This window comes from Tachypleus tridentatus, chromosome 10 (assembly GCF_004210375.1).
Source record: "Tachypleus tridentatus isolate NWPU-2018 chromosome 10, ASM421037v1, whole genome shotgun sequence".
In the NCBI taxonomy this organism is placed as follows: Eukaryota; Metazoa; Arthropoda; class Merostomata; order Xiphosura; family Limulidae; genus Tachypleus; species Tachypleus tridentatus.
In genome coordinates, this window is record NC_134834.1 from 184,595,113 (window position 1) to 184,708,338 (window position 113,226).

At 33.2% G+C, this 113,226-nt stretch overlaps 3 protein-coding genes across 5 annotated transcripts; 1 reads left to right on the top strand and 2 right to left on the bottom strand.

Moving 5' to 3' along the window:
* Nucleotides 1-5,494: 5,494 nt before the first annotated feature.
* Nucleotides 5,495-18,052, bottom strand: LOC143231104 (kinetochore-associated protein 1-like). Its single transcript, XM_076465675.1, has 10 exons — nt 17,926-18,052; nt 17,141-17,217; nt 16,744-16,813; nt 15,498-15,746; nt 12,212-12,307; nt 11,311-11,416; nt 10,900-10,954; nt 8,776-8,896; nt 7,440-7,523; nt 5,495-6,045 (listed from the first exon to the last, which is right to left on the bottom strand). Exons 1-10 carry the CDS (start codon nt 17,932-17,934, stop codon nt 6,004-6,006), a joined length of 909 nt encoding a protein of 302 aa, XP_076321790.1. The 5' UTR covers nt 17,935-18,052; the 3' UTR covers nt 5,495-6,003.
* A 1,140-nt stretch (nt 18,053-19,192) lies between these two features.
* rod (kinetochore component rough deal) lies at nt 19,193-87,793 on the bottom strand. Of its 3 annotated transcripts, XM_076465672.1 has the most exons (45): nt 87,739-87,793; nt 85,773-85,937; nt 85,310-85,430; nt 84,478-84,593; nt 83,471-83,546; nt 82,576-82,653; nt 79,706-79,740; nt 78,311-78,418; nt 76,918-76,999; nt 74,914-74,978; nt 74,239-74,342; nt 73,534-73,687; nt 72,678-72,715; nt 71,457-71,522; nt 71,004-71,079; nt 69,862-69,987; nt 67,556-67,645; nt 66,504-66,551; nt 56,479-56,546; nt 55,268-55,373; nt 53,073-53,216; nt 52,687-52,743; nt 51,896-52,021; nt 50,608-50,730; nt 50,307-50,450; nt 45,401-45,606; nt 45,055-45,157; nt 42,640-42,777; nt 41,474-41,593; nt 39,883-40,005; nt 39,550-39,663; nt 36,185-36,246; nt 33,308-33,409; nt 33,026-33,195; nt 32,085-32,303; nt 30,481-30,629; nt 30,005-30,172; nt 28,886-29,056; nt 27,111-27,422; nt 26,188-26,286; nt 25,622-25,714; nt 23,934-24,012; nt 21,452-21,510; nt 20,832-21,035; nt 19,193-19,352 (listed from the first exon to the last, which is right to left on the bottom strand). In XM_076465672.1, exons 2-45 carry the CDS (start codon nt 85,896-85,898, stop codon nt 19,338-19,340), a joined length of 4,983 nt encoding a protein of 1,660 aa, XP_076321787.1. In that variant the 5' UTR covers nt 85,899-85,937; nt 87,739-87,793; the 3' UTR covers nt 19,193-19,337. The 3 variants fall into 3 exon arrangements, 2 of the variants coding, with proteins under 2 accessions (XP_076321787.1, XP_076321789.1); XR_013016789.1 differs by lacking the exon at nt 19,193-19,352 and having other exon boundaries at nt 20,959-21,035; nt 23,934-24,008; XM_076465674.1 differs by lacking the exons at nt 19,193-19,352; nt 20,832-21,035; nt 21,452-21,510; ... (1 more) ...; nt 25,622-25,714; nt 26,188-26,286 and adding an exon at nt 26,295-26,663.
* An 862-nt stretch (nt 87,794-88,655) lies between these two features.
* LOC143231105 (acylphosphatase-2-like) lies at nt 88,656-93,612 on the top strand. The gene is made up of 4 exons (XM_076465676.1): nt 88,656-88,794; nt 90,521-90,537; nt 92,452-92,561; nt 93,425-93,612. The coding sequence occupies exons 1-4, from the start codon at nt 88,737-88,739 to the stop codon at nt 93,537-93,539; spliced, it is 300 nt and encodes a 99-aa protein (XP_076321791.1). The 5' UTR covers nt 88,656-88,736; the 3' UTR covers nt 93,540-93,612.
* The last annotated feature ends 19,614 nt before the right edge of the window (nt 93,613-113,226 follow it).

Sequence of the window (113,226 nt, forward strand, 5' to 3'; positions counted from 1 at the left end):
CGGGATTCGAACCCGCGACCCTCAGATTACGAGTCGAACGCCTTAACCCACCTGTATGGGGAAGGACTGGTGTAATGATTTCAGAATGAAATAAAAAACACCAGAAACGATACTGAAGCCAAAGTGAAAAATAAAACACCTTTACTGGGGGCTACAAAAAAGTGATGGAATTTTCCTGGAACTTTTAGAATTTAATGAACTGAAAAATATACTTCAATAAATGAACTTTATATTAAATAACTTAAAATGGACGACGTATCTTTGTTTGAAAAGAAACTGTAGCGCATGTGATCAGTAAGCTGAGAAACAAACGAAAAGAAATATTCACAAGATGATCTCCCTCACAACAGAAACTAAATTACATGGAAACTGTAATTTACAATCACAATTTTCTCTAAATTTAATAATAAGAAAACCGTATTACAAGAGTATTGTGTCCACTGACAAGATGAATTTAATAAATAAAACAGTATACAAGTTCCATGATTGAGCACTGCTTCAAAAACTTTGACCAGATTTATTTACATTATAACGCCCCCACGGCTGAAAGGGCGAGCGTGTTTGGTGCGAAGGGAATTCGAACCCGCGACACTCGGATTACAAGTCGAGTGTCTTAATCACCTGACCATTTGCTATTGATGAATAGTGTTTCTTTTTAATCAAAAACGTTAGAGTAAATCAGTTCACAAAGAACATCAAGCGAGTTGGTTGGTGGAAAACATCTTAAAGCAAGAAATGCTATTAATCGATTCACGAGACCAGCAAAAGGTATACATTCAGTATTTGACGCAACTATTTGCAATGTTTTGCGACTGAACAAACAAAACTGTCTTAATTTTATTTTTAACAGTTTTTAGTATTTTTATTTCTTAAAAGTTAATTGATTTAAAAATTCAGCATCGCATTGTAATTTATCCCATTAATTCAGTATTATAAAATGGACATACCTAATATTCTTTGAGGAAATCATTTTAACCTGAAATACTATACATTAAGAAAGAAAACTTTGGGTGATATTTCCACAGGAGTTTATTACAAAGATTTCTGTTTTTTACCAACGTGCACATTAATCTTACATTTTTGAATTGTACAAGTTCAAAGGAATACTTTTAACTGAAAGAATGCTACTTTTTATAAGTAAAATAACTGAAAGAAATATTTTCTGTTGAAGGGATAAAATCAAGCTTAGGATAAGTCCTCTTCCGTACATAGGACTTTCACTAGTGTAGAGAAGGCTTCTGTCATTGATCTCTCTGCAACCGTAGACCCAGGAAGATCATCTGACTTCTAGTATATCTAAAATGATATATTGAGCAAGAGTATAAGACAGGACATGCACTGACAGCCAACTTCCATCAAGTAGAACTGTTTTGTTTTGTTTGTTTCTTTTTTACAGGTGAGACAGGGATATCAATGGAAAAATACCAAAGTGGAAGTCATGGGCCCTCTGAGTTGGAAAGTATCCTACTAAAGTTACCAAGGAAACTTGGAGTCGTGCAGAGACTCAGGATAAGCTGCCAACAGCAACTCAGTGTACTACCATCTTAGAGTATGGAATGGCTGCTCATCCAAGTATTAAAGTCCTGACAATGCCTTCTACCACACACCCATGACACCAGTGGCATCTGAACCAGGCATTAACTCAAACCCCAACTGAGAGCGAGGAGTTTGAGAAATACCACTGGTGAAGCCAATTGGGTTTTACCCTCAGTATTCAAAGTTATAGTAAAGTGTTTCAGATACGTAATTGCTTGGAATGACTGTACTCAGGAACATGTAATCCATCAGGACAATTTTGAGGCTCATAAAGCATGAACAGGGAGTCAGCTTGCTTACTTTAAGAATCTCTACTGTCAGCACAACAAAAACTAATTTGCAGTTTCTTCATCAAATCATGAAAGCATGCAAGTTTATAACCTCTTCAAGTGACTTTCTGGCAAGATGATGAAGCATCCATTAAGTGGGCAGAAGGGATGTATTTATCCAAACATAAGTAGTTTCTTATGCAGTCAGGTCAGAGTGTTAGATTCAAGGTGGCCACTGGAGAGAAAGAAGCCTCCTACAAAAGTTATTGGGGTTACAACTTGGTCAGAGTGTCTTGCTCATTTACTATTATATATTGTACCACACCAAGGTTCAACCAGCCATGTGCACATCCTGGCAACGTTATGCAACTACATTCGTTTCCAGTGAATGGGAAGGATTATTTCAGTTCTCCCATGCTTTACATGAAACAGCCTATGCCAACACATATATATTGTCCATTATGGGTACAAAAAACATCTGCTTTGCTTTTGTTATATTGGGTTACTGATGAGTTAACCACTCACATTTGCCAAGCAGTAAAGTAGGCAAGGTTATCAGTTTTTGTCAATGACACGGCAGGTCCACAATAGCCAACAACAAGCCAAAAATGTTCTCAGTGAAACCCCAGAAAACAATGGTGCCAAAGACAAACCTGGCTACTTACTCAGGTGAACAGTGAAGGGTTTAGTCATCCCAAGCTCTCTCAGTTGGAATTTGATTTTTATCCACTAGGATAGGAAAGTGAGAGACTGAGTTTCTGGTTAACACAAGAGCAGCCAGAACACTGATAGTTCTTGATATATAAAGCCCTCTTTAGATTAACACCCTGACCAGTGGATATTGAATTTCTCCTGGTAAATGGTGACAGACTAGATGTTATTGTACAGAAATATCTCAAGTCTAGCTGTGCCTAGAAAATGTCACAATCTGAATAAAGATAGCAATATCTGACCTCCAATCTGACATTGACATCCTCAGGATGGATATACTGCAGAAATGATTAGTCAATTTTGCTTGCACAACTGATAATGTTGCACTAGAGAGTTGTTTAATTTTGGCTACATGAAAACCAGGAACCATGAATTTCATGAGGGACTAATAGTACTTCTGTATGTACAAGTAGAGTACTGTGGTTTATTTCAGGCTAAGTTCAGCAAGTCAGTACCAAGTGACATTGTTATGGAAGTCACACATGAAATGAGTTGTTTCATGCTCATAAAGAAGGCAGAATTAGCTCAGGCAGTTATCTGTCCAAGGAGAAATGAAGGCCAGTATTGTTTTATAATTATGAACAGTTGGCTCCCCAACATTAGATGGAATAGTCACAAGAGTGGTACATGAAGTAGAATTAACCAATGATAGCAGTAATACTGGGGTTGTGTATAAAATCTAGACTCAAAACACCAAAAACATAATGATTTGTTGGTTGAGTATGTCAATGTATTTGTGGGACTAAAGGACCAACTGGGTTGAACAACACTGACTTACTACATTAAAGATACAATCAACACACATTAAATAGAAGTGCTATCATTCTTAGTCACCTTCAATAGTTATTATCAGAAAAATAGATCAAAATCCTGCATTGATTTTGGACTGTTGATTGTAGTTACTCACATTAACATCTTTTCCCTTACAATGAATAAAAAAACGTTTGGATGCATTAATCAGTTTCCATTGGTTCAACATTTTAGATCTGGCACCAAACTGCTTTCAACACAAAATATGATTATCTTTTCTGAGTTCCAAAATCATGCTTTTCAGCCTGTGTAAAAATGTTCCCACCACTTTTGAGATGTTAATGGAACTTGCACTGAAGGGGTTACAGTGAAAGGTACCTTCTTTATGTTGAAGACTTTTTAGCGTTGATTGCATGTTTGTGTCTGTGGTTGGTAATGGTGTTCAAGTGAACAAATAAAGCAGGTTTGAAACTGAATCCAGGAAGATCTGTGCTCATGCACACAAAAATTTAATTTTTGGTCACCCAGTAGGTAAAGATGGAGCTTACATACCCTGCTATTATAGCAACAGTAACAGATTAGCCTCTGTCTGTGACCAGCCTACAGCTTTCCATTGTATAATTTCATGAACATTTAGATGGAGCAAGGAATGTGACCAAGCATTCCAATCCTTTTCTTTCATGGATGCTCTGGGATAGATGATGTCTTAAGGATACAGCTCCCCCTATGTTGAACGAGAATGTTCAGTCATGTGAGTATTGTTAACTCTCTAAGGTAAATCCGACTCCTCCTGTTAAGTAAAAAACATTAGGCCTAACCATGATTCCAAATGAGTTGGGTGATGGGAAGAAATTTTATTCATTAATTCATGAGATGAGGAAAAGATAACCATCCTACGGCAAGTTTAAATACTATGTCTTATTCAGTTCAATCTCTTTACTTCTTAGCTTAAAATTCAATGGTTTAAAAAATTCAGCATCACTTCACACTTTGTCTGCAGATCTCCATCTAATAAAGTAGGCCTACCAAATGCACTCTGCTTGAGTGATATTTAGCATACTTGTATACTATGTATTCCAGTTTTACTTTTTTTTTTTTTTAAATAACAGAAGCATCCACTGAGAAAAAATAACATTAAAATATCCTGATTATAAGGTTAAACTTCAGTACAAATAAGCCCATTGTTTAGCATAAGACTTTACAAAATTTAATATTTATGAGATAAAATTTTTTTTCTGAAATCATTTTGAGGTCACACATAAAGTTCAGCCGCAGTTGTTACTTTCTATAACAGGTTTGGTCAAGGAAATTATCAACTGTTTCACTGAACAGTTGTATTGCATCCTACTTTCCCCGATTTATAAAGAATTATTTTACAATCTTCACATGATATTGAGATACTCCTGGGTTCTTGTGATCCATGAGTTCTGAATGGTGACTAGAATATTTATAGTGAATACACTTTTCAGGCAGATGCCTTTGTATTTTCTAAAATTTTCAGCCATTATGATACAAGGAATATAATTTGATAACAACACTTAACTGATTGAATAAACAGTGGGAGCTTATGATTAGTCTTAAGTTGAATACACAGTGCCAAACAGCGTTGTGACAGCAGGACGAGAGCCACAGATCCCTGAATTCACAGTCCAGAAATACTGAAAACTGTGCTGCACCCTTCCATTTGTTATAATTCTGTTGTTATTTTCAGTTACTTTACAAATATGTCAAGAAGTTTTGTGATGTATAAAACAGGTATTTTATCCCCATTAGGCCCAGACAGACCTTTTTGATGAGTACGCAACTCAGCTGAGTGAAGTGGTTACATCACCATTTTTTGAGATGATGGTCTCAGTTTACAGTAGCACTTCTGAATGTATCTTTTGAAAACTAAGTGTTGGAGTACCTTCTTAATTCGTGGAAAGATTAAACTACAAGTTCTCTAATAAACAGAACAAATGTCGACTGTTGCTTTTATGAAACTTTGAGACAACTATCTGTGGGATAATAAATTTATTTTTGTACAACGTTTCAGGTGTGAGTACATCAATTACATTTCACTATTAAAGACAAAATGTATTCAAAAGTAAATCTATTATCCCACAAATAACAGTCTCAAGGCTTCAAATTTTTGATAAATTAAGTGGGTACTTCTTATATATATAAAATAAAATAAAAAAAAAGGAGCACATTTTTGCTTTGTTTAAATCTTAATTTTATAACAGCTATTAACGCAGTTTGTCAATAAGCGAGTCTAGTAATTTTCACTTCAAAAGCATTTCTTTATTATAAATATTTGTTCACATTTAATATTTTTATGAATATGAGATTTATCATTCTATTACACAACAATTCCTAGTTCATCTATTTCAAAACAATTTAGCAACTGAAAAAGTTATCTTAATTAATATAACAATCAAAATAGAAAATTTATTTTGTATTTGCTGTAGATATAAAAATTATAAATAACTTTTCTGTTTTATTAAGTTTAAAGAAACAAAAGTATAGGTCATGTTTTCAGATATTCTAAAATACTCAATTTCAGCTGGCACTTATTATACTAAGTTGCTTGTATACTTTCTATTTTCATCATTGACATTTTAATAAAGAAAATGTAAAGAAAACACAAGGCCAGAGGAGATAATAAAATAATATATTTTATAAAATAAATTTAATGTTTTCTTGTGTAGTTTCATATCAGAATAAAAAAAGAAATATACCAAAACTTGTAAAAATTTCAGTTTGTGTGTTTTTTAGTTTCCTCATACCAATTCTTGACCTGAAAATAAAAAAAGCACACAAGATTCAATACAACTACTAAAATATTTGAAAGTGTTGGTTCTGGAAATAAGTATTTGTAGAATGTTTTGTATCTTGATAGGAGATGTGATCTATTTAAAGATATATTTCTTCTATCTATTCATCATTCCACTCTTATTGCAAAATGTTTATTTGGTAAAATAACTTTATTTATTTTTTTCAAAACTGATATTTAGATGTTATTGCTGAAATAAAAACCATTAAAGAAAAATCCTCTGTTTTGCCAAAACTGAACTATTCAGTAATTTGTAAAGATAATTTATATTTTCCATCAAACTCTAATGACATGGAAAAGTACTGAGATAATTTCTAAGGTATTCACTCTGTATATAACAAAACTAATGTTTTGAAAATTCCTAATTCCTTTCTTCTTATAGTAACTGAATTTATGGATAACAATTATTCCTGTTTGTTTTAACATAGAACTGCAACTGATTACTTAATTAGTGAAATTAAATAATTACATCTAAATGAGGCCAAATAAGTACACAAAATTATGAGGAAGGACTGCATTAAAAACAGCAAATCCCAACCTCTGATTAATTATATTATAACCATAAATGTTTAAGCCATAAACAAAACATAATGCACATTTTTAAAAATATCCTAAGGTAAAAGTTACAATATGAGATTATAAAATGTATCCTAGGTTTTGGAGGTGACTAGGGAAGTAGGACCCATGTTGTGGTGGGAATACACCATCTATTATTCTTAACCTCCAATTTGCTAGTCTCAGAGAGAAGATTAGAAATTTAAAAGTTAGGAGAGCGAGATGTGCATATTCAAGCCCATAACATCTCACATCTATATCACCCTTCACTGACTGCAGACAGTCATGGGAAGGTGACTGCTCTTCCAAGTTAAAACAAGAATAAGAAAAATATAAATAAATAAAAGAAAAAAAACAAGTAAAATAAGGTCCTACCATTTGGGAGCAAGTAAGATGAAACTTACCTCATTCCTGCCCCAGTATGGTAGAGGCACTAATTAACACAACATTGAACCATATCAGTAAAGTGATAGTTTATTGTGACTGTTGTGCTTTTTATATGCAGCTCATGGTGTACATCCTCATAAAGTAGTGCCAAGTTATAAAATAATCTTATTTTTAACTAAACATTTCATTAAATTACTAATAATTATTTTTAGTTAAAAATAAGATTACTTTATGCAGATATGCAGCATATTTTTGTAAATTTTAATGTGTTTTGTTTATGGTTATAATATATAATGCACATCACTTCTTTAGTCCTGTAGCTTATACAGAATTAAAACTGAAGTAATAAATATTAATTGTGTTAAAAGGGATAATTTCAATCTGTTAATATACGAAGTGAAGATTTAAAACCTTACCCAGTTAACTAAAGTTGTACCTCTTGTACTTAGCTGCTCAAAATCTTTCTCTATTCTCTCAAGATTCACACTTTCCAGGAACACCTGCATTTAAGAGAAAAGTAGTACTTACTGTTCACTCTTAAAATTTTGTTGTCCACAAGTTAATGGTGTATGTTACACATACCCTTTTGTCTGCCAGTGTTAGAAAGACTTGTAATTTGGTTATACAGACCAGAAAAGTTGTGAAACTATCTGTTCATTTACTGCTGTTTCTCTAATCAAACAGAAGAATTTCACTATCATTCTTATAAAACATAACAAAAGTACAGAAAGTTATTTTGTAATAATGGAATACCAACAATGGACCTTGGATTCACAGACTGACCACTGAGTGCTGCCTGGTAAAATAACTAAAAAGAATAGTAGACTGCATAGCAACAGTAGCAGACATCTACCACAAAAAACTATAGCTCCTAACACAGAGGTCACAGGACAAACAAAAAAAGTGTTTCTTTGTGAAAATAAATACGTTATAACAGCAAAACATTACAGACATACACTGCCATTTTCACCTAGGTCTTTCTGAAAACACAGAGAATATGTAAACACCATACAACAATCAGAACATTATATTCTGAACTCAATACGATCAAGTTAGTACAAAGTAAACCACAAGAAACCTTGATGGTGAGCAAAAACATTTTAGAAGTGAAATGACCAACAAAAGACTTCAGATTTTATAACAGATACACAAGCCTCTGTACAACTAAAATATTTCAAGTAGCTTATGGGGTCAGATAAGATGACTGTACAATATATGCATACAGGAATAATACTAACATAATAGAACATGAACCATATTAGAAAAATAAATGAAACTTTCTACATTCACCTAACTCAAGCCACATTCAGTCAACCCCACACCAAAGTCAGCAAAACCTGGATATCCCTCTTTAAAACATTCAAATAACTTAGTTGATTCAATTCCTAATAGGGGGCCTAAAAGTAGATAATGAGTCTTTCTTTCAAAAACACCTCAGATTCAATCACGGCCATTATTATCAAAGAAACAGTCCTTCATTTTAGGCCTTTACTGAAGATGGCAGCAAATTATCAGCCAAAACACAAGATAAAAATTAATTAGTATCTACTTATAACAAAGGAGGAAATAATTATTTAGCAACTAAACATTGGAGATGGATTTTATTTTATATAATTTATGCCAGATTCAATACAGCTTTATTTTCTAATAAAATTTTTATTAAATAAATATACGTATATTATTACATCTTTTAAATGAGTTTCAATTTCTTTATCTAAATTCAGAACAGATAAAGACTTTATATTATAATACCTGTAATACATTGTTTGATGAGCAAGTGAGAAACAAAATAACCAGTGCTAGAACTGGTTTTTTTGATATTTTTAGTTCCTCAATCAGAAAGTGGGCATCCAACTTCAACAGACATGGACACCTGCAGACCAAATCAGTTAAGATGTTGATCATTCAAATATAGATACATACATGGTCAGAGTATGTCTAAGTCATAAAGTAAACATAAATAAACATAATATTTCTGTTTATAGTAAAGTTACTAGATTAAAATAAACACATAGACAAAGAGAAATAATAATAACCAATTCAACACAGTTACTGCCCTCTTATGATCAATGCAATTATTTTTTTACTATAATTTTGAATTCAGCTTTAAGCCTAATTACTGTCAAGTTAACTTATTTTAATGGCTATGTTGGGCTGTGTGTTGTTTACGATGATTAATAATATTATTAATGTTATATCCTTTATGTATCAAAAAGAAATCAATCACCATATTGACCTGATTATAAGGCAGTTTTTTTCATATTAAGAAATAGGATGTAAAATTCATAGCTGTCTTATAATTTTAATCAAGCTAATCATGGGCCCCTTTCCCCTACTCTAACATGTCTCATTCTTGAATGTCCAGATAGCATCCATCCGTCAACATGTGAATGTCAGATATTCACTTAAGTTCATCACCAAGTAATGCAACTAATTGAGTTGTAGACTATTCAATTATAGTACTGACTTCGCAGAGCTAAAAATTATGTATGACACCCAATTATTTTCTTTCCTATGGCATTCTTGAAAATGAGTGGGGGAAGTCACCTTATATTCAAGATCACCCTGTAGTCAGGCCAACACAGGAGTTAATAATGAATATTCAGTGCCTTTTCATGACTGGTATTTTAATTTGTAAAGGTGTTCTACTACAGATAAAGCTGAAATACTCACCACATAAAAGCAAGAATAAATGCAGACCTAAACGTTATTAATTAATGTAAAAAGCATTATATTCCAGACAACATAAACTAAACAAAGAATTAACTCTTGATGACAAGAAACCCACTTGAAATAAAAATGTATCTCAGAATGGCTGGTATTGGTATTAACACTTTTATTGATAAGAAGAGAACAATAAAAATGTTAATACCCATACCAGCTGTTCTGAGATACATAAAGAACTAGCTGGGAGAGAGTGAATTCACTCCCAAAAACAAGAACAGAGAAACTGGTTACTGAAAACAAGAGTAAGTACTAGATGTAAGATGAATGAAAGGAGATGAAGGAAACTTTACAAAAACATCATAATATAAATAAAACATTATTAAGTTAGGAAATTAGTTTATAGTGAGAATAACAGAACATAATGTTTGTTATTCAGCACAAAGCTACAAAATTGGTTGTCAATATGTTAATACTTACAGTGAAAAGAGAAAGATTTTAGTTATAATCCATCAGACTTTGCAATGAGCCAGTAGGGTGTGAGAGAGGTCATGATAACACAATACTCACTAAAAAAAAGGACACATTGCAGAGGCATCGCTAGGTTCTGGCACACAGGTACCCTGCCCCGAATCTCCAGGTTGGGTCTTGATAAATCAGACTAGAAAACTATAAACAATATCATATTGAAATGCTGAAAACTCCTGTGCCTATGTGCCTGAACCCCAAATATTCTAAAAACCTAGCGACACCTCTATTACATTGAGCATTTCGTTTGCTGTCAGTCCTATATAATAGGTATATCTGCATCAACATAGTGTATGAAGTACACGTCCAACAAGAAACATCCAACATTAAACACAACTCACATACCTATAACACATCAAACACATGTAACATTGTAAACACACCACTTTATTAGTTTCATACACATCCACGTACTTGTAATGTAGTACATTATTTGTATGTTTGTATAGACCGATTTTCCTCAGTAATCTATCACTGTTTGGGTTGGTAATGTTCGTTTAAAATAATGACTGAAGGAATTACTCTTCAAAATACTCAAATGTAGATTTATTTTTAACAGAATTAAACTTACAGTAAAGCTTCTGGTGAACAGTATCAACATATTTCAGATAACAAAAACAAGAAATATTGTTATTCTTAGTAAACATAACAATGTAAACAACTTACAACCAAATCATACTATACCTGATCAACTGAACATAATTTTCTACAACTGAGTATTCTTTTTGTCCTTGATGTCCTGCAAATTAATTATATGTATGTCAAATGTAAGTTTTCCTGAAACAGACTTTTAGTCCAGTTTAAAACAAATAGTTGTTTCTTACTATTTCCTTCTTAATACAGGTTTGGCTATCTTAAATTAAATTTTGTCTTTCAAAATTTTTTTCCCTTTGTCTGTTAATGATTTTTGGAAAAAAAGTTAATTCATCAGGCTTGGAAAGAAAAAAAAAAAAAATCCGTTACTGATTTTGAAAATATGTAGTAAATAACCATCACATATGAAAGGAATTTGTAGACTGTCTGTGAAGTGATATAATTTTCAAGATGTAAACGCATCTATTTATTGGGTAAACGAGTTATGTTTTTGGTGCTTACGAATACTTGGATTCAATAGGTCTTCCCATACTTTTACGTAAATAGGTAAATGCCATAATTCTGGAACAGCACTCAGGTAGTTTTGCAAATGAAAGAGGTTTTCCATCTGAAAGAAACAAAAAGTATATTACAAATGTTAATACCATGTAATAGTTACAAATATGGTGCATTATCATTATGTGATAGTAGAGTCACCACTGATTGTAAAATTAACACTTACCTGAGTATATGCTGTTTCTGTGATGGGAAAAAGAAAGCAGTTCATTGTACAACAAAGAACAGACCAGTATGTTAGAGATTAATATTTCACATTAAGAAATGTTTGTTCCACATTTGTATCTCTCTCAAAATGACTAATGTGTATGTTAACATAATAGTTATGCATATTAGAATTCAGCTACAAGTAATAAAACCTAATGTCTGCTCAGAAAGCTATTCCAGATACAAAGAAACCAACATGACTATCTCTCAATGTCCCTCAGAGTATCTTTAGCTTACAGATCACCTAACAACAAACATAACAATAAATGTCATCACAGAGCTACCCAAAAAACAATAAAAAAGTTATCACCTAGCTACCCAAAAAGCAATAAAAATGTTATCACCTAGCTAACCATAAAACAATAAAAATGTTATCACCTAGCTACCCATAGAACATAACAAGAATAATGTCATTACCATAATTTAAAAATAAACAAAACAATATAATAAAAAATAATGATATTATAAGTTGCCATATAATATCAAAGTTTATAATTATTACAAATGCCTCGTAACCTATAAAATAATAATACCATCTAGAAAATCTACAGTGTTTAACAATTTCCTATTTAACAACACTGCTTATAAATGAAGACAAACTGTAAATTTTATGATGAATAGAATTTGAAATTAATTTTACCATGTACAAATCTTTCATATTTCGGAGTATAGCTGTCCATATCTTAGGATCCCACATTTTCTTGTCAATACACAGGCACACAACAAACTTGAGAACCTTAGAGAGATATAAAGTCAATTAGATATGTACTATAAGCAAAAAGGTTCAGTGTAAACAAATGCATAATTTTATAGAACCAAATGTAATATATAAACATTGAAAAGAAACTGCTTAATAATATTATAAAAATACTCTCCTTTCATTATTTAATACACAGAATATAAAAACCTGAGTTAGAGTTTATTGTATGAAAAAATAAACAAACTGTGTTTCAATCTGGATTAATCTTAGATTAAAATAAATATCCAATTTAATCCAGAAAATTGGCCCTAAATCCCAGACGGATTAAATATTTCAACTCTTTTCTCTTACAAAACGTTTGTGCAAAAAGTAAAATCAAGCAACATTTGTTTTGATTAATTTATGTTTTTGATGTTGCACAAAATTTTTAACTTATGATTAGAACACAAACTCGTTGTTCAACAAGTTTATAATAGGTTCATTTTTTTCAAGTTTGAGAGTGAACATTAACATCTCATTTTGATCACTCTCCAATGAGCTGCAATTATTATGACAGGAGACATACCAACAAATATTGTAAAACAGAAAAGAACAATGAAGCTACTGATTTATTTTGTAGTCAAAATACAATGCCACAGAAGAAAAAGTAAAAAAACAGAGCATAAAACTAAACAATTCTAGTAGGTTTGGTTTGTTTTGAACATCCCGCAAAGCTACTCGAGGGCTATCTGTGCTAGCCGTCCTTAATTTAGCAGTGTAAGACTAGAGGGAAAGCTGCTAGTCTGCCAACTCTTGGACTACTCTTTCACCAACGAAAAGTGGGTTGGATCATCACACTATAATGCCCCTACTGCTGGAAGAATGAGCATGTTTGGTGTGATTGGCATTCGAACCCAGACCCTTGGATTATGAGTCACGCACCTCAACCACCCAGCCATGCGTGGCCTGATTCTAGTAAGAACTTCTAAATTGTTGTATATATATTGCAGCTGGTTGTTTAATTTATTTAAGTGACTACCTAGTGTTTCAGAATATTCCACCGATCCAATTAATTGAAGACTGTTCAGCTTTATCCCACAGGCATAGGTGGGTAAAAACATCAATGTTTTGGAAGAATGATACTCAAACTTTTATTGTAACTGCTTGGCATTAAAAAACAGTTACCAATTCAACTTTCATATCATTCAAGTCTTAATTTAAAAAGGAAATATTTTAATAAAATCTCTATCTTGACTTGTCTTTGTCACAATGTACTACAAACTGGCCATTTTGGTTTTTTTTTTTCTACACTTATGTGATTTTCCAAGTATCTAGTTAAATTACAGACATGTATCACACTGAAACTCACTAATCTGGACAAATCTATGATGAGCTAACTTGTCTGGAATATTCACACAGGGAGTCAAATAAGTCACTTTGAATACAACTGAGTCATTATAATGACACAACATTATAATGTTGTGTACATCCTCATAAAGTACACAACATGTACTACATACTGACCAGGTTGTAACTGGGTCAGTCAGTTAATGGCTGACTTCTAGTTGGATTTACTGGAGAAACTGACTATTCTCTGTTCAAAAGAGAATGTAATACTGTAATTTACTTGATAGTTGAAAACCTTGAATTTGTATTGGCTGTAGTTAATATAGAATTAACTAAAAGACAGAACTATTGAGAAATCCTGAAAGAAAGGATGTGACAGGAGGGTGTGGCAAGAGGGTCAAGTTAACAGGAGGGTGTGGCAAGAGGGTCAAGTTACTATTTGATGCCTCTGTAACCTAACAAAACTAAAAGGGTCGAGTTACTATTTGATGCCTCTGTAACCTAACAAAACTAAAAGGGTCAAGTTACTATTTGATGCCTCTGTAACCAAACAAAACTAAAAGGGTCAAGTTACTATTTGATGCCTCTGTAACCTAACAAAACTAAAAGGGTCAAGTTACTATTTGATGCCTCTGTAACCAAACAAAACTAAAAGGGTCGAGTTACTATTTGATGCCTCTGTAACCAAACAAAACTAAAAGGGTCAAGTTACTATTTGATGCCTCTGTAACCTAACAAAACTAAAAGGGTCAAGTTACTATTTGATGCCTCTGTAACCTAACAAAACTAAAAGGGTCAAGTTACTATTTGATGCCTCTGTAACCTAACAAAACTAAAAGGGTCAAGTTACTATTTGATGCCTCTGTAACCAAACAAAACTAAAAGGGTCGAGTTACTATTTGATGCCTCTGTAACCAAACAAAACTAAAAGGGTCAAGTTACTATTTGATGCCTCTGTAACCTAACAAAACTAAAAGGGTCGAGTTACTATTTGATGCCTCTGTAACCTAACAAAACTAAAAGGGTCAAGTTACTATTTGATGCCTCTGTAACCAAACAAAACTAAAAGGGTCAAGTTACTATTTGATGCCTCTGTAACCTAACAAAACTAAAAGGGTCAAGTTACTATTTGATGCCTCTGTAACCAAACAAAACTAAAAGGGTCGAGTTACTATTTGATGCCTCTGTAACCAAACAAAACTAAAAGGGTCAAGTTACTATTTGATGCCTCTGTAACCAAACAAAACTAAAAGAAATAAAAATTGTGTTTATTCTGAGCGATGGCAATTTTATTTTGTATAATTTACATTAAATTTCATACTTATTGGATAAGTGGTGAATAAAATAAAGATGATGGAATACCTAGCGAAAATTTGTTGTGTGTGGCAAGCTGAGGGAAATTTAGAATTTTTGTAAAATATTGTATTAAGAACTTAAAGCTTATATATTATTAAAATATGGACTATGATTTTATTCTGTGCTAATTGATCTAATGTAAACAAATACTGTAAAACTTTGAATGTTATTCAGTAAAACCTTGTGACATGCACAGTAGTGATGCCCAGGCAGAGAGTTAACTGACTGGTGTTTTTTTAATTGTTCTAACCATTCAAACTTCATGTGCAAGTAATCAATTAACAAGCCTGATGATTAATCAGTTACCAAATTATAGTATCTGTCCAGTTCTAACATATACATAAACATACATGATTATTCAAGTAAGTGTATAAAATTAAATTAAATAACAATATACACATATACTGGTTAAAACATGTAAAGAGCACCTTTATATCATGTTTTCAATGTGGAAAACTCTGAACATGAACATTAGTTTTTGAATAATAAGTTTGCATTGTATCATAATAAAATAAGTTCTCAATTCTAACTTGCTGATACAAACATCAGGATTGTGTCCCTGCATCGTCAACAAACTCTCCAATAGTTCGTCTTTAGCACACAGTTTAAAATCAGTAGGAGTGTAAGGTAGACCAAAGGTTTCTAACTGACTGGAATACATCAGGCACTCGAGCAGGTCAATGATGCTATCAATATCTTGTCCACTCAGTCTCTGGATAGTAGTCTGGTCACAAAGAGATATTAGACAGCGCAGAGCACGAGCCCGATACTTCATTGCAATAGATGGGTCATCCTACAGTCACGGAATATACTGTTTCAGACTGAACTTATATTTAACATTTCATCTGTTTTACATGCAGAATATTGTGCATAACTGGTTAGCAATCTTCCACTAATAAGCAGATATTTTAAATTCACATAGTCTGTCAATAATGTATTTCCAAAGGTTTATTAGAATCTGTCATTAAGTATTATTATATCATTGGAAGATGGTTATTCAGTAAATTTGTTTACTACTAATGTTTATTAGAAACTGTCACTAAGTATTACTAGCATCATTGGAAGATGGTTATTTCTGTGACATTTTTACTTGAATAAATACATCAAACAAATTAAAGGGTAAAGAAATAGAAAATAAAAACCTTGTATGAAAAGTATAAATGACTACAAAGAAATCAGGTGTTAAAAAAGGAAACAAATGAATCAGGAATTTTCACAAATTATATTCATGTAAGTAAAAGATATATTCTAGGGATAACTCATAAATCACTCATTTTTATATTTTAAAAAAGGAAGAGTTAGGAAAGCAAAAAAGAGAAACATAAAACATAAACCAAATCAGGGTAGGAGGAAGAAACAAAACAAAAGAGAATTAGAAAAGTGTGAAATTAATGTAAGGTGTAACATACAAGTTTTACTCATAGTTGTGTGTGAAGCACATGTACTTAAACTTGTATGACTAAGTCATGCACACTCAGAGTACATACGTTAAAGTCCTTAAAAAAACTTAGTTTAGAAAACATCAAAAAATGTTTCCTAGTTGTATATTATGTACAGAACAAATTATGTTGAGAGAGAAGAGTTTATTAGCATGGCCACTAAAATTAAAAAATAAATTAAAGATATCTTCCAATCCCAAAGTAATGACAAATAAACTTTTCTGAAAGAGATATGTATATTACACACAAACTAAAAAGAAAAACCTAAACACAGTTAAATGCTCTGTTTTTTGTGTTGAAATATTATCATGTTTTTTCTGTGCTCCATTATTACATATGTAGCTAGTTTACCTTCAGTGCTATGTTCAAAAGATGAAGTGCTTTGTCTTCAATAGAATTGTGATGTAGCAGATGAATGACCCTACAAAAGTAATGGATATTTACAATGTATACTATTACAGACAGTAACTTAGCAGCTGATATAATATGCTACATGAAAACATAAAAAAGGTAAATTACAAAATTTTTATGAGATGTAAGTAACATTAATTTATCATTTTGGTTTTAAGTAATTGTATACCTTTTTTTTTCCCTATAAATCTGAGAACAGAAACATTTATATTTGTACTTTTCTGTGAAACGAAATAATTTCTCATCAAAATTAGGCCTTCATAATAGGAAAAGTAATAAAGAAATTCTCATTAGATATTTACAACAGTGAAAGCATTTCAGGTAACATTCTTCTTACCTTTGTAAGTTTTCATGATCAGTTTTTGTTGAAGAATCAAGCATATTTAAGTCAAGTTGAAAATGCATGGTAATAGTCTGGGGAAATAGAAAACCTTTAAACTGTATACTTATATAAAACAAATATTCACAATCACTCTTGGTGTAAGATCTTAAAAACGTTACTTCAAGTTATTCTCATGTGGCTAATTGAAATGGACAAATAATTGACATATGATTTTTCTTAAAAGCTATTACGTACATAAATAATAAAAGTTTAAGGAATTATTTAAAAGCCACCTGCTTTTTTTTATTCATTTTATAGAAACTTTTTTTCATGAGTACAGTATGAGTGGTCAATAAATAAATAAATGGTGAAACTTTGTAATATACTTAACAAAATCGTATTGTATTACACACGCACTAGAACAGTTAGTAAACTTAACAATAGCCTGTCCTAGTCTTACAAATGTAGTTTAACAATATATTAAATTAATTTTTTATAGACCATCATGTAGGTTAATGGCTGACTTCTAGTTGGATTTACTGTTGTAAAATCTTTGTTTTTCTACTTTTAAAGAAATTCAACTTTAAGAACAGCAGTGAGTGTAGTAGTTTTTCAACTTGCTTGAAATCATAGTCTTCAAGATCATGAAATGGATTTTGTTGTCTAAAACACGATTTAATTTATTTATAACAAAAGCTCTCATTATTATTATTCAACACCAATTCACACCTTCTCAAACTCTGCTATCTTTTTTCTACACATACATACATATTTCAAGCTAAGAAAATTAGGACAATAACCTGCCTCATCTCCACTGTGTTTAGAATCTACTACAGGTGGAAGCCATTGGTCCATCAAGGTGGTGTAAACTTCCTCAACGTTACACTCGTTTATGATTGCAATCTTTTGGACGGCATCATGAACAACTGTAAAGAAAGGTCAGGTTAAATATTAATGTCTATGGGATTTTATTTCTGACTTCTAAATATATTTTGGCTCACACTTTTTATGTTACTTCTCACCTGCATGCAATTCAAGAGAGGATACACTATTAACATGTATATTTATTTGTGTTCAATGAGGAAGACTAACATGCGTAATTGTTTTGTTTACTGGAAGAAGAAAACAAACAAAAGTCTCTTAACAAAGTTTCCAACAAAATTTTAAGACTAAAAGTGTATGTCTTATGGGATAAAAAAATACTTGTATAACTTATTACCAAATTTATTAATATTTACAAGTAAAATGTGCACTTTTTTATTACAGGATTTGATTTTACATTTTTTTTATAGTCAAGATAAATTTCAGTCAGTGATGCCAAACAAATGTTATTTTTTCACTAGGTTGATATATTTAAGAAAGTACATTTACTACTTGCACTAAAGCACGAGATAATAGAAATTACACTTATTGCACTAGGTATATCACTGTGTGTAAAATACAACTAAGAAGTTATTTACTTTGTTTTCATTATTTAAACATATTGGAGGTGGCTCAGTTGTTAGTTTCAAAGACTATAGAGCTGAAATTCTACCATTGCAGCCCCCCTCAAAAATTGCACCCTGAGATATGAAGCTGTAAGTGCATTATAAGAGTAATGATAAAATCTAATTATTGGAAGAGGTGGCAGTGGGTGTTTTTCACAAGTCACATTCTTCCCTGGAGTCCATCACTTCAAAATTAAAGAAAGTTTATACAGATATCCTTCAAGTAGCTTTTCCAGAAAATTTAAACAAATAAAATAATAAAACAACCTTTTGTAAATAATTCAAAATTTTGGACTAGATTAGTTTTTCAGCATTAGAAAATATACATTTAATACTTAACAATGATTTATTGTTAAATAACTATGTTACACTTCTTTTATTAATAAAGTTTATTGCAAGACTGATATGAAAAAAGCAAAATTATACTTTTGTGAAACAACTTAAAAAGAAAAACAACAAAAATGTTGGTGTTTTCATACCAGCAGATGATGTCTGAAGGAGTCGGTTGGAGCCAAAGTTTGATAACAGATGGACAATGAGGACAGAAGGCTGTTGAGTTAAAGAGAGGGTTTCTGTCTTGTCTAGTCTAAAATTGTGAAGAACTTGTTCCGTGGCTAGCCTTCGATATAGTCCTTTCAGCTTGTGGAAAGCTTCAGCAGCTTTATGGTCATTATCAGAAGTTAACACCCATTTCTGTGCCAACTGGACACTGGCTTGGGCTGCCATTACCTTAGTCGACCCTACGATTAACATATTATCAAAAAGCAAGTGGTGAAATACAGATAGAGTGACTGAAACATTATTAGTAAAGGAAATGTTGGTGTGTTTCAGTGAACACAACATGGAACTAGCATTAACTGCTTTGGTTAAACAAATGTAAAACTAATGTGATAAATTTTTATTAAGTTCTTGCACACAAGTATATACATCAAAAGCATTTATTTCATTGACCACTAACATTCAAAACTAGTTCTGCATAAAACAATAACAAATACGTGTTTAGTTAGCTGTGAAAACAAACATTCATTGTTATCCTATACTTCCTGCACAGTTTTAAGTAATATAATTCCTCATCCAACTTACCCTGTCTTTAACATAAGACAGGAAAAGTGAGACTAGGAAACTGGGAGATTGGATATACAACAGAATACTTCAGAAGGCTTAAGTTCTTTCCTGCAGTTTCCAGCCAATATTCCACTCATTATCTTTATAATACATTGTAAAAAAAAAGTGGTCATAAAAATATTGGCTAGAACTGGTGATACTGGGTTGTCCATGCTTAGGCCATTTGTTTGTATATAGTTGCAGTTGTTGAACATGAAGTTTGTCTTCATCGTGGTGAATTCTATGAGGGTTGCTAATTGGTTACTGGGAATGTCTATTGATGGGTTAGTGTCTCGGATATAGAGTTCAAAGGTTATCTTGCAGGCTTCAGCAGTTGGGACTTCTGTAAAGAGGGATGTAACATCGAAACTGGCTATTAAAGTTTTATGATTAAGTTGATTAAGGTTAGACTTGAAATTAAAAGAATCTTTGATGAATGAGCTGGCTGATGTTACATATTTGGAGAACGCCCATGTTATGTATTTACCAAGACTTCCACTGCCACAACTTCTATATTAGAGAAACAAGTAGAAAAATGGAAACCAGATTCAAAGAACACAAAAAGTCATCTTCACACGTTTTTGAAAATTGCAAATCAAATAAACACAATATAACCATAGAAAACACCCAAATACTAAATAAATAAATATACATAAACAACTCAAGCCCAAAATAAACCAATACAAAGGAACACCTTTATACCTATATTAATAAACATAATTCAACATCTAAGCACTCTCTACATTCCTATAATCAATTACACAACCCCCTTCCAACATGCGGTCAGCTGTCAGTCAGATATCTCTTTCTTTCTTTGTGAACCTGATGATGACCGAAGAAGGTCGAAACATTGTTTGCTCCTCTACATAACAATTTTCCCAACCTAAACCAGCCATTTTTACATATATATTTCTCTACAAGTTGGTTTTCTTGTCATCACTGATTATACAGTGCATTATTATTTAGCATAACTTTAAAATAGAAAGGTTAGAATTAAGAAAATTATAAAATAGGTTTTTTACAAAAATACTAATTATAAACAATTTGTATATCAATATATAAGTTTTAAATATAAGCCCTAAACATAATTGCAGCAGAGAAATAGTACATCTTACCAGGAGGTAATCGTTTAACAACCCAACTTCCGCATGCAGTCGCCATTTCAGGGTTGGAAATTTCAGAAAAACTTTCTTGAGAAACACTAATAGATTGTTTTGTGAATATTCCTGATGCCAAAAAGCATATTTCCGAGTTGTACTTGAAAGCAACTGAATGACCACATTTTGTACTGCAACAACACGAAGTTGATCTGAAGACAACTGTAGTAGACAGAGAGATAAATATGTGAGTAGAACCTAATAAAGCTTATAGACCTTTCTCTAGAACATATGTATAGCTTTCTTACAAATGTAAACCAGAAATATTTCATTTAAAGCATGATGTTATTCTTATATGAAGACAAAAATTCTATGAAATTTTTTACAAATTTTCTATGTGAATAACACTTAATGAATAAAAGATAACTGATATATTAAAGTTTTAAGCACATTTTTAAATACAGTAAAAGAACATTAGTGACAGAAGGATACAAGACAAACTAAATGATTCAACAATGCAACATTAGTGTAATTTTTACCTTTCTAATTATTTCACCACTACACAACACCCAAACTTATTTACTTCCACAAATATCTACTGTCATTATAGTATTTACACAGCATATGGCATTACTTACATTCAAGAGTGTGGCAACAGACAACCAAATGTACACAGTCTTTTCAGAAAGCTCTGCACCTAAAAATAAAATGAATTATTGCACAACGCTACAATCACCAAGGACTCACAAAAAACCATGCAAAACTTTCCGTATAAAAAGAGCTGTGTCATTTGGTACTTTTAACACATTAACTGTTCCAATGCTTGTTATAATCTATGGCACGTGCTCATTAGTTTCAGTGCAGTGTCATTATGTTTTCAACTTAAAGTAGTAGTTATAATAACAAATCTTAAACACACACATGGGCATCCACAATAGTAGATATGTTACACCTTGATATAAACAGACTCCAACAACTAATTATGTGCGATAAATCCTCCCAGTAGCTGCAGATTTCAACCTGTAACAAGGCAATATCAGTGGCAAATGATGAAGTTACAGAATGTAGTCAATAGCTGAGTCAACTATTCAGAACAACCTGAACTACATCTCAACTATTACATCATCAGCACTTGTGATAGAGTACATGAAGCTATAATATACACATAAATCAGTCAAGTTATGAAATATTGTTTACTTTTCACACATTATTATTCTGTATTCTTTGGTGCATTATATAATTAAATACAAAATGAGTTAATGCAGTTCTATCATTAGTAAAAAATACACAGAGGATTAAGTGTCGTGAACAGAAACAAAAGAGGCCCACATACTTTATTTGTTGCTTTTCTTGTGAATTCTTTACTTATTATTATTAGTGTTATAAAAGTAGCTAAAATGTATGATTAGAAAATATTTTAAACTAGATTAAGTGAAATATATAATAATAATAAACATTTTTACAAGGCATGCTTGCAAGCAACTTGTGCATAATGTAATTCAATAGAGTAATGTGTTACACATTCTTCATATGACTTGCAACATATTACGGCACAAACGGTAGTTAGACATGGTTCAACTTAATTACAAATAGATGTATAATGTTACGAGTTTAAAGATATTTACGAGAAACAAATGTAGTTTCATGTTACAATTTTAATTTGTTCAATAAAAAAGTAATTTTGGTTTATTTTGATTTACTTTCCTGGTGGTTATAGAGCAAGTCAAACTGACCAACCTTGTGTAGAGTTGGGGCAGAAAAACTAACTGATAAAACAAAATGTTTGAAATATATTTACGAGATTTTAGCAATTATGCAAATAAAACTTATTGTTTTTTGAGACAAAATTATTTTTAATCTAAATATGGAAATCACTTTACATTTCAAATAGTAAAGGCTATATATATTTTCGTGGAAAAATCTCTAGTAAAACATACTTCATTCCAAAATCTACTTTTTTGTATCCAACAGACTCATAATGTCCTAAACATATGAAAACTTTTATGAAGATAAGTGTACTATATTAAAAGTTACAGTAGGGAAATTATAATGAGTTCAAAGACAATAGAGAGAGAGAGTTAAAAGTGCCAAGTAGAAAGTTGGCTACCCCCTCTGGTGTGGATCTGAATTAGGAATAAAATAATAAATGTGCTGCAAGAGGACTCCACAAGTGGAAGGAAGAGCACCTGTGGTTCAGATACTTCTAGTGTGTAAATAAGTAATAATTAGATGAAACTGTATTTAAAGAATGACATCTGAGTTGATCATTCTACTTGAAAAAATCCACTCTTATTTATTAATTGAAAATTCTAAACACTAAGCCTCATTTAGTGTAAACTACATGGTAAACAAATGTCATTTCTTGGTTAGTTTATAAATAAGTGTAATCTTTGACAGCATTTTCTACATATTCTATAATTCTCCAAGTTCTATATGTTATGAGCAACAATCAATATACCTTTACATCAGTTCAACACATCATGAACAGTCATCAGTGGACCTACATCATTTCAACATGCTTTGAACAATTGTCAACATACATAATACACTATTTCAACACAACATAAACACCTACCAACATATATATGTAAAAACAGCTCATTTGGGTTGAGAAAATTTTTTACGTAGAAGAATGAACAACGTTTCGACCTTCTTCGGTCATCGTCAGGTTCACAAAGAAAGAGAGAGGTAGCTGACCGGAAGCTGACCACATGTTTGAAAGGGGTTGTGTAATGAGCGTCGAAATGTAGAGGGCAGGCTTAGATGTGGTCAGCTTCCGGTCAGTTACCTCTCTCTTTCTTTGTGAAACTGACAATGACCGAAGAAGGCTGAAACATTGTTCACTCCTCTACGTAAAAAATTTTCTCAACCCAAACGAGCCATTTTTACATATATATTTCTCTACAAGTGGGTTTTCTCGACATCACTTACCAACATACTTACATCAGTTCAAAATAGCATGAACAGTTGTCAAAATACCTACACTGGTTCACCAAAAATGTGAAAACTTGTATCTTGTTTTAACAAGTATATTATGTATCTATAGTTTTGAAGTACTTACATTTTGATTTTGCTTATGAATTAAACTGAGAAAAATAAACAGAAAATATTTTTCAATACCAATTATCTTCCAGGTATCTCCAGTAAACAGTGGCTGGAAAGGAAGTCGGTATTTGGCTATTTCTGGAAGGTCATCTTGCTAGGTAAAATAAAATACAATCACTTGAAAAAAATGGAATAATACCACATAGGTTCAACATGAAAGAAATAACAAAATTTTTTAAGACTAAAGTTGCTGTAATAGAAAACATTTAGTCCTGATCAAATGGTATTTGATTAGAAATGAAAACAATGAAATTTTAATATTGTTGTTCGAGCTGATTGCAGGTAGAAACAATTGCACGGAGATATGACTTCTGCAATTATTGACACCACCTGCTTTCTTTCTCATGAATAGTAATGCTTGCAGATGTAACAGGCTAATTATGATAAAGAATTTAAAGGAAAATATCTCACAGAAATATTTTAGTTAGGTTTATGGGTGACCCAATCAATGGCCGATTGTTACCCTGTCACTGGCTTGGAAAAGCACATAATGCTTTACTATCAAATAGGATGACATACAGTAATAAAACAATTCTCAGAAGTTGTAAATATACATTTCTCCTATCTGATGCATACCAGAGAGGAGTGGCTTTCAGATAATTACATCAATATCATGAAGAATGGAGGTGATTATTATTAACCTTTCTGTCTTATGCAGTGTCAATAACTGAAATACACCACTGATATTTAGATCTTATGCAGTGTCAATAACTGAAATACACCACTGATATTTAGATCTTATGCAGTGTCAATAACTGAAATACACCACTGATATTTAGATCTTATGCAGTGTCAATAACTGAAATACACCACTGATATTTAGATCTTATGCAGTGTCAATAACTGAAATACACCACTGATATTTAGATCTTATGCAGTGTCAATAACTGAAATACACCACTGATATTTAGATCTTATGCAGTGTCAATAACTGAAATACACCACTGATATTTAGAACACCACATGTGTTCAGAACACACTATTTTATCCTAAATTCTGAAGCCACTGATAGCGTTGAATGACTTAAATAGTGCTCAGCATCTTAACACATTATGTATCATGTTACAATGTTATTGTGCTGTGTACAACAATGAAAAAAAAACATTTCTATCCCTTTGATCACAGTGTTTGGTAAATGTGGAACCAAGCGTTACCTTATTAACGTTTCAATCGTATTTCCTACATTTTCTACTAGAAAACTGATTATTTAAGACCTTGTTATTGTTCTTAAGATTTTGATGTATTTTATCATAACAAAATTAAGAACAGAAGACAATAATGCTATGTTACAAGAAGCTTTTGAAGGACACACCTGTTTCACCAGGAGACCTAGCTACTTATTAGTTTTTGTTTAAGAAAATCATGATATTACTATGGTAGCAACAAATTTCATGACAACAGTGTGCAAACACGTGAAGTAAAAAACCTGTAAAAACTTGCATCCTTTAAAGATGTGAGTGCCAGATGAAAGCATCATCTCCTGCACACAACTTTTATCTCTTCATTTGTAATGAAGCAACACTGAAAGTTCAGTTTAAACATTTATTGAAATGATTACCGCAATTCCATTCTCTGTTTTCTGGTCAAAGACTGGGAAGTGTTTGCTCCAACATGAGGATGCAACTGTTTAAAAGAGATAAGTAGAACAAACCCCCTCAATGAAAAATATAATAACCTGATTCAAACTAAAGTTAAAAATGTACCTCAGGATGACTGCTTAACCAGTGGTCAATTTCATACTCTGATGGTGGACTTCTTCGCTTATAGATTTCAAGAAACTTCAAAAGCTCTAGGCCCTGATGCAAAATATTGTAACATAAATAAACTGAACAGTGGCTTGATAACAAAACTAAAACAAACTGTAGAGTTTTATAAAAATCAGTTTTCATTGATTTATTAGAACTACAGTGATTGGTCAGTACTGAACAGTAAGAACCTTAAAACAGATAACAAAGAACTATTTTCAACTACATGTTCATAACTGTTCAATAACATCAAAAGGTGGTTAATACTGAATGAGACAGGAAAACTTATTTTTCATGTAATAAGTTTACAGTTAACAATAAATTATTAATTATTACACTGAGTGAAAAAGGTAGACCTTAAAAACCTTTTTCTATTTATTAATTTACCTTGAGAAAAAGTTAAAAACATGAAATAAATTTAAATCAATAAATTTAATGTAATTGGATTGAGATTTATCATTATCTAAAAGCTAAAGAATATGGTAAAATAAGATTACTTATTGAAAATATAATAACAATCTGACCTTTTCAGTCCAATTACCACAAGAACTGGGAACCTTTGCTTCTATATGAAGAATGTATTTATGTACAAAACACAGCACCTCATAGCAATAAGGATCAACCTGTCAAAGAAAAATTGTAATGTCAGCAAAAAACATCAACACAATAATACAGGGTCTACCAAAAAAAAGTGTAGGTACATTATTTAGTTAGACTGTCCAAAGTATCGATGAAAAACATGGTCCTCAACAAAGGTTAAAAGTTCAGATTTTAGTGATGAACAAATGGATAATCCAAGAGTTTTTCTCATCATTGAGCTTTTATTTCCACCATTGAGAACTTGATGTTAACGTTAACATGTATCAATGGAAATTATGGTTTCAAAATGATGGAGCCATCTGTTGCACAGAATGAACAACAATGGCAGTGTTACATGAACTGTTTCCAAACAGGGTAATTTCTCATAATGGAGACAAACTGGCTTCCATGATCCTGGAATCTGATAGAGGAAAAAAGAGTATATTAACAAGCTATGGACACTACAGGACTAAAAGACAACATAACGACATAAATGAATAGCTTTATACATGATACTTTGACCTTAGCAATGGACAGTATCATTTTTAGAGCACAGCTGTGTGTAACATTTTATAGTGGACATTTACCAAACATTATGTTTGAAACATAACGATTACAATAAATTTTGTTGAGCTACAGTTTCATATATAATTAAAACAAATTATACAAACATATTTTGTTGTGATTAACTGATGTTTAAATCCATTCACTTCTTTTGGTGGACTCTATATTATCTTTTAATTATTGTTAGAAACTTGTAATATTAAATAAGCTTGAAATTACCAACTCTCCAATAATTGTGAGGTCAGACTAAGAAAGAAAAACACTCACCCCTGAATTCCTACCTTTGACATCAAAAAGTACTCACCTTCTCACAAATGATCTTGAGTGTATCAAGCAACAACTCAGGATTATTGATAGCAGCAATAACATTCTCAGCTTTAGAAAGAGCAGTATTCACTTTTTCCAACTCCTTCAAACTCCAACCAGGGTTGTAAAGCCACTGCTGAATCTCAGTACCTAGGAGCAATGATTTCAAGTATGTCAGGAGAGCTTCATCAACTTCAAGACGAAACGCTTCGCAATACTCCTGAATCAATGTAATATCTACCTGGTGGTTCTCTACCAAGTCCACTAACAATCGATAACATTCCTGTTGACTGGAGGTCGAAAATGCATCCTAGAACCGTAACAAAAAAAACAACTATTTCAGCAGATTAATTAAAAAGTTAGCCACTTAAGAGTATATTTTTGTACAAGGTATACATTTTAAAGAACTTTGACATGAGTAACTTACTCATTATAACATTAATTAAAACCTGTATTGCTAATTGTTAAGCAGCTCCACATTAATATACGTGTCTTAAACATAAACTGATGTTAAGAGTTATACTTAATAAAGAGTAGATGTATACTGCATAACAGTTATCTATTTCAGTTAAGTATGGAAACAGTTGAAACACATCTTCTGGGTCTTTAAACTTGGCATCAAGGGCTACCACTAACCAATGTCTAGTTTGATTCACAACGACCAGTTTCACTTGTTCTTTGAACACAGCTATAAAAATGTTAATCAGATACGTATTAACCAAGATAAGTGCAAATCAAAATGAAGAAACTCCTGGCAGATTCATAACAATCAACAAATGTGATGATGAAAAGAAAATAATACAAAATGTTTAATTATAAGTCACATATAAGTGCAGTAATTTCAGAATTTGTAGCTAGCACAGTGTTATAATCTTTGAAACAATTTAGTGTGCAGAAGTTTATAGAGACAAGACCTTGGTGTGAAGTTGAAATAAACACTTTGTTCAGGAAAACATAGGAACGGACAAGTGAAAAACAGTGTTACGTTGTGATAGATTTGAGTGACAAGTAAAATAAACTGCATTTAAAGGGTAAGAAGTTAACTCAACAAAAGTAAGAGGTAAAAAAGCAAAAAAACAAAATTTCAGCAGTACATCATCTTGAATTTACTACATCTCTGAATACAGATATGAATCTGCTCCATTTCTGAACCAGTGTCAAGGCAATATGTGTTACCAGTTATTTTAGCAGAAGGGAGTATTTTTAGATCAATGACCCTAATGGCTCAATATGCTGCTAGGCAATACTACCAACTGGTTATTTGGGCTTTAGGTCTATTGATTGTCAGGGACATTAAAGATGATAATATGTTGAGACTAGTTGGAATAATGAAGTGCAGGGCACTTGATTGGTTGTTGTGGAGCCAAGCAGCTTGGGAGAAACACTGTTCACTCCTTCTGCAGCTGACCAAACCTGAGTCAAAAAACTTTGGAAGTATCTTTACTCCATGTAACAGTCATAAAGCTACCTCTGCACAAAAGATAAAATATCATACAACCACCTCAGGAAGTAGTGGGTTTAACTTCTGTGAATGAATACTGATACAGAAATTAACATACGAGTTTGTTCCAAGTCAGAACATCAAAATACAAAGATACTGCAGTTAAATGTACAAACTCTACATACACATAAACTTTAACATTACCTGGTGTAAAGTTATTTGTTTTCTTTCCACACATACACAGTGCAACTTAACTGTTTGTAATGGTAATTAATGAAGGTGAGAGATACAAACTGGACAACACTTGATTGAAAAAGTTAAACAAAACTTACTTTAAAAGATATTCCAAGTTTAGCTAGTCGTGTGCCCCAAGTGGATCTTGTGTTTAAGTTACTGAATTCCAGAACAGCTTCTGGTAATGAAGAGAGTTTACTGTACTCCCAACCTACCAACGACACAGCAGAGAGTCTCCGGAAATCTGTTCCACAAAGACGTACAAGGTCCTAGAGATAAGTAAAATGTTAAAACATACAAACACAAAAGTAATTCAAAAACTGAATCAGGTCTTATTATGTTAAAAAATATTGAAGTAAAAAAAGTTATTGTATTAAAAAGGTTTCATTTATTTAATTTATATTATTATTGAATATTTATAATAAAACTCATTAACAAAATGTTGCAATTTCCACACACCTGATTCTTATCACTTCTGTACCATTATAGCAGTTGATGGAAGAAAGATCAGAGGTTACACATAAAGAACACAGTAATTTTTTCCTCTAAGTATAATTGGCATTAAGTACATACTGTGAAAGAAATCTCTTTCTGAACTGTCTTTAGAATGACTGAACACCTCATAATAAGGAGAAGAAAAGAGGAGAAACACTCTGTGGTTTGTTGAAAAAGTAGAACAAATTGAAACAAAAACTGTTAGCGGGAACATTATTCATTCAACAATAACTCATGTCAGTGTCAAAGACCTTAAACTGAGATCTTAGCAGGTCAGTGTAGATTAGTCTCAAAAATGAATAAAAGTAGCCTCTCAGGAATCAGAGTATCAGATAACCAATCAGCAAAATGTTTGTTTGGGGAATCCAAAATAGTGTGAAGGCACTATTGGTGGGGAAACTTTAACACATTTCTCACCGAGTTGTTATTTCACCTTAAGTGTTCCGTATAATTAGGAGAAAAAACAAAACAAAAAACATTTTACATGAAATTTATTCCTTATGATACCTCTCAAAAATAACAAACTAGGCTTGCATCCCTGAAAAAAGCTGATATGCAGATCTTGATATAAAAACAAAGAAACTAATGCAGACAACTTAAGATAAAGATGCAACTGTACAAGTCCCATTTTCACTTTCAGTTTCCATTTCACTAACTTAAAATCACAGTCACACAAATGTTCATATGATAGTTTTAAGATTGTGGATTCTACTGAAATGTACCTTCAAAACTCCAATAGCCTCTTTCTTGTTTAGTGAAGAAATGAGACCTAAGCTTAAGAAACTATCCACTCTCTTCTGGCTACAAATCCTTGATATTAAACTGAGGATGATGTCACGTATGATAGGTTTCATTTGTTGAATTGCAGAGGTGTAGACCTTGTTGTCTCCCTGTAGTAAACACCCATTAACTCAGCCCTATAAGTAACCATGCTAATGATACAAACTTTACACAAAATAATGTTACAAGGCTCTGAAAATCACATTTTTTAAAAATCAACTACTAATAAAACAGGTTATATTATATTGCACCATCAGACAGTCAATATTTTTGTTACAGTTGTTTTATCCATAGCCAAAACACTCAATATTAAAATCATTGTATTTTTATTGTTGAGATTAATGTTTAATTCACAACAAGTTACTCAAGTCAGCCTCCAACTGAAAGATGAATATTCTGAAACAAAGTTGAAACTTACATCTGCTTTGTTCATCACTAACAAGTCATTTTGGCAGGCTGTAACAATAAACCTAAGAGTTCCTTGTTCTTGACCCTTTTCTCGCAAATATTTTACAAGACGATTCCAAGAGCACATGTTTTTCTCTGGCAACTTGGAATTCTGGTTATCTATGGACATTAAAACAACAAAACGTGTTTCTTTGACAGCTCTTCTAGAAAAACCCTTTATCAATTTGTTTTTGAGCAAAATAACTTGTATTAGAAATATATTTACTGTGTTTATATTCTATGATCTCAAATTATCTCTCATTCAGTAAGTAAAAATTTCAATACAGAAAATCTAAGTTTCAACCTAGAATTTAATAAAACATTATCAAATTTACAACATTTTTACTAAAAGAAATAAGATTCTGTTAACCCCAGTGTCAATAATGAGCAGTAAAATAATTTGTGATTAATAAGAATTAGGTCAAAAAATGAAAACACCCAAATTAAACTACTAGTCACGGACATTATCTTTAGACAATTATTTTTTCACTGATCTGGTATATATGTATCATCATCTATTGCACTTAGTATACAGATAGTATTGAACAGGCCCTAATGAAGATATAGCACTGAATAGGCCCTAATGAAGATATAGCACTGAATAGGCCCTAATGAAGATAGAGTATTAAAAAGATGCCATTGTTATTATTTTCCTAGTTCATATTTTTATATGTTATTGATTTTCTTTCTTTTTACTTCATGTCAAGAATTTACTAAAGCTAAAGTGATTTCATACGTATGTGCATGTGTGCACACGTGTGTATAATGTAGAATATATTACTCACTTATACCCAAGAATAATGTAATGATTTTATCTCAATTTACAAACTGTAGCATGTTACCAAGTCTCAATATCTTTTTTATAAAATATAAAGTGTTGTTTGTTACAATGACATAAAAACTGTTTCTTGATAAAACACTATTAGAGAATTATTCAATTCCTTCTTTTTAATGGTAAAAACATGCAATCATGTTAAACCTCAGCTGCAGTTTTCTGTGCTGAACCAAGCAGGTAACAAATAACTGTAGAAATTTCAAGAAAGGGATACTTGGATCATCCTGAGGTGGGAATTCCTTATGTAAAAATAGTATCACAAGATATTATAGCTTTGAATCTGTTATTCACACGAAGTGTACTAAAGATTTTAAACAAGTGGATCATTGTCTTTTTTTTTTCCCCAGCTCAATGACAAAGACTTACCTGATACATTTCAATTTTGGTTATAATATAAGACACACTTACAAATATTAAACTCTGTGCAAATCAACTAATTATAGTTTCTTTAAATGACAGTTTGTTGAAACTTTCATATTTTGTACTTTTGGTTCACATGGATTCTGAAATAAATTAAAAATCGCCTGCTAGTTATTCACTGAAGATGTCCTTATTTAATGTTCATAGATTTAAAACACAGTAATTATTTTGCAAGTATCAAGAAGATAAGTATTGTTTGTTTTAATAAGGTCTATTTTTGGAAAAGTCCTAACTTGCATCATTTTAACCAAACCTATATTACATCTTAAGAAGTCATGACTGTAATAACATTTTAAGCAAAGATAGAAACTGATACTCACTCAGACATATATTAATGTAATCTGTCATAACAGGGACCACATATTCCATCTGTATCTTTAAACCTTGGTCCCTGTAAAGTGGTGAAAACCTCCATATAGTGTAGTGATCAAGTCTCATTGTGTTATTCATTGAGTGCATCAGGTTCGATGTTGCCAAGTCTGCTAATCCAGCAAGAAGGGATGTCCACTGACTCAGAGCAATACATCTTTGGAGCAAAGCTGTAACAGCATGTAAATATTTAAGTAACAGAAAACTGCAAATGAAAGGAACATTAAAGTTGGTTAACCTAATGTCACATACAGTTTTCAGATCTTAAAGTTCTTACAAACATATCCTAGGCATTGAATTTTGTATAAAAAGTAATTGAATGATTGCTAAAACTACAGTTTTAGAATCATGTGCAGAAAAAATCTGATATATAAAATACACTTAATTCTAATTTGAGTGGATCATATAAATTATACATTATTTACAACCACATACTTCTAACATTAGCGAAACAGGAATAAATTACAAAACATATTCAGACTTCATAGCCAGGTCTTAAAGAATTAGTCCAAAATGTAGTCAAAATTCCAAATTTTTTTTCCAGCAAAAATAAACAGTGGAGTAAAATCAACATTAACACATCAATCCACGCATATTTCTGTTTCACAAATTCTAATGTCAGAACAAATGTTTGGTTTAACATGGTCACTGAATTAAACACCAAATTTAAGCTCATGAAAAAACCTACCAATTTGAATTTCCTTTGAATATAATGAATATTCATGAATGAAGTAATTTAGTGTACAGAACACTGAACATAATAATGAACAATATTTTGATGACATTTAATTTTAATTTTTATAAACTTCTGAGAAATTGGTCATTTATTTAGTATTTCTTTTATCAGTTTCTGTAATAATTTCATTGCAATTTAAAACATTTATACACTAACCTGGTGTACAGAAGGTGACTGTGTGCATAACTAAGTCATGAAGACTATGGAAAATATAAGCAGACTGTTCAGTAGTTTGATCAAAATCATTAAGATTTTGGCAAAAGTGTTCACAGATGGATAACAGAACCTCAGCACTTGTGACACTTGGATAGATAGCTACAAGTTCCCTGAGAGAGTAAAATCAAAAGAAATATGAAGCTTAAAAACTTTCAAACATTGACATTTTTGTGAAAGAAAATATCTTTCAACTTCACTAAAAGAAAACAAAAATAAACTTACCTACAAAATGTGACAGCAATTCCAAAACTTCCTTGTTTAGCCATTTTCTGAGCAAATAATCCCATAACAGACTCTCTCTTGAAGCCAAGAATTTCTCCTAGTCTAAAGAAAAATGTACAGTAGAACAGTTAATATATGTAAAGGATCTATTGAAGTGCAGGGTGACTGAAAAAATACACCCCATTGATTTCTACAAATATAATATAATGAATAATGTTAAAACCCAGGAATCATTGCAAATCAAGTGGTCTCTTTCAAAGTAGTATGCTTCTCTCATTAGTGTATCATAGCCAAATAATAAGACTTCAATGGGCCACTATCAGTTAGTTGGTTGGCATTTATAGGCACAAAGGAACTAAGATATCTGTGCCAAACAACTGGCCAAAAGTAAAATTACTAAAATACGAAAAAAGGAAGCATGTTAAAACAAGACAAAGTGTAATTTTCAAATTAAAAACTTAAAAAGAGTTAAAAACGCCAATGGTCCTTAAAAATAAAAAACAAAAACAACTGAGGTAGACAGTGTCATCATTGCCAATGATGTTGTTCAAGGGTCAAGGGTGAACCCACAGTAAAAATACGTCTAAAATGATGCTGTCACTCATGGTTGTAACAATGATTTTGTTCAAGGGTCAAGGGTGAACCCACAGTAAAAATTCGTCTAAAATGATGCTGTCACTCATGGTTGTAACAATGATGTTGTTCAAGGGTCAAGGGTGAACCCACAGTAAAAATACGTCTAAAATGATGCCGTCACTCATGGTTGTAACAATGAAAAGGGTGAACCCACAGTAAAAATACGTCTAAAATGATGCCGTCACTCATGGTTGTAACAATGCCATGACAGTAAAATGTGGGTTATTGTGACTTGAATGTCACACAGACCACACATTTATGCATCAGTCCCAAATGAAATAAAGCAATGAGTTAAAAAACTGTAATCAACGTGTAGCCTAGTCAGAAAATCATCCTCCTTCTGATCCTTATGCAAGTATGATCTGGAAAATCTTGTTATTATGTTACTCACTCCAAGTCCATGCCAACTGGTGTGGAGCCAAGCCTTGAATACAGGAAGGTAGCCCATATACGGAACAGGCATAGCTGTGATAGCACCAGAGCAGACAGACTTCGCTGCAATGTCAGCATGCTCATTTCCATGAATATCAACATGGCCTGGTATCCAGAAAAACTAGTTAGAAGTAGGTGATAGAGAGAAATGGGCCAGTCACTTTTGAACATCGACCAGAACAGGGTGAGAACTAATGTGAAACAATTTCAGGGCCAGTAGAGAGCTAAACGAGTCAGTGTAAATAGAATGATCCGTGTACTGCATAACATCGATATGATCTAGGGCAAGAGAAATTACGTCCAGAAACTGTGGAGGGGATTCTGTGTGCAATCACCAAACCACAACAAACCATGGCAGACCTCCATGGATCCTGCCCTGGATCAAGTAGGCAGTTCTCTGTCTTCAAGCAAAGATTCCAGCAACAGATGGCATGAACAATAATTGTTTTGCATCACAGGGCTGTAGAAGAGTGTGGACCCAAGGAAAATCCTAAAGTTGAACCCAAAGGAAGTGGACCCAGGCACTCACTGGAAGGAATGGCAGGGACAGACATGGAAGTAGATGTAGATTTGTTAACTCTTTAGATGTTTTGCAAACAACTCTGCTGGAAGCATGGAGAGATATATTTGCATTCCTCCTGTGGCAATGGAACAGTATATGTCTGAGATGAAGTTGGGGACAATAACTTCCGAGCCTCTGGGCAGGAGATATCACTTATAATCTTCAAGTGTTGCACCTCTCTATCCTCCACCCACTTAAAACAAGAACTAGAGTAAGAGGGATGTCAATCACTACAGTTAACATAGTGTGGTTCCAGTTTGCACTTGTAGGCGTCATTGTCTTTGCCACCACAATGAGCACATGCTAAAGAACTACGACATGATGTTTGAGTGACTAAACAGCTAGCACTGGAACATCTGAGAGGGTTGAGGGTACCCTACAGTTCAGATAACCTGCTTCATCATGGCAGGAGAGGATATGGTGATGTAAACGTCAAAATCAGAACATTAATAGGCACCATAATTCCATCTTCGCAAGTGGAGATTTGGTGCATCACAGAAACTCCTTGGCTGGAGGAACCAGTGAGGATCTCTGATTCATGAATGTTCTTTAAATCCTCTCATCTATAACTACTCTGGAAGGATTCAAAGTTGCATAAGAAGTTGCCTCAATGGCCTTTAATTTCAAGAGTAGTTTGGTATGTTGTGGTAAAGATGTTTCCCCAATAACGTCTTCAGAGCATCACTTCTTGATTTGGGGGAGCCAGCAAGCTCCCCTAATCTCTTTTGAATGAAAAAGGAAAACTTCTGCCCTAAGGATTTCTTGAATAAGGAATGCATAATTAGAAACCAGAGTACAGAATCTGTGACAGTGACTGACATTAACAGTCAATGACCCTAAACATTCTGTTTCTCCTTAGTTGTGAATATAGTTCAAAGCTTTATATAGATGGAACAATCCCGAAATTGTAAGTACTTCAGTTTCACCTAAATTTAAAATATATTACATGAACATTAAAAACAATTTATAATAAAACTAAATTGTTACTTTCTTGGATTTTCAGTCACTATATATACATATATTCTCTTCTTTTATATATTATTATGATGTTACCTTTAACAGCTCTGTATTATTAGATTTCAGTTGACTGGCAAATACAAAACTTATTAAACAACTCAATAATCCGACAACAGTCAAAACAGAAGATTAATTATTTAAAACTACCAGTTTTCTACACAATTTAAGTTGCTTATGATAAAGTAAAACATTTATCTCTATGGAATTAGGTCTTACATCAAGTTTTTTACCTGTAAAAATGGCTATATGATGTGTTGACTTTCTGTTTCTTCTTTTCACCAACCACCTGCATCTGATAATTGAATACAACACAGAAATAATTAGTGTTACAGCACTTTGTAATTACTAAATAGTAAAAGTGATTTATGACTTGGATATGATACTTTAAAACAACTAAGCTTCTGTAATATATAGGGATATGATGTTATGAAAGTGACTTGGATATATTAACAGTGACCTCTCCTATTATAGTAATATATGAAATTCTAAGTGTTCCAACTTAGAGCAAGTTAGATAATTATTGGCACTTTTTAGGTCACTTTGATAAGTTAGATCACTGGCAGCACGTTAAAGGTCACTTTGATAATTTACACCACTCTTCACAGTTTATGATTATTCAAAGTAAACTATAAAATGCTAACAGTGAGTGACTTTATAACTTATACAAACTGTGATTCAATGACAAGTAACATTAGTTCGTTAGTTAAGAATGAAAAAATCTTGAAGAAGTTGATTAGTTCAGCTGAATTGTTCATGTATTGTTAACACAGTTTAATGTTAACTTCCAACTTAAATTCTGCATGCAGTTAAATATATTAATTTTTATATGCTGTGCAACAGTTAAAAGATTTTGATAAGTGCCTAACTAGTTGACTAAGTCTTTACTCAATTGTGTGAAATATTTTGGTTCAAATACAACACAAGAGAAATTACACACACACTAAAGAAAAAACAAAACAAAACACAAAGTTATGACAGAAATTGATACTGAGATAAGACCTGTAGAAGAGTATTGTTTGTCAGAAAAATGTGACAGTTTGAGTTGTTAAAATGTGTCTGACTAGCAAATGATAGAGAGTGAACCCTCAAACTCAGTTTTGGTTTAGCACAAGAATTTAAGTTTAGATGTTCTTACTGAAAATAAAGAAACTGCATTACAAGGATGATAAAAATGGCTAAGGTGTTCAGATCAGTAAAGAGAAAAATGTTAGAAAAAGTCTATATAATACTGAATTTAGTTCCAATAAAAGACAAGCTGTGTGTTTCTCTTAATTGGGCTTAAATTTCAGAGGAAATTATTTATACTAATGCTTTTACCACAACAGTAACTTAATGTTCATACATTTCTTTCTATGAAACATAACACCATTACATTTTAAAATTAATTCTGTTCAGTCAGGTTTGAATATTTCTAGTCATTATATGACTGTATGTATTTCATACAGTACTTTGAAAAATAATTTTTTTCCCCCTACCTTGTGTGCATGCATGCTAGATGCACATCCTGAAACCAAAAATGTATAACAGCCCAGTTGTAGTCCTCAGGATGGTTAATATACAGTTGACCCTATAATACTGATATTTCATGATATGATTTATTTAGAATTAATTATTTTCTGATACAATTATACAAAGTAGTCCAATAATTAAATATTTCAGTGTCAACAGTAAATTTGCACAGCTAATGAGCATATCTCAACTGAAGTTGGCTCAGTAAAATGATAGTCCCATGGTGAGTCATGTGACATGTCAGGCCATTCTGATGGTGCAGACATTCAGCCAGATGTTCACACTAAATATGTCCAGTCTGAACAACAAACACTGCCACCTTATTAAAGTTTTTTCCACGAGTGAGGGATCCTGAACAGTACCTTTCAGTGGAGCAAAGCATGAAGATTGGCACAATCCTTGTTAGCATAGCAGGAAGAAGAGTTATCCATCTCTGGTTTCTATATTGCAGCTGATCTTGATGTGGTGACAGAAGATGAGAAGGTTATCCAATCTTTTATTTCTCAGAGATCTTATAAAACTGTTGTCAACTACTCTGAAGATAAAGGCCACCTTTTCAGTGTGAGAAACTCATAAATTTGCTAAGGAAAGTTGAGGACTTTGAAATGTTGCCAACAATCAACCATTACAGACTGTTTTTGAATTAAATAGTGTGGAAATGTGCTTTACTCAATGTGCAAAGAACACATAATAAGGATGACTTGAATTCATTACATGAGGGTTTACAAACATTAAAATGTGAAAACATGCAAAACTCTCAGTCCTCCAACAAATTCATTAGTTCAAAACTTTCTTAGGTGACCAAGGATGTAGGCTTAATAAAGGTTGATTGTACTTATCTCAACAGCAGATTTAGCTTTTTCAGTACAGGGTTGGTCCCCTACTATTTTTAAATTAGTAAGCATATATTCATGAAACTTGGTAGGTTGTCAGTAGACATCACAAGGTTTTCATATGCAAAATATCATTTTTTTTAAGCCTTAACATTTATTAAGCAACATTTTTCTTATGCCTTTTTATTTTTGCACATCGCCTATTTGACATGCAAAATAATTTTCATTTTAAGATTAAATATACCTTTGTGCATCAAAAATTTTCAAAATTTACATGTGAAATCCTTATTATGTCATTTCTAAAAAAACAACAAAAAACTTTATATTTCATGTTATTCAATTGGTTTGTCATACCTTGCTTAGTTTTAAGAAATTTCGTACATGGAGGATGTAAAATGGAACTCTTTTGAGGTTTATTTATATATATACATACATATCAATAACCAAAAAATCATAAATTACTTCCATTGATACCTGAATTCCATTATAGTTTATCAAATTTAATAATTAATCCGTATTTGAACCTAAAAAACATGAAATCATAAAGAGATTAAAAACTCAAATTACCAGCTCAAAGGTTTGTCTCAAAAGAAAGAGAGAATGCTATTGTATTTGAAAATGACTGGAGAAAATCACCAACAGGACATTATGAGCTTCTGATTAGTTATTAACATGTCATATATAGAAATATGTACATAAGGTATTGTTTCCAGAAATGGGAAGAGAGCTACTGTGTTTGGTTCACTAAATATGGTGATAGCTCAGCAAATAGAAAAGGCCAAAGATTTGTATTTTATACTCTAGTTTGTTGATATTGGTAATTTGAGTTTATAATTCGTTCAAAAATATAGACTTTGTAAATTTGACATCAACCATTTAATTTGGACTACAGTGCTGCATTCAAAATACCAAGTGACACACAAAATAAACATTTAGATGTGTTTAATATCTAAATTGAGAAATTATGTACAATATGAACATTTGAATTATAATCTACAGTTTGATGCCATTCTTAAACATTAGAACTGGATAGTTTTAACCCTTTTCACATGGGTCAAAAGCCATGTCATTGGGTTTGTTGAGATGTATTCAAAATTTTACTGAACTGCTATTTTATGAATTTATTTCCTTAAGTTTTTTGTGCTAAGTAGATAATACAAGAAAAGAAAAATTGTTTAAATCAAGCCAAAAAGTTTTATGATCTATTTAGTGTAATATTTTATCAGTTAGTAGACTGGTTAGCAAGTGCTTACTATAGGCATAACAGGTTTTCCTTCAAGAAATGATTCCACCTTCTCCACCAAAAAATTCCAGCACCACTTTTTGTCTAAAAGAGCATACGGTGAGCAAACTGTTCCAAACTCCACCTATTAAGAAAAAATAATCTTAGTATTTCACAATGAAAACTATGCACTTATCATAACAAAGTACAAACATAAGTTCATATCAATCAAATGTCAAGGTGAAACGGCTAGCACAAAATATGAAAATTTCCTAAACAACTAGAAAGAGTAGTAACTAACCATCTAGAAATAGCCAAAAGATAGAAAAAAGTACTTGTATAAGAAAGTGTGTTGGTCGTCTACCTGGAGATGTAGACAACTTTCAAAATCTTGTAACTTTTCCTTCCATTTCACTTGGTGCTCTAAAAGTTTCTTCAATATGTATACAGAGCCAATTGTCATCATTCTGAGATACCTAGAATTTAGCTAAAACAGTATGATGTCATTAGAGGTCAACAGATTTTAAAATAAATTTCTTACATAGGCTTTAAAAGAAAACAAAATTTAACGAGCAGTTAATTTACATCAGTATATCAAAACATGATGTATCATATATAGTAAAAGCTGCTCCCTGTAAGTAATGTTCCCTTTAAATTGGCTCAGCAGTTTGTCTCATGCAAAAGTCTTGAATTCAAATTCCAGTCTAGAGGGGATCTTTTATAATGTCTTTTAATTATTAACTCATCAAATTTAGGAACAAATCTAACAATATTATGACCAACAAGAATAACATGATAATTCACTTTGGAGATTTGAATTACTTGTTAACATTTTATTATAAAGACTGGGTGTCACACTGGTTATAGTGCTAGATTATTAGAGGGAAACTTTATGTTCAAATCCCAGTGAACTATCAGGAAGCAGTTTTGTGTTCAAATCCCAGTAAACCATCAGGGGGGCAGTTTTGTGTTCAAATCCCAGTCAGCTTGTGCTTTTGTCAATATCTTTATCTTTAAAATATTTATGATTATCTTTACAGCAAACTCTTTGAATACTTGAGCAATATGGACACCAGTGTGATTAAATCAGGGATAATATCATACTATCTATAAACAACAGGTGTCTTTCAGTGTCAAACACAAGTTAAATATCTTTTCAACCAAACAGATGATGCTACAATACATTATTACTATTGTTTTCAACTTAAGTAAGTTATTTGTTTACATTTAGTCAATTTTACAAGATGTTTTTATGAAAAGTTTTAACATTAACCACTTGCCCTTCACCATCAGATTCTTTGCCATCACAATTAATAAATCACAAGCTCAGATATTTAACTATTTCGAAATTATTCTTCCAAAATCATTATATTTTTATATGGTTGAATCTATGAGGTTTTATTAAAACACAGCATATAAACAAAGTCAAAATTCCAATCAAGACCCACTTACAGAATATGATGAAATGTATGCAAAGTATGTCATTTGTGTGACATACCAGATAAAAGAAGTAACATTACTTATACATACATTGTTACCATTACACTAGATGTACTTCCACAAGGTCCCTTGCAATATTCTGTTTCAAGAGTAAATAAAACTCACATTAAGAGTAACCAACATTTTTATTTCTTGCTTTTGAAGTTCATATATCATACTGTGTTGTGGCCTACACAGTACACATTTCTTCTTATGATGCATGACATGAACAAGCTTTACTGATGCCACAACAAACAAATTCCAACATTAAGTGTGCCCCTTATGTGACATTATTTTAGTGTCTACTGACTGACTGACAGACAGACAACACAATACTGTATTGTGGTAAAAGTTCTCAAAACAGCTGATACCTTCAGGTGACTTTTGGCTTTGACTTTTAGGGAAATAAGTTTTTTAAAATACTTTCCATAAACATCAGAATATCTCATAGTTTACCTAAGTGCATGTACACTCACTTCATCTCTCCATAAGTCGGGTTCCTCAAGAAGCATCTCGACAAAGGATATAAATCTTTCACAGCACTCTTCCAACTTGGTCGGTTCGAGTAGACTTATGAAGTCCATGAAATTGTCTAGCTAATAAAGAAACGAAAAATGTTAGTGTTCAAGTTCCTTTGCATGAAAGATAACCAAACAAATTAATTTCTTATAAAATGTAGAACGTTTCCAGAAAGTATTAGTTGTTTATACTGTTTATATGGGCACATTTCCGAGTGACTTTGTTTTTCAGGCTGAAGAAAGAGAGTTGTTGATATGGTAAACGTGACTTTGTTTTTCAGGCTGTAGTAGGAGTTGTTGATATGGTAAACGTGGTTGTTTTTCAGGCTGCATTAGGAGTTATTGATATGGTAAACATGGCTGTATGAGGATGTGCACATCAACTACCACTAATATTTCTCTATCTGCTAAATAGTTTTCTAATTATGCAGAAAATATATGGATAAATTTATTTATAAAGGCCAGCTATCAAAAAATTTAAGTTACAAACATACTTAATACTTAAATAACTATAAAGATGTACAGAGTTCCAGAGTAAGATGAAACCTGAAAGCAGTTTTCCATCTCTTTCTGCTGATCGCACCATCACAGCCTATTTATAACCAAGTTAGTTCAATATGAATCATTTTAAAATCATAAGGTTTAGTCTGGGTCTTTCTTTACTAATTTAAATACCTTTCACCATAGCATCCAATAAAGAACCACCTCAGAACTGGTTATCATGGTCACCCCAAACTACAAGCTATTTTCATCATTTTACTTAAATAATTTAAGTTATTGCAATTGTTGTTGATAATAATTTCATTCTTAAAAAAAAAAAGTTAGGTTCATTAAAACAAACACACTTCACTCAAAGTTGTCTCCAGAAACAACAGCATATTACACTTTTAGTGTTTCATCGGTTAGATCAAGTAAACTGTTTTTGGTTCTGAAACACATAGACAGCTTTGAATGTAAGTTTTTTTTTTTTTTTAACTCATTTACTAGAAACTATTATACATTCTTGAACACAGAACAGATCAAAACAAGTACAGGTGAAGTTAATACGCCAAATCTCACCATTTTTCGCAGAAGTTCATTATAACATTTGCTTCGTAAAACATGTACAATAAAAAGTAACTTACTCTCTCCTTCTGAAGCATAAATCTCATATAGAACAAGTAACAGTCAATGTCAGAAATGTGATCATAAGCTTTCACAACTTCTAAAGCATCTTCTAGAGCTGTAGCTCTGTCTTGAGACAAAATGTACTGGACCAGCACCTGAGAAGATTAAAAATTTGCATAAAATGTATTGGACCAGCACCAGATCAGATTAAAAACTTACATAAAGTGTATTGGACCAGCACCTGATGAGACTGAAAGTTTAAATAACATGTATTTGACCAGTACCAGATCAGATTAAAAACATATAAAATGTATTTGATCAACACCTAAACAGATCAAGAGTAGAACTTGATTATATTAGATACCTGAAGATATCTGGTGTCCTTAGTGTAGTTTATAACTGGCATAAAAATAATTAGTGTTTATTGACTGCTGGAGTGATATAATTAAAAAGAACTGGTCCCCAAAACAACCAGTTTCTTCATTATCTATAGTGTTTTCAGTCCATTTTACCTCACCATACAGTAACTTAAATTAATTTAGGTGCATGAATAATGTTACAACATTATTTGATGTTATACAACACACCAACTATTTAATGTTATACAACACACCAACTATTTAATGATTGTATATTATGTATGTTAGAGATTTCTTTTCTTTTTCACCAGAGGTGAGCCTTCAATAGGCAACACTGTTGTCAACAACAGCAAGTAAAAATAATCAAAAAATCCATCAGGCCTCTAAATTGCAGATTTTCTTTTCAATTTTACATCTGGTGAAAAATAAAAGAAGTCTAATATATATATTCACACACACACAAACATGATAATTAAACAATTTCTTCATAATTGGAATATTACCGTACAAAATTACCGGTCTGAAAACAACCAGTATTTATTTACTGTTTTAATAAATTGCAGAAACTAACTGGGACAATAAAAACTGGTGATTTACTGCACCACTCTATAGATATGCACACTCACAACATCACTCTACAGACATGCACAAACTTACTGCATCACTCTACAGACATGCACAGACGTACTGCATCACTCTACAGACATGCACAGACGTACTGCATCACTCTACAGACATGCACAGACGTACTGCATCACTCTACAGACATGCACAGACGTACTGCATCACTCTACAGACATGCACAGACTTACTGCATCACTCTACAGACATGCACAGACTTACTGCATCACTCTACAGACATGCACAGACTTACTGCATCACTCAACAGACATGCACAGACTTACTGCATCACTCTACAGACATGCACAGACTTACTGCATCACTCTACAGACATGCACTGGACTTACTGCATCACTCTACAGACATGCACAGACTTACTGCATCACTCTACAGACATGCACAGACTTACTGCATCACTCTACAGACATGCACAGACTTACTGCATCACTCTACAGACATGCACAGACTTACTGCATCACTCTACAGACATGCACAGACTTACTGCATCACTCTACAGACATGCACAGACTTACTACACTATTCTACAGACACGCACACTCACTACACAACTCTACAGGCATGCACAGACTTACTATACTATTCTACAGACACGCACACTCACTACACAACTCTACAGGCATGCACAGACTTACTATACTATTCTACAGACACGCACACTCACTACACAACTCTGCAGGCATGCACAGACTTAATACACTATTCTACAGACATGCACACTCACTGCATAACTCTACAGGCATGCACAGACTTACTACACTATTCTACAGACACGCACAATCACTACATAACTCTACAGGCATGCACAGACTTACTACACTATTCTACAGACACGCACACTCACTACATAACTCTACAGACATGCACACTCACTGCATAACTCTACAGACATGCACAGACTTACTACACTATTCTACAGACATGCACACTCACTACATAACTCTACAGACATGCACAGACTTACTACACTATTCTACAGACATGCACACTCACTGCATAGCTCTACAGACATGCACAGACTTACCACACTATTCTAGACATGCAAACTCACTGCATAACTCTACAGACATGCACAGACTTACTACATTACTTTACAGAGATAGTTTTACTGCATTACTGTGTCTGTTTTATTACAATCTTAGGATTTTGCACACACTTTTGTTGAAAATGTTCTCCTAGCTCAAATTCTCTTCATAAAAATTGTTTAAAAAGAACCAAGTGTTTTTATAGTGGTTCTGTACAAATAATTAAAGTTATTTACACATAGCTATACATTATGACAAATGTATATGACCAGCAATTCATTCTCTACTAATCTACTTGTCGCAGTATAGATTGTACTTAAAGTAATAATGGTTTATTATAAAAACATTTTTAAAACATATATCTGCAATCTGCTCTTCGATATTCAAGTAATCTTTCCAAACTAATTACCTCAGCTGCTCCTGTATTGTTTATGTTAAAATTTCTCTCCTCGTACTTTTTCAATACCAATTTTAGTCCAACTGATCTTACTTGAGTTTCCAGTTCATATTTTCTGTAATAAAATAAATCATTACAAAGGCTAACCAAAAACAAAAATCATTTGTTGTAAGTGATGAGTTTTATGTAAGAAGTGTTATTGGTTAATTAATACACGTGATCAGATTAATTCAAGAAATGTCAGTACAAAACATATAATATAGTTCAATGTTTACTGACACACTTTGTTTAGTGTCCACACAAATACTGGCTGAGAGCACACATAAAATAACATAAAACTGAAATGATGAAATCATACCGTGGATGGTCAGTGGACAATTCTTGGTCCACTAATGTTTGAAGAGCAAGGTTCCATGGTAGTGGAGCTTGAGAAATGGTTGCTACAATAGCTGTCATTCTTTGGTCACTATACTGCTGCATGCAGTTAATAACAGCAAGCACCTTTTCTTCCCATGGAGCTTCTTCCCAGTACCACCAGGTGTGGGGTGAGGTGTCTAGCACTTCCTATATGAAAATAAGACATCTAGTCAAATGAAAGAAGGTTTTCAAAATCTTGATGTTTCATAATTTTCATGGAAAGCTACTTAAGGGCTGTTTGTGCTAGCCGTCCCTAATTTTGAAGTACTAGACCAATGGATTGCTCCAACTGAAAAGTGGGATTTATCTGTTACTCTAATAGTGCAGCCAAGTATAAAGTGCATTTGTTTGTTTTCTTTACAGTATAAGAGTGGAAACCATGGATCCACAATATAACCACTGAAGAGCAACTGGCCGCTTTGAAAACCTATCAACAAAAATATGACAGAACTTTCACTCCATGTTTAAGGCTTCAAATACAATCCTAAATTATTAAGTTTAATAATGTTTGACAGAAATAATTATTTTTTTTACTGAGGAACCACGTAAATAAGATAACACAGGGGATCTTAACATCATCATCATATATCAAGGTGACAAACAAGACCATACAGGGGACCCTAACATCATCATTATATCAAGGTGACAAACAAGACCATACAGGGGACCTTAACATCATCATTATATCAAGGTGACAAACAAGACCATACAGGGGACCTTAACATCATCATTATGTCAAGGTGACAAACAAGACAATGCAGGGAACCTTAACATCATCATTATGTCAAGGTGACAAACAAGACAATGCAGGAAACCTTAACATCATCATTATGTCAAGGTGACAAACAAGACCATACAGGGGAATTTAACATCATCATTATATCAAGGTGACAAACAAGACCATACAGGGGACCTTATCATCATCATTATATCAAGGTGACAAACAAGACCATACAGGGGACCTTATCATCATCATTATATCAAGGTGACAAACAAGACCATACAGGGGACCTTATCATCATCATTATATCAAGGTGACAAACAAGACCATACAGGGGACCTTATCATCATCATTATATCAAGGTGACAAACAAGACCATACAGGGGACCTTATCATCATCATTATATCAAGGTGACAAACAAGACCATACAGGGGACCTTAACATCATCACTATATCAAGGTGACAAACAAGATAATGCAGGGAACCTTAACATCATCACTATACCAAAGTGACAAACAAGACAATACAGGGGACCTTAACATCATCATTATATCAAGGTGACAAACAAGACCATACAGGGGACCTTAACATCATCATTATATCAAGGTGACAAACAAGACAATACAGGGGACCTTAACATCATCATTATATCAAGGTGACAAACAAGACAATGCAGGGAACCTTAACATCATCATTATATCAAGGTGACAAACAAGACAATACAGGGGACCTTAACATCATCATTATATCAAGGTGACAAACAAGACAATGCAGGGAACCTTAACATCATCATTATATCAAGGTGACAAACAAGACAATGCAGGGAACCTTAACATCATCATTATATCAAGGTGACAAACAAGACAATGCAGGGAACCTTAACATCATCATTATATCAAGGTGACAAACAAGACAATGCAGGGAACCTTAACATCATCATTATATCAAGGTGACAAACAAGACAATGCAGGGAACCTTAACATCATCATTATATCAAGGTGACAAACAAGACAATGCAGGGAACCTTAACATCACCATCATACCAAGGTGACAAACAAGACAATACAGGGGATTTTAACATCATCACTATACCAAGGTGACAAACAGGACAATACAGGGGATTTTAACATCATCACTATACCAAGGTGACAAACAAGACAATACAGGGGATTTTAACATTATCACTATACCGAGGTGACAAACAGGACAATACAGGGGATTTTAACATCATCACTATACCGAGATGACAAACAGGACAATACAGGGGATTGTAACATCATCACTATATCAAGGTGACAAACAAGACCATACAGGGGACCTTATCATCATCATTATATCAAGGTGACAAACAAGACCATACAGGGGACCTTATCATCATCATTATATCAAGGTGACAAACAAGACCATACAGGGGACCTTAACATCATCACTATATCAAGGTGACAAACAAGACCATACAGGGGACCTTAACATCATCACTATATCAAGGTGACAAACAAGACCATACAGGGGACCTTATCATCATCATTATATCAAGGTGACAAACAAGACCATACAGGGGACCTTAACATCATCACTATATCAAGGTGACAAACAAGATAATGCAGGGAACCTTAACATCATCACTATACCAAAGTGACAAACAAGACAATACAGGGGACCTTAACATCATCATTATATCAAGGTGACAAACAAGACCATACAGGGACCTTAACATCATCATTATATCAAGGTGACAAACAAGACCATACAGGGGACCTTAACATCATCATTATATCAAGGTGACAAACAAGACAATGCAGGGAACCTTAACATCATCATTATATCAAGGTGACAAACAAGACAATGCAGGGAACCTTAACATCATCATTATATCAAGGTGACAAACAAGACAATGCAGGGAACCTTAACATCATCATTATATCAAGGTGACAAACAAGACAATGCAGGGAACCTTAACATCATCATTATATCAAGGTGACAAACAAGACAATGCACGGAACCTTAACATCATCATTATATCAAGGTGACAAACAAGACAATGCAGGGAACGTTAACATCACCATCATACCAAGGTGACAAACAAGACAATACAGGGGATTTTAACATCATCACTATACCGAGGTGACAAACAGGACAATACAGGGGATTTTAACATCATCACTATACCGAGGTGACAAACAGGACAATACAGGGGATTTTAACATCATCACTATACCGAGGTGACAAACAGGACAATACAGGGGATTTTAACATCATCACTATACCGAGGTGACAAACAGGACAATACAGGGGATTTTAACATCATCACTATACCGAGGTGACAAACAGGACAATACAGGGGATTTTAACATCATCACTATACCAAGGTGACAAACAGGACAATACAGGGGATTTTAACATCATCACTATACCGAGGTGACAAACAGGACAATACAGGGGATTTTAACATCATCACTATACCGAGGTGACAAACAAGACAATACAGGGGATTTTAACATCATCACTATACCGAGGTGACAAACAGGACAATACAGGGGATTGTAACATCATCACTATACCGAGGTGACAAACAGGACAATACAGGGGATTTTAACATCATCACTATACCGAGGTGACAAACAGGACAATACAGGGATTTTAACATCATCACTATACGAGGTGACAAACAGGACAATACAGGGATTGTAACATAATCACTATACCAAGGTGACAAACAGGACAATACAGGGGATTGTAACATAATCACTATACCAAGGTGACAAACAGGACAATACAGGGGATTGTAACATAATCACTATACCAAGGTGACAAACAGGACAATACAGGGGATTGTAACATCATCACTATACCAAGGTGACAAACAGGACAATACAGGGGATTTTAACATCATCACTATACCGAGGTGACAAACAGGACAATACAGGGGATTTTAACATCATCACTATACCGAGGTGACAAACAGGACAATACAGGGGATTGTAACATAATCACTAAACCAAGGTGACAAACAGGACAATACAGGGGATTGTAACATCATCACTATACCAAGGTGACAAACAGGACAATACAGGGGATTTTAACATCATCACTATACCGAGGTGACAAACAGGACAATACAGGGATTTTAACATCATCACTATACCGAGGTGACAAACAGGACAATACAGGGATTTTAACATCATCACTATACCGAGGTGACAAACAGGACAATACAGGGATTGTAACATAATCACTATACCAAGGTGACAAACAGGACAATACAGGGATTTTAACATCATCACTATACCAAGGTGACAAACAGGACAATACAGGGGATTTTAACATCATCACTATACCAAGGTGACAAACAGGACAATACAGGGGATTTTAACATCATCACTATACCGAGGTGACAAACAGGACAATACAGGGGATTTTAACATCATCACTATACCGAGGTGACAAACAGGACAATACAGGGGATTGTAACATAATCACTATACCAAGGTGACAAACAGGACAATACAGGGGATTGTAACATCATCACTATACCAAGGTGACAAACAGGACAATACAGGGGATTGTAACATCATCACTATTCCGAGATGACAAACAGGACAATACAGGGGATTTTAACATCATCACTATACCGAGATGACAAACAGGACAATACAGGGGATTTTAACATCATCACTATACCGAGATGACAAACAGGACAATACAGGGGATTGTAACATCATCACTATACCGAGGTGACAAACAGGACAATACAGGGGATTGTAACATAATCACTATACCAAGGTGACAAACAGGACAATACAGGGGATTGTAACATCATCACTATACCAAGGTGACAAACAGGACAATACAGGGGATTTTAACATCATCACTATACCGAGGTGACAAACAGGACAACACAGGGGATTTTAACATCATCACTATACCGAGGTGACAAACAGGACAAAACAGAAGACCTTAACATCATCATTATACCAAGCTGACAAATATCCAGGGGGGGGGGAGTGTTGTATCAAAATTATTCTGAGATAACACAGAAAACCCAGGGTGTTGTATGTACATACATGTATAGTTATATACATACATACACATCTCAAAGTTTTCCTTGTTACCATAACCACTGACCTGTATATAACTCAGCAATGTGTTTCCTTCATCTAACTCATTCTTCTTCATATAGTTACACAGAAAGAGCTGAAGAAGCCTTTCCATCATGTTGATGTCTCTCACCCAGTCCAGAATAAGAAACACCACAGCAACTTTGTCTTCCTGCCAAGCATGTCATAGAAAATACTAAGATTAACTAAGATATTAGAACATTTATTTAACTATTTCAATTATTAAGAATTTGAAACGAAACCAATAAAAAACCTTCATGTATGCATTTCAAATATTATTTCTTTTGGCAATATTTTTACATAAGCACCTGACAAAAGTCTGATAGAGAGAGATGACATCCATAATTATTTTTCAGATTCTTCAATTCCTTCAGGTTGGAAAGGAGCTCCAGAAGAGTTGCCAAAGAAGAACTACTCGTTGCTGCTATTCTCTACAAAGAGAAATCAGTTAAACAACATATAACTGTGTCATTATAAAGTAGTTACTAAGGGTAACCAGGTTTCTATATAAATTGTATCCTAGTTGCTTATTGTTCTTAAGATTTTAAAGTGTGTTTAATAACTTTAATAAATAGCAGTGTTTGTTAATTGAATTTTGCACAAAGCTTATTGAGGGTCATCTGTGCTAGTTGTCCTTGATTTTGAAACAATAAACTAGAGAGAAGAGAATTAGCAGACAAAACCCAACGTCAACTCTTGGACTACACTTTACCATCAAACAGTGAGAATGACTGTCATGTTATAACACTATAACAGGTAAAAAGAATTTTTTGGTGACAGAAGTTGTTCTTGTAACCTACAAATTAAGAGTCAAGCATCCTAACTACTAGGAAGCATGTGATGTAATACACTTAACTGATATATAAAATGGGAAAGGCACCAGCAGAAGAATAAATATCGTGAAAAATGTATATCAACTTTTTGTTTCAACTTTTTCTTCTTCAGAATGTAAAATACATCTTTAGTGATAAAAACAATGTGTCATTCAAGACTAAAGTTCCATAAGAAAGAGTTGAGTTTTTTTTACTCAGTTTTCCTTTTGGATAATAACATTGTTACAAACAAATATTTTGGAACAGACAGAAAGAGCTATTTTAACCAATTTTTTTAAAACTTTAGTTTTGATATGATTTTCTTCCTTTAAGTCGTGGTATAACAAGTTATCTTATTCGATTTTAACTGAAATTAAAAAAATATTCTGCAAAACAAAACAAGTCATATGTAATGCTTTTGTTTTAATATAATTTTCTTCTCTCAAGTTGTGGTATAACAAGTTATCTTATTAAATTTTAACTGAAATTCAAAAAATATTCTACAGAACAAACAAGTCAAATGTAATGCTTTTTTCATTTACACAGACTTTTATTTGAGTGTATAACAATATAAATTAAACTTATAAGATACATCAACGTGGCCTGCAAAAACTAACAGGAAAAATTCTTGGATCAAACTGACTTTTGAGAATTTCCAGTATTGAAAACTTTGTTTACAAAATTTCATGACTGGTTAAATGTTAGATTCAAATTTGGTTCACAATATTAACAATAATCACTGAAATGAGTGAATGAATCTTCAAAATAAAAAGCTGAAACTCACCTGCCACAAATGAAGAGATATTTCAACAGATACAGTGGTTGTTCCCATCACAGACTGATGACCCACATGATCACAAACATTAGGAAGAACTTCAAGAAGTTCAATAGCTGAATCTGGCCAAGATTCCTGTTAATGGGAAAAACAACAGACAATACATAAAATTAATAATCCTGTTATTGATAGCAAATACTTAAATTATGTTTTAGAAAATAAAAAGTTATATGTACTTACACATCTCATTATTTATTATTAGACACAAATCTAGAATTAAACTTGTGTTTCTACAACAAGCAGTCATCATCTATTCGAACAAATTTCATACAATGTTTTTATCTCGAGTAACTGAACACAAAAAAATAATTGATGTTTCCTGCTGAACAAGGTTTAAGATTTAGTATCAAGGAACTATAATGTACCACAGTGGATATTAATTCATTTAAATAAAATAAAATGTACATTTTAACTGCAACAAAGTAACATAAAATACTCAAAGTACAAATATCAGAGAACTTTTGAAATGTTATCAATTTATAACGTGTTTAATGAAACAAGGCGTTTAGAGAGCAAAGAAAGGTGTTTAAATTGAATTTATTCTGTATCTAGCACCACAGGTGTATAAACGTAAAGACAGGCTACAAGAAAAACTATGCACTATTTCTATTTATCACTAATTAAAATCAACAGAAGTACCTGTATTTTGGAGTTTACAAATTCTTTTGTTCCTGGAAGAACTTAAAAATATAGTTTTTATATACACACACACACACATCAGTAATGCAGAAAACAAATACTTTTTTAAGAACTTCCATGTTGAGTGCCGTCTGGGTCAGCCAAGAAGCCACAATATCCTGTAAAACATAAGAGTTTTATGTTTATGTCTGAATATTTTCACAGTTACAAATAAACACAATAAAAATAAATAACTAAAGACCAATGAAATAATTCCTCTCCTGTTACGTATGTGTCATCTCCTGTTTTTAACATTTCTTATTCTCTGAAAAATGTTGGATATTTTTTCTGCACACAAAAATATGGTTTAAAGTATTTTCTACAACTGATAAACTTGTATCATCTTGTAAATACACTACTTCTTCAAAATATCAGAAAAACGAACTAGAAATATTAATAACCTTTTCTCAAACTCTTTAAAACCACAGAAAACGATCGGTTATCTTACCACTGCTGATGGAATCTGTCGCAGTATAACAGGAATAAAATTTTTCTCTAACCACATAACAAGTTCCTTAGTGCACAAACCATCTGGCATCAAGTGTAAAATGTCCTTTATAACATCTTCTGTTAACCTTACAGCTAACTCTCCCTAGGTAAAGCGAGAAATATGTAAAAAAAATACAGATGAGACAAGTTTTTTTTTGTCTGCTTTTTTATCATATAATAAATAAAATGTACAGATCTATCCAAAGATTGTAACAACCCTACTCAACAACTGTCAGCACATTCAGCACTAATAAACAGCAACCGGTTGAAATGTTTGCATGCACAAAATAATTTTTAGATCCTAAATATTCAGAAAACAATGATCATTTAGACACAATATCTACAGAGGATTTGTTGCTGATAAGAAAACCCTTTTAATAGGAATGAATATTGGAGAGTTTAGTTTGTTTAGTGGGGAGTATAATATTTAAATAAAAACATCTTCTGACTAGTACGTCACATGCATGTGAAGGTCTTTTGACCAAAGTCATGAATACTCTTAAAACTCCAGGTTCTCTATCAGAGAATAGGTAGCAGCACTCTTGTCATATTTCATTACAAAAATAAAACTAGTAGATGAAATTGTATAAAGTTTAAGAACATTCCTAAAAGTATGTAGCATCAATAAAATTATTTAATTTTTTCAACAATTTCTGATAAAAAATTATTTGATGTAGTTGTTTGCACTTGAACTCTGATATAATTCATTTGCAAGGTGGTTTTTAGGTAAAATACAAAAATGTTATTTATTATTTTAGTTTCAGATTTCATTCGTATAATTTCTACAGCCTCCTAAGTGAAAACAAACAGTTTAAAAGGTAAATGTTTATATCTTATTTTACATTTTCTCTAATGTATAACTAACTTTACCTATTATTATCAATGTACTGTGCAATTAAAGATTTAAAATTAAGAAATGGAAATATGTACATACCTTATAACTCTTCAACAATTTGTTTTTTTTATGACTAATTTTGCTAATTTATCTTTTCACTCATAATTTATTTTTAAAATTTCCTTTCCAATTCTTTATCTTCTATTATTTATACTGATAAATCAACTGGTGCCAGCAGGGCTTTGTTATCATTATACAGTGTATCCTGTGCATACGTAAACGACGCCCTATTGTTTATATCCTTTCACAGTTCAGGTAACAACAAATTAAACTTAATAAAATCATTAAACCATTGAAATATAATTTCTAAAATACAAAATAAATACAAAATTAAGTACAGTATTAAAATAAGACTTAAATACACCTTAAACATAGTTCTAGCTATAACATATTTAAGTAAGAAACTATTGTAAGTGCTGTAGTCGATCAAGGAGACAACGATACTAATGACAGTGACATCTACTTCAATACAAAAACTGTGTGCCAATTTCAAATTAATAATTGGTGAAGTATAGTGTAAAGTCAGCTCTTTCTAATGACTATAAACACGTGTATCAACTAACTATGTGCATGATATAGATTTCAAGGCAAAGTATATAAGGTGGGCATGACACAAATCTAGAGTTGGAAAATTTATCTCTTTCCCAGTTAATCGAGCTGCAGACTTTTTACCTTATGTCACGATAGTTGAAACACATGTAAATCAATGTCTAGATCAGGGGTTCCCAACCTTTTGGCACTTGCGACATGAAAATGTAATTGATGAAATAAAATTAATGTTATCCCAAGCTACTTCTAACAAGGCTACACGACTCTCCTGCCAAGGCTTTGTGACCCCCTGTGGGGTCGTGACCAACCGATTGGGAACCCCTGGTCTAGATACTCATGTAAATTGCCAGCTTATGAGGGTAACAGTGAACCCCATTTAAGGATATTTTACACAGAATGTGTTTCACATGACACAAAAACTGCAGTTTTAAGTTGTTTTTTAAACGTTTCTTTTGAAAAAAAGGAACTAGAACTTAAATAACATAAAACTTCAAATTATAGAATATATTATAACACTCATTTCATTTATATATACTGATAGTAAAGTGGTTTAATTACATTTTGAAGGTAATTCTGTTCCACCACACATAAAATAATTTAAAAAATGGCACTAGTAGTTACAGAGTTAAGCAGGTGGTATACCTAACACAACTGATCTGGAAGAGCACTGAAACTGCTTTTCCTCTGACAGAATATCTAATTCGACTGACCTGATGCTGGTTCCACAGAAGAAAAGCCTTTGTTGTACTGTTTTTTCTCAGGAAGTTGAGAAACATATCTAGTAAATCAGCTTTTGAAAACTCCCACCATTTTATCCTGGAATATTTTTAAAAAGCTACATTAAGTATTACATTTATCAAACTCTGATAGAAATAAACCACTTAAAGAACTTTGCTCAGTAACAGAATGAGAAGGAAACACAAAATATTTTCTGTTATCAAAAAAAAAAGTTTCAATTTAAAGTTCTTGTTTTTGAAATACATAAACTAGTATGAACATCAAATGAATAATCCTTTTGTTGAATGAAGTTATTTACATTTTAGTAATTTTAACAGTCTTAAATAGCTGTATTTCAAACAGTTCTCATAATACAAATTATTATGATTCTCAATCTACCTGTGGTTTGTAATCACGTGTTACCTGAAAATATTTATTTTCCTATGTTTACGACCAATGATCTATATGTTGAGTCAGATTAATAACTTTATAATGTAAGAGCTTTCAGAAAACAAGCTTCCTTTAACAAGTCACAAAAGAATTTTCTGTTGTTAAGCACTGAGTTGCACAATAAATCTGTGTACTGCGCCCAAATTGTAGGATCAAATCCTGAATTTTACTACAAGAGTGCCAACCTAAATAAGTCAGAAGCTGAGCACAAAAATAGGAATACTTTAATTCAGGAAATATTTTTCCTTTGATTCTGAAATTCACAAAGTTTATAAAATGCACAGATTTTCACTGACATTGGAGAATTCAATACACCGTTACCTGGTAGGATATTCAGGCTTTAGTTTTTGAAACATTTGTGCTTCACAAGAATGTCATCATTCAGAGATCTCACTGTCAATTTATGTCATTTAGCTATTAAACCTATCTAAAATCTTTCCTTTTCTAGTGGTTGGAGCTCTCTCACTAAAATGCTGTATACACTACAACAAATTGAAATAATTTTTATGTATACAATAAGCATTAATAAGAATTAACACACAATTATCAGATGGCAACCATAATATTCATCACTATAACTTCTGAGATCTTAGCAGCTTTCTTTCGTTTGCAGTTATTGAAAACTATCGCTAAAGACATTTCATATGACATCTCACAGATTGCCCATTAAAGTTTAGTGTTTGATATTTTTGGAAAACTAGCGATAATAAAATTTGCCCTTTTCTGGTTGACAAAATAAAAAAGTTAGACTCACCCAAAATCAATTTCACTTTCTTCAATTATTTCCAACAGTGTCACTAGTCGATGTAATCGATTATTAACCTGACCCAAAATAAATTAATGAACTTAAAACAGTTTATATTCATCACATTTTTGGTAGTTAACTTAAAAATATGAGTTTATAATGAACATGTAGAAAATAGCAATGAAATACAAATTTTTTTAGGTGAAAGGTTATAGTCTGCTAGAAGATATTTTAAATAAAACAAAATGTGATAATTTGAAAATACTGAAGATTAAATATAAGAACTTTAAATATTATTTTGATAATGCTGCTTTTGTCTTACACCAACAATAAACATTTATTGATTGATTTAGTGTTTTATGGCACAAAGCAGCTAGGCTATCTGCACCAAACGTCCAGTAAAAAGGTAAAAATAAATTAAATGTAGTTAAATATATAAAAGGAAATGAAGGTAGAACAAAACATCTTGAAAAACAGAAAAAGCTTAAAATCAATGTTGACACCTAGTCTACAATGTTAAGAGAGAAAGCAGAGTAAGAGAAGTTGTAAAGGACTTTCCTCTTGCAAAATGGTAATGATCATAACCTGCCAGGAAGACTAACAGGTAAGTACAAGAACCACCGTCAGTAACCTGAAGTTGGCCTTTCCAGTCCTGGTTCTGGGTTATGTGTCATTATGGCCAGTACCAAAAGTTAAAGTAATAAAAGTGTGAAAAGACATGCACCAAATTTGTAATAACAACTTGCCAGGACGACTAACGAGTAGTTCAAACAGCAGAGTTTGTAACCTCAAGCTGACCTTTCCAGTCCTGGTGTCAAGTTATTTAATGTTCTGGCCATTTTCCAATTTCAAATTGAGCTAGAGAGATTTAGATTCTGAAAAGGGAACCACAATTAAAAAGGTGTAATGAATAAATATCCAACACTTAAATGAGATTAAAAAGATTAATGGACATTAAAAAACTGAAAACTTTATCAAGATGGACAGTGTCACCATCACCAATAACATTGTCCAATGTTATGGAAAAACCCTGGGAGAGAACATGTTTAAAATAGTACCGTCGTTGAGAGTCGTAACAATGGCAAGAGAGTAAAATGTGGCTTACAGTGATCTGAGTGTTACACAAACTACACATTGGTGCAACAGTTCCAGATAAAAAAACGATTGGTCACAGTTACAAAACTGTTAGAACAACTTCCTCCTTCTGAACCTTACAGAGCTAGATGGCCAAAGTCCAATTTTGGGTTTGATTTGAAAAAGTTTGTTGTCGCGTTGCTCACTCCAAGTGGACTGCTAGCTGGCACGGAGCCGAGCCTTGAAGATAACACCATAGTCCATGTACGGAATAGGCACAGAGGTGATAGTGGCAGAGCAGATAGATTTAGCTGCCATGTCTGCAAGCTTGTTCCCGCAAATACCAACGTGGCCTGGTATCAAGAAAAACTGGACAGAAGTAGATGTTAATGAGAAATGGGCCAGTCGGTTTTGAATATCAGTGAGAACAGGGTGAGAGCCAACGTGAAGTGATTCCAAGGTCAGCAGAGAACTAAGGGAGTCAGTATAAATAGTGCAGTTGGAGTACTGCTTAGCTTCAATATGATCCAGCACAAAAGATATGGCATACAGTTCAGCAATGAACACAGAAGCTGTAGAGGGGATTCTGCACGCAACCACCGAACCACAACAAACCATGGCAGAGCCCACAGAATTACCTGATTTGGAACCATCCATATAAATTGGAATGGAATGATTGTTCGAAAGATGTTCATTAAATAAAAGACGGTACTTCCAATCGGGAGTATCTGCCTTTTTCAGATGATTTAAAGAAAGGTCACATTTGGGGGCTCTAATAAGCCATGGTGGGATGAGCTGACCAGTGGATTCTGCAATGTTATCCAAGGACAGACCCAATTGCACCTGGATGCAAAGGACAAAAGGAGCAATGGCAGATTGTCTGTTCTGAAAAAGTATGGCCCACTGAGGAAGGAAAACACATCCCCAGGTGGGATGCTTTGATAAGGAATGAAATTTCGAAGAATAAAGTAAAGAAGTTGCAAACGGCAAAGGTGCAGAGAAGGTTCATGAGTTTCTGCATATAAGCTTTGTACTGCAGAAGTGCGGAAAGCTCCAGTGCAGTGTTGAAGTCCTTGATGATGAATGGGGTCCAGCATCTTTAAGGCCGAGGGTCTGGCAGAGCCATAGACCATTGATCCATAGTCAAGTTTTGATCGAAAAAGAGCACGATATATCTTTAACATAGAACATCGATCTGTTCCCCAACTGGTGGTAGAGAGAACACGGAGGATATCCAGTGCTCTTGTGCATTTGACCCATAGCTGCTTTAAGTGTGGTATAAAGGTCAGCTTACGGTCAAAGATAAGCCCCAAGAACTTGGTCTCAGGGACCACTGGCAACAAAACTTCACCAATACGGAGTTCAGAATCAGGGTGAATACCCCGTTGGCAGCAAATGTGCATGCAAACGGGTTTAGAGAGAGAAAAATTAAAGCCTTTCGCTGTAGTCCACTTCAGTACACGATTGAGGGCAGTTTGTAGTTGCCACTCAATATATCTTATGTTCGACGACTGACACGAGATGTGAAAGTCATCGACATATAGCCCATTTGCAACAGTGAGAGGGAGTTGTTCAGTGATGGCATTTATTTTTATACTGAAAAGTGTGACACTCAAAACACAGCCCTGAGTAACCCCAAGTTCCTGTACAAAAGAACAGGAAAGTGTTGAACCCACAAAAACTTGGAATCTCCTGTCCATTAAAACATTTTTAACAAACATGGGTAAATGGTCACGTAACCCATAAACATGGAGGTCTTGCAAAATGCCATACCTTCATGTTGTGTTATAAGCCTTCTCCATGTCAAAGAATATTGATACAAGATGTTGGCATTTGAGAAAGGCTTCTCTGATTGATGTTTCAAGTTGAATTAGGTGGTCTGTGGTGGAGTGCTGTTGTCGGAACCCACACTGGGTGGGCAAGAGGAGGTTGTTTGATTCGAGGAACTAAACAAAACGAGCATTAACCATCCTCTCTAAGGTCTTACAGAGACAGCTTGTCAAAGCAATTGGATGGTAGTTTGAAGGAATCTTGGGATCTTTCCCAGGCTTAGAGAAAGGTAAGATAATAGCCTGGCACCAGGCATCAGGAAAAATATTCTCCTGCCAGATCTGGTTAGAAACAATTAGAAGAATATCAATAAAAGCAGGAGAGAGATAGTGCAGCATGTCATAGTGTACATTATCAGGTCCAACAGATGTATTGCCAAACCAATGAAGGGCCATTTTCAGTTCCACCAGTGTAAAGAAACAACTATAGTCAAAGAGACAGTCAGTTCAAAAGGAAAGAGGTGAGCACTCTGCCCGAGTCTTGATGGCCAAGAAGGTGGAGGAACAAGCAGAAGTGCTTTAACCTAGAGTATCAGCGATGCTCCAGACATCAGCTACCTCTTGGCCATCAGAGAGTAAGATTGAGAGGGGGACAGAATTGTAGTGCCCACTGACCTTTCGAATCCTGTCCCATATGACCTTGGAACTGGTGGTAGAAGATATGCTAGTTGTGAACTTAATCCAAGATTCCTTCTGGCTTTGACGTCTTACCCACCTAGCACGTGCACAGACTCGTTGGAAAGCAATGTGATTTGAAAGTGTGGGATATCAACGGAAAGTATCCCAGGCCTGTTTTTGAGCCTTCCGTGCCAAGTGGCAAGCAGGATTCCACCATGGATGAAGATATTGTGGAAAATGTGTTGAGGTTTTGGAATTTGCTGAGCAGCTGCTTGTATAATACAGTCAGTTACCGCTGCCACACAGTCATCTATTGATGGTTGATTCACCATGGCAGGATCAAGTTCTGTGAAAGCTGTGAAAGTGGACCAGTCTGCCTGATCCAGTTTCCACCGGGGCATGTGGGTAGGGTGGCATCAACCACAGCCAGTCTCTCTCAAAAGTATAGGAAAATGATCACTGCCTAGTGGATTATTGTCAACCCTCCATGAAAAATAGGAGAATAAGAAAGGGGAGCAAACCGAGAGATCAATAGCGGTAAAGGACTGACTAGGTGCATGAAAATAAGTGGAAGAACCAGAATTGAAAAGAAAAAATTGTGATCAAAGAGCATACGCTCTACAGAGCAACCCTTCCTTTCAATAACAGCACTTCCCCAGAGGGGATGATGTCCATTAAAGTCCCTCAGGATGAGAAAGGGAGACAGCAACTGTTTAATGAGAGCATCAAGGACTGATTGATCATATGTCTCTCCAGAGGACAGATAGAAAGAACAAACAGTGATGGTATGACCCAAGGAAACACAGATGACTACGACCTCCAAGGTGTGTTGAGTGACAAAGACAGGGTGGGCACATGCTGATCAACCAATAGGGCCACCCCTCCATGTACTCGTCCATCACACAGCTTGTCATTTCTGTACAAAGAAAACTGCCAAATGGTGACTGTATCAGCAGGTTTTAGAAATGTTTCTTGTTATAAAAGACATACAGGATGGTAGGAAGTAATCAGTGTTTTGATATTATCCAGGTTAGAATGTAAACCACAGGCATGCCAATGACATTTATGAAAAAAGAGGAAGGAAAAGGTATATAGCCTGGCCACAGTGCCTGACTAGGGGTCCGGGGCATGCCCCGGAAATTAAAAAAATGGAAAAAATTGGATGCTATTTGGTGCAATCTGGGACATAATTTCTTTATGTTTTTGACATTGCAATGTTGGAAAAGTACACAATATATATCATATAAAATAACAAAAGGAAATTAAAATACTAAATCAAACTAATAAAACTATAACTTTCATTTATAGTTTTAACAGATTGATTTATTCTTTAATTTGCATTCATTTTTAGAAGATATATCAAAATATCTAAAATTAACAAATAAAATAAAAAGTAAATAAATGAAATTTAAGATTGTTTATTTGCTATTTATTCAGTTTAATTTTTTTCTAAATCAAAATCTATTAATAATGAGTTAATAAAGCCAAAATAACTCAGTAAATATTTCAAATACAAATCATTTCATTATTATCCTTTTTGTCATCAATAACATCATCATCATCAACTACTGGTATGCTGCCAATTAAATGTTTTACAGTTATTGCCAATAACTACTTCTCTGCTGCATATATTCCATACAATTTTCAAATCACATAAAATTACTCTTTTGACTAATCATGACTACCTACAGTTCAAATTGTTCATCTATGCAATCTTGTCATTATACTACTGGTACCTTAATGTCGGTGAATTTTACATTCTTTCACAAATTGACAATACAAACTAAAACAGCATATGAAGGAAAGCTATGACATTGCTTAAAAATTCAACTACTGATATGGTTCAATATTAAACTACTGATATCAGTGATATGCCTCAGAAATTAAATTTTGTACAGTCACTGACATCAACAACTACTGCTCTGCTGCATGTATTCCATTAAAATTTCAAATTACTTAAAATTACTCTACATGACTACCTACAGTAAAACTTGTTCATCTATACAATCTAGTCAGTAAATTACTGGTACCTCAATATCAGTATATTTTTCATTCTTTCACAATACAAACTGAAACAGCAAATCAAGGAAAGCTTTGACATTGCTTCAAAATAAAATTAATGATATGCTTTAAAATTAACCACTGGCACTGTATGCTGCAGATAATAATAAAATGTTTTTCAGTCACTGATATCAACTTCTGCTCTGCTGCATAAATAACAGTCAAATTTCAAATCACTTAATTTCCTTTAATCAATCTTGGCTACTTTCCTCTTTTTCGAGACAAGGGTTTCCAGTGCTCTCTTCCGAGCTTTTTTTCTCTCCTCTGAATGGGCAGCTCTCTGTGGCTTTCAAGACTTTTTCTTTAGCCAAGGTGGCTGGGCCAGATTTCACAGAACCATAGGCCTCAAGCCTTTCTGACCTTTTCTTCTGATTCTCCCTCAGCTTTGAGGTATACTTTGAAGCTGCTGATCTAATGTCCTTACACATTCTCTTGTCTACAGGATCAAAATGAACATCTTTCCTTTTAAACATTTCAATCGCTGTTATTTCTTTGGAGCGTAGAGAATATTTTATCGTCTGGTATGCACATGATACCAGACCACGAGACCTGCAACGAGACGAAATGAGACTGCCTCAAAGATGGCGGTCAGATTTTTTTTTTCTGCAATAAACATTGAAAAAATACGATTTCTCCTCAAAAACCACCTACCTGGCCCCCAAATCGCTCATATTTTCTCCTCGAATTTACACGAATCTCGTGGGTGATCGTTGGCCGTTTGAAAACTGCGGAAATCCGCGTTTCAGCGGAAAAATGGCACGCATGAAACCACCACAGTTCCATTGTATCAAGGTTGCCATTTTTAATGATGGGTAGGTGAAGTAGCTGGAGAACCCTTCTGATTACGACCATGTCTTTTTTCCTTACTGTCCTTATTTGGAGGAGGACTATTGACCTCCATGGATCCTGCCCTGGGTCGATTGGGCAGGTCTTTGTTGTTGGAAGGGGATTCCAGTGACTGAGGATGCGAACAAATGATTGTTTTGCATCTTGGGATGGGAGAAAAAGATGTATCAGAAGAAATGCCTGTATTTGAAACCGAATGATGTGGATCTTGAGGTTTGTTGGAATGTATGGGAGGAACAGAGATGGGTGTAGAAGTTGATTCATCAACCTTTTTAACCATGGAGGCACAGAGAGATCTGTCTGCACTCCCATTGTAGTTGTGGAATGAAGTACAGCAGCATATGTCTGAGATGAAGTGGTGGACAGCAATTTTCGTCCCTCAGGATAAGTAATGAGTCATTTTCAAACGCTGCACCTCTTTTCCTCCAACCATTTTGGGCAAGAACGAAAGTCGGAAGGGTGAGAACCATTGCAATTGACACAATGTAGGTCCATTTCACACTCATAGGCATCGTGGTCCTTGCCACCACAACGAGCACCTGTCAGGGAACCACGATATGACGTCTTTGAGTGACCAAAACTCTGACACTGGAAACATCAGAGAGGGTTTGGAATGTATGGCCGTACTCTGCAATTAAGATAACCTGCCTTGATGGTGGCAGGTGCACGTGGTGATGTAACTGTCAAAACAAGGATATTTGTCGGCAGTGTAACTCCATCATTGAGAGTGGAGATGCGCCTCACTGCAGAAACTCCTTGAGTGGAGAGACCAGCGAGAATCTCTGACTCTGTAACGTTCTTCAAATCCCTCTCAACAACAACTTCTCGTAATGAATTCAAGGTAGTATGAGGTGTAACCTCAATAGGTACATCCCCAATTGCCTTTGAATTCAAGAGGAGTTCACTGTGTTGGGATGTGGATGTTTCAACCAATATGTCTCCAGATTGAAGCTTCTTTACTGACTTTGGAGAGCCAGCAAGACCCTCTATTCCCTTCTGAATAAATAAGGGGACATTTGCCCTAAAGATTTTTCTGAAAGAGAATGTAATATAAGAAAATGAGGTACGTGTGTTACAGATGTTGAAGATTGCTGCTCAGAGTCTTCAAGACATGGTCATTTACCTATTGACTGTTTTTTCACTATTTTATTTAAATATGTTGTAGGAGGATCCATAGGAAAAAAGGAAAATTTCGGTACCCACTGACCCCACCCACCATGAAGCCCTACAAGGGGACGCACTACAATGTCATGCAAGGACATAACAGCAACGCCAGGATTTCGTAAGCACTATATCAGCAGCATCAGACACAATGTCCACAACACCCGTTGAGAACTTCCAACACTGGTACTTGGTTGACTCTAGCCCAAGTGGACCAGCCAAATGATTCAAGGGGGGCCACCCAAAGGCCACCTGTCTACAGGAATTCAAAGCCAAAGTGGTGTGTTAGGGTTGGACCCCTCAACCACCAGGATCTTCTCCTCCTTTCACAGGTCGCCACGCACGGCAAACACTTGGGTGGATGTTTAAATCCCAGAGGAGGTAAACTGAAAGAACAGAACCTTCACTGGGAGGTCTCCTCACCACATACAGGAATCCACTCCAAGGGGTATAAATATTTAAACTTTATATTATCCTCCAGTGGTCTGTCTGCAGACTTCTACTGCTAGAAACTGGGTTTTGTGTAGTTTTGTGCTTAACAAGCAAACAAATCTTCGTTAAACTTTATATTATAATATCAATGTGTTGTCAATCTTGTAACAGGCTTAAGAGATTATGCAGTGTTTCTTGCATTTCTACAATAATACTCTACTGTGAGCTCTTATCAAAAGTTGGAATCAGCTCAAAGCAATTAATTAATGACCAGACCAGAACTGAACCTAAATATGTATAACACTCATATCACATTAAGTAGAATCACAAGGTTTGCACAACTGTGTTAATACCCAAAGAACTACTTTAGTCTGTTTTAAATTTTGCACAAAGTTACTTGAGGGCTATCTGTACTAGCCGTTCATAATTTAGCAGTGACATATTAAAGTGAAGACACACAGTCAACATCACCTACCACAAGCTCTTGGTTTACTCTATTACCAAAGAATAGTGGGACTGACAGCCACATTATAACACTTTCTCTGCTGAAAGGGCAAGCATGTTAAGTGATGGGGATTTGAACCCATAACCCAGAGATTGCTAGTCAAACACCCTAACCACCCGGCTATAAATACTTTATTTGCCAATTAAAATTTATTTGAAAGTACTTTTCTACAATTTTGTAAGAGATGTAACTATACTGAATATTATTAACAATGTAATTTAATAATAATTATTATTGGTAACTATACTGAATATCATTAACAATGCAATTATTATTGAATTAAAATCATAAATCTCACAAGAATGATAACTGGTTCATAAAACAGCAATACATCACTAATTCCAAAAACAAGTTTTCTCGATTGATTGTTTAAAACAGCACAGGCATTCTACATCAAGGGTTGCTAAAATATTTCACAAGATTTATACACATATATTTGTATTATTTTGTTTATTTTTATTGAGACTGGTTGTACGTAGTACAAGTTTTGCTTATTTTGCTCTCAATATTTCACAGGTTTACCAGGTATCATCAGTTGAAATACAAAAACTAGGGCTAACAGAATTTAACCTTAAGAAAAGAAATTACTTGACCATCTATGACACTACTAATGGACAAGCACATGATTAAGAAACCATATGCTTGTTGATTAGTATTGCTGTACATTTTCATTTCATTCCTTTTTAAACATCAGTTTGTTGGCTTTAATTGTTGTATCTATTCTAATGATGCCAGGCAAATTCAGTGATATGCTGTGAATGAAGTAAACAGTAATTGTAGTACATACAACCCATAAAGGAACATCTGTGAATGTTACAATTCCTTTTAAGTTTTAATTCATGTATTTAACAAATGTTCAGATACTACCAGATTCTATCGAGACTTTTAATGTCAATATTTTTATGAATGGTATTATGCTGATTTGGTAACACATTCCCCCTCACCTGCAGAATATACTTAAAACAATGAAATCATTTTTGGAGTTATTGTAAAAGATGATTGTGCTTTGTTTTTCACAAAAGAATAGCTCTAACACACAGTAGACCTACCTGAAAGACTGTACGAGCTAATGGGCTAAACAAACAACTTCAGATGCCTACAGTTCAGGTATGCCCATGACTAATTTTGAGCTACTGTTACAAGGGCTTTGTCCAGCTCTTTCAGCAGAATAGTGGGACTAACTGTCACTTCTATAACATTTTCATTTTTGGAAATGTATGATCAGTGACATCATGATTTAAACCTTGGTGTACCAATCACCATATCACACTCAGCCCACCTGGTGGAATAGTCTCAAGTGTTACCCTTGCTAATCTTTCTCACTGTTCATGTCTGCTGTTCCATGTCCTAAGACAGTGTTGAGCATTTTGTCACTTTTAATAGTCTCGTTAACAGTAGTGAACTAACAAACATTCTTATGGAAAAAAAACTGAAATTATTCAAAATAACAATATATAACACTCAAAGTAGGAAGATTAGATGAATCAGAAACAATAACAAACACTTACCAAACTTATTAAAATACACTGGTCTTCACACTTCTTACAATCTTCAAGCTAGAAAATATATTACATTCAATTTCACTACTTTTATAATGATGTTTGTGAACTGATAAGCTTACAAGACAAAACAGTAAAACTATGTTAGGATAATTAAACACTCTGCTAATGGAAAGGGACCATCTGTTAAAGTTTACTTAATACACATTAACATATTCTACTGTTTTAACACCAAGAGACATTCTGTTAAAGTTTACTTAACACACATTAACATATTCTACTGTTTAAAACCAAGAGACCTTCTGTAAAAGTTTAATTAACACACATTAACATATTCTACTGTTTTAACACCAAGAGACCTTCTGTTAAAGTTTACTTAAAACACATTAACATATTCTACTGTTTAACACCAAGAGACCTTCTGTTAAAGTTTACTTAACACAATTAACATATTCTACTGTTTTAACACCAAGAGACCTTCTGTTAAAGTTTACTTAACACACATTAACGTATTCTACTGTTTTAACACCAAGAGACCTTCTGTAAAAGTTTCCTTAACACAAGTTAAAACACTATATATATATACTACAAGTTTACAAACCTTTAAAGATTTGTCCAGCACCAATTCCTTCAGTTTCTTTGACAGACAAATTACTTATTGTCTCCTTTTTCTGTTTCATAAACTCTATTTATTCAATTTAGTATTAATTTAATAAGTTAAAATTAAAGAAGAAAAATGTGAGTTATTTATACAGTATTTCACATTAACACACGTACTTTGTGAGTATATGGTGCATTCCATTTTTTCCATCTATAGTGTGAAGGACATTCACAATGAGAAGGTTCTCTATCAACCAAGAGTAATTTCTAATAACTCAGACTATTACAGACACATTACAAATGTTTCAAAACTTTGTACTATCTTGTAATTATGATAAAAATCTAAGTTACATTTGGTTAAGCTGCTCAAAATGACAAACAGCAACAGAAAAACAAGACATAAACCCATAAAAGAAAAAAACCTGTTTAAGTTTTAAAAATTATTACTAACTAAGACGTACTCTTTTCTGAGCAAAGTTTAGTAAAGAATAAACTCCGAGATAACTTGAAGGTGCTGCCTGTAAGCAACATTCTGCAACAAAATGATCATCCTGGAAAAGAAAAACTCATTCAGTGGCAAATTTCAAAATCATAATTTTTGATATTAAAATCAAATTGGAAGTATTATAGAAAAGAAAATCAAAAAGATCATGTGTCCTGAAAGATTTCAACTTCTCAAAAGGATCATGTGTTTTGAAAGATTTCAACTTCTCAAAAGGATCATGTGTTCTGAAAGATTTCAACTTCTCAAAAGGATCATGTGTTCTGAAAGATTTCAACTTCTCAAAAGGATCATGTGTTCTGAAAGATTTCAACTTCTTTTTGTCCTCCACTGTTGCTACTACTAGGTAAATATTTGGTGTCTGAAACAAATTAACCTCAGAAGTTCTACTGGTTTATGTATATAATTCAACTTTTGTGTTTTTCTAAATTTGAACTTACTGAAAATAAACCTTTTACCTCTGTTCAACATTTCACAACCTTATAATGTTTAAATTATTTTGGCCTGATCTCCTTTAGTTTTAAATGATTTGTATAAATTGTTTGGTTTTTCAAGTTTATGTGACTTGTGAGATCAGATAGAAGCCTAAACCAATTATTTTTCCACATCAGTCTTTCCCAGTCTATTGATACGTTTTTGTGCCCATGTTTGAAAGAAAGAGAGAGAGAAAGCAAAATCCAGTCCACTTAATGACAACATAGGTGTTTTACAACTACAAATTCCATGTAATTAGCAGGTCTAACTTCATAAGTACATAACACTTCAACTGAGATTTAACAGTAGTTCAAACAACAGCTAGTGTTCCTGTTTAAGGTATTTAGTTACTGTTACTTTCATTTACAGTATCAGTTAGACTGTTACACAACAGACACAACATGAATGTTATAGGTATGGAATTTACCATACGACATGATAAAGCTAAAGCTGGCAGCTTCACAAATTAACTGTTTCAGCATAATTAAAAAAACTTACTGGGGGGGGGGGGTATATTTTATCTGAATGAGTCAAAACAAGTACAGAGAACTAGAATTCTAGAGCTCTGATGGGTCATATACGAGGTCTGTTAAAAAAATATGCGGACTTACGTCATAAAACAAAATGTACTTTATTTAGAAGTTACAGGTCTGGGACCCCTTCAAAGTACTCTCCTCCCCAACGCACACACTTATCCCAACGGTGTTTCCACTTGTTGAAACAGTCCTGGTACGCTTCTTTTGTAATGTCCTCCAGCTCCTTCTCCTTCGTCGCATTTGCCTTAATCTCGGGAATCGTCTCAAATCTTCTTCCTTTCAAGGGTCTTTTGAGTTTGGGGAACAAGAAAAAAATCGCAAGGAGCAAGGTCAGGTGAGTAGGGGGGTGGGGAAGAACAGTGATTGAGTGTTTGGCCAAAAACACACGAGTTCTGAGGGTTAAATTTCGCAGCAATGCGGTGCATCTTCAATTTTTCAGTCAAAATCTCGTAACAAGATTCAACTGATATCCCACACTCTTCAGCAACCTCCCTGACAGTCAGACGTCGATTTGCCCGCACCAGGGTGTTGATTTTGTCGGTCAGTTGGCGTGGAAGAGCGTCCAGGGCGCTCATCATCTTCAATGGACTGTCGACCATCCTTAAAACGTTCATACCACTTGAAACATGCCGTACGCTTCATAGCAACATCACCGTAAGCTGTGTTAAGCATAGCAAAAGTTTCAGTCACAGATTTTCCAAGTTTAACACAAAATTTCACAGCAAGTCGTTGCTCCTTCAGGTCATTCATTCTGAAATCCGCCAAACAAAAAAATCGCACTTCACTTAAAACCGTGTAGCTAATACACAAATGAAGATATCTGCAATCGAGAAATGTCGTCGTAATCAGCTGATCTGTGCGAACCTAGCGACACCAAGCGGATTCCCCTGGAACCAACTGGAGCTGAGCAATTCAAACAGTCCGCGTATTTTTTGAACAGCCCTCGTATGCTTAAAGTGTGTGGTCAACTGTATTTCCAAAGCTAATACTCTAAACACCAAGCAAAATAAATAATTAAAAGAAACTTAGAACAAATGTTTTCAGTGGAACAAACAAACAAATCTGTCATATGATCCATACCATTTCTATATCCATAAAACATTTCTATATCTTTGCCCCCTTTTTTTCATTTAAAGAGAAGCTATTCAAATAAAATCTTGTGTAAAAGTAATGCAAGAAAACCCAGTTTATTTCTTGAACAAGCATAACTATATTTACCTTCTAATCAGTAAATCAGATAATGTGATATACCCACTGTGCATTTAGATAGTAATTCTGTAACTTCTATTAAAATATCCTCTGCATCTTGTTGTTTAAACCTTGCTGGTACCCATGGTGACAGTCTATCCAGAAGAAATGTGACTTGTGTCTGATACACCATCTGGAAAATTGAACCAACTGATGTTACCAAAGGCAGATGTGAAAACAACAGTTAGTGACACACAAAACCTATACTTGTTATGTTAGTCGACACAACGATGAATATCATGAGGATATCCTTTCTGTTTGTCATCTGATCTTTATATGTAAATTTAATATTCTGTAAGCCTACAGAATGAATTACTTGTTTATAACTCTCTTTGTTTAATTCAGATTTCAGGCAATGATATACTAGGGCTATCTCCATTTGTTGTCACTAAATTTAAACTGACAAGTGAAAGAGAAAGCAACTGGTCAATAGCATTCATTGTCTAATCTTACACTACTATTATCTAATCAAATAGTGCAATTTGACTGTCACTCTTAGATGATACCCATAACTCCAAAAGGTACAGCCTGCTTTTGTACAAACAGAACACAAACCACAAACCCTTGGATTAACCACTAGGCCACATTTGGCTGTATAGTAACAACTTTTGTACACTTAAAGATATTTAAATTAATCTAAATTTCAGAGGAATAAATGAAAGTTAAAGTCTAAAGATTTTTCTTATTTTGTTCTCAGTGAACAAATGAAATATCTGTCGCTTCCAATGAGTATTTCAATAATCAAGAATATACAGCAATCCATTTAAATATTTCACAAGTACTCACAATAAGTGATCTGAGCAAAGAACAAAGTCAGAGATGATATTTAAATTATTTCTCTAGTAACACAAGCATCTAATTTTATGTATCAAAAATGATATACTTTATAACCTCAACTTCTTGTGTCACATATTCTTAAACGTGAATAAAAATATTTGTGTAAAATGAGGGTGATTCTGTGAGATTGAGTATTGCATAAATTCTTCAAAAGATTAGAAAGATAACAAAGAAACCTATCCCTAATTTCAACTATCAAGTGACAACTAGTCATTCTTCAATCTGGAATAACCAAACTTTTTATTAATCCCCAGTTTTTAAATTTTAAAATACTCTCCTACTTACCTAAATTCTCCAATTAAATTTACTCACCTGTAAATCAAGGTTCCACTTTCTAGCAAAATCTAAAGCTTCTTCAAATTTCTGTTTGTTGATAAGCTTTGTTAATCTAGAAAGTTATCACATCAAAAAACTTTATAAAAACTAAACTAATGCTGAATCAAATAATTACATTTTCACAACAGGTTCAAAGTAAACTTCTTGTCATTTTGTTACACAACATATTTTCAGTTAAAAATTAAAATGTCACTAAATGTAAAAAAAAATAAATTTACATGACAGGTTCAAGATAAGTTTCCTTTCATGTCAGTTTGTTACACAACACATTTTAGTATGTTTTCAAACTTTGAAACTCTTTGTTAAAAACTACAAAATTACATTATGTGTTTACACTTAAATACTGGTAAAAAACTTGGAATATTTCAAATAACAAAGGATCTAAAACACTATTGCTAGCCAAAATAATTCCATCACAAAAGATCTTACCGAGTTTCCGGTGATGCTTCACAAACAGCTCGAACCCTGAGTGAAGATATACCATCACCCGAGTCTCTGAAAGTTTATTAATCAAACAATTTCATATCACATCCATTAAACAAATAAATTAAACTAATGGTAATAGTTTCATTTTATGAAAGTGTTATTTACACAAGGTATACATTAATAAAGGTGTATAAACGTACTTATATATTGGAATTATGTACAAATTGTTTGTTTTAGAATTTGTTCTTCTATACAAGTATTTCCCAAAGTGTGTATCTCTGGTGGTATACGAGATGATTTTATGTAGTACCCACATGACTTTTATTTTAATAGTTATATATTTATTTTCATGTGTATTAGAAAAAATTTATAAGAAAAAATAAATTTTAACTGTTATTACATTATCTGCCAATAATTAGACATTGGCTATTATTCAGAGAGCGTGCTCATAATCTGGTCTGCTCATTGGCTAGCTGCTATTCATTTTGGTTAGGAATAACTGCACAGTATTCAACCTTATAAGAGAAGACAATTAGGTATCTTTAGCCATACCCCACTATGTACACATGCAAGTTAGGATTTTCTGTGCTGGTTAACGTCAAAACTAAAAAAAAAATAATAGAACTTCATCTAAACTGAGTAATACTAAGCTGAAAATTTCTTCACTGCTGACTTAAAGTAGACAGTTTCATTCTTCTCATTATATTTATTATTACTACTTGTAGTATGAATTCACAAAGTTTCTTTTACTTTGTTATAACAATGTTATTTTGAGGCAAGAAAAATAACATTTTGAAATAAATATTAAATATTATGGCAAGTGACACTAGTCTTTTACTTATCCTAGTATTATGAAATTTCCTTTTACAATAAATTTATTTAAATAAAAAAGTAAGTTGATTTAAAGAAATATATTAAGCAAAACATAAGTGACAGTACAGGTGGTACACAAATGATTGAAGATTGGGAAGCACCACTTTAGACAAATTCACAAACACACACTACTTCCTATATATTTAAAAATGGTAATCATCTAATCTTAAAGTTTATTATAAATAATCATAAACTTAAGAGTATTCTTCAGCCCAATTCTGCACCACATTAAAGAATATTCTAAACATAAGCACTTTGGTAGTTGAGTTCGATGTGTGTGTTTAATTCAACATGTTTAAATATGCACTTTAATTAGCTATAAAAATATTTCATACCAGAGAAGTTACTTACTCAGATGAATTAACACCTTCAACTACAAAAATGTATTCCTGCAAAGAAAAAAAAACACTTTTAAATATATTATTTTATAACAAATGGATTGTGTCCTGTCTACTTATGGTTGACATTATCACCAACAAGTCACAGACCCCTACTGTAGAAGACTTCTCAGCCCATAGATATTTAAAACCTTGAGAAAAACTTTCTGTAATAGCTTATCAAGGTAAGAGAAAAGTATACAATAAAATGGAATAAATCTAAAATAATGCAATGAACCATACAAAAGACAAAGAAGGATAAAAGAATCCTTCTACACCCACCTAATTGATAACACACTCATCCAATCAGACATAGATGTCAACAAAACCTAGAGAACCCTCTTGAAACAATATAGTTGATTTATGTCGTAATGCAGGACCCTGAATGAGTAGATACCACATAACAGCTTCTTCAACAAGAAGACCCAGGATTGAATCCTAGTCCTTAACCCTACATACAGTACTTCTCAGGACTCACTTGAGGATGACATCAGGTTAGCAGTTGAAAGGTTAGTCATCAAATAATTAGGATATAATAATAAATTAAAACATGATTTATAATTAAGTTTAGACAGTTTTATACACTATTAACTTTGACAGCCAGTTAGTATAACCTTACTATAAGCAATTTCCTAGAGCAACAATTCATACATTTCAACAATGATAACAAATAAGTTAAACTTTGAAATTTATGACACACAACTATTGTTATTTATGTCTCTAATATTCTTGATTTGCTTTAATTTCTTAATACTGTATGGACAAAATCTATTCCTCTTTTTCAATACATTTAGAACACACACCCAACTTTACACAAGGTTATTCCGTACCTGGTTTTGAAATCCATGAGCTAATACTGAGTACTCTGATAAACTAACAGAGTACTGAAGTTCAAAGAAGGGGAATGATAAAAGTTGAAGTGTTCGAGCAGCTCCATTTTCGTGTCTGGTTAAGAGTGCAATACGGCTCTGTAGAACTTCTCCACTGAAAAATAATTATTTATAAACAAACATTAAACATGGACATGATACAGAGGAAAAATAACTTTGACATTCTATAACGTCCATTACATCGATAATAGTATAATTCTAAATATTTTTTTTATACATCAGATAAACGTATCATATTTACGTATTAACACTGATATTATATATATCATTGTTATGCACACTTTATGAAGTCAGATCATGTAATAATGAAAGTAGGACTCAATGTTATCAAGTTGAAATGTAAACTGAACAAGCAGATATCAGAAGTATGCTAAGACCCACCTTCACTTTTACAATAACAACACAAGACTCTCATCTTAGCTTTCATAATAACACAAGACCCATCTTTGCTTTGAATAACAACACAAAATTCTGACCTAGCTGTTATAATAACACAAGACCTCATCTCAGCTTTGACAATAATACATTGAAATCTGTCTTAACTTTCATAACACAAGACCATCTTAGCTAACTGATACCTGGTTCGACATTACTTAATTTAACTTTCTTTATGATTTTCTTCAATTTCATGAAATGTCTACTCACCTTTCAGAATTGCTTGTTTCTACAAGTTCAAAATCTTCCACTATAAATTCTTCAAGACTGTCAATCAATAATAGTGTCACACTGCACAAAATGTTGATTTTTTTCTAGAAACAAATATTTGCATTTTATTTAAAAAATACAATGCTGATATCTTTAAAAATTAATTTGGTGGCAAAGCTACAAATATGTATGTGGCAGGTAATGATGTAATATAGATCCAATCCAGTCTGTTGCAGTAATTTAGGTTTAGGATCTTTTAAGCCTGAAAGAGAGTTTGAAACATGCATATATATAATGATTTTCTTGTTTGTATGTTGTTGTTTTTTTAAATAAAGTAGGCGTTTACAAGGAATGTAATACATCCGTTGACTTTCTTGGATTTTAAAGTATAACATGTTACTTGAAGGGCATCATTTAATTTCGTTATTTTGGATGTTACCAGATGAGCTTCCTTTTTGTGGCATTAAGGAATTCAGTGTTGCTGTCTCGACTTTCTCTTAACAATTGAGTTCAATGATCTTCACACCTTACTAGTAATGATTTGAACTTCTGGTTTCATAAAATATTTCTGAATATTCATAAAAACTATACATGTACAGATTTAGAACTATAAATGTGCAAGATTTTAATAAATACTAAATTTCAGCATTATTTGTACAAAACATAAAATCACACCTCATAGTCCAAAACAATTAGGTATCGTCCATCAGCAGAAGCCTGAACTTTCTTTCCTCCTTGACCTGTAAAGTTCAGGAGCTTTTAGTGCTAATAATTAAACATTAATTTAAATCACATTCATAATACAAAAAGATATCTTAAAGAAATCATTACAATTTATCTTGGAAGGTTACTCTTGTATTAACGTTCCCATAGTGGTAATTTTCTTATGAAGTGGTACTCTAATCCCAGAATTCACAACTATTAGTGGTAGTTTAACAGTATCACAAAATAATTTGTTTATTCAATGAAAGTTGACAAAAAAATCACTAACTGTGAGGTTGAGGATGGAGAGCAAAATTCAAGTCAAATTTACTTGGAAAACTGACATAAGTAATTTCTAAATTTGTATATCTTCTCAGACCAACTAAAAATTACTTTCCAAATCACTTTTTAAATAAAATTTGAAGGATAGTTGTTTACCAAAATATCAACAAAGGTTAACAATAGAAAGTGTAAAAACAAGTACTTGAACTGACCAGGTGGCATGTTGAAGTTAAAAATATAATTTTGTTTATTGAATTTCAAGTAAAGCCACTTTGGGAATAACTGCATGAGCCATCTCTAATTTTTAAGTGACAGATGAGAGGGAAAGCAGCTAGTGAAACCACCCACCAACTAATGGACTACTTCTATCAAAAACAACAGTAAAGTCAACAACTGAAACCAATTGTATAATTGTTAGTATAATATATTTTTTTCTTGTTAAGAGAAGCATTTGTTATTAAGAGAACATATGTAAATTTAGAAATTATTTATGTCAGTTTATCAAATAAATTTGGCACTTGAATTTTATGATGAACATAAATTTTGCTCCCCACTGTATTTTCCAGTGAAATATTTTTTTCAATTTTTTACTAAATAAAAGCAAATTATTTCCATGTATTTTGGATTACTCTCAGAACTCAAAAAGTTATCTTGATTAAAAAAAAGTGGTAGTTCATTTTGGATACTGAAATTTAAACTAGACAAGTTCTAGCAGGCCAACTGTCCCTACTTTTGGACCGATACACCACCCACATAATGAGATTTAACTGTTACTCTTACAATATACACTAATGTCCCAAAAGTGTGGTGCATGATTCTGTGGCAATTAGTGGTAAGCCATGAATGCTGGGCTTCACAGTACAGCCTGTTAGTCACTAGACAACTGAGGGTGGTGGACTAAATAAACTACATTTAGAGTTAATTAACACTAAATCACAAATAAAAACAGTTACAAGTTTAGTTTCTTATGTTAAACAAACCAAGTAAGCTAACTTTATGAACTATAAACAGAAGGGATTTTCAGAACAGTTAAAAAAATAAATTTGATATGAAACTAGGAAAAGCTAATTTAATACATTACATAATTTATTGATATTCATTATAACAACTTGGTAATAATTTATTCTGGTTATTAACCAGGTAGGTAAGATGTTTCAATAGCAAAACTTGCTGGTAAAAAACAACTTGTTATCATGTACTTGAATTATAATCTTAATTGTCTAGATGTAGTTTAAATAATTAAGAAACTATAACTTATAAGAGATTATACTGATTGTTCAAATATAAATATTATAAATCTTAATGTTTATTAGTTCTTCAAATAATTATAAAAATTTAAAGTTTTGATGAGTGAGTTAGTAAACAAAAGGTACAGTGGATTAAAAGAAATAAAATCCAAAAGTCGTGCACTTACAAAGAGTTGATTTTTTTTCTGTTCTAGAGCATTTGACTTTTGGATTAATGTTTTTTTAAATTCAGAACTTAAAATAACATTAAAGCTTAAAACAATCTTTACTTAATAAGTGAATGGAATAAAAATAGTTATTAGAAAGACATAAAACTAAAAAAATTAAAGTTTTTGAGTATCCTTTAATTAAAACTGGCCATTAATTAATTATGACTTTTTTTTTGCACCAAGAAACAAGTCATCTTAGAAGAGATATTAACTAATACATCACCCATTTTTATACGTACCTTGGAAACAAGAGCTTGACAAAAATACTTCAGGCTTTACATTAAGACACTTGTTTAGCCACATTCCAAACTGACCACAACCCTGGAGTGAATTATCATTATCAACAAAAGGTCATCAGTATAGTTTTAAAAATCATTAGACATGCAACAAAGAAACTGGTTGATCACAATACAATACAGCTTATTGCTAACCATTATGGTAATTTGCTGGTAAGTGGTTATGGTCAGTAACCAGGTTGATGTTTCAATAGCAAATTTACTCAGAAAATAGTTTATTCTGGTTTTGTTGAATTATACAAAATAATCAGGACAACACGTGTTTAACTTTGTTAATAAAATGTTTATAAAATATGAATTATTACATCCTTCTACAACTCTTGTTTATTTCCACCTAATAATTGTTTGGCATAAATATTTTCCTTCATCTAATAAAAATAAAAAATAAAAAACCAAGCCAAATGTAATCTTGGATTTAAAAGTGACTGTCTGCTGAAATTTCTGCAGTTAAATAGGTAATTAATTCTTTACCTTATATATATAATTATATATAATTGGACAAGAACTGTTTGAGGGTTTTTTTTTTAATGTACAATCTACTTTTGAAGATGAATGATAACTAAAAATGGTGGATCTATAATGAGCTGAGTACATTAACTGAAAACAATTTTAAACGTGTAAATCAGCAGCTCACTCGAAAACAACAGCAGTTATAGTCACAGTGGAACAGGCATGCATCACAACTTGACATTGTTTAACATTTTGTATGAAATGTAATGCTATCAAAAACTGATTATTTTTATAAAGGGTATGTAATAGTCCTCTTTGATTCAAAATATTCATGCATTCAGATCAAGAAAATATATTTAGATCATGGATACCTTTTGAACTTAACATCACTGAAAAATAAAAGAATATGGATCAATTTTGGATACCAGGAACATCTTAGAAGAAACCTGCAATGAGTTGCATCTATGCTGTGATAAACAACCTGTAGTATTATGTTACAAGCAAAAATCTAAAAACACAAAGCTCAGTGCCAAAAGCCATCGACATGCCTTAGGTAAGAGTAAATAACAATCAAGAAACTGGAGAATAAAAAAGACATTATCATGCTATTCCACACAAAGACATATTTCTCAACAACATAAATTTCAAGTAATAATTAGCTGTACTGAGAAAAATGCTCCAAGAAAAAAAACAGAATGTCAAGTAGTCCAGCAAACCTAAAATTAGTTAAGGAAACAAAATTATGTAAGTTGTAAAAAATATTTTTATTGAAAGTGTTTATTTTATACTGCACACATAACAAGATTTAACATTAAGAAAATGCTCAGGATTTTTGTAAATATTCAGCTTGTATTTAAAATGTTTTACATCAAGTTATATAACTTACCACCCCTACTGCATCAGTTACTTTGTTACAACTAATAACACTACAACAATCAGAAGGAGTGAAGTCCTCAGGAAAGGTGTATAGTTCTTTCTGAAATGCAGCTTGGGCCTAAAAGAAAAAAAATTATTCAAATAAATTGATATTGTGCTTGCTTTCACAGCAAAAAAGATCATACAAGTCACATCTTAACAATCAGTAAAATAATATGTTCTTCTTACAAAAATAATTTTGGTGTGTTTATTATATTATTAACACATGGTTTACTGGTCATAATTGTGTTTGTGTGTGGCTGCACATTTATATGTTGCCTAGGGTAACAGAACATGTAAAGGTGGCATTGCAAGTGAGGATTAATTCCAACAAGTTGGTTAAAGAACATCAATAATTAAGGAGAAAGAAGTTTTCAAAATGTATTTCAATCCAAGAAGAAAACCAATAACATGAAGGAAAAAACATGAAGAAAAACCAATAACATGAAGGAAAAACATGAAGAAAAACCAATAACATGAAGGAAAAAACAATCTTGCAAAAGATAAATTATTTCTTGACAAGTTTTCATCCATTTTTATGGTTTAGAAAAGTCAAATCATTTATTTGCCTTTAATAGCTCCCTAAAATATTTTGAAACATGAGAAATTCAATATTAACTATTAATCCAGATACATGAGGAGTGAGACACTGGTGTGATATACATTATTTATATGTACATGATTAGGATTTCCTAGACAAATCCTCATTTAATAAAAAAAACTTACAAATCAATACATTTATACAAATAAAGTAAAAACAAATGCTTTCTTTAAAAAATGTATTATAAGACATAATTGTAATTGGTGTAGATTTTGTAAGTAAACACAGATTCATCCTTTTTTAACCTGATAGGTAATACAGGTTTGCAGCAAGTTTTTATATTTTAATTTTCCCTATCTACTGGTTGGTGACTACAATATATATATACATACTAGGTCACTAAGAACCATAACCCATGCTTGAAGGGCAAAATTAGTTTGTTATCTAGAGTTGGTACATTAGAATTTCATATCAATCACACAATCACATTTTTAAAAGAAATGATGTAGCAATATTATATAAAATGTACATAAAAAAGAGAAAATTAATTGAAACATTTGAAGCAAATACTTTAATAAATGACAAATTTTAACAAAAATTAATTTTAAATTTTCTGCAATACATTAGATTTTTTATATATGGAAAATGCATATTTTATTAATTATATTATTGCTAAATAAACTGTTAAACTATAGTATTAATAAAAGCAATTCTGATTACACAATTCCTGTTTGTTTAAAAGGGTTTAGTTTTCTTGCTAAATTCTTAAATGAAGTAATGGCTAAAGTTGTGTACCAACATATTAATTTATAACACAGAAATTACCTTCTGCATTATTGTCTGGTCCTGAGATTTAATAGCTGAAACCAAAATCAAAATAAACAAATATAGATTAAACAAACCAACATAACTAAAAAAAACAATAAATAGTAAAATATTCTGCTTTTGAAACTGATACAAAATTTTATGTTTGAACTACAAAAAATGAACAACGAAAAGGTTAAAAATAAAAACATATGAAATATAAATACAGAAAAAATGAAGACAAGTTAACATGATCCTTACTTGACAATAAAAAAAAAAAATAAAATAAAAAGAAAGTTTACAGATGATTGGTTTGTTTTGAATTTTGCACAAAGCTACACGAGGGCTATCTGCACTAGCTGTCCCTAATGTAGCAGTGTAAGACTAGAGGGAAGGCAGCTAGTTATCACCACCCACTGCCAACTCTTGGGCTACTCTTTTACCAACAAATAGTGGGATTGACTATAACATTATAATATCCCCACGGCTGAAAAGGTGAGCATGTTTGGTTGACAAGGATTCAAACTCTCAGCCCTCAGATTACGAGTGCCTCAACCACCTAGCCATGCTGGGCCATGTGGAGAGGAAACAAACATTTAGTCATGCTGTTACATAATGCAAGCTTCAAGGTTTTGTATGTTACTTCATATGATCTACACAATTTGTTTTGTTTGTAGTTAAGCACAAAGTTACTTAATGAGCTGTCTGTGATGTACCCACTGTAGGTATTGAAACCTAGTTTTTATGTGTTGTAAGTCCGTAGAATTACTGCTGAACCAATGGGCAGTGTTGAACTGTTAACTCAACAAAGCAGTGGCATTCATCTTTTATTATTTTTACAAAACAAGTTTGCTAATGGTATAATTATCAAGAGTATTATTTTTAACTTTGACATGTGTGTTATTATTTACATAAGATTTCATCCAACAAATTCTCCAGCCATCATCAGGCATTATATCGAACTTTGTTATATGCATCAAAACCAGAAAACATTTTCTGGAATTTTAACCATTTTTCTTATCAGAAAGACACATTTGAGATGTTGTGGAAATACCTCTATTTTTTTTTTTATCTCAAATACTTTTTTGTCCCTGTTTTATCATAATACTAGGAGACATATCAGGCTTATGTCTACACTAGACTTATTGATGGATTTAGTAATCAACGTTGTGTGTGCCACTTCCATGATCTTTATTTTCTAATATGGCTCCTTGTCAATGATTGTGATGTCATCTCATGCTAATCCATGTTCTCCATCAGACCATGCATGTTCTGACTTGTTGATCTCACCCTAGATGGTTGCTTTCCTCTGCTCTTCCAATCTGACATACATAGGATGACCTGTTTCTGCTTTGTAAAGTCTATCACAAGTGCAAGGACAATATACACTCATTTCTTTGTTCCTTAGACACTGGTGAGTATTCTTTGGTGTTGTGTTACTCATGAAGATGGTCCTGATGTTATATCATCCACAGCTACTCTATATCTTCTCTGGTAGTCCTCTGGTGTATGGAAGTGACATAGTTGCTTCTGGTTTCTCTTGAGGCTGTGTCTGTTGTTCAATTTGTCCTTTGCACTTCTGTCCTATGAAACCTATTAGGTATCAATTTTTCTAGAATGTCTCTGTTAATTGGTCTATTTCTTGTATTGCAAAAACAATGGGGTAAAAAAACACTAGATATAAAAAAATAGAGGTACTTCCAAAACATCTCAAAAATGGTTCTCCTGATAAGCCAAGTGGTTAAAGTACCCATATTCAGGATCATGGGTTTGGAGGGTTCAAATCCAGATAATTCCACAAAAGTTTTCTAGTTTGGATGGATATAAAAGTGTCTGATATAACTCCTGATGATGACTGGAAAACTCATTGGATGAAATATTGTGAAAATAATAATACCCATCATAAAGATAAGAATAATAGTCCAAATAATTATTTATTAGTAATACTAACACCTTGTCTCAATCATTCCACAAAAATTTTTATAAAAGAACTTTATACAGCTTTATTTGTTTCTAACATAAGTATTAGATACATTGTAATTAATGTATTAATCTACATGGTGGCCAAACTGGTAATGAAAAGTTCATCAAAAAAAAGTAAAGTTGATAAGCATTGAATACCTTTTGTCATAATACTGATTAATGCTGATTTTTCTGCTGATTTGTAGAAAAAATTTAGTTAAGTTCATTGTCATTTTGAATGTCTGTCAGTAAAATATATTTCAAAATATTTAACACATATTTACACTTCAAAAACAGGAAATAAACCAGAAATGTTTGTACATTAATACTAAAGTTTATACTCCGAGTTAACAACCTACCTGGTTATTTACAGGAGACTCCTAGTAAAGTGATATTTGTGCAGGCTTTAATTCCCTCAATTCTACCATTAATATTTCAAATATATTTAAGTAACTATAAAACACATTAAAATAAAAACAACAGTTAAAAATAGAATACCTAAGGAGTAAAATGTATAACCAAAAGTTAAGCCTAATGGACTGTGAACTTGCTACACACATTTTAGTGAAGAGAAAGAAAGGGCATTGGCGACAATGTTTTTTTTTCCTTCTAAAATTATCTTAAGTGTAAAATATTTAAAACTGGTTTTTAAGTTAACCTATATAATCCCTATATTTTTTTCAATATATATTCAGTATGATTTTTTCTCACAACCATTGAAAATATTTCATACATTTGTATTTTGAATTGAAGAGAGAAAGTTATTTCAGATATAATACTGTAGGGAACTTCTAAAGTAATTAAATTTATCTGATCAAGGATTTAAAATGTTAGATATATATATTTATTACTGATCTCCATTGTTGAGACCATATCCAATAATAAGAAAATAAACATACTAGATTCAGAATAATAAACAACAAACTTACCTTCTTTTAGCTGTGCAAAGTTTATGTTGTAAAACATAATTAATTGAAGTTTGGTTAAAACCATGATAGTTATGCACCCTACAAAATAAAAATTTAACCATTTAAATTTATTAAATCACAGATAATTATAAATAATACATTTACTTTTCACTTCTTTTTTTCCTACAACATTCATGTTTGATAGAAATAGAAAAGGTTTTTAATACCAAAACATACAAATGCATACAACTGTTTATAATAATAACAACATACTTATAAAATCAATGGCTGTTTATTTGATGCTCAAATATGTGAAGCTAGAAGATGTATATGTGCTTTTACATTTCAAATATTTTAATATATTCATGTCCAGATTTCAAAAATTAGCTATATTTCTATATGGATGTATTTGACTTACATGTCATTCTTAAAAAGTAAATGCACAATTTCAAACTATCAAATGGAAAAAACAACCATTCTTTGAAAATAGATATTTTTATAATTATATCTTTATGTTGTAAGTAAATTACTTTGTCCACTTTCTTTAATATTATTTTTATTAACAGTGTCAGTTAAAACATTTTATTAATATTTTTACTACAAGGATTATTTTGTATTTTCAGCTAAGTACAGGAATTTAGGACTCACCTAAATATCTTTAATTGGTCAATCTCATGAGATACTATTGCAACTTCAATCAGAAATGCCACTTATGTAAAAGTGCCAACTGAGTCAAATCACGAATCTTTACGACATTTCATACTTTTTGTTATAAGATTATATTTGCTATTTTAATTACTAAATATTTTTCAATTCCAATATTCGAAAGTAGTTCATTTCTTTAACAAGAAGTTATCAATAATGAGTAATAACCCACTTAATTAGTTTTTCTTTTTTATAACATTATAATGCATACCTTCAGAATCAGCAGGTGTAATATTAATAGACAAAAATGACTTTTCTTGCCTTTCATCTTTGCATAAAACCAGAGGCTGTAAAATAAATAAAACTTAACATACAGACAGGTCTTAAGTTGTTGTAACACATAAGAAACATGAATACACCCTCATAATGTTTTAACACAAAATACTATTTACACCTTAATTACTATTTAATGTTCATAGTTTATTTCTGCAGTTGGTAGTTGTAGTTTAATAATGTTTCAGAAACTTTATAACACACTTTTACTAAATACTTGAGAGACAATCTATATTTTAAGTGTTAAAATATCAATGACAATTTCCCTAAATCAATTCTTGTATGTGTTTGTTTGCCAACAGCAAGTTTTCTTACACATGTTTGGGAAACTGCTATTTTAAAATACAACCAGTTAGTTACTTCCGCTGAAAACTTGCATTAAATTATGCAAATATTTTTTTTTTATTTAAATAATCATGACTCAGAACTAACTATGCACATTAGTAAAGTTAGTCCAGATGTTTGTCATTTTGTTCTTAATAATTTGGATTGCTTTTGTATAATTTTGCTTTATTATTCAAAACATTTTCAACTGATAACAATAGTTGGTTTTGGATATCTGCACAAAGTTAGGAAGGCAGCTTATTATAGCACCCACTACCAACTTTCTGAGCTACTCTAATTGAATGCTGGGACTTGAATTTCACTCTTAAAAAAGACACCTATGATCACGAGCAAGGACACACACACATTTGTTAACATATTAGTTTTCTAGTAAAAAAACAAAGCAAGCCATGAACACTTGGATTCAGGGTCTGGCATGGTGTATTCATTGATATTACTCAAGGTATGGTACTAAAACTATCAATCATGTAGGAATCATAAAACACTCTAACACCAGAAAGCAAAGACTGCCAAATTGTGTTTCAGCTCTTGTGTAAATTATGCACAAAAAATAGTTTAAGGTGAAAGAAATATTTCTTAACTCTTTGACAAGGAACTCACAACAGCCAGCAATCTTCTTTGTTGGGCAACATCGAAAATGTGCAGAGTGCCAACCGTCTCTCCAACCAGCAACAGTTTAGAGTCTTCACTAAATGCAAGAGTGTCAACAGGAGAGTCTGAAAAAATATAAATAAAGTTCTTTATTATTTAACTTATTACAACTTTGTATTTTTGTTTACTAATTTAACATTTTGTGTTAATTTGCTCCAAAACGTTAACATCCCAATCCAATACAATGCAACAGCATCCAACTATTTCTCACAGTATCCCACATCTTTTGCAGATGAAAAAATAATTCAGCCAATAGCATGATAGATCTTTGATTTTACTTTGTAGTTTATGTTTTACTATATTGCTGAAAAACATTTCAGAGTCTGATGAAACCAACAGCCTAATTTAAAGATACCAACACTTCAAATATGTATCAGTTAAACAGCGTTGATAAAAAGTTAACAAATCACAATTACCCTGTGTTATTTTCAAAATAGTTTATTTGAATACATTAAATCTTTATATGCTTTTCAATTTTGCTATTGATGTACAGTATTTTCATCTCTAAAATAATATAAAATTTGTTAATGTGGTTTTCAAAAGTATATTGTAACTTTTGCAAAGAAGATTTGACAATATTTTGGAACCCATTGTGTTAGGCCTTTTTTTTAAAAAAACACTGACAGTAACAGGCAATTTTCAAATGCATTTGCATCTAATGTGTGAAATTATTTTAAACTGAAATATATCAAGCCAATTTACATGGATTGATAAAACGTAAAAAGAGCAGTTGGGTAAAACCTAGAAAGAGAAGTGGAAATTGAGAAACACATAAACTTACCAAAATCAAACGTTATTAACAGCTCGTGACTTTCTTGAACAAACAAGGACAACTGAGTATCAACAGCTAAGCCTATATACTGAGGAGATGTTGCACAGAAGATGTTGGGTGAGGTTTTTTCCTGAAACAAACATTGTTTTAAATATGACTTTAACATGCAGTGAGGTAGTAAATAAAACATTTGAAATTGTTTGTGAGCTTTATAGAGTAAAACCCAAGAAATGACAAAGTAAGAATGTATTTAAATATTTGGATGACAAAAATTATTCCATAAAGTTAAAATGGTGTTCAAAATATTTTATTTGGTTACCAAACTATGTTACAAATGTTAATGTAAATAAACACTTTCCTGTTTATGTAAAATATGGAAATAGTAAAAAAAGAATGGCTTTGAAAGAAAATTTTCAAGTTTTGTAACAATAATTAAACAGAATGTAACATATGTTAAAACTTTTAAGAGTACCTTGTTTAAAGTTGAAACTGTGATCCAAGTATGTATTTCAAAAACTTGTGGACCTGTCCAAACTTCTTCTCGTGGGCCAAAGTTAACTGTTTCATCTTCAAATCCAACATGAATATCTTCCCACATTTTGTGATGCTATTGGCAAAACATGGGTGAACAGCTATCCTGTTCCAAAATAGTTGTAAATTTAGAACTACAATAAACTAAATTTTTTTTCAAATCAAAATATATGACTTACATTTCTGTTGATGAATCTTATCTGTAATGGTAATTGTAATTTGTAAATATATGAAAAATATTTACTTTTCTTTAATAGTACTTTTACAAAACCAAATGAAAAAAAGTGCAAAATATTTTGGGTTAATGCTGAAAAAATTTAAATTAATTTTCTTAATTATTTCAATGGTCGTTATTGTGTTGATTTTTCTTAATGTTAGTTGTTGTGTTGATTTTTCTTAATGTTAGTTATTGTGTTGATTTTTCTTAATGTTAGTTATTGTGTTGATTTTTCTTAATGTTAGTTATTGTGTTGATTTTTCTTAATATTTTTTGAAACAAATCAAGTTAATTTTTTCTTCATTGCATCTCTAAGAAATTTAAATGTATCCTAGAATGTAGTTTAAACTAATATGAAAATTAATTACTTACACATAACCAGCAAAATGTCTAATAATATTGACAGATAAAACAATAAAAATGTTCTCTATACTTGATTAGAAAAGTGAGAATAAAACAATAAAAAATGATAATGACAATGAACACATCAATTTCAAAAATGTAAAGATCTTCATAACAACAATGAAATAGACTAAAGAAAATAAAAATCACAAGCAATCCAAATTTTAGTTGCAGATGATCTGTTACAATTGAAGAAACCAATCAGAAATATTCTGAAGTCACAAGGAGTAATCCAAATAAACTTTACAAAACAAGAAATAAAAGTGTTAGTACTAAAGAGATAAAACTAAAGTCATGAAGATAATGCAACACTGGAATTTCAACTCTATACTGATATCAAACACATAAAAAAGAATAATTGCCAAACTTTTATAAACAATAATGAACAGTAGAAATCTAAGTTGTTTTAAGTGTTATGTTATTTCTCAATTATAAAACAAGTTGAAACAAAAACTGAATGTAACTTATGGCATGGCTAGGTGGGTTAAGCCGTTTGACTCATAATCTGAGGGTTGCAGGTTCAAATCCTAGTTGCACCAAACATGCTTGCCCTTTCAGCCATGGAAGCATTATAACATGACAGTCAATCCCACTATTTGTTGGTAAAAGAGTAACCCAAGAATTAGCAGTGGGTGGTGATGACTAGCTGCCTTCTCTCTAGTCTTACACTGCTAAATTAGGGACAGCTAGCGCAGACAGCCCTCAAGTAGCTTTGAAAGAAATTCCAAAACACTTATGACACGAGGTATTATTTAAGTGGCTTTTAATGAATTTATAAAAGCATATTGTTGTGCAATTTGAAAGTAATCAGCTTGTTATCCCATAATCAAAACGGAAATATTAATATTAAAATAAACCAGTACAACAAAGGATAAATGTTCACAAAATTGAAATATATCAAAAACGAAGAAATAAAGTTAAACTGGAGTTACAGCAGAAACTTCTTATGCCATGAATGTCGTTATTAAAAGAACATTGCATTTAGCATTTTACGCGTATAATTTTACCTATCACACTCACAATGTTAAAGTTATTAACTTGTCCAGACAATACAAAAATATAATTGATTAAATAAGTCGTTATTGTTACTAGTAAACTAATAATTTTACAGTAATAGTTATATGAGGTCGAACTGTTGCTTGCTTTTATAACAATTGTTTCACAAGCTAAATGTATAAATTTAAGGTTCATGATTTATAAAAAGAGCTTAATAACATTTATGTCAATAACTTAGTTAAATCTTTGTTCTTAACTCAAGTAATAAATTTACACAAAATTCTAAACTTACTTTTCAATTCCCGCCTGTTATTATTTAAACCGCCCTCTTCAATTTCATTATAATCTGCAAATACTTGTCAAGAAATTATTTTTATATACTTATAAATTTTTAATCAATTATCAAATGACATAACTCAAAATAAAAAAGAGATGCGTGTTAAAATTTACAGAATATTCTGGTTTGGGAAACCTGATAATTAATAAAACACAAAAGGTGAAGAAAACAATGAAAATCATATTTCACCTTTTATTATGATTCAACCTAACCATAATATTTGAGTTTAATCTTAGCCAAAAAGAAATCGATTGAACAGATATATTCAAACATAAGAGAGAATTAATTTAGAAGTTATTATTTCATATTTTATTATATGATTAACACCTCACAATTACTTAATACTGACTTTGAGTTTCTAGAGCTACATGGAGGCAACTGAAATTAACAGCACCCATCGCCAATTCTTGGGCTGATCCTACTAAATTGAATATTTGGATTTGATTGTCACTTTTATAGTGGTGTCCTCACAGCCTTGTAACACAAGGCATATTTGTTTTACAAAGGGGCACCCTACAATGAATCATCGAATAAATATGCCAGCCACTCTAACTTCTATACTTCATTCGGCTCTAGTGAGAGGAAAGGGTGATTTTGAAAAGTATAATAGTACAGTTTTATGGTAAAACTATTATTTTATTTCAAAACAACTTTTACAACAAATTCCTTTTGTCCTCCATTCTTTCCAACAATAACGTAACAACCTTCATCTGTGGGTAATCGTTAACATGTATGAGAGAGTTTAATGGCTATTTTTTTCAAAAAATTGACATCATCTTTTCTTAGTGTTGCTAAGATACAAAAAGAAAAAATATTAAAGAAACTAAAATTTGAAATAAAAATTTAAAGTATATTTGAAATAAATATTTGCTGCACGTGGAGTTGGACATAAATGAATCGTTATGTTGACATGCGACTCCAATTGTGCTTCGAATGTGTTCTCATAACCTTGCATGGCGTTTGTAAAAATGGTTTTATCAGTTGATTTTGAAGTATTTGGAAGAGTTCAAGGTCTGTATGAAGTTATGGTATAACTTACAAATACAAAGGTATTCGAATATTTTTAGTTATTTTATTTATAACTTTTGCAATTGTTGGAAAATATTTGTTTCACACGATATTGTGAAAATGTTGACTCATTAAAACTATGCTATTAATGTAGGCCTAAGTACTACGGCTGATTTTGTGATGGCGCAGAGGTTTTTAATTTCTGTATGTGTTATACTTTAACTTATACTAAACTACACAGTGTTCGAAAAGTCTGAAACCATAGACACTTCAACTAACTTTGCAGTGTGTGTTCCACATACTAACTTCATGTATTAAACTTCGAAATCTTAGTTCTTTTGCTTTAACACCGACAGCACCATAATCAGTCACTATTAGAAATTACTAGAAGTAAAATTTGTAAATCATGTGGTTCCAGACTATTTTGACATCCTGTATCTAGTGTTATTAACGGGTTGCTAGATTACGTACTATTTTTATACACTGTCTGTTATATATTGATGTATGTATTGTGGTATTCAGCATACACAAATGCGTTAAATTGTAAGTATGTTATTATCAATAATGAGAAATAATTTTGTCAAAAAGTGGATCTGAATCTACAGATTTTCAAAACTTGTTAATAAGTTTATTTGATAATTATCAATTTTTATCATGTTTACATTAGATAAAAAGGAAGCTGTAAGTTATAATAATTGGAAGTTTATCTAAATCCCTAACAACTTTTAAACATGATTAGTTTACTGCTATTACAAAAAGGGGGAATTATTTGGGTCTTATGTAAAAACTGATTAGTAAAATTAATATTAGGAATTATTCAGTTAATTTATCACACCTTTTTTATGGAAGATAAACACTAAACATATATTCCAGTGAAAGTTTAGCCAAAGTTTCATACAAGATACAAGTCCTTGTTGTTTTTGCAGGTAGAGTTCAGTACCTATTAAATTAAAAAAAAAAGTGACAGCCAGATGAAGTTTTTATTTCTTAGCTACTCGCTGAATATCTCAGAATCCTATTTTTTTTTTCAGTATATCTTTAAATAAATATTTAAATTTGGTTAAAAACTTTGAAAATGCTGACCTAAGGCTAAGTTCTTAGTCAAGGCCTATGAGTGATATGGTCATTTCAATTCCATTTTAGGTAGGGACAAATTAAATTTCAGTTTTCTTTCATATTACTAAAATCTGATAGTTTACATACTGTTTTTATCCACTATCTTATAATAATATACTTTGATTTAAAGTTGTGTATATATTTTTAGTTAATTCTGTTGTATTTTTAAATTTTTACACTGAAGATCATCGTTTGAAATTATCTTGTAGGTGTAGAGAAAAGCATATCTGTGAATTTTGTAATAATTTCTAATAACAAATGTCTTTTGTAAGATCAGTAATAAAAAATTGAAGCATTTTTGTTTCCATATTATGGTAAATAAAAAATGTAAATATTTATTCATGAAATAATGTGCATGATAAATAACACAATTTCAAGTTTAAGTGTTTCAAAATGCACATATATTGTACACAATTTTCAGCATTAGTTTTTAAACATGTTTTTGCATTTTGTATATTTTTTGTTTATCTTTGTTTTGAATTGTGTTTCATTAACATTACTTGAAGCTGAGATAAAAGTTGAAGAATGTTAGTAAAGTGTTTATATATTATTTGCACCAAAAATACATTGGATAATGACTTAAATAATATTAAATTTTGATTTTTCTTTCCAGGAGTGTTCTTCCGAAAGGTAACGAAATAAATTTAAATAAATTTATTTTAAAAAAATTAAATTTAATTAAACCTTAGTAATTAACTCTAGGATGAAAGTGGTCTTCAAGAAGTAAGAAATTGGTGATTATGGATGAATGGATAAGCTAGTTTTTGTGCATCTACATGTGTTGTTAGTTCTGTTTTATCCTTTCTTTAGTAATGGGTTAATAACAGTACTGGTTTAAATATTTAATATATGTATATATAGCATTTTTTTAAAATTTGTTTTATATACTTCTAATCACAAAGAATATTTTATTATCGTAGTACGTGGACTTACAACTTAACCCTCCTAAGTTAGTGCTGAAACTTGTGGAATGTTATTGGGTTTTAGACTAAAACTATCAAACAGTGAGGGCACCCAACTGATGAATTAATGTATTTTAATCATTCTAAGCAGAAGTGATGTATTAACAGTGATTTAAGGTTGTGTGGGCCTTGGAGCTAATAATGTTTGTGGGCTCTACATCCCATGTAGTTTCACATTAGAATAAAATCATGAATGGGTCCTGGGCCAGAGAACCCTGTAGTTCCTACCTAAATATGCTACTGTTTATGAACTTAACTGCAATACTGGTTAAGGTTCTAGTTCTAATCTATATAGGTAGCTTTTATCACAACCATCTGTAATTATAAACTAACATATATTTCATTTACTCTGTTTTATTTTGCCAGTTTTCAATGAACTATCTTGTATTTGGATGTGATAGTTTTGAATAAATTTTAAATTTTAGTGGCATTTTTCACATTAAGGACTTGCTGCGAAAATATTTGATAACTTATGTACTGTCACACTGGCTACAGAAGTAGTTGGTATAACTGATGGTTTGTGTATTTTTTGTTTGTTTGAATAAATTTTGTTCAAAGCTACTCGTAGGCTAACTGCACTAGCTCCCTATAATTTAGCAGTGACAGACTAGAGAGAGGTCAAAACCACCCACTGCCAACTCTTGTGCTGCTCACTACAAACAAATAATACACAAACCATCAGTTATACTAATTGTAGTCAACCCTAAAATTTGGCACAGTAGCTTTCTTAAATTTTGGGCATAATACTGAGATATTAAGCATAAAATGCAACTGTCTTCATCATTTGACCTTCACACCACCTAGCTTTAGGTCAGCTACTAAATTGCTCCAATAATTCCTGTTCTCCACATCCTTTTGTCTCTTCATCTTTCCACTTTAGTTTTTGACCTAAAATTTGACTCTATGATTTAAGATTATAAATGTTTGTTTTAAGTTTAAAACTAATTAGTTTTTCAATCAAAGTGAGTAACACTATTATTATTTTTAATTGAAATGATAAAATTACCTAATTTGTCCTATATATCAAAGATAATTCATTTAATTACACAAATTAGGTAATTTTGTCATTTCAACTAAAACTGTTCCATTATTAAAAACAAATTGAGATAGAAAATAAAAAATATTGAATAAAAATAATAGAAGTTACTAAAGCTACTTTAAATGTGTATTTTGTATAACTTATGAAATATATTAGTATATTTATCTTGTAAGTTTTTTGTGATTTCATGTGTTACTTAAAAGATACATAAAAAAAAAACAGTGGACGAGTCAGAGGTTTATTTCACAATATGCATGCCCTAATCCAAAGGTTTGCTAGCATGTGGACTTGAGCACTGGATAAACTGAGGATTTTTGAAAGTGGTTTATCTTGAAAATACATGTGTTTAAATATATTGTAGTATACTACTTAAAATTTGGTATTTTCCATGTGTAGTGAAATGCTTGTTTTATATTTATATAAAACCTTTTCATAATGCATCTGATGTCTGTTAAAGTGTTTCACTCTTATGAATTGTGTGAATTTCTGATGACAAACTTTATTTCAGCCACCAATAGTATTTGTTTAAAGTTATTGTTTTAGTTTACTAAGGATAAAGCAAAAGAGCTGGGATTGAAAGGTTGGGTTATGAACACACATAGAGATACAGTTGTCGGAACAATCCAGGGTGAAAATGACAAGATTATGGTAATGTAAGTGACATAAGATTGTGTTTCATAAATACCTTTGAACCATAATTTTAGAAGATATTTTATTGTAATTCAAGAGTTTCCTCTATAAAATTGAGGCATATTTGATGATATTTTCTGTCTGTAATGAAACAGGTAAACTTTTGTAGGTAAGTTGTGTGTTAACTGAGGGTGAGAACATTTCAGTTTTTAGTTATATTGTATGAAAAAGAACTGCACCAATGATATTTTTGGGACTTGCAGACAAAAATGGTATTAAACTGCTTAATGTTTTTGAAATATTATAATGTACTAAATCTTCCTGAATGTTGGCTTCAATTTCAAATTGTGTTATATGTGCAAAATTTAGCCTTCATTCAAGGAGTCGTACGTTGCTGTAATAACAGTTTATTCAATTAAAAGACTCGATGAAAACGTACCACATTAAATGATTGAACTGTATATACTGTCCGTGAATTTATTCAATGTTCGAACATCCATTGCCAGATGTACTCATCCTACATAGTTACTGAATGGGCCAGTCACCATGGTGTCAAAGTTCTTGACTTAAATTCTGACCAGCCCAAAACTAGTTGGGATCAAGGGTATAATGGGAAGAAATAACTACTTTTTGTATTAAAAAATCATTTTTATAATATACAGATAAATTATGGACAGGCTATATCTTGTCACATAATTGTGATTGATCAGTTATTAATAATATTACTTAAAAATAGACCAGTTTGGACATGTGATAAATAATTTGTTATTCCAGTGAAATCATCTAAAATTCTGTTTGAAAAAATTGTCTCAATACTTATGTGGTAACTGTAGATTAATCCTCTAAAAGCACTTTATTTAACTATGTTTTCCTTTTTTATTTCTAGGAGAGAATGGTTGAGGACAACAGGTAGTCCATACTCAAGAATTGAGAAGTGTGAATTTAAGAATGAAAAATCCATTTCTAAACCGGAGTTTAGAGATTTTTCTGTCAAACACTGAACTTGATAGTTTTATTTATTATTACCCCAAAGAAAAGAAAGTTTTTGTTCAAATACAGTCTAAAGAAAACAAATTCAGAATGTATTTGTTGTTATTGTAAATAGCAGTAATCTCTGATATTACGTAAAAGGTTGTGAATGTTTTACAATAAGTTGTTGTTCATAATTATTTAAACTAGATGTTGGTCGTTTCTCCTCCTTGTAACACATGGTGAAGTCTTGTACGAATAGGGTCAACAGTTTTATTCTAGTTAGACACAAATGCTGTGACTGTTTGATAATGTTCATGTTTGTAAAGATAAATCACCTAAAGTAGCAAAAATATAGTGGAGAAGGTGAAAAATAAAAGGAAAGATTGACACAAAACAACCAAACCATATTTGAAATGTAAGATACTGAGGATATGATGTAATATGTTTATTGTAACTTTTTTGTTTCAGTTGAGATAAAATAACTTGTTTTCAAAATGTCAGCAAATTGTATATGCCAAGTTTGGTGATTGTTTTAAGCCTTTTGTAAATTGGAGTAAAAGTACATAAACTTTAATTAGTAAATATTACCGAAACCGTTCAAGTTTGAACATTCTGGATGTGTTAATTTTACACAGCACTCTAAAGGAATGGTGAGTGGAACAAACAAACTGCATGATATCTCATAAGTTGAGGAAACATACTTGTTTAGTAAAATATTTGATTATGATGACCTCTAAGCACTAAATTATGGTTTTTAGAAAAGAAATACTTAAAACGTTGGTAATTGTGTTTGAACATTGACTGATATGTGTGTTAATTTCATTTTTTTTTCTCATTTTTACAAACAGTGTGTTAGTTGAACAAGGTTATTACACATTTCAGTAGTGTGTTATAATGACGTTAATTATGATAAACAAAAAAAACCACAAAGGACAACTACTAACATCAAATACAGTTTAAAAGATTAAAATATTTGTGGTGTTGAACAGTTTGAAAGTCGTTTTACTCTAGGAAAGAAATAATCAACTATTTGGAAGTACTAAGTTTATGGAACTCTTAACGTTAAGTACTAAGAGTTGTACAAACCTTGTACTGTGATGACTCAAAGATTCCTACCTAACAACCAAAAAAGACGACACATAACGTGGCTTCTCAACTCAGTAGAATCAAGGTGCTTGTTGCTTGGAGCTCAGAAGATGACACACGACATGGCCTGTCATCCCCGTAGAAGTAAGGTGCCTGTTGATTGAAGGTACAAAGATGACATAAGGTGTAGCTTTTCAATTTTATAAAAGCAAGATACCTATTGCTTGAGTCTAGGAAAATGATACACGATATTGCTTGTCAACTCTGTAGAAGCAAGCTGCATGTTGCTTAGAACTAGGAAGTTGACACTCGATGTGGCTTGTGAACTCGTTTGAAGAAGATGACTGTTGCTTGAAACTTGGAAGATGACACCCAGTGTGGCTTGTCCAGTCTGTGGAAGCAAAGTGCTTGCTGCTTGGATCTAGAAAGATGACACACGATGTGGCTTGTGAACTCCATAGAAGTAAAGTGCCTGTTGCTTGGATCTAGAAAGATGAAACGTGTGTGTTGTCTTTCTGTCTACAAGAAACCACTGGCACCTTCCTTTCACCAAGTTGATAATCCACATCGCGTGTCGCCTTCCTAGCAAGAAGCAATACCTTGTCTCTACTGAATTGACAAGTAGCTTGCTTAAATGTAGGAAGACAACACACGATGTGGCTTTTCAACTCTGTAGAAGCAAGATGCCCGTTGCTTGGATCTAAAAAGACGACACCTGATTGGTTTGTCAACTCAGTAGAAGTAAGGTGCTTGTTGCTTAAAGGTACAAAGATGACAGAAGATACGGCTCGTCAACTCTGTAAAAGCAAGGTGCCTATGGCTTGGACTTAGGAAGATGATACAATGTGGCTTATCAACTCGGAAGAAGCAAGGTGCTTGTTGCTTGGACCTTGAAAGACAACACCTGATGTGGCTTGTCAACTCAGTAGAAATAAGGTACCTGTTGCTTGGAGCTAGGAAAATGACAGACAATGTAGCTTGCCAACTCAGTAGAAGCAAGGTGCCTGTTGCTTGGACGTAGAAAGATGGCACATGATGTGGCTTGTCAACATGGTAGAAGCAAGGTGCCTGTTGCTTGGTGCTTGGAAGATGACACACGATATGGCTTATGAACTCTGTGGAAGCAAGTTGCCTGTTGCTTGGAATGAGGAAGATGACGCACAGTGTGGCTTGCCAACTCGGTAGAAGCAAGTTTCCTGGATCTAGGAAGATGACAAACATGTTTTGTCTTTCTACCTCCAAGTGACACCTTGCGTTTATCGGGTTGACAAGCAGCTTGCTTGGAAGTAGAAAGACGACACACAATGGGCTTGTCAACTCGTTTGACGAAGGTGACTGTTGCTTTGAGCACAGAATATGACACACTATGTGGCTTGTCATCTCCGTAGAAGTAAGGTGCCTTTTTCTTGGAGGTACCCAGGTGACACACAATGTAGCTTTTCAATTCTATAAATGCGAGGTGCCTATTGCTTGGACCTAGAAAAACGATAGATGATATGGCTTGTCAACTGTGCAGAAGCAAGCTACATGTTGGTTGGAGCTAGGATAACGACACACGGTGTGGCTTGTCAACTCGGTAGAAGCAAGTTGCTTGTTTCTTGGAGCTAGGAAGATGACACAGGATGTGGCTTGTAAACTCCATAGAAGTAAAGTGCCTCTTGCTTGGACCTAACAAGACAACACACGATGTGGCTTGTGAACTCTGTAGAAGCAAGGTGCCTGTTCCTTGGAGCTAGAAAGATGATAAACAATGTAGCTTGTCAACTCGGTAGAAGCAAGTTGCCTGTTTTCTGGACCTAGGAAGATGACACACGTGAAGTATTTCCAGCTCCAAGCAAGCAGCATCTTGCTTCTATCGAGTTGACAACCAGCTTGCTTTGTGGTAGAAAGATGACACACGATGCTGCGTGTGAACTCGCTAAAAGCAAGGAGCTCGTTCCTTGAAGCTAAAAAGATGACACACGATGTGGCTTGTGAACTCGTTTGAAGAAGGTTACTGTGACTGTTGTTGTTAGAAATATAAACTATTAAATATATACCAGTATCATTGTTAAGATATTTTATTTGTTGCCCAAAGCACATACCATTGACATTGCCATAATTAAAATATATTTTGTTGTCAAAGATATAAATTGTTCACTTGGTCGAAATTGCCATTGTTTGTTAGATTGTATGTGTGTGTGTTTATGTGCTTAGAAAATCCGACTGTAGAAACTTAGAAGTGCTTCTGGTCTGTAAGCTGGTGGTTAAGAATTCTTTGCGTCAGTAATTTACTGAACTATCATAATGGAAATGCACTAAATGTTTTGATATAGCAGGTGATGATATTCTAATCATATCTTAAAGATACTAGTTCGATAAAGATAACCATTAGGCACACAGCAGTATTGATTAATTGTCTTTTTATTTGATATTTAAAAAATATTTGGCTCATGGAAGTCATTATTAGGCTGGGTTAATTGTCTTTCAATTTAATATTTAAACAATTTTAGTCTTAGGGAAGTCATTCTTGGGCTGAATTCAGGCGACACTTATCGATTTCAATGGCTAGGCTGAGAAACTGTGGAATAACTCGAAATTCTAGGAAACATTAAAAAAGACATAATTTATAGTAATGGAGAATTATTGTGAAAGGAAACTGAATGCCATTCAGTTTTGAAGTTAAAAGAACACCTGAACGCAAACAAATCCTTGAAGTCCCTCGGTGGGATAGCGATAAGTCTTCAGATTTCCAACGTTAAAGATCAGGGTTTCATACACACTTTCCTTCAATTAAAACATTTTCATTAAAAAACTTGTACAGTTTAAAAGTATACTCCTGTAAAATTTGAAGACCATTTTCTGAATTCTAAGAACATAATTGTTACTACTTACGTGGGAGAAAAAACTGTAAGACTAGGGATAAAAGATACTTTACAGAATACTTGATTGTTGCTACTTACTTGGGAGAGAAGCTACTTTATAGAACTCTAGATTGTTACTACTTACTTGGGAGAGAAAATACTTTATAGAACTCTACACTTACTACTTACGTGGGAGAGAAGATGGTTTTCACAGAGCTTTTAACTTTCATTACTTAGGAGAGAAAATACTTTATAGAACACTAGATAGTTACTACTTACTTGGGAGAGAAGCCACTTTATAGAATTCTAGGTTGTTACTACTTACGTGGGAGGGAAGAAGGTTTATAGAACTCTAGATTGTTATTATTTCTGAGAGCAGATACTTCATAGAACTCTAGATTGTTATTATTTCTGAGAGAAGATACTTTATAGAACTCTAGGTTGTTCTAATTACGTGGGAGAGAAAGTGGTTTATAGAACTCTACACCGTTATAACTTACTTGGGAGAGAAGATGCTTTATAGCACACTACACTGTTACTACTTACGTGTGATAGAAAATGGTTTATAGAGCTCTAGACTTTTATTAATTACTTGGGAGATAAGATACTTTATACAACACTAGATTGTTATTACTTCTGAGAGAAGATTTTTTATAGAATTCTAGATTGTTACTACTTACTTTGGAGAGAAACTACTTTATAAAACTAGACTGTAAGTGCTTACTTGGGAGAGAAGATACTTTATAGAACTTAGACTGTTACTACTTATGTGGGAGAGGAGATACTTTATTAAGCTTTAGGTTGTTACTTTTTACTTGGGAGAAAATATAGTATATACGACTCTACACTGTTACTACTTACGTGTGATAGAAGATGGTTTATAGAGCTCTTTACTTTTATTACTTACTTGGCAGAGAAGATACTTTATAGAACACTAGATTGTTACTACGTGCTTGAGGGAGAAGAAAATTTATAGAATTCTGGATTGTTACTACCTACGTGGGAGAGAAGACTGTTTATAGAACTCTACATTGTTATTACTTCTGAGAGAAGATGCTTTATAGAACTCTACACTGTTACTATCTACTTGGGAGAGACGATACTTTATAGATCTCTAGACTGTTACTACTTATGTGAGAGAGAATATACTTTATTAAACTCAAGGTTGTTACTTTGTACTTGGGAGAGAATGTAGTTTATAGAACTCTACACTGTTACTACCAACCTGGGAGAGAAGATACTATATAGAATGCTAGACTGTTAGCGTTATAAATCCGTACACTTACCAGAGAATGAAATAAAGCCTCTTGGAATCTTCATATCTTGCAGATGTAAATGTTCCTAGTACAGCATAGTCAATGATTTTCAAAGTTTATTTTAGTGATTATGAATTTGGTGCAAAGCGTCTTGAACGCTACGTGCACTAGTCTTTTCTAATTTAGCAGTGATGGACTAGATGGAAGGCAGCTAGTGGACACCAACCATTGCAGTGTTTAGAGCTACTCTTTCACCAAGCCCCCTAATAGCTCATCGGTATGTCTGCGGACTTACAATGCTAAAAATAGGATTTCGATACCCATGGTGAGCAGAGTACAGATAGCCCATTATGTAGCTTTGTGCTTAAATCAAAACAATAACAATCCTTCACCAATGATTAATGAGATTAACCATCACGTTATGACGTTCCATTGCTGAAAGAGTAAGCATGTTCAATGATGGTATTCAAACCCGTCATCCACAGATCGGGAGTCAAGTGTCTAACCATCAGCCCTTATCAGGTTCGTAGAATTTATAATGTGATTTTTATACAAATTCGTTCTACGAACTAAAGCGTTCCGTTTTATCAATACCCTAAGTTTGGCGGTACTTATAGCATGAATGAAGCAGATGTACAACATGTGCAATATAAATTAAAATTTCAAACACAGCAAAAATAATGTAAACAAAATTTTAGAAGCACCTTACACACACTGCTGAATAGTAAACAGACCAACTGCAGAGTAACACATCACCAAAGCACTTGAGAAAATAGGTAGAGTAAATACAAATGTTTCACAAACCCAAAAATTTGTCGACATAGTTGACTGACCAAAATTGTCGGAAATACATAGTTTTCTCCTCGCTTATGTAAATCTAAAAACACATGATTGACTTACACTACCTTGGTTAATATAATTTTCTCAGTTTAGTTATAACCTTGGTAATAATAATAAACACTTTACAATACTGCTAACAAGCTAATAATACATTAGTAACCATATTCTATTATTGTGAGCGCGATCTGTGAGTTGCCAAGCAACAACTTGCCCTCATATCACATGACCTATTGGCATATAAGGTTGCACTTGAAACAATGTGGTCACCTGCTGGGACAACAGTAAGTCTTTGGATTTACAACGCTAAAATCAGGGCTTCGATTCCTCTTGGTGGACACACCAGATACCTTGATGTGGCTTTGCTATAAGAAAACACACTTGAAACAGTGTGATTTTTAAAATATGACTTTTAAAGAAGCAAAATGAGAGAAAGGAAGAAAATCTTAAGTTAATAATCTTAAAGAGCCTTTGCTCAAGTGAAATGATCATCACTGCAAATATAGTGAATAGGTTAGATACAGTGATGCTGAATATACGAAACAAGTCTTAGCCATTAATTCATCCAAATAAGAGGTAGCCACTCTGGCTAGGTGGAAGAAAACTATAACAAATATATTAATAAAACACAAGAAACGTCGAGAGATAGCTCTAAGAAAATCTACGAGTATGACAGGTCTAAAGCTCAGTCTCTCTCGAAACTTGATACCAAAAGATGAGACAAGTATAACAATTTTTAAATAAAAAATAAGAAAGTAGGATTGTTTGTTTAAAGTTAAGTACAAAGCAACACAATAGGGTATCTGTGCTCTGCCCATCACAGGTATCGAAACCCGGATTTTAGCGTTGTAAGTCCGTAGACGTGCCGCTGTGCTGGGGAGGGGGACAGGAAGTAAAAATGGGAACACCAAAAAAAGGAAACAAGATAGCGAGTGAGGCATCGCTAGATACTTGGATCCTTCATGTAATTATCAGGTCATCCCTTAAGTAATGTCCGATTTTAGGTTCACAAAAAGAGAGAAAGGAGTTCAAACGCTTTTAATGTCATTTAGTCAATAATGTATGTTCCATTGTTATTAAATGCTTCCTGCTAACGATTCACAAGCTTCTGAATGCAACTCCTATAAAATTCTTGAAGTTTGGAGGAAAAGAATGTAGAGAGGGTAGTGTTGAAGTCTTCATGTGTTCCAAGCTCTTTTCCATCAGGATAGTTTTCCAAACTTCGGAATAGATTATAATCAGATGGGGCAAGGTCTGTAGAATAAGGTGGATGTGGAAGTTTCTAAGTCTAGCTCCTCGTTCTTTGCAAATGTGATTCTTGGTGTATGGGGCCGTGCATTATCCTAGTATATCATAACATCTTTACGATTGATCAAAGCAGACATCTTTTCTTTCAGTACAATATTCAAGCGCTCTAACTGTTGACAATAGAAGTATGATGTGCTCGTTACATTGAGTGGTAGCACTTCAAAGTAGATCACACTAACAATATCCCACCAAACGTTTAACAAGACTTTCCTTGGGTGGAGGTCCATTTTGAGCTATGCTTTAGCCAGTTTACCTTCACTGAGCCTTTGTTTGCGGTGCTTAACATTTTTATAAAATATTCATTTTTCATCTCCAGTCTCTAACCTGTCCAAAAAAATTGAGTTACATTCACGAGAATGCAGAGAAGTGCAAATGTCCACTCTTACTCTAAGATTGGCTTTTGTCATATCATGGGGGGACCCATTTTTCAAGTTTTGACACCTTTCCCAGCTGTTGCAGGTGACGGTGAACTGTTGAATGGGTTGAATTAAGCTTCTGTGCTAGTTCTTCAACTGTTACTGCACAGTCTTCATCAAGTGCAGCCAGCAGCAAGTCATCATTAAACTCAACAGGACGATCTGAACTTGTGCATCACTTAAGCTGTAGCCACCTGATCTGAGCTTCTAAAACCATCTTCGACATTTTCTTTCATTGAGAGACTTCGCACCATAAACACCTTGAATGTTTCGTGTAGTTTCTGCTGCACTATTGTCTTTTTTTTTTTAACTCATAAAGCATTATATGTCTAGTGTGCTCGTCAGACACATCCATCTTCATAATGGTTTATTTGATTAATGATCTAACAAAGTGGAGTTGGGTTAGTTTCTTTTATTTGTCTGAACATTTTCATACACGTCCTACTACATATTTTAGTCATTAAAGCCTTCTACAAAGACAGAAATGATGATATATTTATATGCAAAAACGGCTCGTTTGGGTTGAGAAAATATTTTACATAGAAGAGCGAACAACGTTTCGACCTTCTTCGGTCATCGTCAGGTTCACAAAGAAAGAGGTAACTGACCGGAAGCTGACCACATGTTTGAAAGGGTTGTGTAACTGTGTGTCGAAATGTAGAGGGCGGTATTAGATGTTTGAATATATAATTTTATTTATTTTATTATATTAATATAGGTATAAAGGCGTTCCTTTATATTGGTTTATTTTGGGTTTAAGTTGTTGTATAAGTAAGGCTTCTTTAATTTTGCGTTTGTTTATGTTTGTATAGTATTTGAGTGTTTTCTATGGTTATGTTGTGTTTATTTGACTTGCAGTGTTCGAAAACGTGTGAAGGTGACTTTTTATGTTCTTTGAATCTGGTTTCCATTTTTCTACTTGTTTCTCCAATATAGAAGTCGTGGCAGTTATCACATTGTATTTTATAAAACATAAACAAACGCAAAATTAAAGAAGCCTTACTTATACAACAACTTAAACCCAAAATAAACCAATATAAAGGAACGCCTTTATACCTATATTAATATAATAAAATAAATAAAATTATATATTCAAACATCTAATACCGCCCTCTACATTTCGACACACAGTTACACAACCCCTTTCAAACATGTGGTCAGCTTCCGGTCAGTTACCTCTTTCTTTGTGAATCTGACGATGACCGAAGAAGGTCGAAACGTTGTTCGCTCTTCTATGTAAAATATTTTCTCAACCCAAACGAGCCGTTTTTGCATATAAATTTCTCAACAAGTGGGTTTCTCGACATCACAAATGATGATATACTTCATGTATTAAATTTTCGGATATTACTTATGGGATGACCTGATATTTGTAATAATAATAAGTGAGATACAGGAAATAGTGAAGTTGAAGTAAACATGTTTATGTCTAGTTTATAGAGAGCTGACTCTATCGAGGACAACAAAAGAGTAATTCAAGTTATGTATTGAGAGAAACCCGCTAAGAAACTTCCGCTATGTGTTGAGATTGGAACAAACAGACGCTATCAAGGTTAAGAGGTCAAACGAAACCCGCTGGGATTTATATTTAAACCTAAATGAACTGACTCCATTGAGGTTAAAAAAGGGGTTATACAAACTACAGAAGCTGCAGTTAGCAAGTGTAACCAAGAAGAACCTTTGATAGCTTGATTACACTACAGTATGGACTATTGTATTTCAGAACCCGTCTTTAATCCTAGACGGCTTGCCCAACGACTTTCCCCTTAGCCACCTATCCGCTTTCGTCCGTCATTACAAGACTGGAGTTGCAGTCGAACTACGAAATATCGGAATCCTACGCCGGGGTGGCATCTTTCTGCAGCCTCTGACTATTTCTGATTTTCATTATCTGAATAGCCCATGAAACTCAGTCCCTCCGGTTAGATGCACTACCCCTCCCCCCCCATAGTTCCAACCGTTTATATTCTGTTTTCTTGAGAGGTGTACATCCATCGATCTCTACTGATAGCTTACGTCATTCTACGATTCCTTTCATCTGACTAACCTCCATGCTATCCACCGGATATAAAACAAAGTTACAAGAGTGCCCACCCATTTCATCAAAATAGTCACAACGTCTCAAGCATTAGTCACATCTATCCTGAACCAAGGAGTCAACTACCAGCTGTTTCATTTTTCAGCTGAAGCACTGCACCGAAAACAGCCGCTTTCCCGTCCCAGTCGTTGAAGCTCTCTTCATAGTCCTGGTCGGTGCTAGTCGTCGGTTTTGCTTTATAGCCCTAACATCAAACCAGTCAACTTTCCTGTGATATCTTCATAGACCCCAACTTATAAACCAACCTCTGTTTCAGACCAATCTACACAGAGAGACACGCTCTCAACTGATGATTCATCAACATCAACCGACGCCTACACTCTTCTCGCGCAAGTTACTCAAACCAGGCCTTACCGATGGAAAAAAAGCTATCCAGATGACAGAACCCCTCAACGCCCAGCCTCCACCAACCTACACCCCAATCATCAACACCTTAACACAGCTAAAATCATTTCCATCCTTATACAGTCTTTCGTTACGTCCAACAGCTCAGCACAACCAAACTTCGGGGCCCGGCATGGCCAAGCGTGTTAAGGCGTGCAACTCGTAATCTGAGGGTCGCGGGTTTGCATCCTCGTCGCTCCAGACATGCTTGCCTTTTAAGCCGTGAGGCGTTATAATGTGACGGTCAATCCCACTATCGTTGGTAAAAGAGTAGCTCAAGAGTTGGTGGTGGGTGGTGATGACTAGCTGCCTTCCCTCTAGTCTTATACTACTAAATTAGTGACGGCTAGCGCAGATAGCCCTCGTGTAGCTTTGTGCGAAATTCCAAAACAAACAATCTGTCTAGAATAAATACTGATAAAATTAAAATATACATATTTTTGTAAATACTAAGCGTCTGAAAGCTTAAATAAAAAAGTGTTTTTAGAAGTCTTAGTCTCAAATCTCTTTGTTTTAACTACAAACCCTCGAGTTAGTGCTTGTGTGCTCCATTCGACCACAGCATTCTCACTTAAACACAAATAAATCTTAAAACAACAGGTAGCATTAGTCAAAACTCAAATGGCTAAGCCGAAATAACCTTTCGGCCTACCAAAGCCACTCATCCGGCCTCCGTTATAGTAGGAATGGATGAGATAGCTTTACACTACTTGGTGGTTTTTGGCTCGATGTAACCTCAAAGCGAGTGCAGCATTATAAAACAGCTTGTTTTAATTGTATTAATATAATTACAAATCAATAATTTCATTTAGGCCTGAGATGAAGTTAGAAGAGATTCTAATGGGTAAAAATCAAAGAAAGAAAAGAGAGACAAGGAGAGAGACTCATTTGTTCGTTGACATTAGAAATGGATTGGAGATGAGAAACTTGGATTAGAAACATAGTCGTCTAGTCCATGAATCTGATCACACACCAGACATGACTGAGTATCGTTATCACATGGGCGGGTGAAAGAAAGTCGGGGCTTATTAATTAAACTAATTAATTAACCAGCCAGTTATTATACCTTTAAGATAAGGTGCAGAAAAGTATGTATAAGGTCACATATATATGTGTATATATACAGTGGAGCGCCATTAATCCGCGGACCAGTAAACCGCGAAATCGCTTAAGCCGCTGTAGCAAGTCTTGTCCCAAAATTTTTGATGTATTAAATCTACTACCTGGCTTTTTAAAGTTCCTCACACTCTCCTTGTCGTTGACACAAATATGACAGATTGTGACAAATGTGAGCGAGGATTATCGCGGCTCACCGCTAATTTAAGAACGTGTAAACAATAGAAATCGACTGTTAATCTACTTTATATGCTCTCTATGTCAGCTTTATGGAGGCCGCCATTGTTACCGAATCACACATCTCCATACATTAAAGTTAATCCGCGGTAAATCCGTGAAAAAAGTGATCAATAATTAAAGTATTATTTTTAATTCGATAATCCGATATTTTTATGGAATTGTATAAATAGTGGCCACAAACCCAATAGAAATCACTTCAGTTTCTGAATTAATAGTGAGCATATCATATTGACAAATTCCTACCCCATGAGTACCAAACGTTAACATGCATCGTATGACGTTCAGCAAAAGCTGAATGTCATAGAAGGAATATGAAACGGCGAAACTCGCACTAAAGTTAGAAGAGAGTTAGGCATACCTGAGATTACATTGCGTGGGTGAATTAAAGATGAGAATAAATTAAGAGCATTTCTTGATGAACTTGATGAGGGTGGTTTTAAACGCAATTGAGCTAGAACAGCACAAGATCCTGAGTTAGACAAAACAACGTTCAATGGATTTTGTGAAGCCAGAAACAATGGAATTCCCATATCTGGACCAGTTCTTCAAGCACAAGCAGAGAAACTACACAAGGAACTTCATGGCCCTAATGCAGATCCAGAGTTTACTGTTTCAAGTGGTTGGTTAAGAAGGTGGAAGCAGCGACACGGCATATTGCAAGTAAAAAATCAACGGCGAGATCAAGTCAGCAGACACTGTAGCAGCAGAAGAGTTCATCCCAAAGTTCCAAGAATTCGTTGAAGAACAGCAACTTGTTGAGGAGCAGATCTATAACGCAGATGAAACAGGTCTTTACTATAGAATTTTGCTAGATAGAACTTTAGTTATGAAGAAAGACAAGAACAGCAAAAAAAGGCTACAAACAAATCAAGGACAGGGTGACCATGTTGTTCTGCTGTAACTGAACTGGTCTACACAAGCTAACACCACTCTGCATCGGGAAGTACAGGTTACCCAAGTGCTTCCATAAAGTAAACATGTCAACACTGCCAGTAGACTACACCCATAGCCAGAACGCCTGGATGACAGCTGCAATCTTTGAAAACTGGTTTCACAAGACGTTCGTCCCTGATGTCCGGAAACACCTGAGGAATAAGGGACTAAAACCTAGAGCCTGCCTACTCCTAGATAACTGTCCAGCCCACCCGTCTGCAGAGACGTTGAGGTCCAGAGATGGGAAGATTTTTGTCTACTATCTGCCCAAGAACACAACATCTAAGATCCAGCCCCTAGATCAAGGAATTATTTCAGCTTTTAAATCCAATTACAGAAAAGAGTTAATCAAGTCCATGGTAGAAGAGAACAAGAGCGTTCCCGAGTTTCTCAAGAAGGTATGGGTTGAGCAAGCGCTCTATTTATCAGAGACAGCGTGGCAAGCGGTAAAGGCAGAATCGATACAGAAGTGTTGGAACAAGGCCCTGGGGGGTCCATTCACTGAAGGCAACAGAGAAGAAGACTCAGATGATGATGAAGAATAATTCCTTGGTTTCACCCCAGCAGAAGTGAAAGAAGCAGGGCAGAAGTTAATGAAAGCTGTCCACTCAATTGTTCCCGTCCAAGAAATTCTGTCAGCGTGATTCTCCATTGATGATGATGCACCAGTAGCTTCCTCAATTTTAGCAGAAGAGACCATGAGCGAAGATAAAGAAGAAGAAGATCCTGCCCCAGTACCTCCAACAAGAACTGCAGATGAAGCCATCAAAGGACTTGAGGTAACCCTAGAGTACTACGAGCGTGAGGGAAACAAGCACTACAACTAAAGTCCATGATTAGAGACGCCAAGAAGAGGGCAACAATGAGCAAGAAGCAAGCAACAATAACGTCATACTTTACCAAGAAATAAACTGTATTTGAACTATATTATCTGTATTTGTAATTTTTAAAATTAATAAATTTAATAAAATTTTTGTGATAATAATGTAAAAAGTGGATAAAAATTTAATGTGGTTTCGTATACATTCGTAAGAATTTCAAATGTAATAACTCGGCACTTGTTAAAACGGCACTTGTCAATTGTATCTGAATAGTCTATACATTAATATTATAATAATCACGCAATGGCCCAGATGAGGCTCCTCGGCGGAGCTGTTGTGACTTCGGCTTTTCAGTCACAAAGGTTTAAGCCGCGGACCACTTAAGCCGCGGTTAAACAGGTTGACCCCCAAATACCGCGGCTTAAAGGCGCTCCACTGTACCATCCTCTGCATATAGAAGTTAAAACGATGGCTTAAAGACATTTAGAGTCTATTCATGGATCACACGAAACGTAATGAACAAAAACATCCAGGAAGACATAGATTTTGTATCAAAACTGTTTTTTTTTTTTTATGTATGAAAGTATTGTCTTAAAGCTGAGATAACGTGACAACGTGCTCGGTTTCAGGATATGTGTTAGTATAGGCGTCATGCACTATGTATAGACTCATTCACCCTGTACTCTCGAAAACACAAAATAGGTCTTGTTAAAAACAGATAATTATATAGAATTAACCTGTGCGTAAATCAAACTGGAACTGTTCTCTGCGTATTGTGAATGTTGTCAACAACGGTTAATTTGTAATCTGAACGTTGTAAACAACGGTTAATCTCTAATCTCAATATTATAAAAAACGATTAATCAGTAATCTGAATATTATAAATATCGATTAATATGTAACTTAAATTATTGTTTTTTGTCTGTTTTGAATTTCGCTTAAAGCCACACGAGGGCTAACTAATTTAGCAGTGAAAGAGTGTAAGACAGATAGCTAGATATCACCACCCACAGCTAGCTCTTGGAATACTCATTTAACAACGAATGGTGGGACTGACCATCGCATAACGCCCCCACGACTGAAAGAGCGAGTATGTTTTGTAGGACAGGGATTCAAACCCTTGACCCTTAGATTATAAATCCAGCGCACTAACCAGATGGCCATGTCAGATTATAAGTTGAATGGTAGCAATAATGGTTAAGCTGTAATCTTAATGTTGTCAGTAATGGTTAATCTGTAGTCTAAATGACATCAACAGTAGCTCATCTGTAATATTAATGTTATCAACAGTGGTTAATCTGTAGTCTGAATGATACCAACAGTAGCTCATCTCTAATATGAACGTTATCAACAGTGGTTAATCTGTAATCTGAATGATATCAACAGTAGCTCATCTGTAATATTAATGTTATCAGCAGTGGTTAATCTGTAATTTGAATGATATCAACAGTAGCTCATCTGTAATATTAATGTTATCAACAGTGATTAATCTGTAATCTGAATGATATCAACAGTAGCTCATCTGTAATATTAATGTTATCAACAGTGATTAATCTGTAATCTGAATGATATCAACAGTAGCTCATCTGTAATATTAATGTTATCAGCAGTGGTTAATCTGTAATTTGAATGATATCAACAGTAGCTCATCTGTAATATTAATGTTATCAACAGTGATTAATCTGTAATCTGAATGATATCAACAGCAGCTCATCTGTAATATTAATGTTATCAACAGTGATTAATCTGTAATTTGAATGATATCAACAGTAGCTCATCTGTAATATCAATGTTATCAACAGCGGTTAATCTGTAATCTGAATGATACCAACAGTAGCTCATCTGTAATATTAATGTTATCAACTGTGGTTAATCTGTAAGCTGAATGATATCAACAGTAGCTCATCTGTAATATTAATGTTATCAACAGTGATTAATCTGTAATCTGAATGATATCAACAGTAGCGCATCTGTAATATTAATGTTATCAACAGTGGTTAATCTGTAATCTGAATGATATCAACAGTAGCTCATCTGTAATATCAATGTTATCAACAGTGGTTAATCTGTAATCTGAATATCAACAGTAGCTCATGTATAATATCAATGTTATCAACAGTGGTTAATCTATAGTCTGAATGATATCAACAGTAGCTCATCTGTAATATTAATGTTATCAACAGTGACTCGTCTGTAATATTAATGTTATCAACAACAGTTAATATTTTATCTGAATGAAAGTTTTCGTTACCTTAACATTTAATTTAAACAACACTTTAACACCCTGGTAACATTTTAATAATATATTATAGTAATTCTAAATTTAATTTCTAGATTTATTGCAGATAAATGTCTGAAAGTTCTGATTGCTTGTTGAAGAAAGAGTTGCTAAAGATCAGGTTACGAACCTGGCTCTAAACTAAAACTCGTTATTAAATAAAAATTAGAAATAATTCCACAGTTCCAACTGCATCTATAAAATAACATCCAGCAACTGTCCAGAATTTTACATCGGAGAAATAGGTAGAAAACTGGAAATCAGATCCACTGAACATAATAACTCTTGCAAAAACAACAGCAAAAAAGACAACAGGTTATGCTGATACAAAACACTGAAATTATAAACAAATAACCTAACATTAATAAACACAGAATAAAAGAAGCTATCTTAATTCGATAAAACAGCTCCACTTTAAATCAACATTCCGGGGCATTAAGATATTTATATTAGACTCTGAAGCAATATCCAGTTATATGCTTTCTTTGTTCTATACTGTGCTTATATATATATATACTCTGCTGGCCAAAATCTTAAGGTCAATAAACATAAATAAAAAATATGCATTTTACGTTGTTAGACTCAACCATTTATTTGACTGGAGCTTCGAAAGATGAAAATAAGGAAAGGGAAAATAGAAATAAACATTTTAGCATTTAATAGGGAAAATGCGAACACTATGAAATTCAGCTAAATACTAGCTGGTCAAAAGTGTAAAGCCATACTGAAACGAAGCGTTAATCGGTAAACACTTAACGAAATTTAATCATTTGTGTTCAAGCATTAGCATTGTCAACATCTCCCACTGACATCACCTGTGTTACATTGGGTAAAAACATGGCAAAAGCTAAAAAGTTGACGGAGTTTAAACGTGGCAAAATTGTCGAGCTTCAAAAGCAAGATCTCTCTCAACGTGCCATCGTTGGTGAGATTGGGCGTAGTGAAACTGCTGTTGCAAATTTCTTAAAAGACACTGAAGGATATGGAACGAGAATTTCAAGTGGTTGGCCCAAGAAAATTTCGCCGGCGTTGAGTAGGAGAATTCGATGGGTTGTATGTCAAACCAGATTAAGGCCTTTACGGACGCAGAATGCAGCTCAAGAAAATAAGACAGCATCTACGAGAGAAAAGCCTTAAAAATCGTAAACGTCTTCAGAAACCATGCCTCCTTCCACACCAAGAAACAGCTCGGTTAAAGTTTGCTGAGAAGCACCAAACATGGGACGCAGAAAAGTGGAAAAGGGTTTTGTTCTCTGATGAGAAAAAAATTAGCCTGGATGGTCCAGATGGTTTCAAACGTTACTGGCACGATGAGAAGATCCTAACGGAGACATTTTCTACACGACACAGTGGAGGAGGTTCCATCATGATCTGGGGTGCTTTCTCCTTCCATGGAACAATGGAGCTTCAGGTTATACAGGGGCGTCAAACAGCAGCTGGCTACATTGGCATGTTGGAGAGAGCATCCTTATTGACTGAAGGCTCTCGCTTGTGTGGAAATAACTGGATCTTTCAGCAGGACAACGCTGTAATCCACAATGCCCGCAGGACAAAGGACTTTTTCATGGCGAATAACGTGATTCGTTTGGACCATCGAGCGTGTTTGCCCGAACTGAACCCCATTGAAAATGTTCGGGGGTGGATGGGGAAGGAAATCTATAGATATGGACGTCATTTCCAAATAGTGCATGATCTTCGTGAAGCCATCTTCACCACTTGGAATAACATTCCAGCCAGCCTTTTGCAAACGCTTATATCGACCATGCCAAAGCGAATGTTTGCAGTTATTTGCAATGACGGCCGTGCAACTCACTACTGAGACCTCCTATTGGGCATTTCCTACCCTGTTTAGGACTTCTTTTTGGTATGGTCTTTAACTTTTGACTAGCTAGTATTTAAGCTAATTTCATAGTGTTCGAATTTTCCCAGTTAAATGCTAAAAAGTTTTTTATTTTTATTTTCCCTTTTCTTATTTTTATCTATCGAAGCTCTATTCATAATAAGTGGTTGAGTCTAACAACGTAAAATTCATATTTTTTCTTTATGTTCATTGGCCTTGATATTTTGTTCAGCAGTGTATAGTAGTGTATCTTTTTAAAGTAGTAGTACTTGAAAACGACAGGATATTATCGGTGCGTCGTACATGTATAATAAAACTGTCTCATTAGCCAGTTAAGCCGTCCGAAAACTTTTATAATCCACAGTTTAGCGTGATTTCCTTCTCGTGAGATTTAAGTAAAACAACTTTCTCTGTGTATTTTGTGGTTTTTACACCGCTTCCTTCTTGTGGTCATGGTATACGTTCATATCTTATCACAATAACAATTGGAATGTGAAATTTGATAAGCACGAAATAAAAAGAACACATTTTAAATCTATCATTTTTTCAGAAAAGCATCTGAAACTTTCGAACGATATTAAATGTTTAGTAAGGAAAAGTATGCATCGTATTTGAAAGGAATGACTCTTATGTCGAAAACTATTCAAGCTTTTAAACACCGAGAGGAACCCGTTTGTCTTATCTCCTTCAGGATATTGGACAGATTTTAGAATGAAATAAAGACCTCTACAAACTGAAGAGTGGTTCGAGGTTTACTAAATTATCGTAGGTGGTGTACTGAATCACGTGACTTTTCTCGACTAAACTTTGCGTCAATATTGCTTCCAAGACCAAACAAACTGAACAGTGTAATTACAGCTAAAATGAGACAATACCGCAGTAGCTTAATGAAGTATATAACAATACAGTTTATGTACGTTGGTTCTTACTGATGGTAAGAACACTCGACTCGCTCTCTCAGTAGTAGAGGCGTTATAATTTTATTGTTGGTAAAAGAGGAGCCCTAGAGTTGGCGGTGGGTATTGTTGATTTTCTAAATTAGGGACCACTACTAGTCAAAATTTGCCCGAGAATCACCAACGATGCATTAGGATCTAGGGTGTCTCAATGGTCATCAGTGGAATGAAGTTTACAAAAATAATGGTATAGTACAACTTGAAAGTGTGATAAGTGGAGTTTAATTCTTCTCTGAGGTAGGTTTAGTCAGAGTAGTCCTGATGAAGAGCTCAACTCTTTGGTTTGTGATTGTTTGGCTTGATGATGTGCTAATTCCGTTTTGTTTTTTTTTCTGCTTTTATATTACTTTCAATAATCAAGTATTACTGAGTTATCGGTTGGGTACTAACGACGTTTTGGCCATAATCCCAACTTCTACATATACACGACTTTTAAGTTTAAATTCGATACGAGTTTTAATAGTAGTTAATTTTAGAAACGATACTTTATTGCAGTTTTATTTACGTAACTGTGGATTACGTTGTGCTGTTCAATTGTTGTGAATTGACAGTTGTTGTATTATTGCATCATGTGACCAGAACCTTTTAAGTTTTTCTCGTTGCTTTGATTGAGCATTATTGTATCATAGTGTATAGAATGTTTTAGGCCTTAATCGGGCCTTAATATGTGTACAAAATGTAGTTCAAGTAAGAAACATTTAGTTATAGAGATAGATCTAGACCAGTGGTTCTCAACCTTTATGACTTGCGGCACACTACGACAATCTGCACATTTTCGCGGCACACCTGGAAATCCCTAACGATTTTTTTAGGTACACGTAATACGGCAAGCGTTAAAAAGCCTTAGAACGAAAATCACGGCCAGAGCAAGCGATATTAATGTCATCTGCACATTGACAATACTATCGCTTGCTTTGGCCGTGAGTGTCGTTCTAAGGCTATTTAACGATTTTGTGGTATTGCAGAAAAATCAAAACTTTTTTATTTTTACATACGTTTTCAATGTGACGCTTGTGCCTACTTCCGAGAGCAAATCAAATTGAAGCGAGGCTCTAACGTAGACAAACAAGCTCGTATTTCATCATCGACTGTAAGAAGCTTCTCTATTTTTCTGGCTTTAATTTCAATCAATGCTGAAAATCCAATTTCGCAAAGCCACAAAGATGCAAATAAAAGCAGAACTTCAACTGCTTTTGAACTGATTGCAGGATATGAATTTTAAATGGAGATTCGAAACTCATCCAAATTCTTTTCGGGAAACAATAACTGATAAAATTTGTCGTTTCGTAAATCAATGAGCTGTT

Bases quoted from the DNA above. Each gene is read 5' to 3' on its own strand.
- rod (XM_076465672.1), bottom strand. From the start codon at position 85,898: ATGTGGGAAGATATTCATGTTGGATTTGAAGATGAAACAGTTAACTTT. The intron at 82,654-83,470 runs GTATGCATTATA...TTTATTTTGTAG, and splicing joins TACACCTGCTGATTCTGAAG to GGTGCATAACTATCATGGTT. The intron at 24,013-25,621 runs GTACATTTTTAA...TATTTTACCTAG, and splicing joins GGTTAAGCAGTCATCCTGAG to CAAGATGACCTTCCAGAAAT.
- LOC143231105 (XM_076465676.1), top strand. From the start codon at position 88,737: ATGGCGTTTGTAAAAATGGTTTTATCAGTTGATTTTGAAGTATTTGGA. The intron at 92,562-93,424 runs GTAAGTGACATA...TTTTATTTCTAG, and splicing joins AATGACAAGATTATGGTAAT to GAGAGAATGGTTGAGGACAA.
- LOC143231104 (XM_076465675.1), bottom strand. The intron at 16,814-17,140 runs GTAAGAAGAATG...TTACTTTTGTAG, and splicing joins GATCATGAAAACTTACAAAG to GGTCATTCATCTGCTACATC. The intron at 7,524-8,775 runs GTATTATAATAT...TCTTAAATGCAG, and splicing joins CATCAAACAATGTATTACAG to GTGTTCCTGGAAAGTGTGAA.